A 109,547-nucleotide genomic window follows, 5' to 3' on the forward strand; every position below is an offset into this window, starting at 1 on the left:
TCTTTATCCATTCATCTGTCGATGGACATCTAGGCTCTTTCCATAGTTCAGCTATTGTGGACATTGCTGCTGTAAACATTGGGGTGCATGTACCCCTTCGGATCACTACATTTGTATCTTTGGGGTAAATACCCAGCAGTGCAATTGTTGGGTCGTATGGTAGCTCTATTTGCAACTTTTTGAGGAACCTCCATACTGTTTTCCAGAGTGGTTGCACCAGCTTGCATTCCCACCAACAGTGTAGGAGGGTTCCCCTTTCTCCGCATTCTCACCAACATTTGTCATTTCTTGACTTGTTAATTTTAGCCATTCTGACTGGTATCTCATTGAGGTTTTGATTTGTATTTCCCTGATGACGAGTGATGTTGAGCATTTTTTTCATGTGTCTGTTGGGCATTTGGATATCTTCTTTGCATAAATGTCTGTTCATGTCTTCTGCCCATTTCTTGATTGGATTATTTGTTCTTTGGGTGTTGAGTTTGATAAGTTCTTTATAGATTTTGGTTACCAGCTCTTTATCTGATAGTCATTCGTAAGTATCTTCTACCACTCTGTCGGACTTTGAACCCACGTGGACACTAGAGGGCGTCCTGAGATTTAGAAAGCTACAAGGATCGTCTCTAACCACCAAACAACTCTTGTAGATGGGCTTTCCTGCTTAAACCAAGATTTGGTCGATTTCCTTGACCAAACAAATTGCATTTATTGAGTAATTATGCCTTTATTTTACCTTTTAATGAATTAAAGACAAATATATAAAGAAAGATAAGGCATTTAAAAAGAAAATAACATGTTGAGTTAAAAGGGTAGTAAATATCGTTCAAGGACTGATACAATTTTCAGACAATTTTTTATCTTTTTTTATTTTTAAGGATTTTATTTATTTATTTGAGAGAGGGAGCACACGAGGAGGGTTGGGTCAGAGGGCAAAGCCGACTCCCTGCTGAACAAGAGCCCGATGCGGGACTCCAGGATCATGACCTGAGCCGAAGGCAGTCGCTCAACCAACTGAGCCACCCAGGCACCCGACAATTTTTTATCTTAATGAAGGTAAAGGAATTATTCCTGTCATATTTTTTTTCAGTTTTTTATTTTGAGTTTTTCAATTTCATTTGTTTTGTCTCCTTTGGAATTATTTGTTTTATGGTTTTTTGTTTTTATTTTTGTTTTGTTTTTATTTAGTTCAAAATTGAAAAGCTTCAAAAAGGGGGTGCCTGGGTGCCTCAGTCGTTAAGCGTCTGCCTTTGGCTCAGGTCATGATCCCAGGGTCCAGGGATCGAGCCCCGCATCGAGCCCCGCATCGGGCTCCCTGCTCCGCGGGAAGCCTGCCTTTCCCTCCCCCACCCCCCCGCTTGTGTTCCCTCTCTCGCTGTGTCCCTCTCTGTCAAATAAATAAATAAAATCTTAAAAAAAAAAAAGAAAAGCTACATAAAGATAAGAAGTCTCTCAACCCTGTCCCATCCCTAACAGGCAACAACTGGTATTAGTTCCTTGCTAATTTTTCCAAAGACATGTTATGCCTATGCAAGCAAACATTAATTAATATAATAATGTCTAATATATATATTTTCCCTTTTACACAAATTTTGACCATATGCTTTCCCACACCTTGCTTTTTTACACTTAACCATGTACCATGGATACCCTCCCATAAGGATGTATTAAGAGCTTCCTGTGTCTTTTTATTTTTTATTTTAAAGATTTATTTATTTATTAGAGAGAGAGCGCAGAGGGGAGGGCAAAGGGGGAAGGAGAAACTCAAGCAGACTGCCCGATGAGCACACAGCCTTACCAGGGGTTGGATCTCAGGACCATCAGACCTGAGCCAAAACCAAGAGTTGGATGCCAAACTGAATCAGCCACCCAGGTGCCTTGTGTCTTTTTATTTTTTAATGGTATTCCATTGTATAGATACACAATGCTTCTTTTTTTTTTTAAAGATTTTATTTATTTATTTGACAGAGAGAAAGAGAGCCCACGCGGCGGAGCGGCAGAAGGAGAAGCAGGCTCCCCGCTGAGCATGGAGCCCAATGTGGGGCTAGATCCCAGGATCCTGGGATCACGACCTGAGCCCAAGGCAGACGCTTCACCAACTGAGCCACCCAGGCTCTCCAATACACAATGGTTCTTAACCAGTTCCCTACAGATAATGTTTTTTTTGTTTTTAACATAGATGCAATATATAATTTTGTATACAGTCTTCTTGCAGGTATGCAAGTTTATTTTTGGACACATTCCTAGAAGTGGGACTGCTGGATGTATACTTTTTTTTTTAAGATTTATTTATTTATTTAAGAGAAAGAGCACTCTCGCGTAGGTGCGTGGGGGGAGGGGGAAGGGGCAGACGAAGAGAATCTTCAAGCAGACTCCCGGCTGAGGGTGGGATCCCTGGCCCCATGAGATTATAACCTGAGTGAAACCAAGAGTCCAAATGAGCCACTCAGGCGCCCCTATTTATTTATTTTTAACGATTTTATTTATTTATTTGAGAGAGAGAGGAGCAAACTTACAACCCTGAGATCAAGAGGCGCCTGATGCACTGACCAAGCCAGCCAGGCACCCCTGGGTGTATACATTTTTTCTTCTAATAAAGTCTTCTAATTTTTTTTATTTTTAAAAATATTTTATCTATTTATTTGACAGAGAGAGACACACACACAGTGAGAGAGGGAGCACAAGCAGGGGGAGCGGCAGAAGGAGAAGCAGGCTCCCCCTGGGACCATGACCTGAGCCGAAGGCAGATGCTCAACGACTGAGCCACCCAGGTGCCCCTACATGTTTTAATTTGGACAGAAATTGCCATATTGCCCTTCAGAAAAACATGACCAGTTTGCAATTCCATCTGCAATATATGAGTACCTGTTTGGGTATGCTATTTTTTAAACTATGAAAATATGCAGAGGGGTGCCTAGGTGTCTCAGTCGGTTAAGTGACTGCCTTCAGCTCAGGTCATGATCCTGGAGTCCCGGGATCGAGTTCTGCATCGGGCTCCCTGCTGAGCAGGGAGCCTGCTTCTCCCTCTGACCCTTCCCTCTCTCATGTGCTCTCTCTCTCTCTCTCATTTTCGCTCTCTCAAATAAATAAATAAATAAATAAAATCTTAAAAAAAAAAAGAAAATATGTAGATACATGTTTGGGGTTATTTGTGTGTAGATGCTATTTGAAATCCTGGGACTAGATGAAACTAGAGTGATTAAGAAGGCAGTAAAAACAGAGCAAGCAGCCCAGATACAATTCTTAAACATGCCAGTATTTAGAGGAAAGCGAGTCAGCAAAGGGAGTCAAAGAAAACTAGAACTGTATAATGGCACACAGGCTTTAAGGCGGGGGGTGGGATGGGGTGGGGGTGGGGGCAGGACTCAAATAATAATATCACTTCAGAGAAAAATTTAGCATCATGTGGTGGAGATGTGCAGTAATTCCAATCCTATAAACATATCCTAGGGGAACTCAAGAAACCAAAGAGGTAAGCCCCAAAACATTCATTATAGAAAAAAACTAAAAGTCAGTGGAGGGGATAAACTGTGGCATATTCATACCATGGATCCCTTCTCGCAATGAAAATAAATGAACTATTTGTATAAACATGGATTCATCTCATATATAATGTTAACTGAAAAAGCAAGCTACAGAATGATACATTCAGAGAGAAACAATTTATACAAAGTCTTAAAACATGCCAAATAAAGGGATTCTTTAGAAAGTCTTGGTAAAGAGGTGTCTGGCTGGCTCAGTGGGTAGAGCATGCAACTCTTGATTTCAGAGTCATAAGTTTGAGCACCAAAATGGGCATAGAGTTTATTTTATTTTTATTTTTTAAAGATTTTATTTATGGGGCGCTTGGGTGGCTCAGTCAGTTAAACGTCTGCCTTTGGCTCAGGTCATGATCCCGGGGTCCTGGGATGGAGTCCTACATTGGGCTCCTTGCTCAGCAGGGAGCCTGCTTCTCCCTCTGCCTGTCACTCTTGCTCGCTCACTCTTGCTCGCTCACTCTAGCTCACTCACTCTCTCTCTGACAAATAAACAAATTAAATCTTTAAAAATAATAATAATAAACAAAATCTTTTAAAAATAAAAAATAAAATAAAGATTTTATTTATTTGAGAGAGCTCGAGCATGAACGGTGGGGGAGGGTCAGAGAGAGAGGGAGAAGTGGACTCCCAGCTGAGCAGGAAGCCCCACGTGGGACTTGATCCCAGGACCCTGGGATCTTGACCTGAGCCAAAGGCAGGCACTTAACTGAGCCACCCACGCATCTCTAGAGTTTACTCTAAAGGAATAAAATAGAATGAAAGTCTTAGTAAAAACATAGATATAAACCAAATTCAACACACACACACACACACACATACACACACACACATACACACACACACACACACACACACACACACACACACCCCAGGCAGTGTTAACTGAAGCACATGCATATCACAACCATGCAAAATGAGGACTATCTGCGTATATTTCTATCATTTACCATGTATACTACATATAGCACATAACATAAAAATGTTAAAAATTGACAAACCTAAGTGGGTTTTTTTAATAATTCTTTATTATTTTCTTACAGCTAGAACTACTTCAGAATGAAACTCGTGAAGTAAATCCAAAGGAATTGAGCAAAATAAATAAAAGGGAAGAGTTGTCCAGTGTGGTGAAAGCCACTGAGAGATAAACATGAAGAGGACACCATTAGAAGTGACAATACGGAGTATGTATGTTCGTGATCTTGACCAGAGCAGATTTCCTGGAGAGATGTAAGAAGAAGCCAGAATGAAGAGGACGGAACCAAGAAAGATGAAGAAGTGTGGACTACAGGGGTGTCACACTCTGGGTGTGTGGCAGGGTGTGGAGGACTGGGAGCCAGGGTTGGATTCTGAGCTTTCTTCTTTGGGTTCAAAACTCAGAAGGGCGCCTGGGTGGCTCAGTTGGTTAAGCGACTGCCTTCGGCTCAGGTCATGATCCTGGAGTCCCGGGATCGAGTCCCACATCGGGCTCCCTGCTCAGCAGGGAGTCTGCTTCTCTCTCTGACCCTCTTCCCTCTCGTGCTCTCTATCTCTCTCTCTCATTCTCTCTCAAATAAATAAATAAAATCTTTAAAAAAAACTTAGAAGAAAAGGAATTAATATTTATTTACTTCTTCCCACAATCTTCAGAGAGATCTCCTGAAATAGTTTTTACAAACTGAAAGTTTCTTTTTTTTTTTTAAAGATTATATTTATTTATTTGAGAGAGAGAGTGAGAGAGAGAGAGAGAGCACATGAGGGGGGGAGGGTCAGAGGGAGAAGCAGACTCCCTGCTGAGCAGGGAGCCCAATGCAGGACTCGATCCTGGGACTCCGGGATCATGACCTGAGCTGAAGGCAGTCGCTTAACCAACTGAGCCACCCAGGTGCCCCAAACTGAAAGTTTCAAACTGTTTCTCTAACAGTTCCTAGGTCCTTGAAAGAAATTAGGTACTTTGTCCTGTTTTCTGAATATAAGACGATGATGTGAAGTTCCTGGGGCTAGACCTCACAATTTGGGCCATGATTTTTAAGATTTTTTTTTAATTTTTATTTATTTATTTGACAGAGGCACAGCGAGAGAGGGAACACAGGCAGGGGGAGTGGGAGATGGAGAAGCAGGCTTCCCGCAGAGCAGGGAGCCCAATGAGGGGCTAGATCCCAGGACCCTGGGATCATGACCTGAGCCGAAGGCAGACACTTAACAGCTGAGCCACCCAGGCGCCCCTGAGCCATGATTTTTAATAATGTGTGGAAAAATCAGTAGATTTTGCTTTCCTAAAGAATTTTTTTTTTAAGTTCTTTGTTAGAATGTTTGCAATACGTGTGTGACAAAGGCTTTGGATGTGGAGTGTATAAACAACTTCGATACTTTGACAATGAAAAAAACAAAAGCAACGGGGCGCCTGGGTGGCTCAGTCGGTTAAGCGACTGCCTTCGGCTCAGGTCATGATCCTGGAGTCTCGGGATCGAGTCCTGCATCAGGCTCCCTGCTCGGCAGGGAGTCTGCTTCTCCCTCTGACCCTCCCCCCTCTCATGTGCTCTCTCTCTCAAACAAATAAATAAATAAAATCTTTAAAAAAAAAAGAAAAAAACAAAAACAACAACAACAAACATGAGTAAAAGACTTAGACACTTTACAAAGAAAGATATGAATTGTCAATGGTCAATATTAATATGAAAAACTTTTCAACATCAATAGTCATTAGGGGGAAATGCAGAATAAAACAATGAGAAACCAGTATGCATCCATTAGAATGGCCAAAAGTAAAAAGATTAATAAACTATAAAAGTTTGTAAGGATGTGGAATGACCTGAATTCTCATCCATTGCCTACGTATAGGAATATAAAATAACTGGGGCACCTGGCTGGCTCACTTAGTAGGACATGTGACATTTGATCTCTGGGTCATGAGTTCAAGCCCCATGTTAGGTGTGGAGATTACTTTTTAAAAAACAAAAAGGAATATAAAACAATTACTTTGGAAATCAATTTTGTATTTTTTATTTTTTTTTAAAGATTTTATTTATTTATTTGAGAGAGAGAATGAGAGATAGCACGAGAGGGAAGAGGGTCAGAGGGAGAAGCAGACCCCCCTGCTGAGCAGGGAGCCCGATGTGGGACTCGATTCCGGGACTCCAGGATCATGACCTGAGCCGAAGGCGGTCGCTCAACCGACTGAGCCACCCAGGCACCCCAGTTTTGTATCTTTTTTAAAAATATTTTATTTATGGGGCGCCTGGGTGGCTCAGTCGGTTAAGCGTCTACCTTCTGCTGGGGTCATGGTCCTGGAGTCCAGGATTGAGCCCCGTATCAGGTTCCCTGCTCAGCGGAGAGCCTGCTTCTCCCTCTCCCTCTGCCCCTCCCCCTGCTTGTGCTCTCTATCTCTCTCTCACGCTTTCTCTCTCTCAAATAAATAAATCAAATCTTAAAAAAAAAAAAAGAAAGGGCGCCTGGGTGGCTCAGTTGGTTAAGCGACTGTCTTCAGCTCAGGTCATGATCCCAGGGTCTTGGGATCGAGCCCCTCATTGGGCTCCCTGCTCAGCCGGAAGCCTGCTTCTTCCTCTCCCACTCCCCTGCTTGTGTTCCTGCTCTTTCTGTGTCTCTCTCTGTCAAATAAATAATAAAATCTTAAAAAAAAAAAAAGAAAGAAAGGCTATAAAAGATTTTATTTATTTAGCGACAGAGAGAGTGTGCAAACGGGAGGAGGGGCAGAGGGAGAGGGAGAGAGAGAATCTTAAGCAGACTCCCCGCTGAATGCTGAGGCCCTCTCTGGGCTCCATCAAATCCATGACCCTGAGATCCTGACCTGAACCAGAATCAAGAGTCAGATGCTTAACCAGCTAAGCCACCCAAGTGCCCCAGTGTTGTATCTTGTAATAAAGTCAAACAACAAGGACTCTGTGACTAGCATTTATGTTCTTAGGTATTTATTCAAGAGAAATGAAGATACATGTCCATAAAAATGGTGTACAAGAATGTTCATAGTTGCTTTATTTATAATAGCCCCAAGCTGGGAAAACTCCAAATGTCCAAGATTTGTTGTACCATCTGCAATGGAAACCTACCCAGCAAAAAAAAAAAAAAAAAAAAAAAGAACTACTGATACGTGCAACAACATGGATGGATCACATAGATACTATGTGAAATGCAAAAAGCTAGACACAGGGGCGCCTGGGTGCCTCAGTTGTTAAGCGGCTGCCTTCAGCTCAGGAATCGAGCCCCGCATCGGGCTCCCTACTCCGGAAAGCCTGCTTCTCCCTCTCCCACTCCCCCTGCTTGTGTTCCCTCTCTCGCCGTGTCTCTCTCTGTCAAATAAATAAATAAAATCTTAAAAAAAAAAAAAAGCCAGACACAAAGAAGGCTATGCTCTATGAGTGCATTTGTATGATGTTTTTATTTTTATTTTTTAAAGAAAAATTTTTTAAAGGTTTTATTTATTTATTTGACAGAGAGAGAGAGAACACAAGCAGGGGGAGTGGGAGAGGGAGAAGCAGGCTCTCCGCTGAGCAGGGAACCCAATGCGGGGCTCGATCCCAGGGCCCTGGGATCATGACCTGAGCCGAAGGCAGACGCTTAACAACTGAGCCACCCAGGCGCCCTGTATGATGTTTTTAAACAGGCAAAACTACTCTATGCTGATAGTCGTCAGATCAGTGGGTGCTTGGTTGGAGAAGGGAGGCTGAATAAAAGGGGGCAAAGGGAACTTCCTAGGGTGAAGGAAACATTTTATATTTTGATACATGGCTGTATGTATTTGTTCAACTTCATTGATCGATTCACTAAAAATCTGTTCATTTCACCATATGAATATCATACAACAATTTAAAAATTTATAATAACAATTTTTAAACGTTAATAATAAAAATGAGCTAATTGGAGACAAGATGTATGAAGACATCTATTGCAGTGTTGTAAAGGCAAAAACTGGAAAACCCCAAACATCCATCATTAAAGGGCCAGTTGAGTAATTAAGAATGCAATGGGATTCTCAATTTTTGTGGCTTCTTTATCTCTTTTAGAATGTAAACTTTTATTGTTGTGTACCTTTTAAAATATTTATCTGTCTCTTTTCAATTGCAAATTCTTTGAAGGTAGGGACCACCCCATTTTTGCTAGTTTAAAAATCAAATATTCTGCATTGTTATTCCTATAAACACATAAATCATTTCTTTTTTAGCTTCAGGGCTCTCTTTGGAGCCCACCCCACTCCCTTTCGATCTATCACATACCATCTATACGGGGCTGAAATCCCACAGAGAGTGAGGAGGCTGCACAAACAGCTCTTTCAGGGTGGATTCATAGCTGGTAACATGAAACCCCTGCCAAATAGCCAAATTAGGCCAGAGAAAAGAGAAGCAGAAAGAGCTCAAAACGATCTCTGGTACCTGCACATTTTAAGAGAAAAGAGAAAATGTACCAACAACCACAGGATGACAATAAAAAATCAGATATATCTGCAAGTCAACATTTGGTGATTTGTATGGTTTCAGGAAAGAAAGAGTTGAATGTGGCCAGAAGAGCCATTAAGAGTTTGGAGGGGCAGAGGAAGGAACTGATGTAGTTGGCTTCTTTGCAGCATATACTGTTGGCCAGGAACTTTATTTACTTATTTTTTTAAGATTTTATTTATTTATTTGTCAGAGAGAGAGAGAGAGACAGACAGCACAAGCAAGGGGAGCAGCAGAGGGAGAGGGAGAAGCAGACTCCCCGCCAAGCAGGGAGCCCGATGCGGGGCTCGATCCCAGGACCTTGAGATCATGACCTGAGCCCAAGACAACCGCTTAACCAACTGAGCCACCCAGGCGTCCCAATGCCAGGAACTTTATATTAATATCTCTTTTAATCTTCACAAGTTTCATGTGAAGAAGAACCTTCCATTTTAGAGATCTCTGAAAGTCAAGGGTTTAACCATTCTACAAAATCACCAGGAGCAAATCTGGATTGATATCCAGGACTCCTGCCTCCAAACCTGCCTTGTTTCCCTTTTCCCACCCCAGTACTCCTAAAAAGGGGAAGATTTCGAATGGGTCATGAGACTGGGGATAAAGCACAAGCTGATCCGCACGAAAACCACAGAGACGCTCCCTCTCCGCATCCCCAAGCCCTCCTCAAAGGATTGAAATCATCTCCTCTGATCCACCCAGTACCCCTTCCTCTCCCTCTCCCTTCATAATGGCTGGAGGAATAGGGAAGGAAGGAAGGAAGAAGAAATTGCTTTTGCCTTCCTTGGGCCTCCCCTCCCGGGATCTCAGGCTTTCTACCATCTACTTTTCCCCACACCAGCCCATTCACGCCACAAGTGCCCATTGTGTGCCAAGAACTGTGCTTGCCTCTAGGGATAATAAAATGAATAAGACAGTGCTTGCTCTTAAGGAGTTTTGGCGTCAGGGCGCCTGGGTGGCTCAGTTGTTTAAGCGACTGCCTTCGGCTCAGGTCATGATCCTGGAGTCCCCGGGATCGAGTCCCGCATCGGGCTCCCTGCTCAGCGGGGAGTCTGCTTCTCCCTCTGACCCTCCCCCCTCTCATGCTCTCTCTCTCTCTCTATCTCATTCTCTCTCTCAAATAAATAGATAAAATCTTAAAAAAAAAAAAAGTTTGGCATCTAAGAGAGAACCAAAGACACTAGACTAGATTGTAATAATCTCCTTCTGTGTTAACATTTGGTGTCACCCCTACATTGGAGGGAGGGCAGAGGTAATGCAGGGAAGGGGACCTGGATAGAGCTGACACATCAGGTATAAATAGGTCTGGAACGCTCTTTAAAAAAAAAAAAAGATTTTATTTAAGAGAGAGAGAAAGAGCGAACAAGTGGTGGGGAGGGGCAGAGGGAGAGAGAGAGAAGCAGACTCCCTGCTGAGCAGGAAGCCCAATGCAGGACTCGATCCCAGGACCCGGAGATCATGACCTGAGCTGAAGGCAGGCCCTTAATTGACTGAGCCACCCACGCGCCCCTGTCTAGAACTTTCTTTACTGGAATTCAAGTCTAGACACAAGTAAATAATGCCCTTCTGACTAAATTCCTTTCAGTCTTCCTGAGAGATGAGTAAGCTCATTCCAGAACAAGGAAGACAGGTGGAGTGAAGAGACCAGTCCCCAGGGACATAGGCTCAGGACACTTGGGTTCTACTGGTCACCACTGCCTACCCAGCCTTTACCTAGGTCCAGCCTTCTTCCAAACCTCTCATAGCCCTTGACTGCATTCCACAAGGCTCACCACAGAGATCATGGCCACAGCGAGCCTCAGAGCCAGACTGTTGAGAAATGAAGTTAACACTGATCCTGGCTGAATTAATCTCCGTGAGGCAGAGATAAACTTGGCCTTTCAGTCCCCTTTACAGATTTAATTACAAATCCCAAAGGCCTGCAGACCTATGAAAGTTCACTCAACTGATCAGCTGCAATATCTACAGCTGACAAAGATACAGGGAAAGGGGCATTCTTAAGAATGGAAACTGTGGAGACTGGAAACTGCTTCCATGGTTTGTGAATAGAATCTGAAAATATAAATGAAAACACCTACCCCCACCTCCCAACCCAGCAATCCACAGTGGGGACTATCACCTATAGAAAGAATTTGAGGTTATAAATATGTAAGGATGGTTTTTTTGTTGTTGTTCTTGTTTTTTGTTTGTTTTTTGTAAGGATGTTTTTGTTTTTGTTTTTTTTAAAGATTTTATTTGGGGCGCCTGGGTGGCTCAGATGGTTGAGCATCAGCCTTCGGCTCAGGTCATGATCCTAGGGTCTTGGGATCGAGTCCCACGTCGGGCTCCTGGCTCAGCAGGAAGTCTGCTTCTCCCTCTCCCTCTGCCTCTCCCCTGCTCATGCTCTCTCTCTCTATCTCTCTGTCTCCAATGAAAAAACTAAAATCTTAAAAAAAAAAGCTGTAAAGATTTTATTTATTTTTTTGTCAGAGAGAGAGAGAGAGAGCACAAGCAGGGGGAGCAGCAGGCAGAGCAAGTAAAGGGAGAAGCAGGCTCTCTGCCAAGCAAGGAGCCCGATGTGGGACTCAATCCCAGGACCCTGGGATCATGACCTGAGGCGAAGGCAGACGCTTAACCGAGTGAGCCACCCAGGCGTCCCTGCAAGGATGTTTTTTTAATTGGGTTTTTTCTGAAGATTTCATTTATTTTTTTAAGATTATTTATGTATTTATTTGACAGAAAGAACACAAGCAGGGGGAGCGGCGGGCGGAGGGAGAGGGAAAAGCAGTGGGGACACTGAGCAAAGAACCCAACAACACAGGGCTCGATCCCAGGATCCTGAGATCATGACCTGAGCCAAAGGCAGACGCTTAACCAACTGAGCCACCCAGGTGCTGCTGAAGATTTTATTTTTAAGTAATCTCTATACCCCATGTAGGGCTCATACTCACAACCCTGAGATTAGGAGTTGCATGTTTTACCGATTGAGCCAGCCAGGTGCCTCTGTAAGGATGTTTATTGTAAAATTATTTGTAGTGTTCAAATGGAAACAAACCAAATGTCCATCAGGAGTGAAAACACTGGGGGCACCTGGGTGGCTGTTGTTAAGTGTCTGCCTTCGACTCAGGTCATGATCCCAGGGTCCTGGGATCCAGCCCCGCATCGGGCTCCCTGCTCGGCGGGGAGCCTGCTTCTCCCTCTCCCACTCCCCCTGCTTGTGTTCTTGCTCTCCCTGTGTTTCTCTCTGTCAAATAAATAAATAAAATCTTAAAAAAAAAAAAAGAGTGAAAACACTGGATACATGGTGACATGTCCATACTATGGACTATTATGCTGTTATTAAAAAGGTGATTAACCTGTGTATACAAAGAGATGTCTGTAAGTTTATGAGTAGTATGAGTAGTATTATCCTATCTTTGCAAGAGCACAAAGTAAAAGCCTCAGATATGTGGATATCTGCTTGTATGGTCATCAGAGAAATATGTGGAGGGGTATACAGCTGTTAATGTGATTACCTCCTGGTAGTGGAAAACAGTGCATTTGTTAACTTTTTTAAATTTTTTTATTTTAAATCGTTTTTTTTTAAGATTTTATTTATTTTTTGACAGAGAGACACAGCGAGAGAGGGAACACAAGCAGAGGGAGTGGGAGAGGGAGAAGCAGGCTTCCCGCGGAGCAGGGAGCCCAACGTGGGGCTGGAGCCTGACGTGGGGCTCGATCCCAGGACCCCGGGACCATGACCCGAGCCGAAGGCAGAAGCCTAACGACTGAGCCACCTAGGCGCCCCTCATTTGTTAACTTTTCTTTCATTAAGTTTTGGATTGTTCAACTATAATGACAAGCATGCACTACTTTTGTAATTTGAATTTCATGCTCTATACATCAAAACCTTCTTGGTGATGGTTGCACAACAATGTGAATATACTTATGCCACTTAAGCGTACTTCATGTATACGTTAAGTGGTTAAAATGGAGGGCGCCTGGCTGACTCCGACCATGTGGCTCTTGATCTTGGGGTCCTAAATTCAAGCCCCACTTTGAGTGTAGAGATTAGGTAAATACATAAACTTTTAAAAATGGTTAAAATTGGAGGTGGTGGTGCCTGGATGCTTTGAAGCATCAGACTCCATCTCAGCTCAGGTCTTGATCTGAGTCGTGGGTTCAGGGCCCACATTAGGCTCCATGCTGGGCGTGGAGCCTACTTTTTTTTTTTTATGTTTTTTTTAAAGATTTTATTTACTTGACAGAGAGAGACAGCGAGAGCAGGAACACAAGCAGGGGGAGTGGGAGAGGGAGAAGCAGGCTTCCCGCGGAGCAGGGAGCCCGATGCGGGGCTCGATCCCAGGACCCTGGGATCAGGACCTGAGCCGAAGGCAGACGCTTAACGACTGAGCCACCCAGGCGCCCCTGGAGCCTACTTTTAAAAAATGGTTAAAAATGGTAAATTTTTATGTTATGTATATTTTACCACAATTTAAAAAACAAAACCAAAAACACTTCTGATGTATCTATCTCCAAATGATCCTGTGACTGAGAACGAAAATTGGGGCTGGTCAGAGGCTAGGAAATCAGAAGTGAAAGTGAATTTTTAAAAAACATGATATTTAATTGGTGAGGAGACATTAAAACCCTCATAACCCCACAGGTACCGAGGCGGTTAAATCCAGAATTGCAAAGGAGAGGCGAGCCAAAGCACGTCTCCCCACCTGCGGAGCACGGAATCCCGCCTCTGACAGGATTTCGTTCAATGGGACACAAGGAAAGGGGAAGGTCTCCCTCTCGGGCAGATATCACCCAATGGAAGCCTTCTGGGTGGTGCTCCTGTGGCCGCGTCCGCGCCGGTCTAAAGCGCCCGACCCCGGAGCTCGGCCTCCGGGGCCCAGGGCGCCAAGGACTGGGGGGGGTGGTGGTGCTGCGCGCCCCTGGGCCCTGTGCTCCCAGCTTTGGCCTGCTACAGTGCTTGTTGGGGGCGGCTCGATGCGGAATCCAGGCCAGTGAGCCGGGAGGCCCAGCGTGAGAGGCCCTGTTCAGCTTTCCAAGCCTGCTGACTGCCCTTCCCCCTAACGTCCAGCCCCGCAGCCGGAGGCTTAACCTCCTGGGAAACTGAGGCCGAGTGGTTCACTCCCACTGACAGTGCCTCACTTGGGTGCTGAGTTGTGAGGAGGCTCATTTTGTAGACCCCTCCCCTTCACCCCACCCACACCCTCCCCCAAACGGGCCTTTATGAGGCCCTTTGGGACCACTTCCTGGAGCCCCCCCCACCAAGCCCCCCCAGAGAGGGCTGGGGAGATGAAGGTTGCCAAGTCTGAGAGACAATAACGCCTGGCATAGGGGGTAGGGTTTCCTCTGAAACTAATTGCCGCGCATAGATTACCCCGAATCGTCTCCCCCACATTTGAACCTTATACTTAACCCTTACACTTAGCCCTAGGGCACGGCAGGAGATGAAGAGAAAAAAATGAATTTTATATCAAATTGATTTTTGCACCCCCCACTTACTGATTATTTCCTGCTGGGCATGAGGGATGCAAAGAGGAATAAGGTCTGGTCTTAAAGGGTGTCAGTCGGGTGAAAACTAGTGAGCAGATGACTGGAATATAGACATGGATGCTATCACAGCAGAACGTGTAGGGTCTGGAGGCTTCCCAAAGGAGGAGTGAATTCCACCTGTGGAGTCGCAGAAAGGCTCGAGAGGAGGCAGCTAACATTGACTGTTGGAGATGAGCAGGGTCTCTGGTCAACAAACCAAGGGCAGAGGGTGTAGAGCACTGTAGGCAACTGGACAACCGGAGTGGGGTTCTGGGAACCCCCGGTAGATGGAAAACTTGACCGGGGCTGGGAGGACACCAGGGGACACAGGCTGAGTCAGATGGATTGTTAAAGCGCTCACTCTTGTCATTGCTGTCTGGGCACTTAACAAACTCTTGAATCTCAGCCATGTAGCTTTAGGTCTTATTTTCCTGGGTTACAGATGAGAGATGCAAGCTTGGAAGTTAGGTTATTTCCTAAATTCACACTTGTTGGTATGTTAGTGAGTGAGGAATGTCAATCCAGGACTTTCTGACTACCAATCCTAGGCAATTCCCAGTTCCCCACAGGAGTCAGGCCAAGAAATTGTGTTTTTGAAGGCAGTGGGGGAGGGTCTCACTGAAGGATCTCAGGCAAGGCAGTAAAACGAAGAGACTTGTATTGACAAAACAGCTGCTAGAGAAGAGATGGTTGGAGCTTCCAGAGAAGTCCAGAGATGAATGGGTTTCTCCAGGCGGTACTTGTAAAATGCCCAGAGGGTAAGGGCTTGAGGAAGTGATTCAGAAAACCTGATGTCACTGCTGAAGCCAGTCAGGGAGGCTTGAGGAGAGGAGTCAGCTCCCGAGCAGCAGAGTGACAAGAGAAAGAGAAATCCAGGGTCATAAACTCAGATTAGGGCTGCAAGGAGTTGGTGGATTTAGCAATTAGGAAGTGACTGGTGACCTTAGCCATATCATGCTGAGGTGCAGGCAAAAGCAAGATTTGATGAGATATGTATTCACTAAGTGGAAAAAAAGTTTAGAGTAGAATCTTATTTTTTTGTTTAAAAAAGCAGGTTACTATATTCATGAACAGTAACCTGGGGGGCGCCTGGGTGGCTCAGTCGTTAAGCGTCTGCCTTCGGCTCAGGTCATGATCCCAGGGTCCTGGGATCAAGCCCTGCATCGAGCCCCGCATCAGGCTCCCTGCTCAGCGGGAAGCCAGCTTCTCCCTCCCTCTCTCCCCTTGTGTTCCCTTTCTCGCTGTGTCTCTCTCTGTCAAATAAATAAATAAAATCTTAAAACAAAACAAAACAAAACAGTAACCTGGAAGAACATTCACCAAACTGACAACAGTGGTTGTCTTGGGAGGAAGGGTGTTGGAGGGCCTATTACTTTCTTCGTGATATTGAGATAGTTGATGTTACTTTTTTAGCAGAAAAAAAATCAATTAAAATATTTTGTGAACTAGGGGCGCCTGGGTGGCTCAGTTGGTTAAGCGACTGCCTTCGGCTCAGGTCATGATCCCGGAGTCCCGGGATCGAGTCCCGCATCGGGCTCCCGGCTCAGCGGGGAGCCTGCTTCTCCCTCTGACCTTCTCCCCTCTCATGCTGTTTCTCTCTCTCTCTCTCTCTCAAATAAATAAATAAAATCTTTAAAAAAAAATATTTTGTGAACTAAAAGCAAGTGGAGGCTAGGGAAGTAGAGAAAGACAATTTATTCTGGAAGCTTCTTGGGAAAAGAAAGAGTAAGTCAAAGGCAGATATTTCTGAAAAAGGAGCCAATGATAACAGCAGCTACGTTTGATTAAAAATATTTTAAAATTGGGGCGCCTGGGTGGCTCAGTTGGTTAAGCGACTGCCTTCGGCTCGGGTCATGATCCTGGAGTCCCGGGATCGAGTCCCGCGTCGGGCTCCCTGCTCAGCGGGGAGTCTGCTTCTCCCTCTGACCCTCTTCCCTCTCATGCTCTCTATCTCTCATTCTCTCTCTCTCAAATAAATAAATAAAATCTTTAAAAAAAAATATTTTAAAATACTTTACTAGGTGCTTTTTGAGGGGTGGGGAGTATTATCTCGAATCGTCTAAGGCATTCTTTCCTCATTTTTACACACAAGGAGAGTAAGGTTTGGTGAGTTAAAACCTTGTCCAAGGCAGTACATCTCCTAAGAATTATCAATGGGGTGCTTGTTAAAAATAGATTCTTGGGCTTCCTCCAAATCTCCTGAGTCAGGCTCTGGAGAGGAAAAGCCTGGAAAACAAATAACCCAGGTGACTCTTAGACTCTGGCAAGCTTGGGGAGCACTACACTGTACCCTTCCACCTCTCTCAAGAGCTGGCATCAGGAGAGTCTTTCCCTGCTGGATGGAAGGACATAACCAAGAGATCAAAGCGAGGTCAAGGAGTTAACTTTGAACAAGAAAAAGGATGGCCCCTTAAGGAAGTACAGCCATGGAGGAGTGTGGAGGGGTATATATTGTGGATTAGCCACTGACCTCTGAGTCAGAGAGCTCATCTCTGAAATAAAGGGCTGCTGCAGCATAGTAGATGGTTTGAGGGCAGGGTAAGGTTTAATATGGCTTCCCTTGGGCGCCTGGGTGGCTCAGTTGGTTAAGCAACTGCCTTCGGCTCAGGTCATGATCCTGGAGTCCCGGGATCGAGTCCCGCATCGGGCTCCCTGCTCAGCGGGGAGTCTGCATCTCCCTCTGACCCTCCCCCCTTCATTCTCTCTCTCTCTATCTCATTCTCTCTCTCAAATAAATAAATAAAATCTTTAAAAAAAAATGGCTTCCCTTGACAGTGGACAGTCTCAGGAAGACTCTGGAACAGGGAACATCAGCAGGACTACTGAGATGCTCAAACATTCCTGTTCCAAGATGGTCCAGCGAAGGCGGGGAGTAGTTAGTTGGTGATGAGGGTAGGGAAGTCAGCCTTTGAGGGGCCTTGTTTAGCCTGTTAAGGAGCTTGGAAGTCATTCTGAGGACAAAAGGGAATCCTTGAAGGAGCAGCAGAGTGGTATGCAGTAAGATATGTGTTTCCAGATAGATCACTGATTGTATCAGGAGGACATTTTAAATGGTTAAGACTGGAGACGGGGGAGAAAAAAGACTGGAGAGAGGGAGACCAACTGGAAAGACTCTGGTTACAACCCAAACAAGCCATGCTTTGGGTTGGTTTGATGGGACTAGAGAAGAATGTCCAGATTCAAGAAATAGGAAGAGAAAAATGGGCAAGGCTTGGTAATTATTTGAAATTGGGAGGTGTTGAGGGAGGCAGCAATCTAGAATAAGTACCCATGTAAAGTACACTTGCTGATTGTTTGGGAACACCCAGTTCTGCTGTAGAAGACAGGAAAACAAATGGGATGGATGGACTTTATCAGAAGTGTGGCATGAGGATAAGTAAATTAGTAATCCGTGAGACACGTTAGAATATGTTTGTGTGAAGTGAGACAGAAAGGGAGGGAAGGCCAGGGCGCCTGGGTGACTCAGTTGGTTTAAGCATCTACCTTCGGCTCAGGTCATGATCTCGGGGTCCTGGGATCAAGCCCCTGCGTCAGGATCTGTGCTCAGTGGGGAACCTCCTTCTCCTTCTCCCTCTCCTTCTGCCCCTCCCCCTGCTCGTGCTCTCTCTCTCAAATAAATAAGTAAAATCTAAAAGAAAGAAAGAAAGTGAAAGAAAGGGAGAGAAGGCCAAGCAGGCACTTATGATATTCATGATACCCGAAATATATGAGACCTCTGAGGCATTTGATATTCAGGAGGCCTCAGTTTGACAGGACAGATGCACATCGAATAACCTAGAATTCAGTCTGTACAATCCTTCCCATCCAACTTGTAGCCCATTTCTTTCCCCTTACGCCTCACTGTGTGTTCTACGTTTATCCAATACACCATGTGAGTCAAGCATCTTGATTTGGTCTGTGAGCCTTTTTTTTTGAAGTTTATTTTATTTGTAGTAATCTCTACACCCAATGTGGGCCTCGAACTCATGACCTCATGCTCTACTGACAGCCCGCCAGGTGCCCTGGTCTGTGAGCCTTTTTATTCTGTGACCTCTGGGATAGCTTCTTGGTACTGCACCAGCAGCCCCCCATGGCATCAGGAGAATTCCCCACACCCCAACCCAGCTCTGACTTGAGTAAGTGCGTAGACTGGATGGTGATGCCACCTACCAGGAATATAGGATGAGGGTCAGGCTGTTCTTTGGTGGGGGCTAAGGATATACTCAGTATAGATGTGTTGAGTTTGAGGCAAATGTAGGACTTTAGGTCAAGATGGCCAACAGGTGATTGGATATACTGATATGAAGTGCAGGGACTTAGATATTGGTAGTCATTACTATTTAAAGCAATGTGCTTGGGCGCCTGGGTGGCTCAGTCGTTAAGCGTCTGCCTTCGGCTCAGGTCATGATCCCAGGGTCCTGGAATCGAGCCCCACGTCAGGCTCCCTGCTCCGCGGGAAGCCTGCTTCTCCCTCTCCCACTCCCCTGCTTGTGTTCCTGCTCTCGCTGTGTCTCTCTGTCAAATTAAAAAAAATAAATAAATAAATAAATAAAGCAATGTGCTTGGATGAGGTCCCATGGAGGAACAAGTTTTCCCAGCATAACTCCTTGGGGCGCCTGGGTGGCTCCCTTGGTTAAGCATTTGCCTTCAGCTCAGGCCATGATCCTGGGGTCCTGGGATGGAGCCCCACATTGGGCTCCCCACTCAGTGGGAAGCCTGCTTTTCCCTCTGCCTTTGCCTGCTGCTCCCCCAGCTTGTGCTCTCTCTGTCAAATAAATAAATAAATAAATAAATAAATAAATAAATAAATAAATAAAATCTTTTTTTTTTTAAGGGTTTTCCTTCCCACTGTTCACCCCCCATTCCCTTTATCCCCTCTTTTGGTGCCCTAAAAATAGTCATACAGCCTCACCTTTTCATGGGAACCTTGTGGGGCCATCTCCATGTCGATGCCTGTGAGAGATAAACCCTTCCCACCATTTCTTTTCAGCAATGTACTCTCTGCAATAGAACTTCCTTGCTCTTTCCCAGTTCATACCTGGGCAAGCCCCTTAGGAATTCCCAAGCTACTTAGATGACCAGCCTTTCTTGTGAGCATGTGGGCAGAACCCCCAGCTTCCAGGTCTCAGGCCAGGGTCCTGGGGCTTGGGAGAAGTTGATTCTCAGACTGAAGGTCAGAGCCCAGCACCTTGTCATCATCCCAAGGAGCACAATGAAGCAGAACAACTAGAACAAAGGTGGTTGGGGGGCAACGGTGGGGTGGTGGTGGTGGGGTGGGGAGGGGGCGGTTGTGGTGAAAGACTCAGTACAGTCCTAAAGATACGGAGCCACGCGTTCATTATCTTTCAACTACTGAATCAGTTCGGGCACTGAAAAAAACATGCCAGGCACTCTAGATACAGTACCCTTCACTGAGATTTGATATTATCTCCTCCTTCCATCTGAGGGATCATATCCCTGACTCCAAACCCTATTAAATGCCCAGTGGTGCCAATAAGATTGGATATTAGGCGTTGAGTGTTGGCAAATGTAGGACCCGAGTATAACACCCCCGCCCTTACCCCAGCCAAGGAATAGGGCTAGAGAACTCCCCATTGCCTCTGGGCTCCCCACCCTTCTCTTCAGGTGAAAAAAAAAAAATTTCAACTTTTTCAAATCCAAAGTCTGGGAAATAACTGGCCTTTTTCTGACAGTCACCTCCCTACCCCCACCAGTAGTTTATAGAAACTCTGGAGACTGGTCAGGGTCTGAAGTGAAGTACACTTCTAACTTATACCTTCTTTTCTTTTTTTCATCTGGAGAACATCTGAGGGTCTACTAAGTGCTGTTCATTGTGCATCACCAATATAAAACATTACAGTAGCAGCTGCTAGTTCTTGAATTCTTATTGGCGGATTTTACATGAACACTGGCATGCATCGCTCACTGGATCTTTACTTGTAAGGTAGGGACTATTATTATCTCCAATTCCCGGATGAGCAAAGTAGGGCTTAGAGAGAGGCTCATTTACATGTGCCATGTGGGCAACAGGGGCAGTAGTAGCTTTTAGATCTGGAATTTCAGCAGGATGCTGTGCTGGGCCCAGTGCGTGGGTTTCTGCCCTCAGTGGGTCTCAGTGTGGTTAGGTGCAGAGCTAAGGAGACTCAAGGTCGTCAATGGCGTAACTGTGGCATGAGCAGTGCCTTCAGGGAACACAGGAGGCAGGAGACAGAGGGGGGCATGCATGAGGGAGAAGCTCTGTCTCGGAGAATGAGTGAAGGTTAATCAGTTGGAGAAGGGAATTCCAGGCATTTTGGGAAGTGGTGGGAGTAGAGGTGGAGAAAGCCACTGTTTTGCTCTCCTGTAACTTTGGAGTTCAGGAGCTTTGGCATTTCAGAGTCACACATCCTCTAGATAATGGTCATTTGTGAGTTGCTAGGGAACCAGGGCAGCTGAGAACACTGGCCAGGACTTCCTTCTCAGCACGGTGGAGTCCTTCCACTCCAGCAAAAGCAAGCCGAGGAACAAGCAGAACTGCATGTGGGGAGAAGGGAAAAGAGCAACCTTCCTGACCCAGAGCTGCATCTACTCTCTCCAGAAATACCTGGAAGCTGGGGCGGGGCCCTGGCCGGGGATAGAAGTGATAGGTGTGGACTGATCAGTGTCAGGGGAGGGGGGGAGGGGGGAGAGGGGGAGAGCAGGCCTCTCAGCCAACCATGACTTCATTACTTCCATCAGATTACCTGTGCCCTTTGTGAGCATAGTTCTATTGCTGAGCCGCCTAGCCATTTTGCTTGCCTTCTCTCGTATGTACTCGGTGAACCTTTTCTCCACTTGGTCTTCAAGTTCTGATGCAGGGCTTAGCACCCACAAGCACTCAGGATAGGGCATGACCTGGTATGGATGCATGACAGTTGGGCAAGACCAGGGACAGCAAGTTCCCTGGTCCAGGTCTTTTGGTCTCCTTTGCCACACAGCTCCCTGTCCCACTAGTGTGTGTGGCTCTCCATAAAACCCCTGGAAGGAAGCCCATCCCAGCCTGTGGGGCCCTTGGCTTCTGTCCTCCAGTAGTATTCCAGCTAACCTAGCTGAGGGACAGGCTGCCTCTGAACCCTGAATCCTGGGGACCTCAAGCCACCTAATCCCCAGGGGATGGGACTGCTTGCAGCCAGCAGTCCACTGAGATGCCCTTTGACAGGAGCAGAAGCCCCCCTGTCTTGGGGAGCACCAGGCCAATGCTGGGGGTCTCGGCAGGACCTCAGATGAGCAGCCAGGGTGGCCCAGGGAAAGGGGGGAGAGGGGGGAGTCCACCTGGTCTGTCAGGGGGCCACATGCCCTCACCTTTCAGAACCTCCTTGTTCTAAGCACCCCTCCAACACACACACAGTCTGGATCTTCTGTGAGCTCCTGCCTTCCACGGTGATCATTGTGGGCGCTGCAGTACACCTTTCTCTGGAAGAAGGGCAGGACAGCAGAGATGCTCAGAATTTTAGAGCTGGGAGTGATCTTCTGGCATCCCTCTCTCTAGGATGCTGAGGCAGGGATTTATTTTTTTTTTATTTTATTTATTTTTATTTATTTATTGTGAGAGAGAGAGAGAGAATGGTAGAGAGAGAGCCTGAGAGGGAAGGAGGTCAGAGGGAGAGGCAGACTTCCTGCTGAGCAGGGAGCCCGATGCGGGACTCGATCCCGGGACTCCAGGATCATGACCTGAGCTGAAGGTAGTCGCTTAACCGACTGGGCCACCCAGGCGCCCGAGGCAGGGATTTAAAGAGAGCAACTGAAGGAATAGGAGAAGAGGAGGGAGTAGGTTAGGATTTGTGTTTCCTCTCTAGCTTCTGGCCTGGGTGTCTCCCTCCCAGTATACACACATGCACGTACACACACACCTCAGCTCTGTTTTCCATGACGAGTTTTACCTCCTGAAGCGTGTTTCTTGTAACCTCCCAAGCTAGTTCAAACCGGCCTCTCAAAATCCTCCTACATAACTTGGTGAGACTTGGTGGGAATACCTGCGATCTCCCAGGAGGGCTGCTGGGGGGGGGGCGGGGGGGGCGGCGCGGGCAGAAAGGCGTGTGCCAGCCTCTCACTGAGTTCCTCCCCCACCCCTCCAACTGCAGTTTCTCCTCACAAGTGTGCAGAGAGAAATCTATATTCCCATGGCAAGGATGTGACCCAGGTAGATCAAAGGGTGTATGGGAGCGGGGCAGCAATTTTATGTTGGGGCTGGAAGGAAAGGTAGAGCCCTTTTAGTCCAATTCCTCCTTGTTAGGTGAGGAAACTGAGGCACAGATGGGGGAGGGGCCATTGGCTGGGGAGTCAGAGCAGGGCCAAGAATCCTGCTCTACAGACATTTAGTTTACTCCCGACTACTGCTCCCGGACCTCCCACCCCTCACACTTTCCTGGCGGACTACAACCAGAGAGCTGGCTCCTCTGTCTGAGGTAAGAGTGTCTGGACTGGGCAAAGGAAGACTTCAGTTTGCAGATCTGGGGGGAGAGATGGGGGGATCGATCGCTGTGAGAAGGGGAGCTGGTGGCTTCCAGGGAGCAGTGGAACATGTGTATGTTGAAATTAAGAAAATCTCCCAGAGGAGGCAAAGCTTGAACCCTTCTCTGCTCTGCCCTCCTTGCTTTCTTCTGCCTACAGATCAATAGAAATCAAAATAAGTGGTTTGCTACGCTGGTGTAGAGCATCTCCACTGGTCTCCATCTGAGCCCTTTCCGCTGGTTTTCCCAACCAAACAGCACCCTGATGCCCCAGCAAGGGGATGGATGGCCTGACACCTCTTCGCAGCCACGCCAGCCGGCTACACCTGGGGAGTGCCGGCCCTCACCTGCCCTCACTCGGTCTCCTGGCACTATTCCCATCTGTTTCTGTGAAGGCCTTGACAGTGCACTACAGTAAACGTGTATGTGGAGAGTTTGTGAGCCCAGTTCTGAATTGGCTTTGGGACTTGGAAGTTTTTTAGTGAGTCTATAAGACCCAGGAAAGTCGAGCCAGGTCTGGTGACTCAACCTCACTTCTAGTCTCCTCAAGGCCAACAACCTTGAGCTGCCCTGCAGACAGCCCCCTAGACTTCAGGCTCAACAGGAGGGTGGGGGTGAGGAGGGGAGCTTGTCTCAGCCTGGGTCAGCCCTGAGAACCCCAGGAGGGGCTGGCTTGGGCTCCAAACTTCACTTGTCATTAAGGTTCTGGGTCGGACTCCAGGTAAGCACAGGGCTGACCTGGCGCGGGGGTCCCACCACAAGCCAACCAAGGATCCTAGCACCCGCCCCTCTTCTGGTTCTCTCCCGTGGAATGGGCTTCTTGCCCAGACCAGAAACACCACCTACAGCAACTGCAAATTGTAATCTAAAAAATGAAAGGGTGGTGTTAGTGGGGAAATGGGAAGGTGTTTGAGGAGTCGCTGGGAAGATGGGCAGCAGGGGCTCTCGGGACTGGCACGGGGAGAGAGGTTTCTGGGAACGTAGAGAGTGGCGAGCTGAGAAGCACTGGTGTGGGGGATTTCAGCCAAGTCCTGGGCCTGCCCCTCCCCCTCCTCCAGGAGGCTGTCTTCTTGGCAGACAGCAGATAGATGCATGACAAAGGTGCCGTGATGGCCCTGTCCTGGGGGTGGGGGAGATGGCGGGGGAGGGGCCCCCTCCTGTTCTAAAGAACGTCTCTCCACCCCCACCAGGCCTCTTAATCTATCTGCCTTTTGGGCAGTTAGTGGCTTAGAGGTGAATACAGTTCCCGCCCCACTGCCCCGTGGATCTTTCAGCAGTCCTCTGTGAAGTATTGAAATGCATGCATACAGTTAGTTGTCCAAAAAGTGCATACAGATGGGCACACGAACAGGGCTGTGTTATACAGACTCAGAAGAAAAAAAAAAAAAACAGCCTCAAAAAACTCACTGATACCAAGGTAAAGACAGCAGGCCACAGTCAGGAGGGCCCCCACCAGGACACCCAGCCCCTCAGAAACCAGACACTGAGCCACTGACCCCAGCAAACAACCGCAGACAGGGCCGAGCTGAAGAGCTGCCTTCACGTAGGCAGAGGTCAGTGTCCCTAGGCTCAGGATTCTGACCTTTCGAGCTGCGGGGAACTCTGATCCAGCCCCCAATTTGCCCTAGAGCCTCCATTTAGGGTAAGTTTGGGGAGCAAACATCATCCTTCATAGACGGGATCTCTGAGGGCTATTCTCTTGCAAACAGAATCAAGTAGTAGGCCAACAGTGTGGACAGTCAGGGAAGCCTAGAAAAATAGACCCTGGTGGGAGAGAGCTTAGGACAGGCTTCCTGCACCCCCTCCCCAAATCGCTCTCCACCTCTTCTGCATCCTTCCACCAGCCCCACTAAACAAAGTGCAACCCTTGGCTTGGGGGTCTGGGGGAGGGGTGGTTGACAAGGCTGGACGCCCCAGTCTTCTGGAGGAAGGGGAGCGGGATACCTAGGTCCCAGTGGGGGGCCCTGTCTGAGGCTCAGGCTTTGAGGGGGTTGGGGGGGTGGTGTTGCTGGAGTTCTTTTAGCTGCTCTGAGCGGGATTCTGTGTGGGGGATTGGGGCTGGGGGTTGGGGGGCAGGAAGCAGTCCCCAGGGGAGCCATCCAGGCCCATTCAAGGGTTGAGCACTTGTTTAGGGTTAGAGCTGCCCCCTCTGGGGACTGGGATTGTCCAGCCAAGGCCATTGTCCGGTCCCCTTCCCCCAGTCCCTTCCGAGCTTCTTTGAACCTGAAGTCAGATATGTTTTTCTGCCCAGCTCTCTGCTTTGGCTTTCCCCACCCAGGGCCTAGGGCTGGAGGCCTGGGCTGGGGAGGAACAGCCAACGATAGGGCCAGATGTTTGGGTCGCTGATGGGGGACAAGGAAGCTGAGGTGGGGGTCTCCCAGTGGGGGGCCTGTGGGGTAGATGTGTCTGATCCCTGCGGCCAGACAAAGGTTAGAGAACGCGGGCCCAGTCAGTCCAGAGTCTGGCCCTTAGAAGGGGAAGGGGAGGTCAGACCCTGGGTCTGGTAGGTAAAGGGCTCTGGAGCAAAAGACTTAAGGCCTGGAAGAGAGGCCTTGTCTGGCAGTCAGCCCTTGGAGATGGGGTGGAAGTCAGAGAGCTGGGCTGATGGGCACAGGGCATCTGTGGCTTTGGGGTAACTGAACCTGGCCAGTAATTGGGATGGGAATGCCAAAGTCCCGGTGGGGGAGTGGGGGAAGGGATTGGGAATGAGGGAGGACAGCAGAGGGTGGTTGTTAAGGAATTGAGGGGTAGCTACAGCAGTCCTGGGACATGCACACTCAGAAATGTTTCGGGGCTGAGAGGGTGGCGAGGTCCCAGTCAGGAGATGGGCCCAGGGTCTTTGGAGAGGGGTCAAGCACCTGGGCTCCTGAACATCGGGGAGGAGGTGTCCAAGCGACCCCAGACAGTTCTAAGGTGTGCAGAGCCCCAGAGAAGGGTGGGCAGCCTGTTGGGAGTTGGAAGTGAAGGTCCGAATGGGGGGGCCTGCATCAAGAGTCTAGGGCCTGGAGAGGCACCCAGCTGGAGGTCCCCGGCTTTCCGCCCTGGCGACGGACCACCGCCACCAACCGGCAAACACCCTTCGCCTCAGTTTCTCCCACCCCGACCGCCCTCTCCTCCACCCATCCAGGGGGCGGGGCCAGAGGTCAAGGCTAGTGGGTGGGATTGGGGAGGGAGAGAGGTGTTGAGCAGTTCTTTGGAGAGCCCTCATTTTTCCAGGCCCCCGGCTTGGGGCGCCTCCGTTCCCCATGGCGGGACACCTGTCTTCCGACTTGGCCTTCTCGCCCCCGCCGGGCGGTGGAGGCGATGGGCCGGGAGGGCCGGAGCCCGGCTGGGTTGACCCTCGGACCTGGCTGAGCTTCCCAGGCCCTCCCGGCGGGTCGGGAATCGGGCCGGGGGTTGGGCCGGGCGCGGAGGTGTGGGGGATTCCCCCGTGCCCCCCGCCCTACGACTTCTGCGGAGGGATGGCCTACTGTGGACCTCAGGTTGGAGTGGGGCTGGTGCCCCAAGGCGGCCTGGAGACCTCTCAGCCGGAGGGCGAGCGGGGAGCCGGGGTGGAGAGCAACTCCGAGGGGGCCTCCCCTGAGCCCTGCGCTGCCCCACCTGCGGCTGTGAAGCCGGACAAGGAGAAGCTGGAGCAAAACCCCGAGGAGGCGAGTGAGCTGAAATGGGGCTGGCGGGGGAGGTGGCCGGGCTTGGCAGGGGGCGGCCACGGGAGGGGGAGGTGGTTGCCTACAGCTGCCTAGGCCTGGAACGCAAGAGGGGAGCAGGCTGGGGCGGCGCGCCGGGCAGAGAGGACTGTGTGGCTTGAGAGCAAGGGCAAGGTGGGAACCAGAAGCCGGAATTCTGAGAGAACGGGCAGGTGAGGCCTGGGGCAGCCCTGGGGGGAGTCGGAAGCTGCCCCATGGTGGCCTTCTTCCCGCCTGGCCCTTGTCAAGTAGCTGCTTTCCACTTTTAGGCCTGGCCTGAGCCAGGTCCGATCCCTCACTTAATACCAGCCCAGCACCAGACCCAGCTTTGGGTTTGAGCCCCTTCTCCCACCCTTAGCCCTTCTTGAAAATTTGATCCTTACCACCAGGTTCAGGATCTTGGCCTTAGGGTTGAGTGTGGCCTGAGGGTAAAAACAGTGCTTATCCCAGGGTTATTGTTCCTGAAAGTCTAGGGTGGGACTGATTTCTGATAGAAGCTCCTGTTTGGGCTGTGTGTGCGGACATGTGGGTTTGGGTTTACCTCCCGTCAAGTTTAGGGCTTGTCTTCCCTTGACCTCTGCCTTGGGGCTAGTGAGTCACCATTATGCAAAGTGCACACCCTGGCCCCCACTTGTAGAGAACTTTACCGATTTCAGCCTTAATTCCGTAAGTTGTGGACAAGACAAAAACCAAAGTGGTGGAAGAACTCCTCTCCAGGCCATTCCCCAAACATAGGGTCTGCTGAGGCACTGAGAGACTTCTGCGTTCAGCCCTGCCAAAGAACTCTTATGGATGTGTCTTCCAGTCCTCCAAAGAGACAAGTGTAAGCAATTAGAGATCAAGTACTAAGCCCTTAGACCTCACAGAAGGAGGTGCGAGCGCTTCAGCTGACCCAGTGGCCCTAGACTTTGTAGGAGGCGACTGAGCCTTGAATGATAATGGCTGCCAATTGTGGTCCATTTCCTAAGTGCCTGGCTGTGTGCTCAGTGCCTACATCATTATCTCATTAACCGGCACAAAATCTCCCAGGGAGGTATTATCAGCCTATTTCACGGGTCCTAACTACCAAATGATGAAGTTAGGATCTGAGCTGGGGTTACCTTATTTCAAATCCTGTAAGTAGGATTTGGACAAGCCATGATGGGGAGCGAAGGACATTTAGCGTTCTGAAGCCTTGACTGAGCCGAAGTTGGCCTATGGAATTTGGTGTGATCGACCACCCTTGGAATCCTTCCCTCAAAGCTTCCAGGACTGCACATAGGTTTCGCTGCTTTTCTGGTCCCTTTGGCCACCCGCCCTCATGGGAGTGCCCCAGGGCTAAGTCCATCACCCTCTGTTCTACCTTTCCTTCCTCCCTTCCTCTCATCCGCCCTTGTAGACAGGACTACCACATTTTTTTGTCTCCAGCTGGGATGGCTCATGAACTGCTCCACCCCGACCATCACCCAGTTGCTCAAGGCCCCAACCAGTCATCCTCATTGCTTTCACATTCTACATCCCATCTTTTGGAAACCCAGCTATCTTGGTCTTGGAAATACACCCTGAAGCAATCACTACCGCCCTGGTCCCAGCCGCCCCGTCTATGGGGGGTGGGGTGGGCGGACTGCAGTTGCCTCCTTAGTCTGTTGTAAACACGTCGACAGGAGTGAACTTTTTTTTTTAAGATTTTATTTATTTGACAGAGACACAGCGAGAGGGAACACAAGCAGGGGGAGTGGGAGAGGGAGAAGCAGGCTTCCTGCTGAGCCAGGAGCCCGATGCGGGGCTCGATCCCAGGACCCTGGGATCATGACCTGAGCCAAAGGCAGACGCTTAACGACTGGGCCACCCAGGCGCCCCTGGAGTGAACATTTTAAAATCGGATCATTTTACTCCACACATCCATCCAGCAGCTCCCCGTCTCATGCACTGCAGCATCCACAAGATACCTGCCCTGCGCCCCCTGACTTCGTGAGCTCCTCACCTCATCCCTTCCCTCCTCAGTCTTTTCACCCTGTTCCACCCACCGCGGGCCCTTTCCACCCTTTGCTCAAGCATCACTTTCTCTATCTTACTTAAAACTCTCCCCATCCCCATCATGCCCTCCACTGCTGTACTCTGTAGTCCTCCACCCTGCTTCGCTTTTGTCCATAGTGCTTCTAACATAGTAACGTACTGGATAATTGTCTCTCCCTGTTAGAATGGAAGCCCCCTGAAGCCAGGGCTTTCTGTCCAGTTTGCATAGCTGCTGGCTTATAGAAAGGGCAATACATCTGTTGAATTAATCAAGGAGAATGCCTATGTGTTGCAAAAAGATACAGTAAAAATAAGGAATAACCCAATTTTAAAAATGAGCACCAACTGTATACCCTTCACTTAATTCATCCCTTTTTGGACATCTGTTTTCTAGTGTGTTTGCGTATACATGCCGTGTCATCCTCTGGAAGCAAACTGGGGGAGAGTATATGGAAATGAGAATTAGAGGCATGGTGCCCTTTACTTTTCTGGTCTCAGAACTGCCCCAAATTGGGGTAATATTTGAGTTAGAAATCTTTTGTAAGTATTAATGAGCAAAGAGGCAGCAGCTCCCTTCATAAGCTGACAGGTGTTCATTCTCGTGGAGGCAGGGCCTGCCTTTCCGTCTGTGCATGCGTGGTGCTTTGCATCTGCTGGATGTGTTGCTTTCTGGGGTGAATGACTTTGGTAGATAGGTTATTACTCCATATTTGGTGGGCAGTCTGGGTGCAGATACTCCCACAGACCATTCCTTGGGGCCCAGATGGGAAGGGGGGTTGACAGCTGATGCGTTCGTGTTCTTACATGTCCTCTGCCTTTTTGACTGCAGTCCCAAGACATCAAAGCTCTGCAGAAAGACCTGGAACAATTTGCCAAGCTCCTTAAGCAGAAGAGGATCACCCTGGGATATACCCAGGCCGATGTGGGGCTCACCCTGGGGGTTCTCTTTGGTGGGTCTCCCTCACCATGTCCTGCCCCACAGAACACAGGGACCACATCTCCCCTGGAAGAACATGCCTGGACTTGGGGCTTTTCTTCCCACCAGGGGAGCAAGGGAAGGGTGTTTCAGGGGCAGGCTTCACCCACCCCCCCATATGAAAGAGGGTAGAGAGGGAGGGGGAAAACATACTTGGACCTTGAGTTCCCTCTGGGAGGAAGTGGGATCCCGGTGTGGGATCTTGGGAAGGCAGGAAACAATGAGGAGGCCCTGGGTCTTGGGGTCATGAAGGGATTGCCTTCTGCCTCACCTTGCTTCTCCTTCACCTGGCCTCCGCAGGGAAGGTGTTCAGCCAAACGACCATCTGCCGTTTTGAGGCTCTGCAGCTCAGTTTCAAGAACATGTGTAAGCTGCGGCCCCTGCTGCAGAAGTGGGTGGAGGAAGCCGACAACAACGAAAATCTACAGGAGGTGAGGGTGGGGAGGGAGGCTCAGGGATCTGCCAAGTCTTAGCCCAGTTGTCGACCCTTCCTTCCCTGGTTTGCTGCTCTCCTTCCTGGGGGCCATACTCTTACCTCAATGGGATGGAGTAGAATTCCTCAGGATTCTCCGGAACCGTCTGTCTAGACCCACCCTTCCAGGATTCTTCTTTCTCACACCATCTGGTGCGGGTGACCCCTCCGGGCAGTGCCCCCTTAGCAATTTGCTCTTGAGTCACTACCCTCATGGTGCCCAGCACGTTCAAAGCCTGCCATTCCATTTTCCTCCCTTGCCACTCCCTCCCTCCCTACCTCACCAGATATGCAAAGCAGAGACCCTCGTGCAGGCCCGAAAGAGAAAGCGAACGAGTATCGAGAACCGTGTGAGGGGCAACCTGGAGAACATGTTCCTGCAGTGCCCGAAGCCCACCCTGCAGCAGATCAGCCACATTGCCCAGCAGCTCGGCCTTGAGAAGGACGTGAGTGCCCCGTCCCTCTGTGCCCCCCTCCTTCCCGGTCACCGCCGCCCTTTCCCTCGCTCTGCCTCTTGCCCTCCAACCGCTCTAGATCTGTCGGCTTTGGGCCAAATGACTAAGCAAAGCCAGCCTCACTTCCCGGAGCTTAGGATCAAGTGTCACTCTACGTTGTGTCTTCCATCCCAGGTGGTCCGAGTGTGGTTCTGCAATCGTCGGCAGAAGGGCAAACGATCAAGCAGTGACTATTCACAACGAGAGGATTTTGAGGCTGCTGGGGCCCCTTTCTCAGGGGCACCAGTGTCCTTTCCTCTGGCACCAGGGCCCCATTTTGGTACCCCAGGCTATGGGGGCCCTCACTTCACCACGCTGTACTCCTCAGTCCCTTTCCCTGAGGGTGAAGGCTTTCCCTCTGTGTCTGTCACCACTCTGGGCTCTCCCATGCATTCAAACTGAGATGCCGGCCCTTCCCAGGAGTGGAGGCCCAAGGAAGGGGGAGAGCGAGGGAAAGAGAACCTGGGGTTTGTACCAGGGCTTTGGGATTAAGTTCTTCATTCACTAGGAAAGGATTTGGGAACACAAAGGGTGTGGGGGCAGGGAGTTTGGGGGGACTGATTGGAGGGAAGGTGAAGTTCAAGGATGCTCTTGTTTTTAATCCCCACATCACTTTCTTAAATAAAGAAGCCTGGGACACAGTAGGTAGATACTTTTGTCTTTGGTTTGTCCTCCTTTGGTTACTGAAGAGGGGATGGGGATACCCAATAGTTAGATATTAATAGCTCTTAGAACCCAGTGACCCTGAAACCAAGGTGCCATTTAAACTGCTCAGTCATACAATGTCAGAGAGAGAGCCGGTATTGGAACCCACTGATTTGTAGAAGGCCCCTATAGGTGTGAGCTAGTTCCCTCGGAGCCTGTGACTTCGAATTTTGGGGAAATTTAAGTGGAGTGCCTTATTTTTATTTTATTTTTTAAAGATTTTATTTAGGAGAGAGAATATGAGCGGAGAGGGGTGGGGTGGGGCAGAGAAAGAGAAGCAGACCCCAGGCATGGCTCCATCCGAGGCCCCTGAGATCACAACCTGAGCTGAAACCAAGAGTCACTCAACTGAGCCACCCAGGCGCCCCTGGAATACCTTATTTTTATAGCCCATTCCCTATTAAGGAGCGGACTTTGTGCTTTCCCCACTCAACTCTGGAAGTGTCCTTAATGGCTTTATACTAAGGAATCATCTTTAGATGCTATGCTTCTGCATATTGTCCCAACTTAGAAACTCCATCTTGTGCTTTGTTGATACCAAAGTCCATTTGGTTTCCACTTAAGGGTTTGGCCTACTCTGTCCATGAGTGACTCAACAAACACCCATGTTTTTGTCCTGGTTCTGCTATTACTTAATTGGGGCCCTTGTCCTTGATGGGGCGGGCACTTGGGTCGGTAAGTCAAGTAGGGATAAAAGGCAATGGACCTAAAGATAGCAATAGGTCAGGATAAGGCTTTCCTAATGAGAGGTACAGAAATACCGTTTTGACACTGTTGGCTTGGTGTAAGGCTCACAGAAGAGAGTCCGTGTACTGTACAAGGCTGATCCACACTAGACCAGGTGAGCATCTGCTCTAGCTGGTGTACCAGTCTCTTTTCTCCTGGTAGTACCTTTTCCAGAGGTTCTGCCATCCTTATGAACTTGACCAAACTCCATCTACTTTATTTTAATGGCCGTGGATCTGTTTTTCCTTTAAACTAGGAACCTTAATTACCTTTTCTCCAGTCTCCCACCTCCAGCCCATTCTGTATCAAGTGAGCAGGTTCATGCTCCTCTGTGCTTTGCTCATCTCTTCCCCTAAGAGTCAATTAAGCTTTCCAGACCATAACCAGAAAGCAAGGAGTACCAGGCCTGGAAAAAGAATACCTAGGAGTGAATGAAGCTGCTTGTTCTTTATTTGGAAATAGAAGCAAAGCTCTAAAAAACAAGGTCATGATCACGGCCAGTGGCAGTGGTTTAGCCACAATGTAAAAGTTTTGAGGCCATGCCTTAGGTTTTCCCAGAGTGCCTTAGTGATGCCATCCAAGATCATTAAGCACTTGTTTGTTCCTAGACTGAGGCTTCTATCCGCCCAGGCACAGCCTCTGCAATTGATGTGTGCTCTGACCACAGACATTCTAGTGCCTATGACAAGGAACTATAGCTTGTAACGGAATTCCCAGCTTGCTGGCAACTTCCCGGAGGCAGCAGTATCTTTGGCAGGAAACCATCTCTTCTGTCACCTTGGCCATGAGGGCCTTCCAGGCCTTGAGTCAATATCCATAGCTATGGACACTTCCCCTATAGTCATTCCCCCCCCAGGGAGGCAAGGGAAAAAGGGGGCATTTCTTAGGAGGTCCATTGGAGCCCCACTGTGTCCACCTGTGGCCTGGAGGTGCCAGTTCTCTGTCTTCTGGTGCCCTGGTGGGGGGCCTTAGGTCTGGATGCCTACACGACACCCTGGGCACTGGAAGTCAGACTCCCTGGCAGCCTGGATGTTATAGCCAACACAGGCCACATGGAACCAGACGTCACAACCATCACACTGAACCCAGGCAACTGTTTCTTCTTCGGGTAGGTAGCAACAAGGGGCTGCACAGGGCTCCCCACCCCCAACTGCAGGGGGAGCCCTGGGAGTGCTCACTGGGTGCTTCCGAGGACGTCCACGTCGATTTCTGAAGAAAGTGACACAAAAACCAGGTCACTGCAAACCTGAAGAAGCCTAGAACTTTGCCCTGGATAATTCTAGAGTGAACCTCGATAGACTCACTAGACTAGTGGTGAAACACAAGAGTAGAATTAACCCAGGTTTTGCCAATCCAAATCTGTTCCAGCTCTGTCCACTTCCCAGTCCCATTCCCATTCCTATCCCCAGAGCAGAGGGCCACCTCCCAGCCTGGGGCTCTAAAAAGGAATCAAAAAGGAGTTAAAAATTGAGAAATCTCTCCACTTACCCACCAGGTGTCCGTGGGGTTGTCTCTACACGGAGTTTCTTCCTGGGCTCCATAAAGACTGGTGGGGGGCCCTCAGGAGTCTCGCCCTCATCATCCAGCTCTGCCAACACTCGGTGAGCCGATTTCCTCCGATTTCTTGGGGGTGGGGCAGAAGGGGTGGTCCCCACCTCCCTAGGAGGAGTGGGAACAGGCAGGCTCTGTGGCTCACCCCCACCCCTGGAGAAGGTGAGGGGCAGAGGTCTGAGCTTGCTGAGACTACCGATGGAATTGAGGATCAATGTGGCTTTCGGGGCAGGGGAAAGGGTGCTGAGGGGGCGCTGTGGGGCCCCCTGGGGGGGCAGCATAGGCCGGAAGCCAGCCCTGGTTCCCTCTTCACCACTAGACCTCGGGATGGTAATGGCCGCAAAATCTTGAGGTTTGACTCGGACTTGCTGAAACATGAAGTAGAACTCCGAAGGGCTGGTTCCTGGGGGCCCTTCAGGGCCAAAAGTCACAAGGTCCCCATCACTCAACTCCAGCCTGTGACCCCTTGGGAGTCGGACATTATTGACCAGAGTCCCTGTTGATGGCAGGGCACCAGACAGATACAGAGAATGACAAAAACAGAAATGACCAGTCAGGAGTGAAGAAATCTGGCCTCCTTTGATTTTCTAGGGAAACATGAGAACGTGACACCTGTCATCAAATTCTCACTTTGAAGTCCCTGAGCAGGTGGTATCAGATATTAAGCTCCTTGTGATTTGGGAACAAGTTTATTTTTTATGCCCTCCCACAGGGCACATGGGAGGAATGGACTCCTTCCCTCATTGCTGAGGTCCCATTCTCAGACACACTCTGACCCAGCTCCAGTGCAGAAACAGTTATTGGCATACCTTAGACTATCTGGGTTGAGATCTTGGCCCCACCCTTACCAGCTATGTTACCTGGACAAGTTAACCTTGTGCCTCATTTGCCTAGTCTATAAAATGGGAATGATATTAGTGCTCACCTACATTCAATGCACTTAAAACAGTATCTGGCTCATTCAGTAGGCACTAAACGAATGTGGGCTACTCTAATTATTTAATCTCCACAACATTCCCAAAACAAACTTTACAAAGCCTTACATTTTACCTATGAGGAAATTGAGACCCAGAGAGGTGAAGGGACAGGCCTGAGGTTTCACCTGGGGACAGTGGCAAACCCAGGCCTTCTGAGGCTGACTGCAAATGCCTGCAAGTCAGGGAGTAAGACATATGCCTTGATCATTAAAACATAATCCAAGGGGCACCTCGATGGCTCAGTCGGTTAAGCGTCTGCCTTGGGCTGAGGTCATGATCCTAGAGTTCCGGGAACCGGCCCACATCAGGCTTCCTGCTCAGCGGGGAGTCTGCTTCTCCCACTCCCTCCTCCTCCCCCTGCCCCTTTTCTCTCTCGCTCACTCTCTTTCTCAAATAAAAAAAAAAACAACACCCATAATCCAACATATCATAACTGCCTTCAGACAAGAACAAGGTGCGTCAGCAAATTTGGAAACTGAGTCATCTGAGCTTGGCCCCCAATGGCTCCAGAATACCCCCACTGTGATGCTTTCCTGATGATGGCCCAGGCCCTGGATCTACCTCAAAGCCCTTGTTTAGATGGTTCCAGCTAGGCAGGGACCATCAGGGGTCAGCCCCACAGACAGCTTCCAACACTGCACACCTTTAGTGGGAAGATGCAGGTCTGGACTACAACTGTCCATCCAACCTGACAGGGAGTTTGGGAGGCAGGCAGGGTCCCTGTGGAGCCCCTTAATTTACTCCAGCCCAGAACTGCAACTGCCCAGGCGCAAGGCCTCCTTGCTCACCGCTCACCTTGGCTGCTATGGTCCTCCAGGCTGACCCTCCAGTCATCACCCCGGCGCTCTGCGTGCAGCTCTGCATGGACTCCAGAGATGAGGCCAGGCTCCCGCTGGGGCTGCAGAGCCACATCACACAGGTCGGCCCTACGGCCCAAGCGGTAGGTGCAGCCAGCCCCGCTAGGGGGGTGGAAGGTGTAGAGATCACCACCCCTGCCTCCCCCTATGCGCAGCAGCTGGAAGCAGGGCAGCATGGGCGGTGCCCCCTCTGCACCACCTCTTCCACTTCAGGAGTCCATCACCTTTCCCACACCTGAGCCATGCACGCTGGCCTGAGTTCACTTTCTGTCTGACGCAAATTTGAGCTGTGCTTTGTGCAATTTCAACTTTGAGCACAGGCCTGAGTTTTCACCAGGGTTCAGTGGCAAAGCTCAGATGAGAACCCAGGCCTGAGCAGTGCAAATTCAGAGTGCAAGGAGCCTAGGCATGCGCTGCAAACAAAACTGTCTGTCAAGCAGTTTTGCAACTGAAAAATTCAGGGAAGGTCCCAGGTGCAGTGCAAAAACGAACACGTCCTATGGCACTTTAGTTGAACCGGATCCTCAGGCCACAAAGTATTCAGGGAGACTCAATCTGTGCAAGGCAACAATATATTAGGCAGCTTCCAGGGAAATGCAAACTAGATGTGTGTATAGGGATTTCTGCTTCTGTACAATACTAACTTGTCGCCTCAGTGTAATTTGGAGAAAAGCTTCCTGTCAGACTCACTTATCCAAACAGAGTAACCCTCCTGCTCGCTCACGCCTCGCCCTTCGGGCCAATCCCTCACTCATAACTAGTTATCTTTAACCCCAGTGGGAAAGGAATCCACTGTCATCCCCCAAAAGGCAGTGAAAATGGTCCCTACGTTCTCTGACAAAGCAGATCTAAACCCTGACTTCCCAGCTTCTCCAGGTGGGAAAAAAACAGGGGAAAGAGCTCCCCGAGATCACGCAAGGCAAACCCAGCCTTTTCCCTCCCCTGCGAGCCCCGTTTCCGATCTACCGCGGTTCAGTCTCCAAGTAGTCTCCTCTCCAGGCAGTGCCAGAGGGTGCGGTGGCCCCGGGACCCCTCCAGCTTGGGCCTCAGCTGGCGCTACCGCGGCTGTTTGACAGCGAGGAAGCCGGGATCGAGAGGGGCGCGGTCTCCGTGCGCGGGCAGCGCCCGCCCCGCCTTCGGAATTCCCGGGTCCGAACTCCGCGCAGAGCGAACCCGACCCCCTTCCCACTCCTGATTGGCCAGCTCATTTATCCCCCTCCGCTCCATTGGGCGGCGCTCTGGGAGTGTCTCTGACCTCCCGCCTTCCGCTTTTTCTGATTAGTTCACAAGTTTTCCCGGGTTCCCGGAGTTGGGAGGAGCCGCCAGGGCGCGGAGACTTACCTCAACGCCGCAATTGGGCCCGGCTTTAGACACTACTGCGCCTGCGTGCACCTCTTCCCTCCTCCCCGGATGAAACCGGAAGAGGGGCCCGCCAAGCTGCCCGCTGTGCGCAGGCGCGGTCAGGGGCGGAGGCCGCACCTGGGAGCGAGGTGTAGGGGTTGTGGCTAGAGGGCAGAGGGGGTTCTCGCGCTGGGTAAGGGGCATTCGGGAAGAGTCGGTTGGGGGCGGGAAGGGGCCGAGATGGGGTACGGGGGTGGGTTCAGGGGTTGATAGGGGACGAGGGGTACAGGGACCAGGTAAAGGAACAGATGAGGTGGTCCGAATAGCCTTAGAGCCCAGGTCCAGCTGGGTGAAGACTCGGGTTTCTGGGGGAGAGGAGGTGGGGTGGAAGGAGAAGTGAGAGCCTGCTAGAGTGAAGGGAAGCTCGAGCAGGCAGTTGGGAGATGAGGGGGGAGTGAGGGACCAGAATAATTTCCTTCGGGGGAAAAAAGCAGATGAGCTTGTGAGGGAGGGTGATAGGAATCCCAGATGGGGGGGGAATAGGTGAATTCTGGTGGGAGGGTAGGGAGACCTTGAAGAGACCTCTCTTGTGCTCTAGGACTCTGGAGAGAGAAGGGGAGGCGACAGGAATGACAGCTGAGGGCATAGTAGAGAGAAACTGAGGAAAGTTGCTGGAAGGGTTTGGATGAGATGTCAGGAAGCTGGCTTTTCTGCCAACGGGTCTAGGCTGCCTGGATTCCCAGGGGACCTGTGGAGGTGTCCTGCCCTTCATGTGGCCACATTCATCTGGGGCCAGGCCTTGGGCCAGTGCTTTAATAGGGAAGGAGCCAGGAGTCATGGCGTGGTGGTGTCTGGATGGGCTTCCGGAAGGCCTTGCTGGGCCATGGAGAGAACTCTGGAGACTGGGTGCACAGCCCCTGCACCGCACACCTCCTTTCTCACCTCTGACAAGGAACTGCAGAGACTGTAGAAACTTAAGGAGGAGGGTAGAGGCTCTGCCCGGAATTCTAAAAGTATGAGTAAAGCCCAAGAGCTCCCTCTCAGCCTGTCTCAGTGAATTCCCTTCATCTCATGGTTATTGCCGTAGTTCTATCAGGAACGAGATTGGGTCAAGCAAGAGATCCTTGGGTATTTCCTGCTTCTCTTGGGAAGTTACTAAAGGATTATGACTTTTATTACTGTAGGGGCTTTCTCGTTGGAAGGTGGCCTGAAAATTGAACCGGGGTGTCCTTGTTTCTCCTATTGTCCAGGGAAACATAGATGGCTGGACACAGAATCTAGAGACTTCAAATGATGTGGAGATGTTTCGACCTTCAGGTCAGTGGGACCAGGCAAGGGGACTGGTGATTGTCTTTCCTTAGGAAACTGACCATCTTTGTCCTTGTGCTTCCTCAGGTTCCACTGGGCTGATTCCCCCATCCCACTTCCAAGCTCGTCCCCTTCCAACTGTACCAAGAATGGCTCCCACCTGGGTTTCAGACATTCCCCTGGTCCAACCCCGAACCCATCCAGATGTCTCAGAGAGGCGGCCAGACAACCAGAGACCTCAAGTGATCATGTGGGAACAGGATGTTTGTGGCAATGGGCCGGAGGCGGGGCGGAGAGGCAGGTAGGGATTCATTGTTGCTCTTTTCTCAGGCTTGCTTGCCAGTGACCCTTCTTCACTGAAATAGATTCCTTACCCCGTTTCAGCCTTTAGTTCCCTAATTTGTGCATTTTTGCGGAAGCAGTTACTGGAACTTACAATGTATAAGTACTAAGGCAGTGGGCTAGATGCTAGGAATGGGGGTAACAAAAATAAATGAGATCCTGATATCAGTGAAGTAAAAATCCTAAGGGAAGAGGTAGATTGACCAACAGCTGACAGTAATAAGCAAGATAATGAAGTGCAAACTAGGAGTGTAGACTGTACTGTGGTAGTGTTGGATTCATTCTGACGGAGTGCTTGCCATTAGAGCTGGCCATGCTATTTGTTGATGTTTTGTCTGTAAAAGTTCTGATTCTTATTCTTGATGTTTCGTCGTGTGTCTTTTCCCAAATGTACTGGAATGTCATTCTGCTGTTTTGCTCTGGAGTGGGATTGCACATGGGTCTACCTTGAACCCTGTCCAAGAGGAAGGGGCATGATGACAAGAGGGGGAGCCCTGGAGTGGGTGTCAGGAGACAGAGACTCTGATGCTAGTTTGGCTACCAACTAGGATCCTTGGGCCAGTCAACTAGTATCTCTAGGCTGTAGATCCCCACCGTTTTAAAAGAAAAAAGGAGTGGTTCTGGGCCTCAGTGAGGGAGTTATGTCAAGAGCCATGTTATCATAAGCTGGTTTAAACTTTACAGGACACCAGTAGACTATGTAATTTATTGATGTGCTGTCGACTCCTCATACAGGATATCTAACACTCAATAAATGCTTTTAACTAGCATCTGGTCTCACTGTATTGATACTGGAAGCCATGACCTCTCTTTCTCTGAAACTGCCTCCAACTTTTCCTTGCCCTTAAATCAGAATTCAGAAGTCTCTGGGTGTCTTCCAACCCCTCCATTTTAGAATGTGGGGCCTAATGATGTGCACATTTGATGTTTAATGCATCTGCCTGTATGTAGCTCAGCAGAGATCGTGTTCCATGATCTCAGCTAGCCGTTAAGTCCTGTGAGCCCAGATAGTGGACCTAATATGCTTAGTAGGGCCATGATACATGACAGTGGTGATACAGATGCAGAGACCCCCCTGGCCCAACTTCATCCCCACCGTCTTCACACACAATGGCAGAGGGATCCTCCTCTCCTTCTGCTGTGTCCCGTTGTGCCCTCCGCCACCCTCCCAGCACCAGAGACAGGTCTCACCTGTGCTAACCTGTTTTTGAAGGTCTGTGGAGCTGGAGGGGTCACATGCCCTGAGCCAGCAGGCTGAGCTGATCTCTCGGCAGCTGCAAGAGCTGCGACGGCTTGAGGAGGAGGTCCGAGTCCTGCGGGAGACCTCGCTGCAGCAGAAGCTGAGGCTGGAGGCCCAGGCCATGGAGCTGGAGGCCCTGGCACGGGCGGAGAAGGCCGGCCGAGCGGAGGCTGAGGGCCTTCGTGCTGCCTTGGCTGGGGCCGAGGTTGTCCGAAAGAACCTGGAAGAGGGGAGCCAGCGGGAACTGGAGGAGGTTAAGAGGCTGCACCAGGAGCAGGTGAATGTGGGGGTGAGAAGGGCTTAGCTTCACAGTGGATGAACTGGGCAGCAGCTTCCCAGAAAGGGCAGCTTCCACAGAAAAGGCCCCATGAGCAGTGGAGTGATGAGATGTTTGGTGAAGGCTGGAGATGGGAGGACCTGGAAAGATGGATTTGGGTGTTTTGGTCTTTGAATAAAGGTTGTACTTTTTCTCCCAGGACTCAGGTGGGCTCCCACCACTTGAAGCCCTCCTTTCCCTTCCAGTAGGAAGTATTTTGTCTTCCTACTTCCCTCTGGGTACTCACTTCATGTGGGAGCGTTGTGGGGGTGGTGAGGAGGATGCGAGAGGGTGGACTGGGGAAGGGAGATGACTCCTTCAGGAAGCATTTATCAGTGCTTACTCTTTACCGTCTCCGAGATAGGAACCAGGACCCTGGGGGGGCAACTCAGCCTGAGTCCTTGTGGGCGGAGCTGACAGCCTAGTGGGGGACATGCACATTCAACACCTATTTTAATCCTAATTAATTAATTGGAATTGGGAGAAATGCCATGCAGGAGGAGGACAGGGAGCCCTAATATGGACAGGAGGGTTAGGTTAGTCAGTTGACATGTTAGGAAATGAAAGCATAAAGATACCGGAAGAAAACATGGGTGAATTCCTTTTATTTTATTTTTTTTAAGATTTTATTTATTTGACAGAGAGAGACACAGCCAGAGAGGGAACACAAGCAGGGGGAGTGGGAGAGGGAGAAGCAGGCTTATGTGGGGCTTGATCCCAGGACCCTGGGACCATGACCTGAGCCAAAGGCAGACGCTTAATGACTGAGCCACCGAGGCGCCCCTGAGATTTTATTTTATTTTATTTTATTTTATTTTATTTTATTTTATTTTTAAATTTTATTTATTTATTTGAGAGAGAGAGAATGAGAGATAGAGAGCACGAGAGGGAAGAGGGTCAGAGGGAGAAGCAGACTCCCCACTGAGCGGGAGCCCGATGCGGGACTCGATCCCGGGACTCCAGGATCATGACCTGAGCCGAAGGCAGTCGCTTAACCAACTGAGCCACCCAGGCGCCCGAGATTTTATTTTTTTAAGTAATCTCCACACCCCCACATGGGGCTTGAACTCATGACCCCGAGATCAAGAGTTGTATGCTCTACTGACCGAGCCAGCTGGGTGCCCTTGGGTGAATTCCTTTATAACCTCAGATTGGTGAAGGCTTTTCTACCTATGAATCAAAATCCAGAGGTGTTAAAAAGGAAAGATTGATACACTGGCGTTATGATACTAAATTTAGAAATGACAAAAGTAAAATTAAAGAACAGATGATAAAAAATATTTACAGTTCATATCACAGGAAAAGACTGATGTCCCTAGCATACACTGTGTGCCTAGAAGTTGATAAGGGAGCGATAGCAATCTAGCCAGAAAATGGACACAGGAGATAGTTCAAGGAAAAATATAAATGGCCTTTAGATTTATGAAAGAAAGATGCTTCATGATAAGAAATTATCATTTGAGCCGAATAGGACTTGGCTGGGGAGCTGGCGTGTGGGGAGGTGATGGGAGCTGGCGACACTTCACAGCGTGTGGGGGGGTGAGGAGGTGAGAGGGGCCCTGGATGGTGTGTGCACGGGGAGGCCTCGGGGCCTGTTCGGAACTTTGTACTTCACCTTGAGAGCAATGAGCAGCTGTTGAAAAGTATTAAATGGGGAAAAGACATGATGAGATTTGTATTTTATGTCTAAAAAGGCCAGTTTCGTGGAGTTCCTGGCTGGCTCATTCGGTGAGTTTAAGCCCCATGTTGGGTGTAGAGCTTACTTTAGGTAGATAGATGGATGGATGGATGGATGGATAGATAGATAGACAGACCAGTTTTGTGGTTTCATTCTCAAAGGACCAGGGTGTGAAGCTAGGGCTAGAGGGCAGCCTCTCTCCTCCTTCGGCCAGCCGTCCCTCCACTCCTGCCGTGTCCCCCACATCCTCACCACTGTTGGAGCCGTAGTGAGGAAAGGACAAGGTTCCTAGAGCTTCCTTTGGAACAGAGTGTGGCAGACGCTAAGCTGTGGAGGAGGTCATTCCCGATGACGGTAAGAGCTGAAAGGACGGGGAACAGGTGGTAGGATGGAGCCGCTGGTAGAGGGCCCAGTGAGGCCTTCTGAGGAGGTGACGTCGCCCGAGGTCTGAGTAGTTGGGAGAAGCCAAGTGGTAGGAGCTGAACTCAGAGAAGTGGCAGAGGCCAAGGCATGTCTGGCTTGGCAGGCAGAGGGCAGAAGCTGGGCTTTGTTGTGAGTGCTGGGATAAGCCACTGAAGGCTTTGTTTATTTATTTAAACTTTTTTCTTCTATTTGTTAGAGAGAGAGAGAGAGAGAGAGCGCGTGCATAAATGGGAGGAGGGGCAGAGGGAGAGGGACAGGCAGACTCCCCGCTGCGCCCGGGGCCTGTCTTAGGCCCCAAGATCATGACCTGAGCCAAAGTCAGACGCTTAACCGGCTGAGCCCCCCATGTGTCCCCCTGCCTTGAAGGCTTTTAAGGACTGGTCAGGAGTTTGTTGCTGTGGTGCAGAGATGAGGATGGCTTGCCCGGTCTGGTGGCTGTGGAGACGGAAGTGAAGATCTGTTTAGTGGGGAGAGCCGGCAGGAACTGCTGATGGACTGGCAGGTGGATGGAGGGCAGTGAGGCAGCGAGCTCTGTCTCCATTTTGCCACGTGCTGCTGGGCCATTTGCTGGGTTGTTGTCTGAGGTTACAGAAGATGGGAGTGCGGGCACAAGGCCCGAGCAGGAGCAGATTTGGAAAGTCCAGATGTGGGAGTGAGCTGGCCCCTGCTGTGCCCTCTCTTCTCTCCACAGCTCTCCTCCTTGACACAGGCTCACCAGGAGGCTCTTTCCAGTTTGACCAACAAAGCTGAGGGCTTGGAGAAATCTCTGAGTAGTCTGGAAACCAGGAGGGCAGGGGAAGCCAAGGAGCTGGCTGTGGCCCAGAGGGAGGCCGAGGTGCTACAGAAGCAGCTGAGGTAAAGTGGGGGTGGGCAGCTAAAAGGGGACCTGGCAGGTGGTGGATGCGCGGGTCTCCCAGGTGCCTCACTGATGGCTGCCCTGTTCCCACCCCAACCCTAGCAAGACCCAAGAAGACTTAGAGGCACAGGTGACCTTGGTTGAGAATTTAAGGAGATATGTGGGGGAGCAAGTCCCTCCTGAGGTCCACAGCCAGACCTGGGAATCGGAGCGACAGGAGCTTCTAGAAACTGTGCAAGTGAGAGAGTATAGGGTGCATCTGGTTGGGGGCTGGAGGTGGGGTCGGAGGGCTCAGGGATCAGATCCTGGGAGAGGGGTGGCCAGGAGAGAAGGCAGTGCTGACAAGGGACAGCGTCCGGAGGCCGCTTGTGGGCCTGAGTGAAGGTCCCACGGAGGCCACTGCTGTCCCCTCCTCTCCCACCCGCAGCACTTGCAGGAGGACCGGGACGGCCTGCACACCACAGCGGAGCTGCTGCAGGTGCGCGTGCAGAGCCTCACGCACATCCTCACCATCCAGGAGGAGGAGCTGACCAGGAAGGTAGGCCCCTCGCCCCCAGTGGCTCCTGTGGATACCAGCTGTCGGCGTGCTGCCAGAACCTGCTGGGATCTTCTTTTCGGTGAACACCTCTTTTTGCTGTGGCTCTTGTTGCTTGGGCCGGACAGAAAAAAAGGCCCAAAACAAGCCTCCTTGCTCTGCTCCCCCAGGAGCCCACACTGCCACCCCTCCTCCACCCCGCAGGTTCAGCCTTCAGATGCCCTGGAGCCCGAGTTCACCAGGAAGTTCCAGTCCCTGCTGAAGCGCTGGCGGGAGAAGGTGTTTGCCCTCATGGTGCAGCTAAAGGCCCAGGAGCTGGAGCACAGAGGCTGCGTGGAGCAGCTGAAGGGACAGGTCACTTGACTCTTTCTCCCTGAATTCTCCCCTCCCGGCTCCTGGCTCCTTACGTAGGGATGGTACTTATCCAACAAAGATTTATTGAGTGGTTACCATGTGCTGGGAACACAGCCCGGGACAGAGGCAAGTACTGCTGTCGTGGAGCTTACATTCTGGAGCAAGCACTTAGATGATGTCAAGTAATTATGTGTGTTTTCAAGAAAAGTGTAAAAGTGTGACAGAAAGAGACCATGGGGTGGGCCGGCTTTAGGCAGGATGCTCAGGAACGGCTTCTCTGAGGAGGTGACAAATGGCCAAGCATGGGTGGCATGGGCAGAGGCGGCCAGTCTTTGTGGGTATGTCACAGCGAGCTTCCTCAAGGTGTGGGCACATGGAACATGCTTCTGGAAGGAAACCTGGACTCAGACTCCCTTCTCGGGAACCCAAGCTTGTCTCCCTGCATGATGTTCTTTCAGAGACTTTGGCACCAGCGCCTCCATCCCCAGAGCCCCCCTGCAGCTTTCCGCTCTAGCTGTGCCTTGTCCTGCCCCCCCCCCCCCCAGGTGGCAGAGCTCCAGGAAAGAGCTGTGGCCCAGAGCCAGGAGCAGGCCATCCTGCACCGCTCCCTACAGGACAAAGCCGCAGAGGTGGAGGTGGAGCGGATGGGCGCCAAGGTCTGTGGCTGAGCCAGGCGGAGGCTAAGGGGGCGGGTCAGGGATCCCTCCCACCACTTGCCCCCACAACCCCTGCGGCGAGGGGACCCCTCTCCTCACTGCATCCCTCCCAGGCCCTGCAGCTGGAGCTGAGCCGTGCTCAAGAGACCCAGCGCCGGAAGCAGCAGCACGCGGCCACGGCCGAGGAGCAGCTGAAGCTGGTGGCCAACTCTGTGAGCAGGTATCTGGGACGGAGGGGCACGCAGTAGCATTTCTGCTTCCCCGGCTTCCTGGGCACCGTGTTTAAGAGCCCAGGCAAGAGGGGCTGGGAAGCTGGCCGTTGGAGGGTGCAGGGCGAGAGGTGTCTGGCCCCATAAGAGTCCCCGTGCTTGTTTTTCCCTGGGGCAGCCCGCTCCACATTTGCAGGAGGGTTGCTTGTTAGGCCTCGCGTGCATGTTTGGTTGGAGGTGAGGCCACGCTTCCTCCTATAGTTGGGTTCACCTGGGAAGATCGCCACCTTCAGGGTCGTTCGAGCATGGAGAGTGTGGCTACTCCCATCTTTCTTTCTTTAAAATATTGCAGGTACGCCCTGTTTCGTTCCAACCAAATTTAACCTATATTCTAAAGCTGTGCACCTGTGGTTTACTAGATGGTCTATCTAAAATGTATGCCGGTTTCCGTCTTCATCATTTGCCAGCCTGTGTCTCTCATACCCACTTCCTGGGTGTTTACTTCTCGACACCTGTTTTATGACCTTTAGAAAGACGTCTGAGGAGGAACACACACTTCTTTGTGCTGGTAACACCCCTCCTCAGCTTTGGACCTGGGGATACTGACTCAGTCCTCGTAGGCCTCCAGCACAGTGCCTGGCGTGTCATCTGACTCTAGATGTTTACTGTTACCATGAGGCTGTTCTGGACGGATCACAGAAGAATTATTGGTGTAGCAAAATTGTGGTGCCAGATAGGTCCTTGCCCACCATCACTTTTTTTTTTTAAGATTTTATTTATTTGAGAGAGAGAGGGAGAGTGCAAGCACAAGCGGGGGGGAGGAGCAGAGGGAGAGGGTGAGGGAGAAGCAGACTCCCCACTGAGCAGGGAGCCTGATGTGGGACTTGATCCCAGGACTCTGGGATCATGACCTGAGCCGAAGACAGACGCTTAACCAACTGAGCCATCCAGGCGCCCCTCCACCATCACTTTCTATTGGGTTAGTACCTTGAGGACTAATTTCACTTAAAAAATTACGAAAAATTTCCACTTTGCACCGAATTAGACTAGCTGTAATGAACCACCCAGATTCTACTCATTGTGCGTGCCCCCTGTTTCCAGGAGAACAGGAAGGTACACTGTGCACAGGGTTTTACTTTGGCACTAGGACATCACTGAAATGGTTCTTGCTAATGATTGATGGCCAAAAAATCCACGAGGCTTAAAACAACCCACACTCAGATTGTTGTCAGGTTTGTGTGTGTCTAGATGGCCTGGAGATTTTATCAGAAAATGGGTTTGTAAGAGCCACAAGAGGTGTTGGAAACACCTGCTCAATTTTTAGGTAAAGGATCTCTGCTGTGCTGCTAGGGATACAGCTGTCAGCCTTTGTCGTCTGCTTGTTTTTCAGTTGATACAGACTTGGACTCTCCTGGAGAGTTCCGTCCTTGCCCCGAGATGCTGCCTTGGCCCTCCTCCCAGGGCCTGTATAAGCTTCTCAGCTTTTACAAGCCATGCTGGTCCCGCTTTGGGCACAGCCAGCTGATAAAGCACACGGATCTGGCCTTCACTGTCATCGGGAAATTGTTAGAGGATAGCTTTGATCTCTGATGCCTATTAGTGATCAAAAAATAGATTATGAGAAATAAACTTTGCAGGTTGCTTGAAAAGATACACCGCCATGTAATGCCTTCTTGGGGTAAGGGCTCCTTAGAAAACTGATGGAAGCTGTGCCCTTTGTTCTTGAGGAAAATGCACCTAAGTTCATACACCCAAACGTGGCATACAGCACCAGCAGATTTCCAGAGCCAGGAGACATGTCCAGGGGCCTGCAGGCAGAAAAGTCCAAATCAGCTAGAGATGAGTCAGCTTTATGGCACTCGTTTTAGCCCCTGCAGAATCGTTTGTACTGAATGCTGCTGTGTTATGCGCTCTGGGTCCAGATCAGGTATGACCCCTTGAAGTTCGTTCTTGTTTTTACTGCTCTTATTGAAGACACTGATTGCTAGGACCCAGATGAGAAGCTTACCCTAGGTTTTGGGACCAAGCATAACTGTGCTGTCTGTTATGAGTAACGGGATTATTTTTATCTAACAAACACTAAAGGGCTTAAGCTCTCAGGTTTTCTTCTTCATCGGCTGAGAAAGCTCAGACATGACTGGCCCCAACCCTTGGCTTCAGCTTCTCTTTTCCCTGCTAGGATTTTCCCTTCCTTGCTCTCCACATACTTAGCAATATAGGATAGAAGGAGTTGTCCCGACAAGTCACATCAAGTCCTTTAGGGAACGAGGTGGGGTTGAAGGGTCAGTGACCTTGTGCCTCCTCCAGCTTTCAGACCTGGCTCCAGAGCACTGTGGCTGAAGTGGAACGCGCCACAGCCCAGCTGCCCTGCCTCAGCAGCCGAATCAGTTATGCCATCCGCAGGGTCCACACCATTCAGGGTAGGTAGGGCGACTGACGGCCACTCTGTACTCCTGCCCCTCCGGCTCTCGCCCCGCACATCCATCCTCATGCCTATTTGTCACCAGTCTGGGCATCCGTCCCCTTACTCCCCCCTTTCCTTTTCTCCTCCTCGAACTCCTCCTTGTTGCTTTCTGCCTTTTCTCGCCCAGGCCTGATGGCTCGAAAACTGGCCCTTGCTCGGCTGCGCCAGGAGAGGTGAAGTTTGGGGCCCTGTGAGGTGGATGGGAGGGGGTTAGGTGTTGTTTGCTGGGACCCCAAACAGTGAGGACTGAAGAGGGATGGGGGCTTCGGGATCAGGTTGGGTGATTTCCCGACTTTCTCTTCCCCGGCCCAGCTGTCCCCCACCCCTGACGGCCACAGATGTGAGCCTTGAGTTGGAGCAGCTGCGGGAAGAACGGGACCGCCTGGATGCAGAACTGCGGCTGAGTGCCCACATCATCCAGCAGGAGGTGGGCCGGGCCCGCGAGCAGGGTACGCCTGGTCCTGGAGTCACTGAGCTGGAGCGGGGGCCAGAGTTGGGTGTGCTGGGGATGGAGAGGAGGGGAAAGCTGGGGCCTGGGGCACCGAGAGGCCTGTGAGCGCCACCTTTTCACAGGGGAGGCGGAGCGGCAGCAACTGAGCGAGGTCGCCCAGCAGCTGGAGCAGGAGCTGCGGCGGACCCAGGAGTCCCTGGCTGGTGTGGGGCTGCAGCTGGAAGCCGCTCGCCAGGGCCAGCAGGAGAGCACGGAGGAGGCTGCCAGTCTCCGGCAGGAACTGACCCAGCAGCAGGAGATGTACGGGCAAGGTGTGCAGCAGGGGCAATGGGTGTACCGTGGAGGGCTGGGGCGGGGGGGGGGGGCGAGAAGCCACGCTCCCCCAAACACACCCCATCTGCACCTTCCCCCCAGCTCTGCAAGAGAAGGTGGCTGAAGTGGAAACTAGGCTGCGGGAACAGCTCTTAGAAACAGAGAGGAGATTGAATGAGGCTCGGAGGGAGCATGGCAAGGCAGGTGAGATTTGTTGGGATGGGCATGGGCATCCGGAGAGAAGGAAGTGGTGGACACAAGGTTTCTTTTAAAGCTGTTTTAAAGCTGCAAATAATGAAGTTATCAAGAAACGGTACAGATCAATACTCAGGCGGTGAACACACTCCTGTAGCTGGCACCCATATCCAGCACCAGCATGTGACCGGCCCTGGAGCCCCCTGAGTCCCACCCAGCCACTCCCCTCCACAAAGGCAACGGCCATCCCAACCTCACACCAACCATTACCTCCAGATTTTTTCTTTCTTTCTTTCTTTTTTTTTTCCCCTAAAACAATAGAAACTTATTCTCTCACAGTGCTGGAAGCTGGAAGCTAGAAGTCTGAACTAAGATGCTGACAGGGTTGGTTGCCTGCTAGAGGTTCTGAGAGACAATCTATGTTTGATGATTCTCTCCTCCCTTCCAGTGGTTGCTGGTAATCTGTGGCATCCCTTGGTTTGTAGGCACATCACTCCCTTCCGTTTCCGTCTTTACATGGTGTTCTCTGCTGTGCGTGTCTACCCCCAATTTTTTTTTTTAAGATTTTATTTTTAAGTAATATTTAAACCCAACATGGGGCTTAAACGCACAAACCTAAGATCAAGTCATATGCTCTACCGACTGAGTCAGCCAGGTGCTCCTCCCCGTTTTTTTAGGAAAAAGTTCAAATACCCGGACAGATTACAAGAGCCACATAATGCCCACTTGTGTACCTCCTCTGATTAGATGGAACAGTTATTAACCAATTTCTTTTTAAGATTTTATTTCTTTAAGTAACCTCTACACCCACCGTGGGGCTGGAGCCCACAACCCCGAGATCAAGAGTCATGTGCTTCCCTGACTGAGCCAGCCGGGCACCCGGCAGTTATTAATCTTTGGCCATATTTGCTCTATCCATATATACATATACACTGATACGTGCATTTTTGGGGGGAATCACTTAAAGTAAGTTACAAACATCATGATCACCGAGCTGCATCTCCTACAAAGAGGATATAACTTCGATGTAGAGGAAATTTTCTTATATAACCTCAGTGTCATTGTCACACATTAAGGAAACATTAATTGCACAAAATCGAATATCCAGTTCATATTCAGATTTCCCCTGAGCGGCTCCAGGAAGGCTCAGGGATGGGGAAGGTACTTTGGGTTCACGGAGTCAGAGGGTTGTAGAGCATCAGCCACTGCTCCCACCATACAGAGGAGACAGCCCTGGAGCATTAAATGGCTTCCTTGAGCCGTAGAGCTCAGGGCCCAGTGTTCCTGCCCAAGATTCCAGTCCTGTCCTCATGGTGCCTTACTGCCTCTGGGCTGCCCCACACCTGTGCCCTCTGTGCCCTGGCTTCCACATAGTGGTCTCCCTGCGCCAGATGCAGCGCAAAGCCACCCGGGAGAAGGAGCGGAACCAGGAGCTCAGGCGCCTGCAAGATGAGGCCCGGAAGGAGGAGGGGCTGCGGCTGACCCAGCGCCTGCAGGAGCTAGAGAGGGACAAGAACTTTATGCTGGTAGGGGAGAGCAGAGGCCAGGGCCCTTGAGCTGGCTGGGGAGTGGAGGGGAGAAGGAGGAGGGGCGGCTCTGCCTGGGCTAGGTGGCGTTTAACTCTCTCCTTCCCAGGCCACCTTGCAGCAGGAGGGTCTCCTCTCCCGTTACAAGCAGCAGCGACTGTTGGCAGTTTTTCCTTCCCTGCTGGATAAGGGGAAGTCTGTGGAGTCCAGCCCCCGGGCCCCAGGGTCTTCAGCACCTGCACCTCCATCAGCAGCGCCCCCCACCAGGGAGTCCATAAAAGGTATGGTCCATGTAGGAAGGGACAAATGTGTGGGACTTTAGGAATCTCTCCTCTAGGCACTCTTAATGCATGAGCATCGTTCTCTGTGACCCTTGGAGGCCCACAGCCTCTCTCATCCATGCCCGCCTTGGGCCAGAGAACCCCCCCCATAACCCCCCTATCTGATGGCAGCCCCGTTCTCTGCACCAGAGCTGCCACAGCCTTCTCTGGTCTGGCTGCTATCCCTTGGGGTCTTCTTTCCCAGGATCCCTCTCTGTCCTGCTCGACGATCTGCAGGGCCTGAGTGAGGCCATTTCCAAAGAGGAAGCGATCTCTCAAGGAGACAACCAGAACTGTCCTGCTCCAGTCTGCCGCTGAGCAGCCAGACACTGCGCAGCTGGGGGCTCAAGGGGGGTGGGGGCAGGGAGGTCAGCCAGCTGCCCTCATGGACACCAGCCACCAAATGCCTGTGAATCCTGTGGCTTAATAAAGATGACTACAGTAGGTGCCATGTTCTCTCTGGGAATGGAAGGGAATTCGCCCTGCGGCCATCTCTGTCTGGAAAATGCGAGAAGTGGTCCCATGCAACTGTTTCTCTAGGTGGTGGTACCTTTTTTAAAACCCCTTTCCCAGGCTGCTTGGGAAGTTTTTTGAGAAGCTCCAGTTTTCTTTATTTTTTTTATTTTTTTTATTTTAAAGATTTTATTATTTGAGAGAGAGAGAATGAGAGATAGAGAGCACGAGAGGGAAGAGGGTCAGAGGGAGAAGCAGACTCCCCGCTGAGCAGGGAGCCCGATGCGGGACTCGATCCCGGGATTCCAGGATCATGACCTGAGCCAAAGGCAGTCGCTTAACCAACTGAGCCACCCAGGCGCCCTCCAGTTTTCTTTATTGTCAACTTTTGTTTGAAAACTCTTTACCTCTGGAAGATGATCAGTGCCAGGAGGGAGGAATATAAAACATCACTCATTCATTCGCTGGGAATCTCAGAGCCAGCCAGTGACCTTGCTCAGGGGCCACAGTGGTGGGGGGGGGGGGGGAGGCGGTGGCGGGGGGGGTTTATTCTAAGTCAGTAGAAAGCCCTTGGAGTACCTATCAGACAGAAGCGGCCACGCAGTGAGGCTGACATGTTTAAGAGCTAGATTCGCTGGCTATGGAGGATGGGGTGTGGGTGGGGGAGGGAGGGAAGGGGGGGACCAGTTAGGCGGGTACTGGGGAGGCTGGGGAGAGATGGGCTCCAGAGTGGGGGTAGGGACTGGGCTTGCCTTGGGGGGGGGGGGGGGGGGGGGGAAAGGAGCAGGATGAAGGCTTCGAAGTGAGCCACAGAGGGAGCAGACCGGGTGGAGCAGAGCCTGGGGAGGAAGGGAGTTCTGTTTGGGAGGCATTACTTCTGAGAGGCGCACTAGACCTCCAGACCAGAGGAGGCCTTCCTGAGGAAGAGGTTCCAGGGGGTCTCTGAGAGATTTAGACAAGACTGGGGCTGAGGTCTGAAGGACGGGGGTGGGGAGGGCACAGAGAGCCGGCACCAAGGACCAGGGCAGTAGCCAGCGCGGAGCAGGATCCCAGAGGGAGGAGGAAGAGACGGAGATGGACAGGAAGCGGAGGCGGCTTCCCCCTGAGCCGCTGGGCTGTGACTGTTGGAACCTGCTCTGGGGTGGGGCTTAGGAATCAGGATGCCCTCATACTTCCTCACTTGCCATTACCCCAGGTGGCTCCTGGATGAAATTCTTTGGATGTCACCACTTGGGAGGCCCCCTGGGTGCCTGACGGAGGCACATGCTAGAAAGCAGCACCACGTTGGGCCCAGTCCTGAGGGGAGTGGAAGTTCCAAGGGCAAAACCGAGTCCCAAGGGGGAGGCTCGGGGTACTGGCTGAGGCCATTCTAGCTGCATCCTGTGTGTTTAAAAGGAGCACCTGTCCCTGTCCTGCCCCGGCGTCCTGCCTCCTGGCCCCTGTAATTACACTGCTTCCCCACGCATGGTTTGCTCCCATTCCTTGGCTTCCAGTGGCTTCAAGGGATGAAAGGTGGAAGTCCTTGTGATTATAGAGATGACAGGTGGGTATTGATTCCTGCAGGGTGCGTGTGGAGGAGGATGTGAACACGGGTGGCGCGACCAAGGTCTAGGTCATTGATAGGGCTGGGGTGGCTGGGTCCCAAAATGAGGGACGCCGCAGTCAGAGGTTACGCATTAGCCATGGCCTTGCAAACAGGTTTGACCAGTTAGGTTCTGATGGGATTCCTTGTGTCACCGGGCTGACCCCTCCCCAGAGGTTGGACACCTCCTCTCACTCCTCCCCTATAAAGCCTCTTGGGGTTCCCAGGCACCTAGACTCAGCCCACCCCCAACTTTGGGGGCCAGGAGACAGCCATGATGCTCAACTGGAAGCTGCTGGGGATCCTGGTCCTTTACCTGTATGCCGGAGGTAAGCTGGGAACAGGCCGGGGTTGCAATGTCAAGTGAGGCAAGGGTGAATTGGATGCATAGGGATGGAGGAGATTCCAGAAGATTCTGGGTTTTCGCATGAGTGGAAGAGTTAAGAGGTTGAAGGTGATGCAGAAAAGTGCATCTTAGCTCAATGTTTTTGCTGGTTCAAGAGTAGGTACATGTGGCAATTTAGATCAGAATCCAGGTGTGTGGGTGAGTATTCATCACAGCTGAGGACTGTGTGGAGGGTGGATGTGTTTGCAGAGGGTGGGGTCTGGCTGCCACATGGGCCCAAGGTGTGGATGGCTTTGGAGGTGTAGACCAGCACAGAGGCCATGCCAGTAGGAGTCCCAACCGTGGTTGGATGGAGCTTATGTCAGCTCCTGTCGGTTTAAAGTTGGTCAAGTTAATGATTCCAGTCAAGGTTTTTATGTCATTTTTAAGATCACTTGGGTATTTTGTAAATGTGTGGGGAGCTCTTTGAGAGTTACCTTTCAGGTTTGTTTGTGGTGTCAGCTCAGGCTGTGGTCCACCCCAGAGAGGCTCTGCTCCTGGAGTCTGTAGCTGGGGGAGGAGGGATCTGGCCCTCACCACCTTTTCCCTTTCTCCTCCTTCCTCCACAGGCATCTCAGGCAGCGGAGAGCACCCTCCACCCCCACCCACAGAGGCTGGAGAGGAGGAGGGCTCCCCAACATTGCCTCAGGGACCCCCAATCCCTGGTGATCCCTGGCCAGGGGCACCCCCTCTCTTTGAGGACCCTCCCCCTCCAGGCCCCAGTCGTCCCTGGAGAGACCTGCCGGAATCTGGAGTCTGGCCTCCTGAGCCCCCGAGAACTGATCCCCCTCAACCTCCCCGACCTGATGACCCCTGGCCAGCAGGACCCCAGCCTCCAGAAAACCCCTGGCCACCTGCCCCTGAAGTGGACCATGGATCTCAAGAGGACCCAGACCTTGACCCACCCCGGGAAGAGTACAGATAAAGGGATTCCCCCAGAGGCATCTTGGGCCTCCAGGCGGAGTGCCCCTCAAGCCCATCTGTACCCTTCTGATTCCTCTTCAGTTCTCCCATCAGCCTCAATTTCCTTCCTCCTCCTTTCAATTTTATTCTGAGCTTTGAAAGTGTCATTCTCAATATTTTCTGTCCACTCTTGAGATCCGCCCCACATTTCCTCTCCTTTTTTCTCTGACAGCTAAAGCATACACCCCTACCTCATGTCCAGTCCTCTCCCCTCTACTTCCTACCTCCTCCCTCTTCCCCACCCCTGGGGCTCCTGAGGCCAGGCTGGTGGCGCCGTGTTCTCTGCTGCCACATGGTGGCCTACAGCTGGGAACTATCAGGAGACCATGATGGTACTTCCATGAAATGGAAAAATAAAATCTGTGTTTTCTTAATTTTGAATCTTGGCTGCTGCTTTGCCAACAATTAGGTCTTTGGATATTGAGATATCCTCCTCAGAGCACAAACCTACAGAGATCTGGAAGTAATCTGAGTTCCTGTCTTGTCCATATGCATAAGGATGTAGAGCTCAGCAGGAGGAAGTTGGAAATGTAACTATCAGAGTAACAAGGACATTCAGACCCACATTTCTCCCATTCTGGAACCCCTATTTTGGACAATGAGAAACCAAATTAAGGCTCTTTTTAATAGCTTATGGTTTGCACACTCCTGGCTGAACATGAAAACTTTCTTAAAGGCATGTGGGCAGGACTAAGTTCTAAAGGATCAATTTCCAGAAGTGTATGTATCCCTTCCTAAAATGAACCTGCCTGAGAACTGTACTGTGTTTTCCTTTTCCACCTCCCTCCACTAACTGCACTTCTCCCTCTAGATGGAGAAAGGCCCAGCTCTCTTGCTCACCCTGAACAGGACCGGAGTGTTCTTCCTGGAGTCGCCAAATAAGTTAGTGGGGAACAGATCAGCCCTTTCCATCTCACTTAAGAGATGCATCTTAAATAAGAACTTACTTTTCTGTTTAATCATTACCGTCAATATTTATAGTTTTGACAAATTGTGTCTTGTAATAATAAAACCACTGTGTTTTTAACACTTAGGGTCTTATAGTCACAGGAAATAAATTTCAATTTATGTACATATTTTTGTTACGGAGATATACAAAAGGACGTCCCCCAAATACAACAAAATACCAAAAAAAAGTGATACAATGGAAATGTATTTCATTAGGATAAAACTGTAGGGAGAGTGGGATGAAAAAAACTAAACAGAAATATAAGTTAAATTTGCTGATTGTTTAAAGGGCTTGCTCACTTATTAAAAAGGCATTGTGGATACAAAAAGGTTATGGCATATTAAATTCCATCTGCTACATTTGAAAGAGTGATGTGACTTTTAACAGATGAGTATGTACAATTCCCTGGAAAGTATACTCTTTGCAATATTTAAACTTATGATTAAAAATGTTAGCTGTTGACTTAAAAATGTGTAAGGCATACATAATTTTAAAAAATTCTTTAAGGGAATATTAGAGCAGGAAAGTTCAAAAGTCAGGAGCCCAGAGATCTCAGTGGCCTAAGGTCAATCAAGTGGCTTACTGAGATGGGGGCTGAAGAGGGGTTAAAAGCAATTGAGTGTTCACCACTTAGGACCCAATTTGTTTATGTGGCAATCCCATCAGAATCTGTATGTGATCAGTCTGAAAACCAAACCAAACCTAATTTCATTTTCTTTTAAAAGATTTTATTTTTTTGACAGAGACACAGTGAGAGAGGGAACACAAGCAGGGGGAGCGGGAGAGGGAGAAGCAGGCTTCCTGCCAAGCAGGGAGCCCTTGGCGGGGCTCGATCCCAGGACTCTGGGATCACGACCTGAGCCAAAGGCAGACGCTTAACGACTGAGCCACCCAGGTGCCCCACCAAACCTAATTTTAGAGTTTAGAAATAATCCTAGAACATATAAGAATTGTAGTAGAATTTAACAGGCCCCGAAGTGGACTAAGTTCACGAAATTTACTCCCTTAATATGTCCATCAATGCCAGGTGCCATGGGGGAATATAGAAAATAAAAAACATACAGTTCCCGTTCCCAGGAAGCTTAACATTCAGTTGGGGAAGAAAGGATTTGCATGAAAAGTTAAATAACAGTGTCACACACAGTAAGGATGCATGTACCTAAATAATTACATGAGTAAGCACCAAAGAGCCTTGGCAATAAACGCCGTGAGTTCAGAACGAGTCACGGGGAGCTGCAGTAGTCAGGGCAGGCTTCCAGGAGGAAGGGCCGGCGCCCTGCGGCTGGGCGTCCGGCCGGGAGGGGGCGGACGCGGTGAGGGGGCTGTGGGGCTCCCGGGAAGGCGCAGGCGCTAAGCTGCCCACCGCCCACTCCGGGCAGAACCTGCCTCTGCGCCCGTAGGGCGGGTGCGGGGGCGGGCGGGTGTCGCCGGCTCCTGCTGCTCGCGCTGTCTGGGAAGGCCTTCTGTTTTGTTTTGTTTTTGTTTTTTTTAAGATTTTTATTTATTTTTTTGACAGAGAGACACAGCGAGAGAGGGAACACAAGCAGGGGGAGTAGGAGAGGGAGAAGCAGGCTTCCCGCCAAGCAGGGAGCCCAACGCGGGGCTCGATCCCAGGACTCCGGGATTATGACCTGAGCCAAAGGCAGACGCTTAACGACTGAGCCACCCAGGCGCGCTGGGAAGGCCTTCTGCTCCACAGCCGCCGGACATCCTCTTCAGTGACGCAGCTCCCCTCTCACCTGCACCCCCCACCCTGCGCCACCGCGGTGTGCGGGCGCGGCGGTGCCTGGAACAAAACTCGCACGGGAAATGATTTTTTCCGTCTGTTCTCCTCTCCTTGGCCTCCAGCCTCTTGCGGGCAGAGGCGGCCCGAACGTTTCTTCTGGGACCTCGTCACCATTTCGGTGCTTTGTCTCTCCCAGCAGCCCCGCCTGTGCCTCGGACTTCTGGGACACTGGAGTGCTGGAAGCACCTGTAGATGGTTCTCCCTCACATCCTCGCTCCCGCACCGCGCCGCGCCCCCAGCCCTTCAAAGATGACCCACAAATATGGGGGTATCAACACTCTAGTCCTCCGAGCCCCAGTTGCCCTCCCTGAGACTTTGCTTGGTCTCCTTCCATTACCCCCCCCCACCACCACCTTTTAAAGAATATATCCCCTTTGCTTGAATCTTTGTCTCAGGATCTACTTCTGGGCAACCCAGCCTAAGACGCAAAGTATGGTTTACTACAAAGCACCTAAGCTACTTATGACTGCGCGTGTGCTGTGTGGGCGCTCTTGTCAAACGCTCTCCAGATTAACCTCTCGCCTAATTAGCACACTAACCCTATCCTTACGGCCGTTTTGGATCCGGAGAGGTAGTGACTCGCATACAAGGAGACACAAATGGCAAGGCTGGGATTTCAACTCCCGTCTATCCTATGCCAATGTCTCTGATTTTAACCACTATAGTTTCCCACGCCTTTATTCATCGGTGTAACCCTGACACTGAATACAGTGCCTTAAGAGGTTATATTAGGGTTCTCCAGAGATACAGAACCAATAGAACATATATGGAGGTTTATTATAGGAATTGGCCCTTGAGATTGTGGAGGCTGAGAATTCCCACAGTCTGCCATCTACAAGCTGGACACCCAGGACATGAGTAATGTCATGTGTCCATACTCAAGGACAGGCCTGTGGAGTAATTCCAAAGGCCTGAGAACCAGGGGAGCAGATGGTGTAGGTCCCAGTCCTGGTCAAAAGGCCTGAGAACCAGGAGTGCCAATGATGTCTGAGGCCAGGAGAACATGCATGTCCCAGCTCAAACAGAGCAAATTCACCCTCTTCCTGTTTGTTCAATTCAGCCCTCACAGGTTGGATGATGCCCACCCACACTGGTGACAGCAAGCTTCTTCCGTCAGTTCACCATTCAAATGCTAATCTCTTCCAAGAAACAACCTCACAGATGCACCCAGAAACAATGCTTTACCAGCTATCTGGGCATCCCTTAGCAAAGTCGAGTTGACACATAAAATTAACCATTGCATACATGTTTTATAAATGGCTGAATTCACTAGTAAATGGCAAGTTTGTGGGGCGCCTGGGTGGCTCAGTCGGTTAAGCGTCTGCCTTCGGCTCAGGTCATAATCCTGGGGTCCTGGGATGTAGCCCTGCATGGGGCTCCTTGCTCAGTGGGGGGAGTCTGCTTCTCCCTCTCCCTCACCCCCCACCCCCCGCTCATGTGTGTTTGCTCGTTCTCTCTCTTTCTCTCTCTCACTCTCCTTCTCAAATAAATAAAATCTTAAAAAAAATAAATGGCAAGTTTGGGCAACAGAGAGTAGACTGCAATGGTTAGAGTGAAGGGCTTATAACCTGGAAAAGTGGGGGATATTGTTGGACAAGTGAGTTGGGGGGAAATTAGGGAAGCCAGGCTTGGGAGCTTATATCAAAAGTCATTCTCCTCTGATAGAATTGTGCCCAGGGGTGGGGAGGCTCACACACATGCCTGGGTGTGCTGTGGCAGGGAGGTATGGGAGGGAAGGAAAGAAATCTGGACCCCTCAAACTGACCTGTAGCAACCCCCCAAGCCAGTGAGATGAAGTTCATTGGGAAAACAAAGAGAAAAGAATACTTAGAGGAGAGAAAAAGTGAGGGAAAGGAACTGCGTTCTTGGTGTGGCCCAGGCAAGTAGTTCTAGGGCTCTTTACATCATGCTGTCTTATTTAATTTGCACAACATTATTGTGGTTTTCATGTGTTCCTCCTCTTGTAAAGTATGAGGTTCTTGAGGGCAGAAACTGTGTCTTGGCTGTGTTTTATGCCTTACTTCTCCTCCTAGTCCTTGGCCAGAAGGTGTTTAATAAAGCAAATCATTAGCTCCATTTCACAGATGAGGAAGCTACTCTGAGAGAGGTAACTCATCTGTCTAAGACATCACCCAAGTGCCAAAATCAAGACAGTGCAGGACGGCATGGCTCCAAACCAGTTCTTCCCAGTTTGACACAACAAGTGGGTGAGTGGGAGAGAGAAGGGGGAGGCATGAGGTAATTGGAGATTTTAATAGCTATTAATAGGCAGAAGGTATTGACACCCAAACACGGTATGTTTATTAGCAGGGAAGGAAACTGAGTGGGACTGAAGGGTATGGAGTATGAACACAGGGGAGCCCACTGTGCTAGCTTATCCGTTCAGGTTAGACAATACGGCTTCCTTCCCATCGACTTTGGCTGACCTCATCTAGGAGCGAATGTGGTAGGGACAGTGTTGCTTCTTATGTCAACATGGAGTCGGAGAATTAAATAATAGAATAGGATCACAGATTTAGAGAACAATAGCTCAGTATCTTGGACACGGCAAGTAGTCAAATAAATGCTTGACCAATGAAGGAAAAGAACCTAAGCTTGTATCATGGTATAATCTAATTATAGAAGCTGAGTTAACTTGAGAAGGCATCAGGCACAGCCCTCAGCCTTTGGGCAGGCCAATCATGTCTTTGGACTGGACAGAAGAGATGTTTGTCTGCTCTTCTTTGAAGATCTCTCGGCAGGGAAACTCCAACCACTCATTTGTTCATCCATTTGCCCATACAACAATCATTTATTGAGCATTTACTGTGTGGGGTGCTAGGCTGTGGTGGCGATCCCAGGAAGTAGTGTCAGTCCTCCCTGCCCTCAAGGAGCTCTGTGTCCAGGGAGGAAACAAACATGTAAATCATGGCAATAAAATGTGATAGAAGTTAAATCACAGAGGGGCACACCCTGAGGTAGGTGCTGAGGAGGGGAAGACCTAACTCCTCTCCTAATTTCATGTTTCAAATTCATTTGAAAACTTGCTTTGGTAATTTTAAGCTCTCTTGCTATACATTTTCTTTCTCTGATCTTCAATTAAGTGCCCACTGGGTGCCTGGCACTGGCTCAAAAAACTTGTTGAATTAAACCAAATCCACCTTCCAAGCTCTCCCCCCCTTCCATATCCCCAAATATCCTTAGGCTTCCTTTTGTCTCAACTCCTGTGATGGGGGAAGACAGGATGGCATAGTGGTGAGAGCATCCGATTGTGACCCAAGTCTTTGTCCCTACTCCGCTATCTATTCTCTGTGTGACCTTGGGATGTGACTTGAGGGGATTTCTTTAATAATCTCTAAATTTCCACCCAATGCTACGAGCCTAATTCCTTGTGTTGGGTATTCTACGCTCTTCCACCAGAGGGTGGTCTAGAGGCTCCTCCAAAATATTTCCCTCCAGAGTCTTCCTTGTTCTTTGCCTCTAACGTCATCCACTGCCCAGGCCTCAGCCAGGCCTCACTAGTACCCTCTTGGTCGCCAAGGTGACCCCTCTAAGGTGAGTCAGGCACATGAGGTGAGATGAGGCAGGCTGTGGGGCCCTCAGGAAAATTCGGGCACAGGCTGCTTGGTTAAGTGGCTCACATACTCATTATTTCTTCTTTCTCTCCTTATGTACCGAGTTCCTTCCATGAGCCGGGCAGTGCTCCGGGCAGTGGATTCATTGTTGAGTCAAAGAGAGGAGGGCCCTACCCTCAGGGGGCTCACCTTGTAGTGGGGGAAGGGAGCAACACACCGAGGTATACAGGAAGTGTGTAATCGGGTGTCCCGCTGTGATAAATGCTCTGAAGAAAATTCAGGCAGATTCGCCTCAGGTCATAATCCTGGGGGTCCTGGGATCGAGCCCCCACATCCGGCTCCTTGCTCAGCGGGGAGCCTGCTTCGCCCTCTGGCTGCCGCACCCCCTGCTAATGTGCTCTGTCTCTCTCTCTCTGCCAAATAAATACATAAAATCTTAAAAAAAAAAAAAACAGGAAAGAAAATTCAGGCAGAGGAAGGAAATGGAGCATGGTGGCCCATATGTGGGGTCAGGGTGCTATTTTGTTTTACTATATTTTTAAAAGATTTTATTTATTGATTTGAGAAAGACAGAGAGAGAGAGAATGAGCATGAGTGGGGAGAGGGGCAGAGGGAGAGGGAGAAGCAGACTCCGCATTCAACGGGGAGCCCGACGCGGGGCTCGATCCCAGGACCCCGGGATCATGACCTGAGCCGAAGGCAGACGCTTAACCGACTGAGCCACCCAGGCGTCCCTGGGGAGCGATTTTAAATAGAAGACAGAGGGGGGCCTTTGGAGGAGATGGCAGGTGACAAGAAGTGAATGAAATGAGGGAGGGAGTCATGGGAACACCCAGGAAGAGGAGAGAGCAGCTGGGCGCAGCGCGCAGGGCATAGCATCTGGGCTGCCGGGGAAGCCCCAGCCACGGGGCTAGGCATCGCCTTAACTCCCTGGACTTGTGTCTGCAGCGCCGAAGGACAAGTACTAAAGGGCATCCGGGAGAACAGAGCTGGACTGGGGATGCCGGCCTCTCCAACAGGACTCTGTCTTTTCTGGCCACCTGTGTGTGTGGGTGATACATCAGGTGCCAGGGACAGACACAGGAGAAGCTCCCTGCCCGAGTGGAGCTCCCGGCCAGAAGAAGGAGAGAAGATGGGCCCACGCGATCCACGCCCAGCAGCTCTGAGAGCCACACCTGGCCTGGGAGTCCCTCTTGGTACAGGCCCTTCCAGGCGCTCTCGAAAGCTCCTTCAGACTGTACCCCGGCCTTCCCTTTCACCCTCCCTGGCTCCGTCCTCTGGGCTGGGGAGGAGGCTGGGTCACTAATTCTGGGGGACCAATAACAATAAAAAGCATTGATAGCTACAGTGGAAAGAATGACTGTTTTAAAGGTGAGCATAATGAGCAGACAATGAGTGCTGGTTTCCCTGGCACTCACTCCACAGAACAGAGAAGAGGAAAAATATTATTGTTGCTCTGTGACCTAATCACAACCTCCTGCAGTCACCTCCTCACAAGACAAGAGAGGTGGTGGCCAAATCAGATGTGACTTGAACCCAGCAGTCTTGGGCCTAGGGAGCGTGACCGGCACTCAGCTGACTCCCTACGGCTTGCAGGAAGTGGGGAAGGGAAGGAAGGGTGAGCAGAGAGCCTGGTGGCCAGAGCCCCCACCTGCTGAATTCTTCGTCTTCAGGACTCACTGCCTGAAGATGCCCCTGTCTCGGGCTCCAGTCCTCACTCCCGCGTCCCAGCTGCGGTGCCCTGGGTCCCGTGGAGGGTACCAGCAGGCTGCTGAGAGGACGGGGCATGCGAAGCGCAGAAGTGGAAGCTGACCAGGCCAGATTCCAGGAGGGGAGTCCTAGAGGAGGGGTGGATGGACTGGGGAGCTGATGGAGGAGGAAAAGGTAGAGCAGAGTATAGACCACACCACTGAATAGGTTTTGAGGGAGCAGAATATATTTTGATGAGGTGTAGACTGTTCCCCAGAGCAGTGATTCTTAGCTAAGGGCATCATGGTATCTTGGGTGAGATTCCCAACAAGAATCACCTAAGGGATTCTTAAAGTGCCCAGCCCTGTCCTGCTCCACCCCAGGTTTCAGGTCCCTGCTGGGTGCAGGGGGACATCCCGGACCTCGTCACGGTGCCGCGTGAGCTCTGCTCCTTGTTCTTGGAGGTGTGCTGCACCCCTCAGAGCAAAGAGATCATCCAGTGGAGAGAAGAGTGGCTCAGGGGAGACAGTCACCCGTGAGGAATGAGGGTGGGACAGAGGGGCCCACGAGAGAGCCCGGGAGAGTCATTTTGTGTCGGAGCCAAGTTCACGTGCCTGCTGCTCTCTCTGCCGGGACAGGCCGCGTGCTCCTGGAGGCCAGGCCTTGGCCACTGTTGCATCCCACCGGGCACCTAGAGTGTGCCGCGTACGATGCGGTTGGCAGGCGCGGAGGGCACTAAGAGCAGAGAGGAAGGAGAAGCATTCCAGGGTAAGTAAGGTAGGAGGGGAAGAATCACCAAGAGCCTACGACCGGGAAGTGCTCGGAATTCAGTGACCCGTCCTGGAGCCCGCAGTCCAGGGCCAATGGCTATGGGGGCACCGCACACACAACGTGCCGCCGAATCTATCTGAGCAGAGGGCAAAGGAGTCAGGCCACGTGGAATGTGGATTCTGTGCTTGATCATCTCCCACAGGGAAGAAACCACAGAGGCAGGTGGAGAAGAGAGACTACAACTGAGGGAAGGTTAGGGGTCCCAGGGGCAGAGCTGGGCTGAGGGCACAGGCCGGGTCGGAAGTCCCATGTACAAATCCGCCCTCTCCTTCCTGGACCCATGTCCTCAGCCACAAGAGCGACCAGGTGGAGAGTGTGGATGACTCGGGGGCCCCCATCCCCACTACAGGGAAACAGGGAGACCCTCCTGGGAATAGGCCACAGGTGTCAGCCTGCCCCTTGTGCAGGGAACCGTGACTGCTGGAGAGAGGAGCCCACCACAGGTAGAGCAAGTGCAACGGAGGAAGGGAGAGCAGGAGAAGAAAGTGCCTTTGGCTGGAGCAGAGCGGAGAGGCTCAGAGGAGGGAGGACACCTCAGGTCCTGGGGTGCAGAGCGGCCTCTTCCCCTCTGCCCCCACAAAACAAGCTCCTCTCTTGGGCTTCTTCTCTTCCTGTGTTTTCTTTCTTTTTCTTTCTTTCTTTCTTTCTTTCTTTCTTTCTTTCTTTCTTTCTTTCTTTCTTTCTTTCTTTCTTTCTTTTTTTAAGATTTTATTTATTTATTTGACAGAGAGAGACACAGCGAGAGAGGGAACACAAGCAGGGGGAGTGGGAGAGGGAGAAGCAGGTTTCCCGCCGAGCAGGGAGCCCGATGTGGGACTTGATCCCAGGACCCTGGGATCATGACCAGAGCCGAAGGCAGCCGCTTAATGACTGAGCCACCCAGGCGCCCCTCCTCCTGTGTTTTCACTCCCCTGTTCCTTCTCTCAAGCGGAAGCCCTAGGTCTATCAAACACCCCTGCATGGAACACTTGTTCTAGAACTCCTATCCTGGATAAAAAGCAGGGGAGACAAGATTGAGTGGGAGGGATAGCATGTGCTGTTGACCTTCTCACTTAGGACCTCTCAACTTTGAGACTTTGATGACACACAAGGAATTCTGCACACACCCTTCCAGGGTCTAAGGAACCTCTGAGGTCTGTCCATGGACCACTGCCATTAATGTAGGGCCTGGTGTCCGCTGGAAAATGGGACCTACATGGGCTCTGGAGTCCAGCGGGCTTGGGTGCTTCCTTTCCAAACTCTTGTGCAACCTACCAGCTGGTTTGAGCAACCAATTTGAACTCAGTTTCCTCATCTGTGAAACGGGGGAGAAAAAACTCTTACCCTGTAGGGCTGTCGTGAGGCCTAAGCACCAGAGCACGAGGGGCGCACCTGGGACAGGAGGTGGCCCGCAGTCGGCCATCAGGACACCGTGGTCCTCTACGCCACGCCTGCTCTCTGACCGTGCTGTCCCCCCCATTCAGAACCCTCTGTTCCCTGCATCCTGCTGCACGGACCGCAGCCCTCCCTGAGCCTGCTGCTACACATCACCTATGATGCTGGTCCAAGTCGCCTTTCTACTCCTCTGTCCCAACAGCCCGCTGTTCCTCTGTGTATACTTCCCAAGCCTGACGCTTGTTCTAAACACACCTCCGGGGCCGCCAGGGCCCCGAGTCTGGGCTGCCTGCTCCCATCATTCCCCAGGGCCCAGGGAACATCCTGAAGACTCTTTTCTCCCTGCTAGGCTTCTCTCTAGGCTGTCTGTTCCCAGCTGGACTTCAGCGCCTCAAGGGCAAGGACAGTTCATCTTCCTCCTTGTGGCGCCTTCCGGAGCACGTTGTGGGGAGCACGGCGTGGGCCGCGCAAGCTGAACCAGCGGCCCACGCGGCCCCGAGCAGCGCCGGGCGGCCGGAAGCCGACACAACCTGCCTTCTCATAAATGTGGGTCACGGGCTCCCAGTCTCCTGCCCTTGGAGGGCCCGTGCTTTAAGTCTGATTTCCTCGGGTGTGGGGGGAGGTCTAGAGAGAGGCCGAGAGAGATTGTGCCTCCTCCAGCGCTGGCTGTCCAGGCCAAGGTCTGACAGCATCTGGGAGGAATGACGTTCCCACCTCTGCTTGGGCTGGAGGAGAGTCTTCCGCAGGCCTTGCAGTTCCTCCCCTTCTCCCCGCCCACCAGGCTCCCGGTGCCTCTTCTCTCGGGCACTCCCCTCCCTGCTCCCTGCCCGACGGCCTCCCCTCCGCCTCCGGGAGACCAGCGCTGGCCCAGCGGCCCGGGAGATGGCTGCTGGGGGCACTGAGAGCCCGTCCTGCTTGCCGTCCCCCAGGAGGACCCAGACAGGCCTCTGGGGCCGGGCGGGGGGAGGGGGGCTCCATCTGCTGAGCGCCTGTGGCAGGAGGGCTAGGCCCTCAGTCCCATTTAATCTTTCTGATAATTTCCCGTTTGATCCTCACAACTCCCCTGTAAGGTAGGCATGATTTAAAATACCTCCATTTTACAGAGGCGGACGCTGAAGGTCAGAAAAGTTTGGAGACTTGACTGAAGCCAGGAAGTTAGCTGGGACTCGAGCCCAGGCCAGCCTGATTCTAAAGCTAGTGTTTGTGTTTTTCTCCCGCTGCATCAACCCTCTTCAGGGAACACTGTCCCATTACCTCCTCCCGCCATAGCTCCCGGCCCCTCTTCCTTCCCAGTCCCAATTTGAGTGCTGGCGGACTCAACGGCTAGACTCGATGGTAGCCACTAGCTGCACATGGCTATTAACATTTACATGAAAATTAAGTAAAATTAAAAATTCAGTTCCTCAAGTTGGTCATACTAGCCCCATTTCAAGTGCTTACTAGCCACATGTGGCTACTGTATTTGGCAGCGTAGATGCGGACCATTCCTATCATCAGAGAAAGTCCCGTGGGCAGTACTGAGCTGGAGGGAAAGGCAGAACAGGAAGGAGAGGGAATGGGGGAGGGCAGCCAAGGGCTGCGGCAGAGGCTGCCTCTGTGGGGAAGTATGGCGATGGGAAGCCTGGACGAGGGGAGCAGGGTGGGGGAGGAGGAGAGGCAGCTTGACCTGACTCCCGGGCCTCTCCCTCCGATACTGATACTCTGGGCAATACTAGTGAGCAATTAATTGGCTGGGGTGGGGCCAGGACCAAAGCAGGAGGGAGGGAATGGGATGCAGGAGGACCTGCCTCCCTCCTGGCTGAAGTCAGGACTCTGATCTGCCAGTCCTGCCTTTCATCCTTCGGGGGCGCTGAAGTCTGCCTGGCCTCCTTTACCCCACTCAGACGAGAGCTGGCTGTGTCCTGCCCCCTCATCCAGGCCGGGGAGCCAGCTGATGGACTGCAGGGCCACCACCTTCCCAATTAGCCTCATTAGCCTCTGGCTCTGACACCCACTGGAGTCAGGGTCACCAGCTGTGGGGGAGGGGCCGCGAGTGGCCTGTGAGTAACCTCAGACCCAGCTATGACAGGGTTCCCAGCCCAGGCCTCTCCCCAGGCTGAGTCCCTGGCACCTAGCGCCCCTCGGACTACCCCAGGAGCCCCCAGAAGGGAGAGGTCAGGGAGCTGGAGTGCAGATTCCCAGCTGGTAAGAGGGAAAAGGCTCATTCATGGATGAAACACGTGATAGGTGTGTGGCAGGCATGAACTTGGGCAGTGACAACAGGGGGCTCTGGGGGTGCAGTGCAGACCCTTTGATCTGCAGGAGAAAAGTGGCGGCTGAGTGATGGATCCCCAGGAAAGGGGCAGACCCAGGGGCTGTGGATGAGAAGCCAGGTGGCAGGGGTGGGAGGCCAGAGCAGGTACCTTGCTATGCACGGGAAAGTTGAAATGTCCACGTCTGTGCATGGAAGGAGGATGGGAATGAGACAGGCCAACCCCAGGGGGGGCAGGACAGCGAAGGAGCCCGTGACTGGGGCCTGTGGTGAGAGCGGCTGCCTGAGTGGGCAGAGGGCCCGGTTCCAGGTGAAGCAGGGAAGAGCCATGCGTAGGCCGCTCAGCTGGCTGGAAGGCGGGAATCGTTAAGGGCCCCGTGGTCAGGGGTTCCCCACACAGAGGCCACCTCTGTCGCTGAGTAGGCAGATGCCCCGATTACTTCAGCTCCTCCCGGCCACACCAAGTTGCCCCGGGGAACCTGCCCTCCACCTCCCCACCCCTCCCCACGGTGACTCCTGCCCAGAGAATGTCCAGCCCTGGCATAAAGGCCCTGGGTGTCCACGAGCTGCTGTCAGTCAGAAGGCTGCACAGTCCAAGATGGGCTCCTCGCGGGCACCCCGGACGGGGCGTGTGGGAGGGCGAGGAACGTTGGCCCTGCTGCTGGCCGCTCTCCTCCTGCCAGGTAAGGGGCTGGGGGCCCCGGGAGTGGAGGGAAGAGGGGAGAGGTGGGGAGGAAGGAGGCAGATACCAGGTCAGAGAAGCCTCGAGGAATCCAGCAGTGCGGGTGCGCAGAGGTGGGAGGAATTGCCGTGGGGGGAGAAGCCAGGAGAGCCCCCGGCGAGGGGGAAGGGCAGGGGCTCTGGAGCCTGAGGGCTGCTCCTCACTGCCTTGTCACTCCAGGCAGGTTACTTGAACTTCCCGAGCCACAGTTTCTGGAACTCTAAAACCGGGTTAATGATAACACCTAGCTCTAGTCTCTCTGAGCCTCAAATTAAATAATGTATGTGACAAGTGCTTTGGAAATTCCAGAGGGTTATATAGATGTTGGTTGTCATTGTTATTGCTCTTATCAATTATTAGAGCAGTAGAAGATGAAGACTGGATATTTAACAGGAATTTTAATTGTTACCATCTATAGAGCGCTTTTTGTGTGCCGGACACTATTCTAGCACTCTCCATTAGCACTTCTGATCGTTAGAAGAACTGTATGAGAGATTTGTTATTTCCACTGTACCGGGGAGGACATGGAGGCTGGGCCAGGGTAAGAAACCGGCTCAGGATCACGACTGAGAAAGCAGTAAAGCCGGGATCCAAACCGGGGCTGTGCTGTGGGCCAACAGGTATTTGCGGAGATCCTGCCCACGGGCCCAGAGGGAAGAGAGCGGGCTGTGTGGCTTGAATTCTCCGTGATGAGTGTGACCGGCCGGGTGAGGGGGGCTGCGGGCAGAGTTGGGGTTTGGTATGGAGGGGGCCACAGAGAACTTCTCTTTGAGGAGAGAATGGGGACATCACAGACTGAGGAGAAACAGCTTGTTGGGAGACAGACTGGGCCTCTCCGAATGTATAAAGTAACGCTCAGAGAGGTTTAGTAACTTGCTGGCATGAAGCTCGCCGCACACTGCTTAGGACCTGAAGGCCGTGAGGCAGGGAGCGGAGGAAGAATGGGCGGGAGGTGAGCCTGGGGTTAGAAGCAAAGCTTTGGTTAAGGACAGAAGTGGTCCCGCATCTGCCAGGGATGTAAAGGCAGGAGCCTGGGGGGCGGGGGCAGGCAGGCACAGCCGATGGCTGGGTGGGGAGAGGGGGAAGCTGATAATGGCCGTGAGCCTCGGAGGCGGGTTTCACCCTCCTGTCCCTGGGCTGGGCCAGGACAGCGGGGCTGGTCAGGGTGCGGTGTCCTGTCACGCTGTACCAGCAGGTTCTGAAGCGACCGTGTGCCCCCACATCCTGGCCCCCACCCAGCTTTCCTGGCATGGGCAGCATTAAATGGGAAGAGAACTCCCACCCGCTACCCAAGCCTGGACTCTCCCAGGAGGCTGGTGACGGGTCTTAGTCCTCAAGGACCCGCGCCCTTACCTCAGTCCCTCTGCCACCGGCTTCTTCTTTTCTCAGAGTCTCCTTTGCTACTTTTCCTTTCCTCCCCGGTCAGTTACTGTCCTGTCTTGTCTCTTCCTTCCATTTGGCCCCTCAGTCGCACCTGGGATTTTCCCCCCACACAGTGTATGCCCCATCGCAAGGACGTCTCCCCCATGCTCTGTCTCTTCGGGGTCCTTCCTTTTGGGCCCATGAGCTCCTGCTACTCCTCTGTCCCTTCTTCTCCTCTTCTAACACCCCCTCCTTTGGAGTCTCATTTTCTCTGTCCCTGCCCCCTCCCAGCACCGAAACTGCCCTTCCTCTGCCACCTCATTTTCCTTTACAGACAACAGCCAGTTCTCCTTCCCTTTCGTCCCAGACTCTCCCTAGGCCCTCTCGGGAGAAATCAGAAGCAGATGACCGAGATGGGCTTGGAAGCTGAGGGAGGAAGCCAAGCCACTCTGGCCCTTCCTAACCACTCCTTCTTCCCCAGGGACCTTGGCTAAGAGCATCGGGACCTTCTCAGACCCCTGCAAGGACGCGCGTATCACCTCCCCCGGAGACCCCTGTCTCACTGGGAAGAGTGGTTCCAGTAGCTTCAGCGGCCACAGTGGCTCCAGCAGTTCCAGCAGCTCCATTTCCAGTTCCAGTGGCTCTGCTGGTGGCTCTGCTGGTGGCCCCAGTGGTTCTGGTGGCTCCAGTGTCGCCCAGGGTGGTTCTTCAGGATCTTCGTTATCTAAGCCAGGAACAGGGTATTCCCAGATCAGCTACTCCTCCGGATCCATCTCCTCTCAGTCGGGCAGCAGCAGCTCCCAACCAGGATCTGATTCAGCTCTACCAACCAGTGATGATTCTTCCCAATTAAGCTCTTCCCGGTCTCGAGGCGGCTCGAGCTCATCTGTTTCCCAAAGCTCTTGGATATCCAGCAGCAGTGGCCAAAGGGTCAACTCTAACTTACACCCCTGTAGTTCAGATGTCTCTGACTCTCCCTGCAGTGGGGGGCCTGTTGTCTCCCACTCTGGCTCCTACATCTCCAGCTCCCATTCCGTGTCGGGAGGTCAAAGGCCAGTGGTGGTGGTGGTGGAGCAGCATGGCTCTGGCGGCCCTGGAGGGGTTCAGGGTGCCCCCTGTAGCAGTGGTGGCCTTCTAGGCAAGCCCTGCCCCCCCATCACCTCTGTAGACAAGTCCTATGGCAGCTATGAAGTGGTGGGTGGCTCTTCTGACAGTTATCTGGTCCCAGGCATGACCTACAGTGGGGGCAAAATCTACCCTGTGGGCTACTTCACCAAAGATAACCCTGTCAAAGGCTCTCCAGGTGTCCCTTCCTTTGCAGCTGGGCCCCCCATCTCGGAGGGCAAATACTTCTCCAGCAACCCCATCATCCCCAGCCACAGCTCTTCTAGTTCCAACATCTACCAGTCGGGAGCTTCCTCAGCCATTGTGTTCCAGCCAGTGGGCTCTGGTGGGGTCCAGCCCTGCGGAGTTGGCTCTAAGGGGCCCTGCTCCCTCTCGAGTTCTGGAGCCCACAGCAGTTCTAGCATCTCCAGTAGTTCATCCTTCCATCCCTGTGGTGGTGTTTCACAGGGGCCCTGTTCCCCACCGGGCACTGGCTCCTTCAGCGGCACCTCCAGCTCCCAAGCCAGCGGCAAAATCATCCTTCAGCCTTGTGGTAGCAAGTCCAGCTCTTCTGGTCACCGTTGCATTTCTGTCTCCTCCTCCACATTGAGTGGGGGTCCTGATGGCTCTCCCCAACCTGATCCTTCAGCTGGTGCCAGGCCCTGTGGCTCCAACAGCTCCGGAAAGCTCCCCTGCCGCTCCATCCGGGACATCCTGACCCAAGTAAAGCCTCTGGGGCCCCAGCTAGCTGACCCTGAAGTTTTCCTACCCCAGGGAGAGTCACTTGACAGTCCATAAGTGAGCTTTTGCATAAGTGCATGTGTGGACATATATATGTACACACACACACACACACCATCTCTCATTTGGGAGAAGTCCAGAGGCCCAGGTATGGCGTTAGCTCAGTTTCCCTCTTCCTTCCCAAGACAGCTGATCTGTTTCCTCCATTGCTCCAATATGGCAGACTCCCCTTATCACCTCTTTTTTCTTCATCTCCCCAAATTGTAGACTCCAAATTCCTTTCCTCATTCTCTCCTGCTTAGATTCGCCTTGTACTGCAGTGCCCTCCCTGCCAGATAACCATTCCCTAAAATTTCCTCTGTCATTTCTTTGAGATGGTACAATCCATTAGCTAACCCTACCTATTCAGATTCTTGACTGGGAAACCCCTGAAATGTCCCATAGTAACTCTGGTTCCTGGACAAGTCATCTCCCCTTTTCCCTATTTGTCAAATAAAGCATTGTCCAAACTGTTGCCTGAAAGCAATGACCACTTTTCACTGACCTTCTTTGCCATCTGGTCAACCACCATGACACGCCATGGGTTTCTCACACTCCCAATTCCACTTCCACCCTCCGCTATAGAGCTCACCACACCCTCTGTGAGTTCCCAACATTCCTGAGAAGGTCTCTTCTCAGTCCCCCTTCCTGGCTGCCACTTCCCTCAATGCTCAGATGCTTCCCTGTGTGAGGGAGACACCAGGGTGCCCCCGGACACGAGAGTAGTTTCCCTGCTCTCTCTGAACCCTGGACAGATGATTCAATAAACTGTGTGAACTAGATGCAAACTTTTGCCATCTTGGCTTGCTGGGTCTCCTCTTAGGACCTGCGTGGTGCTCTCCTATACCTCTAGAGATCCCTATGTCCCCCATTTTCACTCATAAGTTGGAACAGTATTTCTCTACTTTATAGCTCCTCCCGCAAAGGAGGAAAACAATAAATATTTGTTGAACTGAAAGCAGAGGTTGGTCTCCAAGATTCTTCCTCCCATTTCTTTCCTCTCTCACTGCTCCAGGAAATCTCTCGCTACTCCCCATTCACCTGGGGTCTTCCCCTCTCCCTGTATGGGGCCCTAATTTTTCCCTTCCCCACCCCATGCAGGCTCCTTCTTCTCTACCATTAGTTTGCCTCATTTACTAGATGCCATCCTCTCTAGGAATCTGAGCATTGATTTCCTGGGTTTCTGGGACATTTGGGACCTTGGGAAGGCTGGAATACAACAACCAGATCAGATTCCTGGTGACTGAGTGGGAGCCCAGGTGGGTGTTGTTCTGGGAACTAGGGGTGGAGAGAGTAAAAGAGAGGATGGGAGCATGACAAGGAGCGCCGCCAAGCATAGTGACTCACTAGCCTACATAAAAATGCCCCAGCCCATGGCAGAACAGAGCCAAGTGTCCTCTCCACCTCCACACTCTAGCCACCTCTGCTGCAGTTCTAGAGAGAGCTCTATGGGAGGTGAGAGAGCAGAGCACTATAGTGGAGGAGGGGAGTTGCCTCCATGGGTGAGAGAAAGCAGAGTGTGGGGAGGGCCAGACAACTGCATTCTGGAGACTGAGGCTGTGGCCAAGGAAGTTCTCAAAGCCCAAGAAGGGGAGAGTGGGCTATGCTTGTCCCTTTAGGAAGGGCCTCACCCCAAAGCACAGGTCACCTCTCAGAACCTCTGCTTGACTACAAAGGAATTTATCCCTACCCTAGGATCTAATCCATTCCTTCCTATTGGATGGTGTTAATTGGTCCCAATTTTAGGGCTATTGTTGATCAGAAATGACCTGGCAGCTGAGCCAACCTGCGGGGTTGACTGAAGACAGAGAAGGGCTGCAGAATAGTCCTGTTTTTGTCATCATTGGTGAGTCACACTTGGCCCAGCATCTGGCCCTGGACTGCAGCCAATGACAGGCATCAAGGCTCTTAGAGGTTCCACACACCACAAATGCAGGAGGGATACAGACTCTGATGTGAGGACTCCTCTAGGCTGTGGTATGGTCAAGGTCAAAAGCTTTTGTAAATGTGGTGGATGTCATTCAAAAAGGCCGCTGCCCTCCACTGGCCAGTTCCAAAGAGGAGCTCCCCACTCATCCAGTAGCTAGTGATCAGGCGCTGAGGATGAGGATGGAAAAGAAAAATCTAACAGCTTATTTTAGACTTCATGTAACCAGGGACGCCTAGTCTGGGTACCTCCTGGAAACAACAGAAAAAAATGAAGGCATTTAAACACTCTTTATTGTAAAAATTCCCAACATATTTAAGAGTGGACAAAAGAATTAATGAATCCCTGTGCCCCCACAACTCAGCTTCAAAAATTATCAATTCATGGCCATTTGACAACAGCATTTAAACACCCTCCTCTGCTGTTAGTTGGGAACATCTACTCCCTCTCAGTATTTCTTATATTCTGTGGACCCGTTTGACCCTCTGTGGTAGACTGAATGCTGTCCTCCCCATCACCTCCAAAGATGTCCACATCATCCCTGGAAACTGTGAATATGTTAGGTTACATAGTGAAGGGAAATTAAGGTTGCAGATGGAATTAAGGTTGTTAGCTGACCTTAAAGTAGAGAGATTATCCTGAATTGTTTGGGTGGGTCAACGTGTAATCATAAGGGTCTTTAAATGTGGAAGAGGGAAAAAGAAGAAAAGGTCAGAGTGATGTAACTAAGAAGATCCTTGGTTTCTGGCTTTGAACATGGAGGAAGGGGACCACTGCCAAGGAAGGCAGGTGGCCTCTAGGCCTCTAGAAGCTGGAAAACGCAAGTAAATGGATTCTCCACTAGAGCCTCTAGAAAGAAACACAACCCTGGTGACTCGGGATTTTAACCCAGTGAGAACTATGTCGGACTTCTGATCTTCAAAACTGTAAGATAATAAACTTGTATTGTTGTAAGCTACTAAGTTTGTGACTATTTTTATTACAGCAGTGGTGGGAAATTAATACACCGTCATCTATTAAGGATGGGAACCAGGTCTATTTCCTTACATACAAGGTCTCATCTAGGAGCAGCCGCTTCAATGGGGGCACTTCTGCACTCCGGAACTCCTATAGGTTGTGGTCAAGGTAAAGGAGCTATGGGGGTGCATGAAGGGTGCTGGAAGAGAATGATCAGGATCCCAAAGAGAAAGTGAAGAGAAGTGAGTGTTTCTATTGCTGAGAAAGCAATGAAGAGATTGGGACCCCAAGGGCGAAGGTCCTCCTATGCTTGGTGTAGGGAGCCAGGGCAGGGCAGGACTGGCAATCAGTGACGAGCTGTGAACCAGGACACCTGGGTCAGGAAGGGGTGGGGAACTTTAGGAAAGGAACCAGGGACGGAAACACCCAGCTTCCCTGGGACATTCAAGTGGCACCTGTTGCCACAGCCTGAATTAGGAATGAGAGTGGAATGTACAGACTTATCTGCACAACCACTGGTTCAGCTTGTTTCTGCTGTCCCCCACCCCACCAAGAGGATAAAGGGCTGGCTGTCTTGGGGCAGAGAGAGATGTTAGAGCTGAGCAAGATGCAGGGCTGCACGGTGGGGAGCAGGGCTCCTCTGGGTCTGCTTCTTCTGATCTGTCTTCATCTCCCAGGTATGGAGGTTGTGCTCAACCTTTGCACAGGTAGACTGGGGCCCCAGGGGAACTGGGATTCAGGGAAGGGGTAGAGGCAGGAGGGTCCCTTGGGTCCCTGGGGAAAATGAAGGGACTTGGAGCAAAGAGCATCAGGGAATCAGGGAAGGCAGGCATTGGAACAAAATATCCAGTCCATTTGCTGCCTCCTCTTTCCTTTTCCTCAGGCTTCTTTGCCCGAAGCATTGGTGCCGTGGAGGAGAAAGTTCTCCAACACCTGGGTGCCAACTTGCCTCTGCTTGAACAACCTTCCTTGCCCAGCCACTCCAACTCTGAACTTCCTCAGCCCAAACCGGACCCTGGGCCAAATGATTTAACAAGGGTTCCTTTGAAGCCCAATGCTTCTCCATCAGCTGGCTTCCAACCTGCAGGTGGTTCTGGGGCTCAGAGATGGCCCCCAACTGAGGGGCTGCCCTCGCTGGATTCCTGGGCCTCTGAAGATCCTTGGCAGATGATGGCTGCTGCCGCTGAGGACCACGTGGGGGACGTGCTGCCTGAAAAGTGGTCTTACCTTTCTGGTGCTGTCGCCCTCCCTCTGGGCAGCAGTCCTTTGCCTGCAGGGCCCTCTGCACGATCCACAAGCCCCATACCTGAGGCTGCACCCCTCTACCAGGACTCCAAGTCTAGATGGTCGCCTCATTCTAATGTGCTGGGAGCCCAGAGAGACACCCTTGTCCAATACCCACCCTCTTTTATTAACAGGATTCGGCAGCCACTTCTGCCTGGACACCCCTGGGGAACCCTGAATCCAGGAGTGTCCTGGGGAGGTGGAGGTCCTGGAACTGGATGGGGAATGAGGCCCATGCCACACCCTGTGGGAATCTGGGGTATCAATAATCAATACCCAAGTACTAGCTGGGGGGATATTAACCGGTATCCAGGAGGCAGCTGGGGGAATATTCACCTACGACCAGGTATTAATAATCAACTTCCTTCCAGAGTTCTCCGTCCTCCTGGCTCTTCTTGGAACATTCCAGCTGCCCTCCCCAGTCCTCCAAACCCTGGGTCACAGTGGGGTTAGGAGAATGACAGAGGGGAAAGCCCTAAGTTGGAAGTCAAAAGAATGGCATGTGAGCTGAATGAAGACTCGATGAGTGTGTTTTCTAGCATTCTCTCTACTTTTCACTGCCTCTCCCGCTCCTCCCATGCCGATCTCCAATAAAACACAAGGAGTTATTAAATTTGCTCCTTTGCAGTGTCTTTGTTTCTGGGTGCAAAGTGAAGTGAGTTTTGTCCATCCTCATTCTCTAGCCAGCCCCGTGTCTCTCTAGGGTCTCTAGATGCTCTCTTACTGTCCCCTATCCTTTGCAAAAGATCAAAGCCCAGGTGTTTGCGGGTGGAGCTTCATGGTCTCACCCTAGCCAGGTGGGAGAGCTGGTTCCAGAATTGTCCTGAAATCTGAAGGGGGAGGAGGGGCAGCAGGACCAATAGAGACGGCACCTGTGGCAAGAGGGAAGGATGAGATCCAAGAAGTTAGTACCAGGGCCAAGTGGGCAATGAATACCCTTTGATTCATAGAGAAACGGAGAGTCAGAGAAAGTCATTTTGTTTCTGCTTCTCTTTTCTTCCCCAAAATGCAAGCTCCTTGGAAACAGAGGGGGAATGCGTTGATCTCCTCCCTTACACGCATCACTTGGCACATTGTGCCCTAGAGAACCAAGACTTTGAACATTTGCCGAATGAATAGTAGACCTCAATGAGGAAAGAAAGTAAGAAAAGAGAAAGAAAAGGGAAAGAAAAACCTTGGAGTCAACAATCTTACCTGCAGCTGCTTTGCCACTTTATTCCCAAGCGATGGCACAATCTCTTGTTTTGGTCACGCAGTTGTCTCTCTGCCGCCCTTTGGTTTCCCTGGAGTTCAGCATCCTGCACAAAGTTGGAGTGAAGTGGGGAGGGTCATTGTAGGAAGTGCAGATGGAAGTTAGCAGGAGCCAGCTGGGGGTGACGGGGTTTCCAGAAGGGCACAATCCTGGTGGCCATGCTGTGTCTTTCCCGGTACCATGTGTGTACTTCACAGAGTGATCCAGGCCTGTGTACCGTCAGAGAGCATGGGAATCACCGCAAGTCCTAGGAGTTGGTTAGGTTGTGGGGAGGAAGTAGGAGAAGACTAAACATCAGAATTGGAGGGACGGGAGCCCCCTGCCCGTGAGGTGGGTGTTCTCAGAGATACTTCTCCCGTCCCAGTGTCTGCCACAAAACTCCACCCTACGCCAAGAATTCCTTCTTAGGACACCTTCCAATCACCAACCACACTCCTTTCTGTATCACCTCAACCTCGCTCCCCGATTTCTTTCCCACCTTGGACTCTTGGTTTCTCCCTGTTCTGGGGCAGGTGGTTCTGCTTTCAGCACCTGTCTCTCCCACAAGCCCAAGTTCATTCTCTCGGGCTTGGGGTCTCAGTTCTCTGTCCCTCTTTATGGTTGACAATTTGCACTTCTAACTTCCAAGTCAGCACCCTCCTCTTCTGCTCCCATACTCCCTAGAGTGTAAGCACCAAGTGTCTATTTTGTTCACTGCCGCACCCCTAGCAGCAAGTCTGGACCAAGGTCGGATCAAGGAACCCTCTGACTCCCTGTTCTCTCTCTTCTTCTACCTTATTCCTGAGCCACACGACTGCACACTGAGTCTAATCGGTATTCCTTTCTGGGCTTCCCGGAGCCTCACTGACATTTTCTTACAAACCCCACACAGCCCTTCTCAGCTCATAAAATGCTCTGAATACTCCATCATTTTACCCTCATTACTATCTGTGAGGAAGGTATCATAAGATGAAGAAACTGAGGCCCAGAGAGCTTCAGCAATTTACACAAGGCCTCATAGCTAACAAGTGACAGAGTCAGTGACTCAAACCAAATTTTTCTCATTATCTGTGCGGGCAGTGTTCAAGTACAATATGCAATTAACAGAAACCCACCTAATTTTTACTGAGTACCTACTTACTATGTGTCAGACTCTGGATAGGGTGCTCTCACACACACCACCCTTCCAGCTAATCCCTACAATTCCATCAGGTCGGCACTGCTGGACCCACTATAGAGGTGGAGATACTGAGGCCCAGAGAGGGAAGTGAGTCAAGGCTTGCACAGAGGTAACACCGAGCCAAGGGAGTGAAATTCATCAGGCACTAGCTGCTGATGGAGGGTCCTGGGTACCTGTGGCCAGCCCCACCAGAGCGGTCTCCGCCTTAAGGTCAGGTGTTGCTAAAAAAAACCACCCAAACAAACAACTAAGCAGGGATAGGTCAGTGATTGGCGACATGATAAAGGTCCCAAGGTTTTCGGGGGCATGTGCTGCTGGTGTACTGATTCTTCTGTGTCTCTTAGTGGTTCTTCGGTGGAAGTGGTGGCTGGAGTAGCAGGAGTCATTTCTCTGCTCCTAGGAGGGAAGGTGTCAGGGAGGGTACGAAGCGCACTCGTCGAGAGTCAGAAGGCCGGGGTTCCCTTCCGTGTGCCCACATGGCCTCTCTGCTGTGCCAGTGTGAGCTAGTCACCTACCTCTGTGGACCTGAGTTTTCTCATCTGTAAAATGGGATGAAAGCAGATATCCTGTCTGTCTCACAGTTTAATTAAGACCAGGACAAAGCGCATTAGAGGCTGAAAAACTCCAAGCCCTGCAAGGGATTGATGACAATGCAGTACGGGGTCCCCCCAAGGCAGTCAGGCGGGGCCACACAGAAGGATGGTTCTGAGCCCCCAGCAGGAGGCTGCTCTGGCCATAGTTAACTTCACGGGTGACTGCTGAGGCTGGCGTGATGCTCCCATGATGCTCCCCAATGGGAATTACACTGGAGAATTATTCCAAGATCCGGAAAGCAGAGTTGGCTTCTCATTTAAGTATTTCATTCCCCAAACTGTGTTCAGTCAGATGTTCTTTACTTACACACATACTCTTTGGTGGTAACGTCTTTTCCGTGTATTTACCACAGATGGAATGTGTTACAGGGTTATTTCCATTCCAACAATTCCAGGATGTACTTAGATAAATAAGTACATAAAAAGTAAGGTTTTATTTCCATCTTTCGGACAAAGAACCCGAGGCTCAGCAAGGGTAGGTAATTTGCCCAAGGCCACACAGCCCGTAGGCAGTGGAGCTTGGTTATGGTACCATTTGGAAACTGCGAACATGGCTGGGCAGACTGCGCAGAGCAGGTGAGAGATGCTGCAGCCCCCACAGCTTCACGGCCACCTTCGGTCCTTTCGCCAACAAATCCACTGAAGACCAGAAGTCAGGTTCTGGTTTTCTTTCTCTCTCTGGACCAAATGCTTACCTCTTGGGTTCCCCTTACTCAGTTGGAAAAATGTCCCCTGTTGTCTTTCCCCTACCTCTTTCTAGGTCAGCATTTCCCTTTTGCTGTCAGGAGACTGGTGCACACACCCTGGAGACACCCTTACTAACCCATATTGTCACACGTGAGAGCGAGCACACGGACCGTCAGGAATATGGTCACAGTTGCACACTTTCCATGGGCAGAGCATCCTGGTCATGGAGGCCGGTACAGTCCAGGGAAGGGGTCGTGGGAGGAGAGGGGTGGCCGCGGCCGCTCAGGGACAGCCGTCTGCATCCTGCCAGCAGCAATGGTGCTCTACGGGTTGATCCAGGCCCCGCGGAGACAGAGATCAAGAGGGTGGATGTGGTTTATCCCAGGCTGGTAGTTAAGCTGGGGATATAGGTGTTGTTTGTTCTAAAGGAGCAGATTGGGCCAATGTGCAATACGTTTTGATCTCAGATGGCCCATCTAGGCAAGCCCCCCGGGGAAATGTGGGAGAAACAAATTGTGAAATAGTTTCCAGGCCATTTAGTCCTTCTTGGCCTCAGCATGGCGGTCATTACTGATGGAGTGGAAGCTGTTTTCTGTAGCATCTTTCCTGTTGCCTCACTGTCTCCTTTCCTGTGCTCGAACCACCCCCTGGCTACCCAGGACCACCCGTCGGTGCTCGCCTCTGGCTGCATCTGACCGCCCGTCCCATGTGCTGGGCTTTGCCCCTTGCCTCACCCCACCCCTACCCCCCTCTCCTTATACCCAGTGCTTTGGGGCTCCCCGTTCACTGTGACGTTGTAATATGCGGAACTCAGAAGAGCTAAACTCTGTTCGTGATGGACAGGGGCAAAGGTGATGAATTTAGAAAGATAAAACCAATCTACTATGTTAGTGGACCCTTAGCTGCCTGTGTCCCAGCCTTCAAACTTAGGTTCTCCTCTCTTGGGACTGCCCTTGTCTAAAGGACTGTAAGGCACTTCTGTTTAAAGTTTGTTATCCTTATGAATTTATTAAACAATTAACATTTAAGCATTAAACCAACATTCCTCTATTTACATACTACTTACACAACTACTGTAAAAAACTTATGGGTTTAATAAACCAAATTTATGCAAACATTAAATATTGGTTCACATTTAGACTAATTTATGCATTTAATGACGATCACAAGTCTGATATGCAAGATGCTCTTAAACATCTTAAACCCCCAACGAGACAAACAAATGCACAAGTTATAACGATTATAAAACTGATCACTTCATTTCCACTAAAAATCAGAAAGCTAGTTTCATGGATTTAAACTTCTTCATTCTTCTTCTCTTTCGTCTTCCACTGTTGGGCTCCCTTTCTAGGATGTCAGTATGTTTTATTTGTATACCATCCTGAGGTTTCAGTAATCTTAGGATCTGCATTTGGGCCACCTGAGTTTGGGCTGGAAGTGAGGCTGGCTGCACAGTTTACAATTCAAATCTGGGCTGCTAGTGACCCGCATGAGCTGCTACTCTTTCTGCTCGCCTCCTTCCCCTCCTGAGGAGCTGCCTAATGTCCTGCAAACCCGCTGCACTGTTTCACGTTCCCCCAGCTGTGTATGAAGCCTCCAAGTTTTCCGTGTTCTTGTCAGCACTTGGTATTACTTTATATAGCCAGGACTGTGGATGTGAAATTGTATCTCACTGGAGAATAAAACTTTTAAAGGGCATAGATTTTAGAATTTTGCAACCCATTTTGTCCCCTTAACATAACATACTTAAAAAATCCCTCTTGCCCAGTGTCGCCTAATACATTTTCTCTCATTATGACATACTGACTAGATCTATCAGCATTATTAAATCTGATGCAATCCTTACTTATGTTTTATTATAATTAGTAGGGCAATCTAGAATCTTCTAGGAGATGAGGAACTATCTGGGTTGACTTTATTAGCTCTCTTTTTCAGTGATGTTTTGGTTAAATTATTGTCTTTGTATCTCCTACTGAAACCACCTTCTCTTTCATTGTTGCGTCTGACCTCGCCCCTTGTCAGACTTTCTCATTTCTGCTAAAGCCCATATTTACAGTGGGGCTTCTTGGCTTTCTGAGAATTCTTTTCTACTTACATAGATGAAAGCACACCTCTCTCTGCTTCATAAGCAGACACATAATTGACAGAAGAAACAAAATGAACAATTCCCTTTTTATTAAAATAAATTTTTAAGAACATCATTCGTTTCTATTACAAGTCATCTTTTGTGCACTTTATATTGACTTTTATCCTTTGAGTATTGTAATGATCTCATGGCCTTCTACAGCCTCATTTACTTCAATGAACCCTAATTATCATTCTTCCCCTCATCCTCTCTCTTCTCATGTTCAACTGTCTTCAGGTGGAAGGTCTTCAGGACAAAGCTGGCTCCTTTGTCCTTTCTATTTATTTATTTAACCTCTTTTAAAAATTCAAGTATAATTAACATAGTGTTATACTAGTTTCAGGTGTAAAATATAGTGATTCAACAATTCCATACATTAGTACTCATCATGACAAGTGTATTCTTAATCCCCTTCACTTGTTTCACCCATCCCCCCACCCCCTTGCCCTCTGGTAACCATCAATTTGTTCTCTATAGTTAAGAGTCTTTCTCTTGGTTTGTCCTCTATTTTTCTGTTTACTCATTTGTTTTGTTTCTTAAATTCCACATATGAGTGAAATCATACAGTATTTGTCTCTGACTTATTTCACTAAGCATTATACCCTCTAGATCCATCCATGTTATTACAAATGCAAGACTTCAATGTTTTTTATGGCTGACATTCCATTGCATGTGTGTGTGTGTGTGTGTGTGTGTGTGTGTGTGTGTGTGCCTCTTCTTTAACCATTCATCTACTGATGGACACTTAGGTTGCTTCCATATCTTGGCTACTGTAAAGAATGCTGTGGTAAACACAGGGGCACATGTATCTTTTCAAGTTAGAGGTTTCGTTTTTTTTGGGTTACTGCCTATATTTTCTTCCAGGAGTTTTACAGTTCCATTTTCTGCTTATTTTTGTGCATGGTGTGAGAAAGTGATCGATCCAGTTTCATTCTTTTGCATGTTGCTGTCCAGTTATCCCAACACCATTTATTGAAGAGGTCCATCCCTTCATTTTCCTCTGTCCTTTTTAGCACTTTCCTTGCTATTCTTTTTCTTTCTTTCTTTCTTTCTTTCTTTCTTTCTTTCTTTCTTTCTTTCTTTCTTTCTTTCTTTCTTTCTTTCATTCATTCTTTCTTTCTTTCATTCATTCTTTGACAGAGAGAGACACAGCAAGAGAGGGAACACCAGCAGGGGGCGTGGGAGAGGGAGAAGCAGGCTTCTCATGGAGCGGGGAGCCCGATGCGGGGCTCGATCCCAGGACCCCGGGATCATGACTTGAGCCGAAGGCAGACGCTCAACGACTGAGCCACCCAGGCGCCCCATTTTCCTTGCTATTCTTGAAGCATCCTTGCTTTGTGGTCACAATAGAACATTCAAGTCCTGTCTTGATTCTTCTCTTCCCTGAGACATGGAATCTGCTATCAACCAAGCCTTGCATTCTAAGGGGTCCTAGTTTCTTTCAGGGAAGAAACTGAAAAGCAAGGTGTTGGGCAACCATATGAGAGCCGATTAAAAAAAAACGCTACCTCAGTGGGGAGTCTGCTTCTCCCTCTCCTGCTCCCCCCTGTTGTGCTCTCTCTCTCTCTCTCTCTCTGTCTCTCTCAAATAAATAAATAAAATCTTAAAAAAAAAAGAATTAAAAAAAATGCTACCTCCTGGGGCGCCTGGGTGGCACAGTCAGTTAAGTGTCTGCCTTCAACTCAGGTCATGATCCCAGGATCCTGTGATCTGGCCCAAGTCAGGCTCCCTGCCCAGCAGGGAGTCTGCTTCTCCCTCTGCTCCCTCCTTCCGCCCCACTCGTGGGTGCTCTCTCTCTCTCTCTCTCAAATAACTAAAATGCTACCTCCTCTGTCGGCTACTTTTAAGATAGACAATTTACATTGAGTTTGCTAACTTAACATGGTATGTTTATTGTTTCATACTTTTATTAAATATGTGTGCCATTAACCATGAAGATTTTTGACATCACCAAGAGACTAAAGGAGGGGAACATACTCTGGACCAGGTTGTGTGGGAGAATGAAGTGAAGGCACGAGTGGAAGCTAATGTAGGTGTGGGGAAGGTTGAAGGGTGTGAATTAGGCAAAATTCTGATAAACTGAGGTTGGGATTGGAAGCCAGTTTACTGCAGAGATTTTGAGGTCATCATATGGGATAGGATGAAGTGCTCAGTGATATTTCCACACGGTAGGGCTTTTTTGAGCTATACTCATTTGGGGTGAGACCATATTCAATCCTGTTATGGGTTGAACTGTGTCCCCCAAAACAGATATGTAGAAGTCCTAACTGCCAGTACCTAAGAATATGATCTTATATGGAAAGAGGGTCTTTATAGAGGTAATCAAGTTAAAATGAGGTCATCAGGATGGTGCTCTTGTAAAAAGGAGAAAGGGCACCTGGCTGGCTCGGTCAGTAGAGCATGTGACTCTTGGTCTTGGGGTTGTGAGTTGGAGCCCCACATTGGGTGTGGAGATTACTTAAAAATAAAATCTTTAAAAAGGGGGGATTTGGACACAGGCACACACAGATGGAAGACAACGTAAAGACACAGGATAATGTCATCTACAAACGAATGAATGCCCAAGGCCACCAGAAGCTAGAGGAGAGGCGTGGAACAGATTTTCCCTCACAGCCCTCAGAAGGAGCCAACCCTGCTGAACCTTGAGTTCAGACTTCTAGCTCCAGAATGGTAAGACAACAAATTTCTGGTAAGCCACTCAGTTTGTGGTACTTTGTCATGGCAGCCTGAGCAAACTAATACAAACTCTTTAACATACACCTCCTTTACCTGCTACCTCTCCAGCCTTCTCTCCAGGATCACCTAAGCTGTTACTAGTCACCTACAACTAAGTGTAATTGACTTTAAGATACTTGCTTAGAGCAGGTTACATTATTCACTCATTTTACTGTTAATATTGCACACTTACAATGTCCAGGCACTGTAGTTATAGTAGGGAACATGACTCACATGGTCCCTTCCTCCTGGAACTTATGGACTTACAAGCTAATAGGGGAGAAAGACATGATCTCATAGTTCCACAAAGAATACTGAATCTAAAATGTTGATGCGCCTCTGTGTGTGTGTGTGTGTGTGTGTGTGTGTGTGTGTGTGTGTGTGTGTGTAAAGGGGCTTGGGGAATGGTGGCCGAGGCCAGGCCCCTTCTGGTATGTGAAACTCTGTGGTGACACCTGGAGCATCTGCACAGTCAAAGGAAGCCTGAGGACCATGTAGAGAAGCGGGGGGGACTGGAGCAGATCCTGCGAGGAGGTGAGGGAAGTGGGGAGCCTTGTAGGCCCTCTTAGAGTTTTGGGGTTTTATCAGTATCTGAAGAACCATGGGAATTCAGTCTGAAGCAGGGGAGTAACAGCATCATATTTTCTCTGGATGAAGGAATTGAAGGGGAATGGCACGGATGAGCTAAGGGATAGGTTTTGACCATCTGGGGACCGTCAGTAATGTGAGAAATGGGTGCAGAAAAGGGTCATGTAGAGCACTGCCAGCAAGGTAGGGTGCTCCACATTTGTCAGGCACTGACTCCAGCCGGGCAATTCACCCTGACAGGAAATGACTCCTCTGCAGGGCTGGTCTGGTGCACCTCATGTAGAGGGAGGTGCTTCTGCTTAATTATTAAATTTGTTTCCTGTTTCTTCTTTCTCACATGGGGATCCTCGTGGCCTCCTGCCTGGGTGGTTACAGCAACCTCCTAATTGGCCTCATCCCCACAAGCCGCATCTCCTCCAGCCCATCCTCCAGGCAGCTCAGGCTGGGGGGAGGGGAGAGTGGGAGCTGTTGTTTAATAGCAGGCTTTTGGATTTACAAGATGAAAGGAGTTATGGGGACGGATGGCGGTGATAGCTGCCCAACAGTGTGCATGGCTTTAATATTACTGAACTGTACACTTAAAAATGGTTACGTCGGTAAGTGTTAGGTTTTGTGTATTTTTTTTTTAAATGAATGAGGTTAGATTTTTTTTAAAGATTTTATTTATTTATTTGACAGAGAGAGACACAGCGAGAGAGGGAACACAAGCAGGGGGAGCGGGAGAGGGAGAAGCAGGCTTCCCGCCGAGCAGGGAGCCCAACGCAGGGCTCGATCCCAGGACCCTGGGACCATGACGGGAGCCGAAGGCAGACGCCCAATGACTGAGCCACCCAGGCGCTCCAGGTTTTGCGTATTTTAATACACACACAAAGTCAGTTCCAGTCGGACCACTCCCCTGCTCAATTATCAGCTGTTGCAGAGCCCGGAACTCGCACCGAAGGTCATTTCTGTGTGGCCACCTGCCCCTCTGGATTTTGCCTTCCTCTTCTCCTCACCCTGGCCCCTGGGTCCTGCTCTGTGCCGCCTCAGGCATCACGAGTGGGGCTCAGAGAGTGTCTGCAGAAGCAATGAATTCATGTGCTCACACACCAGGCCACCTACGAGTGCCCAGCCCTCAAGCCCATGGCCACTCTGAGGCCTTGCTCCTGCTTCGCATCTACCGCCTCGTCCTCTGCCCGCTACATGGTCCATCCAACCACAGGAGAGTCCAGTTCCAAAAGATTTTAACAAAACCCGGGGAATCCTGGGAAGTTACAGTGGGGGAAAGAGGAGGAGGGAAGAAGAGAAAGTATGTTTGGTTTAGGGGAAAGACTAAAGATACTGATTAATCTTTGATGTTAAATGAAAATATAAGTTTAAATAGCTTTGCTAAAAATGTAAGCATAATCACAAATCCACTAGAACTTAAAGATCTATATTTAAACCACTGTGTTGTGAAATGACACACAGAAAGTGATCCTTTTGGTGAAAATCAGGAAAGGAAAAAAAAGATACCCAGGAAAAGAAATAATATAGATACACAGCTTGGTCTCTTTTGGTCTCTGCGCTAAGCTTGTTGAGATGACTCATTCAAATAATTACACGTTCAGCGCTGAGTGTTGTATCCAGCACAATAACAACTCAATAAACTGCTGTTACTATTATCACAATTCACTCTAATTCCAAACAACCTTCCAAGATAGGCATTATCAATACTAGAAATGAGGAAAATAAGGCTCAGAGAGGTTCAGTAACTTGCCTGAAGTCACACAGCTAGTAAAGGGCTTTCTGGGAAGTTAGATGGAAGTTCATCACCGACAAGAGGAAGTTGTGGCGAACCTGCACACAGGGAATGAGAGGCACTGTCTGGGGAAGGATGGGGCTAAGGAAATGTGGGAATAATCAAGTCCAGTCAAAGGGTAACCTGTGGAAGCATGCCTGGATGGAGACCATAACTTGGAAAGAAAAAAATGGAACCCACAGTCCTGGACCCCATCTGAAGAAAGAATGTGGCTGCAGAATGGGGTGACCCCTAGGAAAGGGAGGGTCCAGGGGACAAGAATTGTGAACTATTTAGTCATCACTCTGTAGGGAGACAGGCCTGTTCTGGCTCTGAGTATTCTTTCTGTTGTAGCCTACTTTTGATCAGCATCCCCAAATGACCGTGATGTCAAGTGAACTCATGGTCATGCTCTACATATCAAAAGATGGGTGGAGAGAGGAACTCCTGTCAGTTTGAGGGAAGAATACATGTGCACCTATTTCACATTACCCTGGAATCTCTCCCTGGATTATGCTGGACCAACAGCATGGGCACACGGATTGCACTGCTCCCAGTCTCAGGAAAAGGAATAGTTGAGCCATCTCCTGAGACTCTGGTCTCTTTTTACTTTATGGACGTTGGGTGCCATGTAATGACTGTATTTCCCTCTTCGAACTGGCTGCTAGAGAGCTCAGTTCCAAATGTGTGGTCCTCTTTCCAGCATGACGTTGGTACTCTTCATTTTATCTGATTTTTCTTTTTTTAAAAAAAGATATTTATTTATTTATTTAGAGAGAGCACAGGCAGGGGGAAGGGCAGAGAGAGGGAGAGAGAGAGAATCTCAAGCAGACTCTGTTGAGCACAGAGCTGGACCTGGGGTTTGATCTCATGACCCTGAGTTGATGACCTGGGCCAAAATCAAGAGTCAGACACTTAACGGACTGAACAAACCAGGCTCCCCTTACCTGGTTTTTCTAACTTTTCATTTTTCCTAGTTGTGATTTTTTTTTAAGATTTTTATTTTTAAGTACTCTCTACACCCAATGTGGGGCTTGAACTTACAACCCTGAGACCAAGAGTCACATGCTCTACCGACTGAGCCAGCCAGGCACTAGTTGCAATTTTTTAATTTAAGCTATTTTCGATTATGTTTAAAACAAGGCTGGTATAAATGAATAAATACCAGGTTTTATTTCAGGACTGGGTTTTGCTGCGACCTGGATGAAATGTTCCCCAAATATTCACCTCTCCTGACTATGATTTCTTGGTCAACAAGCAACATTCTGATTGGCATTTGCCCTTCTCTTCCAGGGATCCTGCTTCTAGAAGGTGGGCTCCCTGGGTTGTGGGCCAGAGTACTCCACCTCAGGAGTTCAGTGGTCCCTAAACCAGGGATCGAGCAATACCTTGCGTCTGTACCAGTTTCTTTTCTGGGAGTGGGGATTGCTCGAAAGCTCAGAAGGGAGCTTCCGGGCAAGACTCAGAGTGCAGCCAATTCTCTTGCTTCATTTTATATGAGGTAAACCCATTTGTAATGCTTGCCAGGGGAAGACAAAAGAAAGGAACCAGCACTAAGGAGATACTGAGAGGACAATTTATCCTACGAACAAATTTAATTCCAGTAGTCGCTGTTGGGTTAGAGAAGCTCGCTAAGTCTTCGTTTCTTTATTTGTAAAATGTAGCTACTAATAAATACCATCCCTGGGCGCCTGGGTGGCTCAGATGGTTAAGCGTCTGCCTTCGGCTCAGGTCATGATCCCAAGGTCCTGGGATCGAGTCCCGCATCAGGCTCCCTGCTCAGTGGGGAGCCTGCTTCTCCCTCTGCCTCTCTCTCTCTTTCTCCTGTCTCTCATGAATAAATAAATAAAATCTTTAAAAAAATAAATAAATACCACCCCTTCCTTGTGTGGATTAAGTGAGATGATTCATATAGGTCTACAAGGATTGCCATTCTCTTACTGACAAGCGTGCCACCAGTAACGGCCCTCACTCCGCTTCTCGGCAGTGGGTGGGACCACTCCTGTCTGCGCCCCTGCCCCGCCGCACTCTCCCGCTAGAGGGCAGCCCGAGGCAGAGGCGCCGGCCCGAGCCGCGACTTCCGGGAGCTTTGCGAGCGGGGAAGGCGGCCTCCGTGGGGACCGGGGGCAAACAGCTGTGCGCCCCCGAGTTCTACAAGTAGGAGCCAGGGCTCCGTCTCCGTCTGCCTCTCCCTGTGCTCCTGAAGCCCCCGTCCAGCTCTAGGTCTCTTGTGGTCTTAGCTTCCTGCCCTTAGACTCGGCTTATAAAGCCGCCACTACCAGCCTGTCTTCTCCCCCAGACTCTCTGAGACTTAAGCACGGGCTCTCGATCGCCCTCGGATTTCTTCCACTCGCACAACTAAATGACAGCAAACTGAGAGCCCTGTGGACAACTGCGATCTCTCCTTTCGGCTGAGCAGCAACAAGTAACCAGTTTCGCGCCCGCGGAGCCGTACACCCACGCTCACACTTTATTTTCGAGGGGATACCTCCACCAGTGCGACTGCCTTGGAGCCCTGCCCCTCCGCTCCCCCTCTGCCCAGGGGCACTTGCGCACGCTCCGTGGGGGCGCGGCTGGGCGGGGCCAGAACCCTCTAGTAACCCGCAGGGCCTGCGGAAGGGGCCTGGGCAGCGCAGAGCTGTAAAAATTACTCTTAGGGAAGCGGTGTGTTCTGGCTTCCAGTTCCCCCAGTTCGGCCCCCCTGGGTCCCAGCCACCTCCCCTCGTCCTCACCTCCTCCCGCTGTGCTTCTGCCTGAGGAGGTCCTGTTTTCCTCCCCTCTCTCGTCCAGGCACCGGACTGAGCCTGGGGCTGCCCCAGGGCAGGGAGGAACTGACAGCGAGGAGGACCTGGGAGTCTGGGTGTTGCTTCTCTCCGGAGCGGCGCGCAGCCTCCTCCTGGTCTTTGGTCAGGAGCCTCTCCTCGGTGGAGGCCTCCCTTTACCACGCCCTTCGTCCCTTGCCACGCGCTTCTCTTTCCTCGCCCTGCCTCTCCTCTTTTGCTCTTTTTTTTTTTTCTAAAGATTTTATTTATTTATTTGAGAGAATGAGAGAGAGAGAGAGAGAGAGAGAGAGCGCATGAGGGGGGGGTTGCGTCAGAGGGAGAAGCAGACTCCCTGCTGAGCAGGGAGCCCGTTGCAGGACTCGATCCTGGGACTCCAGGATCATGACCTGAGCCGAAGGCAGTCACTTAACCAACTGAGCCACCCAGGCGCCCCTGAGAGTTTAACACACTTCAGTACAGTTGAGTTCCTGGGCTTCTGTGCCCTTCTTCCTAAAAGATAAAAGTGTATTTCTTTAGAAGGGACTTTGTCCTTGAAAAATGAGCTGATTACTCTCAGGGCCTAGAATAGGATGTTTCCTCTTTTATTGTATTTATTGTATGTATGTATGTATGTATGACAGAGAGAGAGCGAGCACACGTGGGGGGTGGGGGGTGGAAGGGCAGAGGGAGAGGGAGAAGCAGATACGCAGCTGAGCCGGGAGCCCGATGTGGGCCTGGATCCATCGGACCTTGAGGTCATGACCTGAGCTGAAGGCAGGCACCTAACCCACTGAGCCACCCAGGCACCCCCGTTTTCTCTATTTTTATGGTGTTTCCCGCCACCTAAATCTGATTGTGTTAGAAAGCCCATGTGAGTGAGAAATGTCTCTCTCGTTAAAAAATGATGCAGATAACTTCTTAGATAATCACATGCACTGGCCCTTTAGGCCCCTTCCTGCTGAGGGCTTGTGTTCCTGGATTATCTTTTAGCATCTGCCAGTACTTCTCTCTATAGTGAGAGTCTGCAGGAATGTTTCAGGTTTTTGCCTCTCCAGTGATTTTCAGCTCTCTGCAAGCAAATTAGACTGGAAAACTACAGATTCTTACACCATAAAAGCTGGCTTGGAATGGACTTGAAGCACTTCCTCTTCAAAAGGCAGCCCTTTGAAAACTGTGCACCTATTTTGTTAGTATGACAGATGGAAAGAGATTTCTGGGGTTTCAAGTACCAAAGCTACCTACTGCAACCCAATGCACTGAAAAAAAAATGCATTGATTCCTTGTTTTGATAATGTTACCATAGTATGCAGACTGTTACCATTGGGGTAAGCTGGGTGAAGGGCGTGTGGGACATCTCTGTACTGTTTTTGAAAATTTTTTGTGAATCTGTAATTGTAACAAAAAGAGGAGGAGGAGAGGGGAAGAGAGCGGAGGAGAAAGAGAAGAACATTAAAAAAAGACATTCTTTTTTAAAAAGGTTTTATTTATTCATTTCAGAGAGAGAGAGCGTGAGCCGGGGGTGGAGGGGCAGAGGGAGAGGGAGAGAGAGAATCCTCAAGCAGACTCCCTGCTGAGCACGGAGCCCAACTTGGGGCTTGATCTCAGGACCCTGAGATCATAACCAAGCTGAAATCAAGAGTTGAACACCTAATGGACTAAGTCACCCAGGCGCCCCTAAAAAATACATTCTTAATAAGAAATTGAGGACATTCCAAGAAAAAGGACTCTTTATTCCTGAGGTTTGGGCCCAAAGTCTGTGTGGCTTCCTACCTTAGTGAACTGGATTAGTGAACATGTGTGACCCCAATGACTCTGCCCAGACACGAGGCAAGAATGTGTAGTAGCCTGTCCTGTCCCGTGTGCCATGATGACTCCTTGATGTCCTCTGGTTTCTAAAAGAAGGGCTAAGTGTCCTTCACCAGCAGGGGGAGCGGCAGAGGGAGAGGGAGAAGCCGACTCCCCACTAAGCGGGGACCGCCAATATGGGCCTGGATCCCAGGACCCTGAGATCATGACCTGAGCCGAAGGCAGGTGCTTAACCGACTGAGCCACCCAGGTGCCCCAAGAGATAGAAGTTTTTAAGGCTTTGTCTACAAATGTCTTTTACTGCTATACCTGATTAATAATTGTACTGAAGATGGAATTTCAAGTTGGAAAACTTACATCTAACTTTTGAAAGCATTGCTGTGTTGTCTTGTAGCCTCCTCCGTCACTTGTTGACTTGTCACTGGTGCCCGAGCATTGATCCTTTTCGTTTTTTCTCGTTAAACAATTGGAAGAATTTTGGAATTTTTCTCTTTGTCCCTAGCATTTTTAGAACTCATGATCACATACTTTGGACCTCATTCATTTTGCTAGATACTCAAGGTTCTCTCTCAGTTTGGAATTTTATGGCTCTCAGCTCTGGGAAATTTTCTTGAATTATTTCCTTGATAATTCCTTCCCTTCCGTTCTCTCCCTTTGGTCTTTCTGGAAATCCTATTATTCACCCAGATTAATAATTAATTGCCATATGTTTTCTATGTCATTTAATTTCTTTATTCTTTGCTTCTTTTTGGATTTCATCAACTTTAAATTCTAACACTTCTATGGGCATTTTTGCCTTTGGAATTATATATTTAAAAAAATTTTTTGACTTATTTTTTTAATTAAAAATGCTGCTTTTTAGGGTGCCTGGGTGGCTCAGTCGGTTAAGGTCTGCCTTTGACTCAGGTCATGATCCCAGGGTCCTGGGATCGAGTCCCGCGTTGGGCTCCCTGCTCAGCAGGGAGTCTGCTTCTCCCTCTGCCTCTGCCTGCCGCTCTGCCTACTTCTGTTCTCTCTATCTCTCTGTCAAATAAATAAAATCTTTTAAAAAAATGCTGCCTTTTAGTTCTCTAAATGTTCATTTTCATAGCCTCTCATTCTTTTTTCGTGAAGACAACATCTCTTATTTTTATGAAAATGTTGTGGGCTTTATTTTTTAGTTCTTAGCATTGTCTCTATTTCTTTGAAGTTTCTCAGTTCCTGTATTTTCAATCCCCATCTTTCATTTTAGTGGCACCAAATGGTCGCTATGCTGGCTGTCGGAGTATTTCCTCTCAACTGAAAATCAATCCTCTTACCTGAGCTGTGATAATAGAGCTGGAGCATTTCTCCTTTGCAGCCAGCGCAAGATTAATCTTTGTCAGGAGAGGGCGCTGGAGGGACGTTGTGGGAGGAAGGAACTTCTGGTTCCAAGGAGCTGCAGTTTCTGATTGTTGTAGCTCCAGCCGCACAACCCATCAGTATCTCTGGTGGGAATATCTACTGGGCTCCGACTCAGCCACAGGCTGAGAGTATGTATTTCCTTAATGAGCTAGTCCTGACACGTACACTGCATGCCCCAGGCTTTGCATGCAGTGGGTGGGCTCCTAGTGCCCAACTCCCTTGGTGCCTCTGCTCCACCCCAAAGGCGTGTTTCCTGCCTGCCCACAACTGCGTTGGCCTGGGCATCCCAGTGAAATTATGTCACACAGGGGCTCAACCGCGTCCTCTCCAGGGAGGTCTGAATCCAGCTTTGGAGTGGGGGATGCCCTTCCAGGTTTGTCATCCTGTATGTGTGCTCCCTCAGCCCTAGACTATGCTTTAGGTTCTCCTTATGTTTTTATGGCTACTCCTCCTTACAAGTCAATAATTCCTTATATTAAACTCACCCTGCTCAAATTAGGGCTTGACTGCTGTCTCCTGATTGGACCTTGACTGGTATGGTAATCCTTGGCTTGTAGTTTAAGCTGTTTGATAACAACATATGTTGTTGGGTTTTTTCAGTGGTCTTCACTATAGTGCGATTGGGCTGGACTATTTCTCCAGAAGATCCTGCATTCAGGGTCCAGTCAGGTGAAAGAAAAAACTCCATATATTTAAACAGATCATTTTCTTTTCTTTTCTTTTCTTTTTTGAGAGAGAGATTTCAGATCTCTCAGACCATTTTCTTGGTCTGATTTGTCTCTCCAGAGAGACCATATGCAAGTGGGGGGGGGAGGGGCAGAGGGAGAGAGAGAGAATCTCAAGCAGGCTCCACGCTCAGTGTGGAGCCTGACACAGGGCTTGACCTCATGACCTGAGCCAAAATCAAGAGTTGGAGTTTAATGGACTGAGCCACTCAGGTGGCAGATCATTTTTCTTTTTTTAATTTATTTGACACAGAGAGAGATAGTGACAGGAACACAGGCAGGGGGAGTGGGAGAGGGAGAAGCAGGCTTCCCGCTGAGCAGGGAGCCCGATGTGGGGCTCGATCCCAAGACCCTGGGACGACAACCTGAGCCGTAGGCAGATGCTTAACGACTGAGCCACCCAGGCGCCTAACCATGCATTGAGATCCAAAAAAGGCAAAAAGGAGCAATGAGAGACCACAGAGGCAGACAGTGCGGGAAGCAGCTACCCGTCACTAAGGCCGGGGAACCAAGGGAGGAGCTTGGGATCATTAAAGAGTAGAATGTATTTTTGCAGGGACCCCATGGAGCTGGAACTCAGACCTCTGAGTGGGGCCTGACCCCTGAGTTGCTGTTTCTGAGGTGGTGTGATGGGGCTCGTGCCAGGAGTGTGTAAGAACTACAGTTTGGGACCAGCAGCTCTACTGGGACCAGCTGTCACTGCTGCGGTGTGCTACCGGGGTTGGGGAGCAAAAGTGAGGGAACAAGTCCCTTCCTCCCACTCCAGCCCTGAAGGCTCTCTCTCTGCCTAAGAGGGAGCAGCTGGTGAAAGAGAGACTAGAAGAGTGGAATTGAAGCCACATGACAACAGCTTAATAGCCCTCCCCCTCCCCCTTCCCCTTCTGTTGGTGTTCGAAGGGTTTTTCTTGGTCTGATCTGGCTCTCTGGAGGTGATCTCCCTGTTATTCTTCTGAGGGCAAGTCTGGCTGCCAAGTTCTCAGAACTGACTGGGGAAAGAAGACCTGGAGATCTTGCCAATTTGTATGCAATTAGTTAGTTCTCCTATTTTCAGCATAGTTCTCTGGACCTCCCTCTCCACTAAGTAAAGCACGTGTCAGGGTGGACTGTGGGAGTCATGCTGCCGTGCAGGTGAGTTAGGGGATCTGGGACTCTACCGGCTTCTTTCGTGGATATTCAATGTCTGTTTCCAGGCCCTCTTGCATCCCCACATTCAGAGGTACTTGTTATCTTCATTCCTTACTAATTCTGGGGTTCTGCTCTGTGCAATCAGCCTGCTTTTGGGATTTTCCCCACTGTGAGCTTACCTTTATTTTCTCTTGTCTGCTTATCTGTTTATCCATTTACCGGCCAGATCTTGATTTATTCACTTATATGTTTTCATAGATCATATAGTTTCCTGGTTGTTTTCTTCCTTGTAGTTTCTTGCCTTTTAAAAAACCCTTACCAAATTTTGGTGGGATTTCTGGTGGGAGGAGAGACAAATGTGTGTGTGTTCAATCAGCCATATTAAGTTAGAAGACCCAGTTAAGTTTGTAGTGTGGTTGTGTTGGACTCGAGCTACCTAGCATGGATCAACTTTGCCATGTAGAAGCAAATGCCATGAAACCGTTCTTTCTATTTTCCCTTTCTTTCTTTGGCACTTGGGCCTCTGCTTTGGTGTATGACTTAATGCATTTCCCACAAGATTCTTTGCTACATGATGAGACAGCCAAGAACTCTGAATGATATGTCATCCTGTGGAGAGATCTTCTGGGAACAATGTGAGTTTACAGTTTTCAATTTATTTTAGTTGGCCTCTAATGATCGGAAGAAAAGCTGAGACAAAATAAAAAGGCTAATATACATTCTCTGCCATTGATGCTCATAAAATACCTGTTTTTTATATTGTTGCCAAAGCAAGGACTGCAGAAATGGTATTTGGATGGATCTGACAGCAATCTTAAGAATTGTAGAAGAGATGGGGTGCCTGGGTGGCTCAGTCGGTTAGGCATCCAACTCTTGATTTTGGCTCAGGTCATGGTCTCAGGATTGTGAGACTGAGCCTCTTGTTGGGCTTCTAGCTAGGCACGGAGCCTGCTTAAGATTCTCTCCTTCTCCCTCTGCCCATCCCTCCACCACCCTGCTCATGCAGACACTCTCTCAAAAAAAAAAAAAGAGTTGTAGAAGAGATTCTCTTTTGCTCAATAACTTCCCTTTTCATTAAAAAAATAATAACATTTATTGAGTTTGGAATGTTAGGGGAGAAATTATACATATATAAGAAAATAAAAAAATCTTCAACCCAATCCATAAATATTGCTAGCATTTTGGTATTTTTTCATTCAATGGGCATCTGCTCCTTCTACTGAATTTTATGTTATAAATAATATCTTACCTTTAAAAATTCTTTTTTAAAAAGATTTTATTTACTTATTTGAGAGAGAGCACGCACAAGAAGGAGGAAGGGTAGTGGGAGAAGTAGACTCCCTGATGAGCAGGGAACCCGATGTGGGACTTGATCACAGGACCCTGGAATCATGACCTGAGCTGAAGGCAGATGCTTTAAAAAAAAAAGAATTAATTAAATAATTTTATTTATTTATTTTATTTTTATTTTTTTATGAAAGCAGATGCTTAACCAACTGAGCCACCCAGGTGCCCCTAAAAATTCTTCATAAAATAATTTAAATAGCTGCCTAATGTAACACCATATGATATTCTCTTTTGGGTTTGTCAAATGTTTCACTATTATAAGTAATGCTGCCATAAACATCCTCATCTACAAAGGATGTTTTGGTATGTGTTAACTCTTGGTACATGTTATCTAAATATTTCCAAAGAGATTGTCCCTCTCAGTAATATATGACAGGGCTGTCTCACCACAACCTCCAAAAATCGAATCATTTCCTTTATTAAAAAAATTCCCAATTCCTTTTTTTTTAAGATTTTATTTATTTATTTGAGAGAGAGAGAATGAGAGATAGAGAGCATGAGAGGGAAGAGGGTCAGAGGGAGAAGCAGACTCCCTGCTGAGCAGGGAGCCCGATGTGGGACTCGATCCCGGGACTCCAGGATCATGACCTGAGCCGAAGGCAGTCGCTTAGCCAACTGAGCCACCCAGGCGCCCCCCAGTTCCTTTTTAAACCACTATCTCAACAATTCAAACGATTCAAACAATCTCAACAATTCAAATGGTTTTAAATAGACTAGACTCATGTGGCTGCCAAAGGAGATAAGTGTGCTGCATGATGTCCACAATAGCCAAACTATGGGAAGAGCCCAGATGTACATTGACAGATGAATGGATACAGAAGATGTGGTAGGGGCGCCTGGGTGGCTCAGTCATTAAGTGTCTGCCTTCAGCTCAGGTCATGATCCCAGGGTCCTGGGATCAAGCCCCACATCGGGCTCCTGACTCAGTGGGAAGCGTGCTTCTCCCTCTCCCTCTGCTGCTCCCCCTGCTTGTGCTCTCTCTTGCTCTCTGTCAAATAAATAAATAAATAAATAAATAAATAAATAAATAAATAAAATCTTTAAAAGATGTGGTATATGTATATAATGGAATATTACTCAGCCATCAAGAAGAATGAAATCTTGCCATTTGCAACGACGTGGATGGAACTAGAGGGTATTATGCTAAGTGAAATAAGTCAGTCAGAGAAAGACAAACACCATTTTCACTCATATGTGGAAAATAAGAAACAAAACGGAATGGATGAACATAGGTGAAGGGAAGGAAAAATAAAATAAGATAAAAAGAGAGAGGGAGACAAACCATAGAGACTCTTAACTCTAGGAAACAAACTGAGGGTTGCTGGAGGGAGAGGAGGGTGGGGGGATGGGGTAACTGGGTGACAGACATTAAGGAGGGCACGTGATGAAAGGAGTACTGGGTGGTTTTTTTTTTTTTTAAAGATTTTATTTATTTATTTATTCATGAGAGCCAGAGAGAGAGAGAGAGAGAGAGAGAGGCAGAGGGAGAAGCAGGCTCCCAAGGAGCAGGGAGCCTGATGCGGGACTCGATCCCAGGACCCTGGGATCATGACCTGAGCCGAAGGCAGACGCTTAACCATCTGAGCCACCCAGGCGCCCCGGAGTACTGGGTGTTATATGCAACTGATGAATCACTACATTCTACCTCTGAAATTAATAATACACTATGTTTTAACTATACTAAATTAAATTTTAAAAAAAGAGTATAAGTGGGCTGTAGATATGGTTTTATTAACTTTAACCACGAAGGATCCTGGTTTTGAGAGATGAATGATCCTGATAACTAAATAAAATAAATAGCCACAGTCTTAATTATTACATAAATTAAAATAATTGTCTTTGGCAGACGTTTTCTACAGTTAATGTGGATATCTCAAGTAAGTATACAGAAAATTAATTACATATATTTTGCAGGGTTCCTTGTCATTCTCAGAAGATTTGATGAGTATTTTCTGAGATATTTCTGTTTGTACCAAGTAACTGGTAATACCTGCTTTGATTTATTTTTTCAAAATAATGATTTTAGCTCTTCTATGAACACCATGAGGTTAGGGACTAGGTCTGTCTTGCTGTAGTAATACTTCATGATGTGGCTGGTTCATTGTGGTTCATGAGTTGGAGCAATCCAAAACAGTTTCCTGAAGGATGTCCTGGCTTTGGCATTTCTGCATAGACTGCTGTGTTGTTTCTGTCCAGGTGGGAGCATAGGCTGAGGGCCTTGGTTTCCATGGAGCACTGTAGACCTGTTCCCTGCCCAAATGAGCTTTTAAGAAAAGGTAACTAAAACAAAAGGCAGAAACAGACCCATAAAAACAGAGAACAAACTGATGGTTGCTAGAAGGGTGGAGGTAGGGGGATGGGCAAAATGGGTGAAGGGGAGTGGGAGACACAGGCTTCCAGTTAGGGAATAAGTCACAGAAATAAAATATACGACATAGGGAATAGAGTCAATGATATTGTAATAGAGTGTATGGTGGCAGATTTGCTATACTTGTGGTGAGCACATCATAATGTATAGACTTGTCAAATGTTATACATCTGAAACTAATGTACATTGTGTGTAAACTGTATTTCAATAAAAAAATAAATAAAAATAAACACATTAGAAAAAGTAACTTACGGTGCTTGCGTGGCTCAGTAGTTTAAGCGGCTGCCTTCAGCTCCAGTCATGGTCCCAGGGTCCTGGCATTTGAGCCCCAGGTCGGGCTCCTTGCTCATCAGAAAGCCTGCTTCTCCCTCTCCCTCTGCCTGCTGCTCTGCCTACTTGTGCTATCAAATAAATAAATACAATCTTTTAAAAAAAGAAAAAAAGTAACCAATCTCAGTCAGCAATGGAAACCATATGTCCTAAAGTTACCTAACAGAGAGTATAAACTAGGATTTCTGGTATACAGCTCCTAATAATAGCCCAATGGAGATTAAAAAAAAAAAAGGATATTTTAGAGATGACTATATAAGGAGCATGCAATTTTCTCCTAAGTGCTCCAAATTCTGTCCTTGGATCATGGACATCTTTATCTTTGTAGGACTTTTTTTTTTTTTTAGCATTTCCTGGAATCTCTTCCATTTCCTTGTGTCTTAATGCACACTTCTCCTTGGCTAGGTTTGTTATCGTGAACAAGCATATGAAATCGATTATTGGATTTGCTACAGAAAATTTGCTGAAGACTTTTAGCTTTACATTACCTAGTATCCTTATTAAAGACCTGATGAGAAACTTATTTTGGAATTTACTGCTGGGAAAAGTTGCTTTACTTTTCTTTTCCTCATATGTACTATAGATTGCCCATATTTTTCTTTTTGTGATGGTTGCCCCAAAAAGCTTAAAACACTAACTTTTGCAAGTACCTCAATATTTTCATCACTCAGGTTTGGAATATTTCTATTTTCTTTTGCCTCATTTTGTATGTTTTAAATGTTTTCATGTGTATTTATATATTATTTTTAAAAATGTTTTTATTTTATTTTTTAATATTTTATTTATTTATTTGACATAGAGAGAGAGAGAGACAGAGTGAGCCCAAGCAGGGGGAGTGGCAGGCAGAGGCAGAGGGAGAAGCAGGATCCCCACAGAGAAGGGGGAGCCCGACGCGGGACTCAATCCCAGGACTCCGGGATCATGACCTGAGCCGAAGGCAGTTGCTTAACCAACTGAGCCACCCAGGCGCCCTATATATTATTTTTTTTAAAAAAAGATTTATTTATTTGACAGAAAGAGACACAGCGAGAGAAGGAACACAAGCAGGGGGAGTGGGAGGGGGAGAAACAGGCTTCCCGTGCAGCAGGGAACCTGATGCGGGGTTCGATCCCAGGTCCTTGGGATCATGACCTGAGAAGGCAGATGCTTAATGACTGAGCCACCCAGGCACCCCTATATATTATTATTTCATAATTGTATTTTTGTTATAAGCCATTTCAAATAATCTGTGGAAAGAGATGAAGTATAAATCGATGTACATTATAAATTGTTCTCCTGAACAAACTCCCAGGGGAAGTCAGACACGTACACATGCACTGGCCATGCCAGTTATATCACCTGTTCCACACACAGCCTCTGCTGAGAGCTCAGCCCCAGGCACCCTGCCTCCCCTGGCCACAGCTGATTGGTCCAGAGATGGGTAACGATTCACGGTAAGCCAATCAATAAGCTGGCCAGGGACTAGTAAAATGGCGTGGTACTAGAAATTGAGCTAAACCAACCAGATTTTTTTCTATTAAGAATTAACACTACGGGGCGCCTGGGTGGCTCAGTCCTTAAGCGTCTGCCTTTGGCTCAGGTCATGATCCCAGGGTCCTGGGATCGAGCCCCGCATCGGGCTCCTTGCTCTGCGGGAAGCCTGCTTCTCCCTCTCCCACTCCCCCTGCTTGTGTTCCCTCTCTCGCTGTGTCTCTCTGTCAAATAAATAAATAAAATCTTTAACAACAACAACAACAAAAGAACTCACACTAAAATGGGCGCCTGGGTGGCTCAGTCTGTTAAATGTCTGCCTTTGGCTCATGTCTGTCTTTAGCTCTGGTTATGATTCCAGGATCCTGGGATGGAATCCTGCATCCAGCTCCCAGCAGGGAGCCCTCTGCCCCGCCCCCTGCTCGTGTGCGCAGGCTCACTCGTGCGCGCGCTCTCTCATATAAATAAATAAAGTCTTAAAAAAAAAAAAGAATTCACACTAAAAAATAGAACTATAAAGAAGTGGCTGGTAGTAGAAAGGGAATGTGGAAAGCAGTATAGCATAATGGGTAAGAGTTTGGGCTTTGGAATCAAACAAACCTAGGTTTTTTGTTTTTTGTTTTAAAGATTTGTGCATTTATTTTGAGAGAGAGCGAGCGAGAGAGAGAGCAGGGGCAGGGGGAGAGAATCTTCAAGCAGACTCCTTGCTGAGTGCAGAGCCCAATGCAGGGCTCCATCCCACAACCCTGAGATCATGACCTGAGCTGAAACCAAGAACCAGCTGCTTAACCGACTGAACCACCCAGGCACCCTAAACAAACCTAGGTTTAAACCTTGGTTGTGTGACTTACTAGATGTGTAACTCTGTACAAGATATTTGACTTCATTTCCTCAAAGGGGAATCACGGTACTTTCTTAAGAATATTGTGACGGTTGGGGTGCTTAGGTGGCTCTCTAGGTTAAGCGTCTGCCTTTGGCTCAGGTCATGATCCTGGGGTCCTGAGATCAAGTCCCACATCGGGCTCCTTGCTCAGCAGGGAGCCTGCTTCTCCCTCTCCCTCTGCTGTTCCCCCTGCTTGTGCTCTCTTTCTCTCTGACAAATAAATAAATAAAATCTTAAAACAAAAGAATATTGTGAGGATTAGGTGTACTTTTTGCTCTCATGGGAACTAAATGGTAGTGAGGATGATGGTAATGATGGTGCGCTTGGTAATCAATATGCAGGGGTGGTGGTGATCGTGATGCTGACGATTAGGTGTGAGGCTGGAAGGGCCTTGATTTGGAATGAGAAAGCAAAGTTCAAAAGTTAGGAAACAGAGGAATTGTATAGTAAGTCCGTGGTAGCAGAAGAAAGTAGTGCACATAGAGGAGAATAGCCAGGCCACTCTGAGGGCTGACATATAAAGACTAAAGCAGGATTCATAAAAGAAGGGAGAGGGGAGAGGGAAAGATGCGGGCAGTTGGGGAACAGCGAGTTTAGTTTTTGTTTTCTTTGGAAAAGCTGAGATTGGCTGATTGAGCAAGCTCATGGTGTCATCAGGAAAGACCATTTCAGTTATTTATAGATTCTTCCAGAAACCTTAAGAGCTCAGTTGTGGAGCATTTATGGGGACTATCTGCCTGTGACACCTGCCAGTAACCTTCCACCAGCACCACCTTAGACCACATTTACATTTGTCTTGTCAGAAATTCTTTCATGATATAAAACCTTTTCTGGACCCAGTTTTATAGTTTCCTGATCTCCAGATCCTCTCTTCCTTTTGTGGATTCTGAATGTCTTTCCTCTTTGAGCAACCAGATTTCCAGGTTCATACATTTTTTTCTTTCTTCACCCTCAGTTTCCACCTTCTGTGTTTGGGCGAGGATTAGAAAGTCACTATGTAGGATGTAACGGAAAAAATTCTTTCTTTCAGTGGGAGTTCCTCCAAATCCCAAGTACCTGAGATACCATAGATGAGAAGCTCCTCAAGAAAGACCTAGAACCACCAACCAAATTCAAAGGCCAGACAACACTTGGCACATCTTTATTTTCTCCTCTGGGTATTGTTCCAAAAATCAGTTTCTTTTTTTTAAAATTTCTTTATTTAAATTCAGTTTAGTTAACATATAGTGTATTATTATTTTTAGGGGTAGTTTAGTGATTCATTAGTTGTGTACAACACCCAGGGCTCATTACATCACATGCCCTCCTTAATGCCCATCACCCAGTTACCCCATCCCCCCACCCAAAAATCAGTTTCTCTTATGTTTGGCCAAGTTTAAGTTCTTTATCACAACATAGTATTACAGTTACTGTTATCCCATATTTTATTTATATATCAAGGAGTTGACATCATTTTAAAGTAAAATTTTAATTGTGTCTTGAGAGCAACATTTTTCACCTTTGGAAAATTATTTCCAAACATATTGAAAATCAAAGCAAGATGGATTTAGTTTATAGAAATTCCCTCCATTTATGGGAACTTATCAGAAATAAGCAAAGCAGATATACCAACATTACATTTAGCAAGAAGTAAAAAGGAAGTTAAACCATGAGCAATAAATTAAAATTCAAAGGAATGGCAGAAAGCATTAGAGAAAATCAATAATAATTTTTAACAATTTCAACAGAGGTAGGAAAATCTCATCAAGTTGACTTTGCAAAGAAGCTGGAACACAGTTCCCTGCCCTCGCCCACAACTAGGCCTCTCTGGAGGGTGCAGCCTTAGGAAGCAGCATATTACCTGGGGTTGAATGAATGCTGTTAGGCAGGTTCCCACTGCCTCCACATCTTCCTTCTGTCATTAACTAAAATACCAGTTCCTAAAATCCCTTGAAGATTATATCCTAAAGTACTTATTTTTTAAGTTTATTTATTTTTTTTAGTAATCTCTACACCCAATGTAAGGCTTGAACTCATGACCTCAAAATCAAAAGTCTCATGTTCTACCAACACTGAACCAGCCAGACATCCCTTAATTTAATTTAATTTAATTTAATTTAATTTAATGGGAAAACAATGAAAGAGCTTCCTATGATGAGGGAAAGTCAAAAAGGAGTAAGACTTGGGGTGCCTGGATGGCTCAGTCAGTTAAACATCCAGCTCTTGATATCAGCCCCTGTCTTGATCTCAGCGTTGTGAGATCCACTGGGTGGGTTCTACTGGGTGTGGAACCTACTTAAAAAAAAAAAGTAAGACTTGGTTGCTGACCTCTAAGAGTTTACCATTTAGCAGAAGAAGACACACACTGGGCATAAATAATGACAGAAGGCAGGAGGTGAGAAGAGCTATGGAAGCTGTCAGAGGGGCATTGGGAGCTTGGAAAAGCACCCAGCACCTGACACCCTGGGCCTACTCCAAGGAAACCGTGTTTTAAAATGTGTTTATAGGTCTTTTCTATCATAAAAGTAAATCATCATTACCATATGTATTTTGGAAAATAGTAAAATATTTAGAAAGTAAATTAGAGATTATTAAATCCTAGGTCATTGTGATGGTTAATTTTGTGTCAACTTGGCTAGGCTATAGTACCCAGATATTTAGTCAAACATTTTCTAGATGTTTCTGTGATGTTATTTTTTAGATGAAATTAACATTTAAATCAGTAGAATCTGAATAAAGCAGATTACCCTCTGTAATGTGGGTGTGCCTAATCCAATGATTTGAAGGCCCTGATAGAAAAAGGCTATCTCAGGAAACAAACTGAGGGTTGCTGGAGTGGTGGGGGGTGGGAGGGAGGGAGTGGCTGGGTGATAGACAGTGGGGAGGGTATGTGCTGTGGTGAGCGCTGTGAATTGTGCAAGACTCTTGAATCACAGACCTGTACCTCTGAAACAAATAATACATTATATGTTAATAAAAAAAAAAAAGAAGAAGAAGATAGCAGGAGGGGAAAAATGAAGGGGGGAAAATCGGAGGGGGAGATGAACCATGAGAGACGATGGACTCTGAGAAACAAACTGAGGGTTCTAGAGGGGAGGAAGGTGGGGGGATGTGTTAACCTGGTGATGGGTATTAAAGAGGGCACGTTCCGCATGGAGCACTGGGTGATATATGCAAACAACGAATCCTGGAACACTACATCAAAAACTAATGATGTAATGTATGGTGATTAACATAACATAATAAAATAAAATAAAATAAACAAAAGAAAAAGGCTGACTTCCCCATGGAGGAAGAGGGAATGTTGCCTCCAAACTGCCTTCCCACTTGAACTGCAGTATCAACTCTTCTCTGAGTCTCCAGCCGGCCAGCCTATCTTGCAAATCTTGGACACGCCAGCCTCCACAATTGCCTGAGCCAATTCTCTCTATATATCTCCTATTTGTTCCATTTCTGTGGAGAAGCCTGACTAAAACAATCATGGTTCCATTTTTTACAAACATTTTTTCTAGTCTTTATGGCTAGATTTTGGGTTTTTTTTGGGGGGGAGGTATATTTTTTGTCACCAATTCCATATATAATTGTGTATTCCTTTTTTTTTTTTTGAGAGAGAGAGAGAAAGCGCGCGTGAGTGAGTGAGTTGGTGAGGGGTAGGGGGAGAGAGAGAATCTCAAGCAGACTCCATGCCCAGCGCAAAGCCCATCGCGGGCCTCGATCTCACAATCCTGAGATCATGACCTGAGCTGAAATCACTCAACTGACTGAGCTACCCAGGCACCCCACCTTTATTCCTTTTTGAAAATTTATTATTATGATATTTTCATCTTCCTTATTAATACAAACGCAGCTCCACGATGGTGTATGAAGTGCGTGATCCATAATTTATAGTTTTTCCCTCTTGAGTGTTTATGCTGTTTCCAGTATTTTTCTCTTTTTTTAAGGTTTATTTACGTTTTTTAGTAATCTCTACACCCAGTGTGGGGCTTGAACGCATGACCCTGAGATCAAGAGTCATATGCTCTTCCCACTGAGCCAGCCAGGAGCCCCTTAAGATTATAAATAGTAATGAATATTTTTTATTTATAAAGCTTTCCCCACAATTGAGAATTTGATAGATTCCCAGAAATGAGATCACTGCTTCTAAGACTAAGAAGAGGCACTGGGAGAACAGCAGCATCCCCCCCTCAGCTTCCCTCCCCTGCCCCAGGCTCACTTTTAATAAGACTTTACTAAGGAGTTTGGGATATGGGGCGTCTGGGTGGCTCAGTTGTTGGGCGTCTGCCTTCAGCTCAGGTCACGGTCCCAGGGTCCTGGGGTCGAGCCCCGCATCATCGGGCTCCCTGCTCTGCAGGAAGTCTGCTTCTCCCTCTCCCACTCCCCCCTGCTTGTGTTCCCTCTCTTGCTGTGTCACTCTCTGTCAAATAAATAAATAAAGGAAATCTTAAAAAAAGAAAGACGCAATTGCTTTGAAAAAAAAAAAAAGGAGTTTGGGATAAAGGAAGAGAATTATAGAAACGCTTAGAACTGGAAATTAGATATGGCTGATCTGATTTCACAGGCCCAGGGCCCTCCCTGTATGGGTTCTCCTACTGGTTGCTTCTCTGCTTCACCTCCAGCATGCTCTGAGTTTCAGGGGCCAGTTTACCTCCCCACAATTGGAGGTACCCTTGAGTGTGCTTTCCCAACCCAACGCACAAGCTGCCCCACTATCCCTATTCTGGTTCAAAGAGGGGAGGACATTTCTTCTCTTAATCCAGACTCTAGCCCATCTACCAGGATCTGACTTCTTTAGGATGATTCAAAATGGAAATGAACCATTCCAAAGGGGAAATATCCCAGTCCTATATGATCTTTGACTTAAAAGGCTTATGGCCTAAGACAGTGATATCTAATAGAAATATAATGTGAGTTATGTGCAATTTAAAAGTTTCTAGTAAGATAGAAAACAACAGGTAATTTATTTATTTTTTTTGAGAGAGAGAAGGAGAGTGTGCACATGAGTGGGGGGAGGGGCAGAGGGGGAGAGAGCGAGAGCGAGAGCAAGAGAGAGAGAATCAAGCAGGCGGAGTGTGGAGCCTGATGTGGGGCTTGATTTCACAACCCTGAGACCATGACCTGAGCCAAAATCCAGACTTGGACACTTAACCAACTGAGATACCCAGGCGCCCCAAACAACAGGTAATTCTTTTTTCTAGCAATTCTTTTTTATAAATTTTTATTGTTATGTTAATCACCATGCATTACATCATTAGTTTTTGATGTAGTGTTCCATGATTCATTGTTTGTGCATAACACCCAGTGCTCCATGCAGAACGTGCCCTCTTTAATACCCATCACCAGGCTAACCCATCCCCCCACCCCCTCCCCTCTAGAACCCTCAGTTTGTTTTTCAGATCCATTGTCTCTCATGATTTGTCTCCTCCTCTGATTTCCCCCCCTTCATTCTTCCCCTCCTACTATCTTCTTCTTCTTTTTTTTTTTTAACATATATTGTATTATTTGTTTCAGAGGTACAGATCTGTGATTCAAGAGTCTTGCACAATTCACAGTGCTCACCATAGCACATACCCTCCCCAATGTCTATCACCCAGCCACCCCATCCCTCTCACCCCCCACCACTCCAGCAACCCTCAGTTTCCTGAGATTAAGAATTCCTCATATCAGTGAGGTCATATGATACATGTCTTCCTCTGACTGACTTATTTTGCTTAGCATAACACCTTCCAGTTCCAACCACATCGTTGCAAATGGCAAGATTTCATTCCTTTTGATGGCTGTATAATATTTCATTGTATATATATATATATATATATATATATATATATACCACATCTTTATCCATTCATCAAACAACAGGTAATTTTAATAATATATTTTATTTAACTCAGTATATCCAAAATAATATACAATTGTAAAGTGTAATAAATATAAAATTATTAGTGAGTTTTTTTGGTACAAGTCTTTGAAATCTGATGTGTATTGTATAATTAAGAAATCATCTGAATTTGGACTAGCCCCACTTTAAATGCTTATTGCTACATGTGGCTAATGGCTACTATATTGGACAGCATGGACTTATAACCTTTAATGAAGAAATTATAGCAACATATGTTTGTCTTGGATCATATTCTCCAAGAATGAGTTAGTCTTGAGTGATAGCCTTTTTTGAACATCTATAGATCAGTCTATCACAAACTGCATCAGACCAGGTGAAGTGACAGCCTGAAGGGACAGCCAGGCCTGCACACATCTATGTGGAGTGAGCATGACTTGAAGGATGCAAGCACAGCCACTGTTTCATTCTCCACTGTCTCCTTAACTTGCTCAGTGGGACCAGTTTTCCCTGTTCCAAGATGGAAACATGGACAGTATTAAAGCTTTTCTGATCTCTCTTAGGTGATACAAGTTCTGTGGTCATTCTACATTACCAAATACAGTGTCAATTCGGAAATTTGATGTCTAGTTCCAGAGTTAAATCTTCTCTAATTAGCGTTTTCTGAGTGTGGGAAGATGAGGAAATGCAGACACAGTTCCTCTTTTCTCTACTTTAAGCTTTTATCCCCCTCCTCCTAGCTTGCTTATGATGATTTCTGACCCTCCAAGGTTGAGTAGAATAGGAAAGGGTTTGAGACAGTGGGGGTAGGAGAGTTCTTTCTTGCCTGGCAGGTTGGTAAGAGGGCGGCACTGTCTGGGACTGGCAGGTGCTTAAAGCTGATTCTTGAGTACTTTCATAGATTCTTCTGAGATCCCTTATTCTCCCGCAGTCATTGCTGAAGTCCACTCAACTGTAGTTCCTTATTGCAAATGAGGCCTTCTTTCTATAATTTATGTCTTCCATAGATCCCTGGGCATGCAGCAATAACTTCAGCTCAGCGGAGGATGGAATGGGTAAATTAGGGATTAAGAGCTACAAACTTCCACTTATAAAATAGATAAGTCACAGGGATGAAGAGTACAGCATAGGGAATATCATCAATAATACTGTAATAACTTTGTATGGTGACAGATGGTAACTACACTTACCCCAGTGGGCATCTTATAATGTATATAATTGTTGCATCACTACGTTGTACACCTGAGACTAATAGAATATTGTATGTTAACTATATTTCAACAAAAAAAAGATTGAAACTACAAAAAATAAATTCAAAACAATTTTAAAAATAGCTTCAGCTTCTCGATATTGAGGCCTGCTCACACTTGTAGGTGGCCAGACTGTACGGGATTAACTCAGCTCCACGCTGGCTTTCTTTCTAGCATGGCTTACAGCCAGTCCACTGGAACCACTTACATAGCCTTGCCCTGAAAAACTCAGGAACCAGCACCCCAGCCTCACTTCCTACTCTCTCACCCCCCGGCAGCTGTGTTTGCCAGGCAAAGATGAGGCACTAGGCCACAGTAGGCTGTCCACTGGGGAGCAAGAAGCTCCATACTGGACAATAGAAAAGGTCTGATATGTCCAACAGAAAATGTCTAGATTAGGCATTTATATGCACAAAATGATACTGCTTAATACCTGAAGGTGACAAAAGCTGGAACTTTCTTGACCCAGGAGCAGAAAAGAAAAATAGAATAATAGGTTGTTGTGGACACAGTTTCCACAACTACTTTGCTATTTTGACTGTTCATGCATTTTTTTAAAGATTTTATTTATTTATTTGAGAGAGAGAATGAGAGAGAGAGAGAGAGAGAGCACAGGAGGGGGGAGCAGGAGAGGGAGAAGCAGACTCCCTGCTGAGCAAGGAGCCCCATGTGGGACTCGATCCCCAGACTCCAGGATCATGACCTGAGCCAAAGGCAGTCGCTTAACCAACTGAGCCACCCAGGCGCCCTGCATTTTTTTTTTTTTAAAGATTCTATTCATTTGTTTGAGAAAGAGAGAGAGAGCAAGTGAGCATGAGTGGGGTGAGGGACAGAGGGAAAGGGAGAAACAGACTCCCCGGTGAGTGAGGAGCCAAACAAGGGGCTAGATCCCAGGACCCTGAGATCATGACCTGAGCCGAAATCAGGAGTTGGATGCTTAATCAGCTGAGCTACCCAGGCACCCCCATTGCATATATTTCAAAGGATTGTGCTATGGGAAAAATAGCTACTTCTTGATTTAACAGATCTAGACAGAACAGACAATAATAACCCCACTTAATACATGGACAAACTAAGGCTGAGTGGGATCACCTACCCTATTAAAGGGCAGCCCTAGATCAGAGCCCCAGGTTCCTGACTTCTTTTTTGTTCTCTGTTTTCATTCTGTAACTCATCCGGTCATAAAATTACTGACTCACAGAATTTTAGTACAGCAAAGACCATCAGAAATCCTGCAGAACAGAACAAAAGCCCACAAAGGCGGGACATCAGCACACCACTGTATGCTCAGTGCTGAAGTCAAGTCCTATCCCAGAGTTGGCGTTTAATAGATGTGGTAGGATGAATGAATGGTGTAGCTGTTTATAAGTGAGCAAACAAAGCTCCAGAAATGTTAAGTGATTCACCAAAAGTCATTTATCATATTTAATAGATTACAAGACATATACCGACTTCCACATTTAACATTTCTTAAATGGGGATACATCTTACAATCAGTGGCATGTCATCATTTTTAAATTTAAATTCAATTAATTAACATATAGTCTATTAATTTTATTTTTTTACTTTAAAAATTTTTATTGTTATATTTGTATTATTAATTTTAAAGGTAATTTAGTGATTTATCAATTTCATATAACACCTAGGGCTCATTACATCCTGTGCCCTCCTTAGTGCCCATCCCCCAGTTACCCCATCCCCCCACCCACCTCCCTTCCAGCAACTCTCAGTTTGTTTCCTATGGTTAAGAGTTTCTTACAGTTTGTCTCCCTCTCTGTTTTTGTCTTTTTTTTTCCTTCCCTTCCCCTATGTTCATCTGTTTTATTTCTTAAATTCCACATATGAGTGAAATCATATGATATTTGTCTTTCTCTGACTGACTTATTTCACTTAGCATAATACCCCCTAGTTCCATCCTTGTCATTGCAAATGGTAAGATTTCATTCTTTTTGATGGCCGAGTAATATTCCATTGTGTGTGTGTGTGTGTGTGTGTGTGTGTGTGTGTGTGTGTGTGTGTGTATCTATCTATCTATCTATCTATCTATCTATCTATCTATCTATCTATCTCACATCTTCTTTATCCATTCATCTGTCGATGGACATCTGTGCTCTTTTCATAGTGTGGCTATTGTGGACGTTGCTGCTATAAACATTGAGGAGCATGTGGCCCTTGGAATCACTATGTTTGTATCCTTTGGTTAAATACCTAGTAGTGCAATTGCTGGGTCATAGGGTAGGTCTATTTTTAACGTCTTGAGGAACCTCCATACTGTTTTCCAGAGTGGCTGTACCAGCTTGCATTCCCACCAATAGTGTAGGAGGGTTCCGTTCTCCACATCCTCGCCAACATGTGTTGTTTCCTGACTTGTTAATTTTAGCCTTTCTGACTGGTGTGAGGTGTTATCTCATTGTGGTTTTGATTTGTATTTCCCTCATGGCAAATGCTGTGGAGCATTTTTTCATGTGTCTGTTAGTCATTTGTATGTCTTCTTTGGAGAAGTGTCTGTTCATGTCTTCTGCCCATTTCTTGACTGGATTATTTGTTTTCTGTGTGTTGAATTTGAGGAGTTCTTTATAGATCTTGGATACCAGCCCTTTATATGTTATGTCATTTGCAAATATCTTCTCCCATTCCATGGGTTGCCTTGTAGTTCCCTTGTCATGCAGAAGCTTTGTATCTTGATGAAGTCCCAATAGCTCATTTTTGCTTTTGTTTCCCTTGCCTTTAGAAACGTGTCTTGGAAAAAGGTGATGTGGCCAAGGTTGAAGAGGTTACTGCCTGTGTTCTCCTCTAGGATTTTGATGGATTGCTGCCTTACATTTAGATCTTTCATCCATTTTGAGTTTATATTTGTGTATGGTGTAAGGGAATGGTCCAGTTTCATTCTTCTGAATGTGGCTGTCCAATGTTCCCAGCATAATTTATTGAAAAGACTGTCTTTTTTCCCTTGGATGTTCTTTCCTGCTTTGTCAAAGATTAGTTGACCATAGAGTTGAGGGTCCATTTCTGGGGTCTCTATTCTGTTCCATTGATTTACGTGTCTGTTTTTGTGCTGATACTATGCTGTCTTGATGATTACAGCTTTGTAATATAGCTTGAAGTCAGGCATTGTGATACCCCCAGCTTTGGTTTTCTTTTTCAACATTCCCCTGGCGATTTGGGGTCTTTTTGGGTTCCATAAAATTTTAAGATTGTTTGTTCCAGCTGTGAGAAAAATGTTGATGTGTATTTTGATAGGGATTTCTTTGAATAGAGCATAGATTGCTCTGGGCAGCATAGACATTTCACAATGTTTATTTTCTACTCCATTAGCATGGAATTTTTTTCCATCTCTTTCTGACTTCCTCAATTTTTTCTTTTCTTTTCTTTTCCTTTTCTTTTTTCTTTTCTTTTCTTTTCTTTTCTTTCTTTCTTTCTTTCTTTCTTTCTTTCTTTCTTTCTTTCTTTCTTTCTTTCTTTCTTTTTTCTTTCTTTCTTCCTTCCTTCCTTCCTTCCTTCCTTCCTTCCTTCCTTCCTTCCTTCCTTTCTTTTTCTTTCTTTCTTTCTTTCTTTCTTTCTTTCTTTCTTTCTTTCTTTCTTT

The 109,547-nt window shown here is 48.9% G+C and overlaps 6 protein-coding genes and 1 long non-coding RNA gene across 15 annotated transcripts; 5 read left to right on the forward strand and 2 right to left on the reverse strand.

Moving 5' to 3' along the window:
- The first annotated feature begins 26,153 nt into the window (after window positions 1-26,153).
- POU5F1 (POU class 5 homeobox 1) lies at window positions 26,154-31,159 on the forward strand. The gene is made up of 5 exons (XM_025891110.2): window positions 26,154-26,558; window positions 29,419-29,539; window positions 29,866-29,996; window positions 30,325-30,483; window positions 30,667-31,159. The coding sequence occupies exons 1-5, from the start codon at window positions 26,154-26,156 to the stop codon at window positions 30,931-30,933; spliced, it is 1,083 nt and encodes a 360-aa protein (XP_025746895.1). The 3' UTR covers window positions 30,934-31,159.
- Window positions 31,160-32,390: 1,231 nt separating this feature from the next.
- On the reverse strand, window positions 32,391-36,707 carry TCF19 (transcription factor 19). 2 transcript variants are annotated; one of them, XM_025890926.2, is made up of 4 exons: window positions 36,689-36,707; window positions 35,286-35,902; window positions 33,451-34,009; window positions 32,391-33,171 (listed from the first exon to the last, which is right to left on the reverse strand). In XM_025890926.2, exons 2-4 carry the CDS (start codon window positions 35,521-35,523, stop codon window positions 32,931-32,933), a joined length of 1,038 nt encoding a protein of 345 aa, XP_025746711.1. In that variant the 5' UTR covers window positions 35,524-35,902; window positions 36,689-36,707; the 3' UTR covers window positions 32,391-32,930. The 2 variants fall into 2 exon arrangements, with proteins under 2 accessions (XP_025746711.1, XP_025746710.1); XM_025890925.2 differs by lacking the exon at window positions 36,689-36,707 and adding an exon at window positions 36,314-36,572.
- A 37-nt stretch (window positions 36,708-36,744) lies between these two features.
- On the forward strand, window positions 36,745-50,468 carry CCHCR1 (coiled-coil alpha-helical rod protein 1). Of its 8 annotated transcripts, none has more exons than XM_025890923.2 (18): window positions 36,745-36,881; window positions 37,939-38,005; window positions 38,084-38,297; window positions 39,552-39,855; window positions 42,687-42,850; window positions 42,954-43,089; window positions 43,279-43,389; window positions 43,591-43,740; window positions 44,286-44,396; window positions 44,510-44,616; window positions 46,913-47,025; window positions 47,197-47,242; window positions 47,382-47,518; window positions 47,643-47,831; window positions 47,935-48,036; window positions 49,402-49,553; window positions 49,663-49,834; window positions 50,079-50,464. In XM_025890923.2, the coding sequence occupies exons 2-18, from the start codon at window positions 37,990-37,992 to the stop codon at window positions 50,189-50,191; spliced, it is 2,337 nt and encodes a 778-aa protein (XP_025746708.1). In that variant the 5' UTR covers window positions 36,745-36,881; window positions 37,939-37,989; the 3' UTR covers window positions 50,192-50,464. The 8 variants fall into 8 exon arrangements, 6 of the variants coding, with proteins under 6 accessions (XP_025746708.1, XP_025746709.1, XP_073733572.1 ...); XM_025890924.2 differs by having other exon boundaries at window positions 36,755-36,881; window positions 37,873-38,005; XM_073877471.1 differs by lacking the exon at window positions 36,745-36,881 and adding an exon at window positions 37,004-37,027.
- A 647-nt stretch (window positions 50,469-51,115) lies between these two features.
- PSORS1C2 (psoriasis susceptibility 1 candidate 2) lies at window positions 51,116-53,630 on the forward strand. Its single transcript, XM_025891034.2, has 2 exons — window positions 51,116-52,237; window positions 52,863-53,630. The coding sequence occupies exons 1-2, from the start codon at window positions 52,183-52,185 to the stop codon at window positions 53,216-53,218; spliced, it is 411 nt and encodes a 136-aa protein (XP_025746819.1). The 5' UTR covers window positions 51,116-52,182; the 3' UTR covers window positions 53,219-53,630.
- A 12,658-nt stretch (window positions 53,631-66,288) lies between these two features.
- Window positions 66,289-69,675, forward strand: CDSN (corneodesmosin). Its single transcript, XM_025891076.2, has 2 exons — window positions 66,289-66,373; window positions 68,255-69,675. Exons 1-2 carry the CDS (start codon window positions 66,289-66,291, stop codon window positions 69,673-69,675), a joined length of 1,506 nt encoding a protein of 501 aa, XP_025746861.1.
- Window positions 69,676-73,148: 3,473 nt separating this feature from the next.
- Window positions 73,149-74,278, forward strand: CUNH6orf15 (chromosome unknown C6orf15 homolog). Its single transcript, XM_025890883.1, has 2 exons — window positions 73,149-73,218; window positions 73,425-74,278. Exons 1-2 carry the CDS (start codon window positions 73,149-73,151, stop codon window positions 74,276-74,278), a joined length of 924 nt encoding a protein of 307 aa, XP_025746668.1.
- Window positions 74,279-83,637: 9,359 nt separating this feature from the next.
- Window positions 83,638-87,620, reverse strand: LOC141370117 (uncharacterized). Its single transcript, XR_012373878.1, has 3 exons — window positions 87,436-87,620; window positions 84,105-84,187; window positions 83,638-84,000 (listed from the first exon to the last, which is right to left on the reverse strand). It is a non-coding gene; the product is annotated as an uncharacterized lncRNA (long non-coding RNA).
- Window positions 87,621-109,547: the final 21,927 nt, after the last annotated feature.

Source organism: Callorhinus ursinus, unplaced genomic scaffold, assembly GCF_003265705.2.
Source record: "Callorhinus ursinus isolate GAN/ISIS: 27379988/994484 unplaced genomic scaffold, GSC_fseal_2.0 scaffold26, whole genome shotgun sequence".
In the NCBI taxonomy this organism is placed as follows: Eukaryota; Metazoa; Chordata; class Mammalia; order Carnivora; family Otariidae; genus Callorhinus; species Callorhinus ursinus.

What these genes read in the sequence shown, in the direction of transcription:
- TCF19 (XM_025890926.2), bottom strand. Translation starts at nt 35,523, where the DNA reads ATGCTGCCCTGCTTCCAGCTGCTGCGCATAGGGGGAGGCAGGGGTGGT. An exon ending in GGAGGACCATAGCAGCCAAG is followed by an intron (nt 34,010 to 35,285) that starts GTGAGCGGTGAG and finishes TGCCATCAACAG; the next exon opens with GGACTCTGGTCAATAATGTC. An exon ending in ACCCCACGGACACCTGGTGG is followed by an intron (nt 33,172 to 33,450) that starts GTAAGTGGAGAG and finishes CACTTTCTTCAG; the next exon opens with AAATCGACGTGGACGTCCTC.
- CUNH6orf15 (XM_025890883.1), top strand. Translation starts at nt 73,149, where the DNA reads ATGCAGGGCTGCACGGTGGGGAGCAGGGCTCCTCTGGGTCTGCTTCTT. An exon ending in GATCTGTCTTCATCTCCCAG is followed by an intron (nt 73,219 to 73,424) that starts GTATGGAGGTTG and finishes CCTTTTCCTCAG; the next exon opens with GCTTCTTTGCCCGAAGCATT.
- PSORS1C2 (XM_025891034.2), top strand. Translation starts at nt 52,183, where the DNA reads ATGATGCTCAACTGGAAGCTGCTGGGGATCCTGGTCCTTTACCTGTAT. An exon ending in CCTTTACCTGTATGCCGGAG is followed by an intron (nt 52,238 to 52,862) that starts GTAAGCTGGGAA and finishes CTTCCTCCACAG; the next exon opens with GCATCTCAGGCAGCGGAGAG.
- CDSN (XM_025891076.2), top strand. Translation starts at nt 66,289, where the DNA reads ATGGGCTCCTCGCGGGCACCCCGGACGGGGCGTGTGGGAGGGCGAGGA. An exon ending in GGCCGCTCTCCTCCTGCCAG is followed by an intron (nt 66,374 to 68,254) that starts GTAAGGGGCTGG and finishes CTTCTTCCCCAG; the next exon opens with GGACCTTGGCTAAGAGCATC.
- POU5F1 (XM_025891110.2), top strand. Translation starts at nt 26,154, where the DNA reads ATGGCGGGACACCTGTCTTCCGACTTGGCCTTCTCGCCCCCGCCGGGC. An exon ending in CACCCTGGGGGTTCTCTTTG is followed by an intron (nt 29,540 to 29,865) that starts GTGGGTCTCCCT and finishes TGGCCTCCGCAG; the next exon opens with GGAAGGTGTTCAGCCAAACG. An exon ending in ACAACGAAAATCTACAGGAG is followed by an intron (nt 29,997 to 30,324) that starts GTGAGGGTGGGG and finishes CTACCTCACCAG; the next exon opens with ATATGCAAAGCAGAGACCCT.
- CCHCR1 (XM_025890922.2), top strand. Translation starts at nt 37,459, where the DNA reads ATGTGGCCACATTCATCTGGGGCCAGGCCTTGGGCCAGTGCTTTAATA. An exon ending in AGAGGCTGCACCAGGAGCAG is followed by an intron (nt 39,856 to 42,686) that starts GTGAATGTGGGG and finishes TTCTCTCCACAG; the next exon opens with CTCTCCTCCTTGACACAGGC. An exon ending in CAGGGTCCACACCATTCAGG is followed by an intron (nt 47,026 to 47,196) that starts GTAGGTAGGGCG and finishes TTTCTCGCCCAG; the next exon opens with GCCTGATGGCTCGAAAACTG.